Source organism: Uranotaenia lowii, chromosome 1 (assembly GCF_029784155.1).
Source record: "Uranotaenia lowii strain MFRU-FL chromosome 1, ASM2978415v1, whole genome shotgun sequence".
Taxonomy (NCBI): domain Eukaryota; kingdom Metazoa; phylum Arthropoda; class Insecta; order Diptera; family Culicidae; genus Uranotaenia; species Uranotaenia lowii.
Genome location: NC_073691.1, coordinates 97267858 through 97412036, shown reverse-complemented (window position 1 = coordinate 97412036; position 144179 = coordinate 97267858). Strand labels below are relative to the sequence as shown.

At 37.2% G+C, this 144179-nt stretch overlaps 1 protein-coding gene, 2 long non-coding RNA genes and 1 other non-coding gene across 6 annotated transcripts; all 4 read right to left on the bottom strand.

Annotated features, from left to right (window-relative positions):
- Nucleotides 1–10856: 10856 nt before the first annotated feature.
- Nucleotides 10857–10928, bottom strand: Trnam-cau (transfer RNA methionine (anticodon CAU)). The gene has a single exon. It is a non-coding gene; the product is annotated as a tRNA-Met (tRNA).
- Nucleotides 10929–79356: 68428 nt separating this feature from the next.
- On the bottom strand, nucleotides 79357–80227 carry LOC129739279 (uncharacterized). Its single transcript, XR_008735797.1, has 4 exons — nucleotides 80116–80227; nucleotides 79970–80038; nucleotides 79812–79883; nucleotides 79357–79707 (listed from the first exon to the last, which is right to left on the bottom strand). It is a non-coding gene; the product is annotated as an uncharacterized LOC129739279 (long non-coding RNA).
- A 3508-nt stretch (nucleotides 80228–83735) lies between these two features.
- Nucleotides 83736–84606, bottom strand: LOC129739411 (uncharacterized). Its single transcript, XR_008735853.1, has 4 exons — nucleotides 84495–84606; nucleotides 84349–84417; nucleotides 84191–84262; nucleotides 83736–84086 (listed from the first exon to the last, which is right to left on the bottom strand). It is a non-coding gene; the product is annotated as an uncharacterized LOC129739411 (long non-coding RNA).
- A 2723-nt stretch (nucleotides 84607–87329) lies between these two features.
- Nucleotides 87330–120652, bottom strand: LOC129751505 (phosphatidylinositide phosphatase SAC2). Of its 3 annotated transcripts, XM_055747045.1 has the most exons (10): nucleotides 120066–120652; nucleotides 117603–118541; nucleotides 117346–117538; nucleotides 116959–117286; nucleotides 116827–116897; nucleotides 114649–114876; nucleotides 114341–114580; nucleotides 93416–94489; nucleotides 93212–93353; nucleotides 87330–88880 (listed from the first exon to the last, which is right to left on the bottom strand). In XM_055747045.1, the coding sequence occupies exons 1-10, from the start codon at nucleotides 120160–120162 to the stop codon at nucleotides 88773–88775; spliced, it is 3420 nt and encodes a 1139-aa protein (XP_055603020.1). In that variant the 5' UTR covers nucleotides 120163–120652; the 3' UTR covers nucleotides 87330–88772. The 3 variants fall into 3 exon arrangements, with proteins under 3 accessions (XP_055603020.1, XP_055603029.1, XP_055603037.1); XM_055747054.1 differs by lacking the exon at nucleotides 114649–114876; XM_055747062.1 differs by lacking the exons at nucleotides 87330–88880; nucleotides 93212–93353; nucleotides 93416–94489 and adding an exon at nucleotides 113162–114259.
- Between the last annotated feature and the right edge of the window lie 23527 nt (nucleotides 120653–144179).

Here is a 144179-nt window from a genome sequence, read left to right as displayed (position 1 = left end):
AAACCTTCGAGCAGGCAGCAAGCGACGTGACACCTCGATAATTACTCACATCCTGTTTGTCACCTTTTTAAAGACAGAGCTCATGAATGATCTTTTCCAGATGTCAGGAAATTTTTGTTGATCAAAAGACTGATTGAATATGTGAGTTAGAGGCTTTACTAGTATGGCGCTACATCTTTTCAAAACGCACGAAGGTATTCCATCTTTTCCGGCTGAGGTAGAAAACTTCAAATTGTTGATAGCATCAAGAACCATTTCTCCAGTACTCGCGAAGATGTCGAGGTCTAACACATCTCTGGGTAACAGAGAGACGGCTGCATTGATTTGATCTGTACTTAACGAATGCATCGGAAAAACACTGGGAAAATGACTGGCAAAGAGGTTACATTTCTCAGCAGAAGATTTGGCAGGAAAAATTTAGAAACTCGTACCCTTTTACATTTTTCGACAGCGTGTGACTTAAGTTTCTATGCCCCAAAAATTAGAACGGTACTTGAATCCGTAGATCAACTAGAAACATTTTCGTGTTGTTTTGTTCCATTTGGCACATTTTATAGAACATTTGGTCTTTGTAAGACATTCCGGTTACGAGATATAGCTAAGGAATCAAGTATCCCCGCAGGTATCAAGTATCGTCATTCTCCCCTAATGTTCCAGATCGTCAACTGAAGGTACAGAAATCGTGTTTTTTAACAAATATTTTAAAATGAGAATAAGAATCATCAAAATTTTGATAGGATTACCTAGCACTGATATGAAGAAGCTTAGGAAAAAATAGAAAGTTTAAAAAAAAAATCTAAAAATTTTGTTCTATTCAACTACAAACGAATTATTTTCGTTTATAAAATAACAGGTATAAAGAGAGATTCTTAAATGGGACCATAAGTAATTTTTTTCAATTTCATGGTATGTAAAATACGAAAATAATCTTTTATCAACAATTACTCGCTTAAAAATTATTCATTCGCAGATTGAAGTTATATCAAAGATTATCGAAAAAAGTTTAAGAAAGAAATGGGTTTAAAAATTCTGAATTTCATCTCTTATTTTGAAATATTTCAAAAAACCTCAGATTTAGTTCAATGAGAACAAATTAGAGGAAAAGGGGAAGTATGCAGCATCCTTCCCCCCTGCATCACTCTTTCAGAATGAACTTTTATACACTAGATATTCAAGTTGCATTTATTGGTCGATTTTTGAAAATTTGTGAAATTTTGAAATCTTGAATCTTTGCGAAAACTTCAACGATCGTAAGAAGTAACGGCTTAGATGAGTTTTAACGGACTAAGGATTTATAGTGTTGAATTCAGGGTTAATGACCAGTAAAAAATGGAACGTTCATACAAATCGTCCACTATTTTTTGCAAAATTTTCGTGAAAAAATTAAACTTAATGAACTTATTATTGCCCCTTAATATTGAAAAATAGGAATTTGTTTCCTTGATTTCAGCCAGATTAGCTTATTGTTGTTTTTAAGACTTTCAATGAAAACGCTTCCAGACGAAGGAGGCCAAACAAGACGCAAAATCTAATAATAAGTCATTGACGAAATGATGTTTTCCACGAAAAAATCATAAATAAACAAGAACGGGCTCACCGAAGCATAATTAAACGAAAGTTTGATTATCAGTTGAAGATACCCAAGTAACCAAAAGTCGCATAGATACTTAATTTTGTGCATCAAAAGTTCACATTTGGCTGGATAAAAGGTACTCGAGAGAAATGAAAATAGGTGCTTGTTTTGGGATTCTGAACGAACAAAAAAAGTCTAAACAAGTAGCATAGAACATTTTTGTGCGTTTCAAATACCTTAAATAATCCAGGATCCGTTTTGGCTTATCGTGCTTCGTTACGAACTTTTAACGAATTTTTTGGTTCCATACAGAACTTCTTACGAACTTTTTGGTTCCTTGCAGAACTTGATACGAACTTTTTGGTTCCATGAGGAACTTCTATAGAATTTCATTGCAAACGTTAGCGTTAAGATTTTGCCCAAAAGTGAATAACAAAATATCAGAGCTACGAATATACGAACAACGAATTAATCTTTCAAATAAATCCACTGTTGTAATCAAAATGGATAGATGGCATAAATATAACATATATATTTCACTTTTATTTTGTTTTCACAATATTCTTATCTAACAAACTGAAAAAAACACATCTTCTTGTTTACAATCCGATTTCCTTTATTTATCCATTGCGAAGTTATTATTACAGCTGAAGCTGGAAAACCTCCAGCACCTAGAGCAAATTTATTACCGGCTAGTATCGACGGTAGCTTTTCGCAGCTGTTAGCAATATTCTTCAAAAGGATCAACTTGAATCTAACTTTCTCTATTCCTTTTCTATATTTGAAACAGTTCCGCAAATCTTGATTGTCATGATTGGGAAAAACCTTGATGAGCAATCACATGAAAGCCCTCTCCATTTTTAAACTAAAATTGGAAACAGATAGTTAGAAAATTAATCAAAAAAAACAAAAATAAAAAATTAATTACTCACGTTTAATTTCGATTCCTCCTAGTTTGTTTTGGAAAAAAATTATACATCCTTTGGTAAATAGATACGAATGTTTACATTTTTACAATATCGCCTGCTTTGAAAAAGCGATAATTCTAAGTTTCTTTTATATTGATGTTTAAAATAACAGCTATCTAAGTATTGGCCATGGTACAGAGGTAGCGTGTTCAGTTCTAACCTCGTTGGTTCAGGTTCAAATCTTCAAGCATGCAAGTTTTTCAAGTAAGTATAAAACTCATTCACAGTTAAAGCAACATTAAATTAGAATAAATAGGTATAACAATCCAAAGCAAGGAAAAGTATGATTCTTTTTTCATTAATTTTTATTTTTCGAGGTCTCGTGTGGAGGCTGAATAGCCTTCTACTCAGCTTCATCTATGGACTTTGAAAGTATCGATAAGAACTTAAATTTAAGGCTGAGTAGAATGCTATTCATTCGTTAAACAAAGCTGAGTAAGCTTCTAAGAGCCTGTTTTATGGAACTTTTGGTTACTTGGGTATGCATCACCTTTCTGGGAAACTTAAGACCCCTTCGGAGGGCTTGAATTTGAATCTCAGGGGTAAATTTCTTTTCGAGTGGCCAGATTCCAAAAGTGGTCGTCACTGCAGAAGCATCATTTCTCAAACACCAACCACCTACAAATTGTTCACTGACAGAAAATTAATCACATTCATAAATTGATGATTTGTCTCAAATATCAAAACTTCCTCTCAAAAAAGATAGAAAAACGACAAAATTATACTCAGAAAAAAACAAACGCGACCGCACTCGATCAAGGCCTAAGGCTATGATCATTTAGTATCCGGGCAGTTACAAACGATTGTATTTCAAAAACTGTTCATTTGCTAGCTTAGCTTAGCTTAGCTTGATTGACTACTCACATCCACCTTTAATTATTGAATCCGAAATGCTTCATCATTAGATTTGAAAAGTTTTTCAATCCTGGCTCTGTAAATTGTGCTGACTTTTTAAATTAAATGTATTTTACGAATATCTTATATCATTACTATTTATGCATTTCGAACACCATAATTCCAGGCGTGGCTCAGTAGAAATAATTCCACATCGCCAATGGTTGCTACTCCGTGATTGACCGAGGCCATCAGTTTTGTACAAAGGTCAAAAGAATGATACTTGGGATTAGTATTTCATTCTCATTGTACAAAACTGATGTTCTCTCTTTGAACATCAATAACGGCGCCGGCCACGTCCTAGTAGTCAATGGATAGTTGGAAAAAATTAAGAAAGGGATGAAAGATATAAATTTGCGCTTTAGGACCGAGGTTACCTCTGCATCCTAGCAAATAATTTTTTCTGTGATGGGGTGAAAGGGTATCATCAGGAGACACTTCTGACTAGTGTAAAGATCTGAATAAACTGTAATTTTTTATCTTAAACTTATGTTGGTTTCTGGAGAAATGTTAAAGATTAATAATGAAAATGTATTGTGTTTTCAACGAACAACTAAAAAATTGTACTCAACTTGACTTCCTGCTTGAAATTCTTTATTTATTATAATTATAATTCAACCAATGCTTTCTTTTTTTTTGCATTTTTGCACGATTTTTTTATAGTTTTAATAACACTAGTTTACAGCATTTTTGAACTCAGTAAACTGAAGGTCATTTCCAATGTGAAATCGGGCGCTGAATCCGAAAATGAAATTCAAAAAAATCCCAGTAGAACCGTTTCCGAGTTATGCTCCAAATATGAAATTTAAAAAAAATTAAAAAAGTTCTTGTACCCAGATTAAAATATCTCGGACGGCATAACAGTAATTTGAAATCTCTCTTTTGCATATTGAAGGTGAATAAGTTTTCTATCGATCATTGTATTTCAAAAACTGTTCATTTGATCGAAAAACTTTCTATGAAGGAAATGAAGGTGTTAATATGACATTTAATATAAAAATATAAAAAAAAATTATTTATCAATGATTTCAAGAAATAATCTAACTTTTTCATAAAATCTCTTTTTTATCTTTGCACACTTGCGTCAGTCATGTATTGATCTATTATTTTTACCACAGAAGAAAAACCTTTGCAAAATCATGATATTTTACACAAACTCACCTGGAAAAAACAATTGGAATCTGGTTGGAACCTTTTCATGAGTAGACATCTCGAAAAATTTGATCTCTTAAATCCGGTTTTAACATAAATTTCTTCGCCCATCTGGACACATCTGTCACATTGCGTAAAAACCGGTTGCGCATATTTCAATCTAAGAACTGTTCACTTATTTACTTGGTGTCTACTAGTCAGACAACACTTTTTGACTGACGGAAATGGATTAATTGCATTATTTAAGGGGTCTGCATTCAATTATTCCCAATAACCATAGAATTTTTACCATATTTGAGATCAAGGGTTCCATTCCGATGCTTGATTTGAACTTCGTGTGGATTCTAGAGTGGTTCCTTATACTTCTAAACCATTTGGTTCAAAAAAGAATCAGAAAAAAAAAATCAACAGTTTATGAGTTTTCAAGTCGACAATGAAGAAATTTCGAGGCGCAAAAAGCGCAAACGGCGCAACTTTGTAAAACCCTATGCTTTTCAAGAAAATAGATTGTAATGTAATAGATTGTGCCAGTTAAAAACTGGCTTCATTCCACCGTGTGAATTTAGGTTTGAAATTAATTGATGGTTCCTTGTTTATTTTATCCATACAACTGCAATGGTACCAAAGTTAACATTTATAACGCCTTCATATTTCATCTGAATATATTTGCTGAGTTTTCATTTCAAACCGGAGGACAAATTGTCGGAATTCGACCAGACCGAACTAAAAAACCTCATCAGCATTTTTCGAGAAACTTCAGTTGAATGTACAAAGCATTCATAGAAAGAATAAATGTTATGAATTGTAAGAAACAGAATCAGTAGTTTATAATCCAACAAAATAATTGTTGTCAATCACATTCGCTTTTTTGGTTTTGTAAATGAGATTCCAATTCTGTTGTTACTAAACACAGAGCGATGGCGCTCAGCTCAGCCTGGTCAAAACCAAATCCAATATTCGCTTAAAAAAATCAAAATGTTAAATTCTAGCATAAATTAGAAAATAAGCCCCAAAACTCCTAACTATGTAACATATTAATTGTAAGTTTCAATATTTAAAGGTTCGTCGATTCTAAAAATCTCTCTAAGGTACAACACGAATCTATGATTTCACTTCATATGCTGATTTCGACCCGTAATCGGAGATCCAATTTTAATTACATAAATATGTGTAATTTGTAATTTCAATTATGTGCTAATTAGTTGATGTTCAGAATTTTAGCTAAGACATTCCGTTACTCAAACAAAAAAGAAGATGAAATTTAAATAGGAGTTGATAGGGAAGAATGGCAGTTGAACTCCCTTGAAAAAAAATTAATAAATAAAAATAAAAAAAAACGGGAGTTCAAATATTGAAGACTGCAAAGAAATACACAGAAAAGTCACATGATTCTACACGCTAGTTATCGGTAACACCTGGACTTAAGCCTGAAGATTGAAGTTTTGGAGTTGGTGTAAATTTCAAGTTGAATTTTTAAAACAAGCTTTGGGTGTAAATTTGACAAATTTTCAGTTGTTTTGGAGCATTAAATGCACTGAAATATATCCACTGAACAAAAACTCCCGATTTCTTGGAGGAATTTTCGACTTTTTCCCGAATGAGTGGCCACCCTGAAACTCATAACTACACATATTTGGTACCCTTTTGCGTAACGGACTAATTTTGGACCAGATATATATTTTGGATCACTTCAACTATTTTTGTCCAAATTTTTCTTATTTATTCAACTTCTGAGAAAAATACTGAAAAAGAGTTGTAAGGTGGTCCAAAATAAGTCCAATGCCCAATTGCTACCTACTGTAACTTTATTTTTGACGTTTCTATGGTATCATTTTTTGTCAATGCTGTTGACATTTTTTTATGTGGGTTTTATTTTTAGTCCCTAACGATGTAATCCAAATGCTTTCTTCCGAAAAAAAAATCAGAACCAATGCATAAGCATTTACAAGTAGATATGGAAAATCTGTTCCAAGAAACATCAAAGGGTTGAATCGTTAATGAACCGTAGTGAAAAACGATTCAGCTAACCTGTTAATAAACTTGGACCAATTGCTACAAAACATGCCCTTTGATGCGTTGCAAACGACCAAACCAGACTCGAAAACCCTTTTGGCCAAGCGAGACATCTGAATCGCGAGAACGAGTCGTCGTCAGTCGGGTTGTTCCTATAATTTAACGCACCATGACTTGGTGAATGGTGGGTTAAGAAGAATGTACGCCCAATTGATACTAGTATGCGATTTCCCCCCAGCGTTCAATTTCCCATTCTTCGGTTTAGTTTTACTGCGGAGCGTTTTCCACCACAAAAAGGGGGAAGGCACAGGATGGGTTGGCGCGTGCGGCTAACAACGTGTAAAACCGGCGTCGTCGGCGGAATTCTTTTGTGGTTTTTGGCTGTGGTTTTTTGTGTCCGTGAAGGGGAAACTGTCTAAGTAGAAACCATCGCTGCCAACCAGATGTGGATAATTAGCTCATTAGTTATTGAAGCAAATGTATCTGAAATTTTCAAACAAACAAAATTAGGAATTTTAAAGGTTCATCTCAAACTTTATTTTTCTTATTAATATCGATTGTATATAATACCTACCTAGAGTTAATCACTGTTTATTTTAGATGTTTTATTATTGTATTTAAGTTAAAAATAGTTATGTGCACAACAAGTTGCAAGAAGAAGATTTTTTCAGCACGAGCCGTACATTTGTCCAACGAGTCTCACAGAGTTGTTGATGGTTTTGGATGGAACGCAAGGCAAACGATTAGCCCAGCCAAACATAACCAAATACCCATTATTGCAGCTTTTTTAATTTTCATAGATTAATCCAAAACGCAAATTCATACGCAACCCAACGTGATGAGCTCAAAACACCAATTACTAGAACAAAATATGTAGGGGAGAGTGGGGTATCGTGGGCCATGGGGAAACGTGAGCCACTTTTAATATCTCAGATGTGTGTAAAGAAAAAAATCTCAAACCAACTGTCATCGTCGTCGCTTTGCGTGAGCATATATTTCTATATGTTGTTGACTCAAATACGCATCATATGCTTCTTTTATTTATCAAGCTAAAAAAAGTTAGAAAAATTTATTTACATAATTAAAAAAACACCCACTAATTTCTTTGATGGGGAACCTAAAGTGCATAACTTAAATATGCTCATACGCTTATGATCTTAGTTTCGTCATGATCTTTCACGTGGAAAAGGAATTTTTGATGAAACATCAATAAGTCACACAAACGCAACCAATTTGCAAATCATAGCTTGTGGGGAATCGTGGGCCACACATCTTGAACCACCTATATTTTTATGTTTTTATACACATTCAGAACTTAGAATATGTTTTTCCTATCTGTAAAGTTTTTTTATGCCAAATGAAGAGTTATGAAAAATATTTTGTCCATCCTATATAAGAAATTTTGCCAAAACGTTCGCGAGCCAAGTTTTGGAACCTATGCGATCATACACAGCTCTCATTTTTATTTCATCATCTGAAATTGCTTTTAAATAACGCAATGAATTAGGAAATCACAGTTTTGGGTCAACTCATTAACTTTGCATGTTATTTGGTCAATTTGGATTTGGTGGCCCACGATTCCCCACCATTTTTCATAATCCAAAAAATATTGCTTTTTTTCAAACAGTCAGAATTTGGGGAAAATAACTTATTAAAAATTTTGAAAAATTACCTTATGATACCTTGAAAATGTAGAAAACAATACCATTTTTTATTTTCATTTTATCTTTTATAATAAAGAAGTTATGGAATAACGAAAAAAAGTGGCCCATGATTCCCCACTCTCCCATACCTTTTTTTCTGTCTACAACTTATGCTGCTACCGATAAACTTTTTTAATAATTTTGACATCACTTCAGTTTAAATTGCCCTATAAACTTCTCAACGTTTAGAGCAAGTTCACTGGTGTTGGGAAAAAGTGGTAGGAATTTTGTCACTTTTTGCACATTTTGAAAATTTTGCCATGCAAAACCATTTTAAAGATCTGTCGCCTTCAAGTGTTTTTACAACACGTGTTGTATTTTCGCATGCTGTGATGCAAAAATAGCAATATTTCTATCACATACGGCTGAAATAGGAACAGTGCTGTAAAAAATACAACGCCCAAAGCTCTTGAAAACATTTTTGCATGGTAAAATTTCCAAAATGTCAAAATTTCTACCACTTTTTCCCAAAACCAGTGAACTTGCTGGAAAAAATGCAAATCATAGCCTGCTTAGTTTTCCACTATGGTTTTCTTTAACCTTCAACGGGGCAAAATTTCACAGTTTGTTTGATTGATTGCACTTCACCGGGAAGAACAAGAAAAAGGTTCATTCTCAAAGTGAACGGGTACTAGTTACAAACGAAGACAGATCCTGAACTGAGCACCGTTTTCTTTCCCCTGACAGGGTAATTAAACGAAAACAGATCGAACAGAATGGAGCAGCTTAGCGCACTTCGCTAAGAAGTGATGACTGAATTATGAGTTCGAAATTAAAATGTCACATTAGCTTATGACACTTGGCTTTAATTAACGCCGAACCTTTTTGCTTAGAATGTAGACTGCGCTGGCAAGACTATGGATTCTGAACAAATGAACGAACGAATGCGCTAAAAATGCTCATAATTGAAAGTAAATACTGGGGACTGAAATGCAGCTACCAAAAATGAATTATTCTCCATATCGGGAAAGTATATGCCGATCCTGCATTTCCATACATATCTTCCAATTAATCATGAATAAACACTGCCGCCTGGGAGAGATGGATGCGAAATTCCGCGCATTAAATTTCCGTACATCAACAACAAAATCGTCATTTTTCAATCGCGCTCTTTATACGATATGATAGATCGAATAAAATTGATAATATGATGCTGGGAAACATTGGCTCCAAAAAATATCCCAAGGAAAAAGTTATTTAGTTAGCCATCTGCAGGAGAACTACGGTTGGATTGGGATGCGCGTAATCTCCCATCCATCATTGGGAACCGGCTCTTCCTTTGATTTTCCGTGACATTTAACGGTTCACGCTACCATGAGTTTCAATTTCTGTCGCATGTCATTAAAAATTAATTTGAACCGCCCTGAATTTAAAAAGTAACTCGAAAAGAAAAAAAACCGCAGCAACCCTACATGGCAGAAAGTATACGTAGGTACACGGTTACCATGGGAAACCGCCTTCTTTTCACCCGTACGCAATGCTTCATACGAAAACGATCAGACTACGCATATAGGCATCTCCGTAAGGATCGCGGGTTACTATGTTATGTTTGCACCGCTAACGATGTTTGATGATGTAATTAGCTTGAATGCGATGACGGGTTTTTTCTCTTGTTTGTTTCTAACTCGGCGGCGAGCGTTTTGAAATTCGATACCAAGCACCAGGCGGAGAGAAAAATGAAGGTTTCCTGCGGCTGCCGAAATTATGAGGCGTGTGATATTTGGTAGTCCGTACGCCTTATTAGATGGCCGGAGCCACAGGAAGGTTTTTTTTTTCTAATTTATCACAGCGCAGCATTTTACTTCTTTGGAACGCCGGGAACTAATCAACAAAAACAATCTTTCAGGATCACAATACAACACCTTGCTAGATATGATCTTAAAATTTTTAAATCAGAAGTTCATGCGGTTTTAAAAGAGGTTTACGGTAAATTTGTGTTGGATATGAACGTTGCTTGAACTTGAGAACTTTGGTTTTGGAAACATACTATAAAAAATTCCCATAACATTATCATCGCACCCTTTGAGTTATTTTTAGACAGGTTTACAGTTTCTCCGTTTCTCGAAATATGTGTGACAATATAATCAAAAACCAATTTGTATTATTGTTAACCCATGAAGAGTTTGTCACGGTAGGCCGTGCAGGCCGAATGCCGCAACACGTGACTTGAAATTTACCATGGCATACTATGCTGACTTTAGCAATGTTTCGTATGCAATCGTTGTTGGTGGAAAATAAAATCCATTTCTTTCCATTCCCTCCTTTAAACAGCTCATCTGGAAATTGAGCCACGTGTCAACGGGTATTGTTTGCAGCGCAGTTTTCTCAATTTTATACCCATTTACACACGGTAATCAATTGTGGCACACCGCTGATGGCACCCCTCTATATTCCGGATGCCCAAAAGCGACTTACGGATAACTTTGGCTACAATGTGTTACTGGAAAATGAAGATGTTTACACAACAACGAGTGGGTTTAATAAAAGCCACGTGCAGCAAAGATTTATCGGAACACTGCTTCAAATTTACTCTCACTGAGCAAAAAATCACGTTAGCAGAGCGTAGTTTCGATCTACGGACCTCTGGGTTATGGGCCCAGCACGCTTCCACTGCGCCACTCTGCTTGGTTGTGTTCGAGCTCTTCCTTTTCGATTCAGGTAATAAAAGTCTGTCCACACTGACGAACCCTTGTCAGACATTCGTTTTCTACCGACATCGCCGACCTACCGCTCCAGGCAGAAGAAAATCAACCAAAGAGAAGCTGAAACCTCCTCTAACATGTTAATTAGTGAAGCGTGAAAATGGAATGAGAAAGACAGACATTTCCAAGAGGAAATCCGTATGAGGAAAGGTTCCAACAGGAACGAGAACAATTCATGCTTGTTAACCGATTTGTCACTTAATCTGGAGGAGCTCGTATCGTCTCGGAAGTGAATAAACTTTTATGATCTTGGACAAGTTTCGTTTCGGTTTTACTACGTTCAGGTTTTCTGACGACTCAATTTCTTTATAATTAATAGTGAAGAAAGTTATGGTTATTTCTGTCTGGCGCCTAGCTGGTACGGTGAAAGTGATAAGCATGTTAAATTTGTTAAATATGCTTAACACATGTGAAGTTTTTATCTTCCTCAAGAAAGTTTGTGAAACTATTATTCGTGCTGGTGAAGAAATAAAACACTGTTGATCATGATTGTCATTATTTCATTCTTATTTGTTTGACATAGCGTTTTTTGATATTTTTTGACTATCTTTAAAATTTGACTGATTATGATGTTCTTCAATTTTTTTAGGTAGCAGCGTAAGGTTTTGTTTGAAATGCTCAAGGTTTTTTTTAATTTGTCAAACTTTGGATTTGTCATTGCTTGCTTTCTAAAAATGTCTTGTATTTCTGGCATGTTTTGCTCTTTGACATTTCTTGCAGTTTTATTTTTTTTAAATAAATTTTCTAGATTTTCTTTTATTCCACCTATGGCAAGAATTTCATTTGAGTATACATTGTATCTTTAAAATGTCTACTCTTTTGAAATTTCTTCGGCACATTTCAGTTTTTTTTAACCTAGCAGTGTAAGGTTGAATATCATTTGATCATTTGCGGGTTGTCTTCTGTTCGAGTCTAATTTTGGTAATTCTTGCGCTTCGGACACATCATACAGTTTTGTCGTATTCAGTGGTTTTGACATACCTAACATAATTTCCTTTTTTTTTTGTATTTAAATGATTTCAGAAATAGCACTTTCGAAATGCCTTGCCATTTCGAAATACATCGAATTATAAAATTTCTTCTATTTTGGATGTCTTTCATACTTTAGACATTTCATGAATATTTTAAATATCTTTTATTTCTTGCTTTTTGGCTTTCTACTTTATTTAACAAATTCTAGCATTTATGGCATATCCATATGGCATATTTTTTCGAATTCGTACCATTTCTTGATCCAAGATGAATGCAAACATGGCATGATGGGCAGTTTTGAACTGTTTTTATATGATTTTGAAAATGATTCTTCGCATTATTTCGTCTTGGCACATTTCAATTTTTGGCATTTTTTTTGCGTTTATGTAAGGTTGCCAGATGGCCTGGTTTTATCCGGGTTTGCCTGGATATTTAGTAGGGGAGAGTGGGGTATCGTGGGTAATGGGGAAACGTGAGTCACTTTTAATATCTCAGATGTGTGTTGAGATAAAAATCTCAAACCAACTGTCATCGTCGTCGCTTTACGTGAGCATATATTTCTATATGTTGTTGACTCAAATACGCATCATATGCTTCTTTAATTTATCAAGCTAAAAAAGTTAGAAAAATTTACTTACATAATTAAAAAACACCCGCTAATTTCATCGATGGGGAGCCTAAAGTGCATAACAAAAATATTCTCATACGCTTATGATCTTAGTTTTTTCATGATCTTTCATGTGGAAAAGGAATTTTTGATGAAACATCAATAAGTCACACAAACGCAACCAATTTGCAAATCATAGCTTGTGGGGAATCGTAGGCCACACATCTTGAACCACCTATATTTTTATGTTTTTATACACATTCAGAACTTAAAATACGTTTTTCCTATCTGTAAAGTTATCTTATGACAAATGAAGAGTTATGAAAAATATTTTGTCCATCCTGTATAAGGAATTTGACCAAAACGTTCGCGAGCCAGGTTTTGGAATCTATTCGATCATACACAGCTCTCTTTTTTATTTCATCATCTGAAAATGCTTTAAAATAACGAAATGAATTAGGGAATCACACTTTTGTCATTGATAGCAGAATATTCAAACGACATATTAGTGGCTGTAAGAAATGTTTGTTACAAAACCAGATTTCATGTTTCGGAGTAACTTTGATCACTATGGTTATTACGTATCTCAACATCTTTCAATTTATTGTTTTCATATCAATTAGCACAGAAGGCTTAAAACATCAATAACAGTATTTTTTTGTTTGGACTCAATTGAATTTTTCAACGTTTTCTTTCAAAAACATAAGATGGGCAATGTTGCTGCATACATTTAGGGGCAAAAATTATAAACTCAATATTTTTTTGGCCTCAAAAACAAATGAAATTTTATCTTCATGCAATTCCCTAGGTCCACCCACTGTTCCCATTTTAATTTTTTCTCCAATTTTAACCATCTGATAGGATCTTTATCCATTTTTTTCTGTACAGACTTTCTCAGAGAATATGTCCGTTTTTTTAAATATCGAAAAATTATCACAGAATGACCTTAAAAATAACACTAATACTATACCTATATAAAGGGAAAAGTTAAACTTCACATAAAACAATCCGTTTGCTTCTAACTGCTATCATTTTATCAGGAAAGGTGTTTGTTTGGGAGTCCTCGAAAAAAAAACAGATATTTAAAACTTCAAAATTACATTTTAAGTAATATAAAAAATTTCCAAATACAAACCAAACTAAGCCTATTTGAAACTCAATTTATAGGCTTTCAAACGTAGAAAACAGTTTTCAGATATTTTAACTTCAGACTTAGTTAATGATGATTATCTGAAAAAAATTCATGTTGATCAACGGTACCCCGAAGATCTAAGTTCCCCCAGTTTACGGTACTTACTGTGTTTAAAAAAAATGCCCGGATATTGCCTGTATGTTTGGTCGATAATGTTTAATCAAATGCCCGGATTTTCCCAGCTTTTTTTATAAAATAGCACGGATTTTTCCGTATACGTGTGACTTTGTCAAACCGTGTTAAAGTTGTTAATAAGTAAGAGTCATTTTAGTCATTTTGTTTTATTTTTTACCACAGTTTTGACCCAGTTAGCACTTTTTTCGTTACGTTTATAATGTTTGATATTTTTGTCATTTTCAAGTTTTGTTTTTTCAGTTTTAGTCCTTTGTTTGTATTTGTGTTTTTTTTATTTGTTATGTTGTTGTAACATTGCAAGGTCGCAAAAACATGTTTATCTGTATTGGACTTGTAAAATCGGAAAATTTTAGTTTATTTTTTCTCATGAAACGGCTCATACATTTTAGTTTATGAAAATATTTTATAGGCCTTATTGGTAAAATGTTATATTCTTAGAGAAAGAATATTTAAGAATTGAAAGATCATAGACGGATAAAAAATTAGACTAAGGTAATAGAAGTTGAACATCTGTGGAAGGATAATTTTAATTTGAAAAACTTTTCATCACATTTCGGCTCTTTGTTTCTCACGGGCCTACTACTTTGCAGTGGTACCTAGATATAGATTGAATTGAAGCTACCAGTACACAATAGTAGGCCACGCGTGGTTCGCTCTACAAGCGGAAACTTGTAGTGCGATCGCACAGCGTTAACGTTATTGTAAATCGAAGAATTTTTTTTGAGAAAACATGCTCATAAATCAGTTATGAGATGCTCGTAAAAAATTAATGTTGCATTTATGGAAATTTTTTTTTAAGACCAAAACATCTGGTGTCTTATTTTAATTTTTGGCATTTCGGCGAGTTGTGAAAATTCAAGGTAGAATATTTAGAAAGAACATGAAAGTATTATAGGTGGAAAGATCAAAGCTAGAGCGCTTTGGGTAGAAGAAATTGAATAGTTGGTGAAAATGTGAGCAGGGCTTTTGTTTTGTGAACAGCTTTTGAACTACTTGCGTGATTCTTTGCCGTGCGCCGTTTCAATGTTGATAGGAAGCGATGAAGAAACCCATCGCATTCCTACCCACATTGAAACACGGACGGGTCGAACACATGAGATTGTGTCCGACCGGGCAAAAAATCACCCAAGCAGCGCTCACATGTGCTGTTCTATTGCTAAGCCAATTCTATCGATGCGTGCTACTTTTTTAGGTACATGGGATTTGGACTCCTTTGCAAATAATTTCCACGCAGAAATATTTTCGCACTGACGCACACATAGACAACCCGTGTCAGTTTTTCAAATCAGCCGTGCTCGCTTCTGATTTTCGAATCACATTTCCAAACGGCATAATTGTTATTGTTTTGGCGAAAATTATTATGAAATGCAAACCAAGGAGTTTAATAACGAAAATTGACCGATCAACAAATGAAAAGAAACGAACAGAAAACAGAATGCATTCTGTACATTCGGGTACAAGAATGTAAGTGGAACAAATAAATAGCATTATTCGGGCGTTTTTCGAATTACTGAAAAATTAGCCAAAAAATTATGGATTCACTGACAATTTTTACTGACACACCAGTCGCAATTGTTTTTAATTCAATTTTATCCAAAGATGTAAAAAATATCGATATGTGTCATTGTCTGTGTATAGGTCTGTGAGCAGATTTTACTGCGTGCAAATTATTTGCCCGGGGGTCTAAATAGGTGCAATCTGCGCAGTTTGTTAAGGACGGCAACGGTGCGTATGAAAGTTGATTTTTTGGTAGAAATAATTTGAAGTACCTGAACTCTGATGTTGGTCCTTTTTTCATATAGTCTCTTTTCAACTTTTAGCACATGATAGTTTATATAAAGAATATGATGGTGTTAGTGATCGCGGAATTGTTACCTGTCAAATCAGATTCTCTCAATAGTCTAAAAATTCATGCAATTGACAATATCCATCCGATGCCTTTCTTTTTTGCCAAATGCATCGTGGTGAATTGTGTTGTAATTTTTGTTATCCAATTTCCCCCCTTCTTTAGCCAAGTGATTCTGTTATCTTATTTTAATCGCCGCCAGGATATATTCTTATTTTAATTTTTGGCATTTCGCGCGGCAAAGAATCACGCAAGTAGTTCAAAAGCTGTTCACAAAACAAAAGCCCTGCTCACATTTTCACCAACTATTCAATTTCTTCTACCCAAAGCGCTCTAGCTTTGATCTTTCCACCTATAATACTTTCATGTTCTTTCTAAATATTCTACCTTGAATTTTCACAACTCGCCGAAATGCCAAAAATTAAAATAAGAATATATCCCGGCGGCGATTAAAATAAGATAACAAAAAGTGGTGTAAAAACCGTACTTTTTATTCAATCAACCGCCAAAAGCTGTTCCAGTCACAGTAGAAAAAATTTTAACAAATGAAATGGAAAGTAGACGTAATTTGTCACATTTTGGCATCGTCTGATTTATACAATACGAAACACATAATTTTTACGACTATTCAAATGTAGTTTTTTTTCGTAATTTTTATCAATCTGAATTTTCTGAGACTATTTTAACACTTAAATTCGGCTTTTATGAAAACGCAAGATTTAGCAATAAATAAAAAAAAATCCAAATTTTTAGGAGCAAAAATAAAAAAAAATCAAAAAACTGTCCGAAAATGTCAATAACAAATAAATTGAAATAATAATGAATAGCAAATATTTAAAACAAAAATCAGGTGGTTCGATGAATTTTGGAAGAAGCAAGTGAAAGGATGACAGATGAAACCAGGCAAGAAAATTAGATTTTTTTAATTTTCAGTATTTTTAACACCTTTATAATGTGTCTGAAGAGCACTGAATATTCAAACGTTAGAATCATTGCACACGAAAAAATCAATGAAAAACAGTTATTTTGATGATTAAACTTATTTTAGTCCTAGCACGATTTTCGGTTTATACTGGAAACTTTTGAAATAATTTAAGATATAGTCAAAACATGTTATGAGTACTGTGGTGCTATAAAATAAACTTGTTGCTTGAGCCATCTAATTTTTTCTGCACAACAAATGGAATTTTCTTACCCCTCTGAGTTCGAAGCCTACTTGTTGTGATGACGCTGACTAGACGACCGGCTACCGTACTTCGAGCCATTTTCAAATTTTCTGTGTCAATATTTGACCACTCAACGTTTGCTGCGATAAGACACAACAACAACAATCCAAAACGTGTGCTCAAAAGATCCCAAATATCGCAAACAATTTCTGAATGGGGTAGCCAACCAGCCTCTGTTCAATGCTAGAAGAACATAAGTAATTAAATCACAATTTGGTAAGATAACAAATACAAAAAGTTGACTTTGAGGGTTTGTTTCCGCCGATGGATCAACCCTCGATTTCGTATACCTTAGTTATATGCCAAATGTTGATAGGACTGATGATTTCTACAGCATCCCTTCGCTAGAGAAATGTCTGATGTTAGGGTTCATTCCTCCCTTCCACGATGCTCTTCTGGACAAGCGGCGGTTAAATTATGCTGAGTGTTTGTATATTTATATCATATTCATCAAATTACGATCAAGTTTAATGGAGAAAGAAAAAAATGTTCCATTGTTTATTCTGGATGCTACCAGCTTTTGTAAACAGAAACGATAAATTTTCGGAAACTTCTAAAAGCATTCTTGAATGGGTTATTTGCTGATTATTCCGAAATAAAATCCAATCATACATTCAGTAGATAAAAATTTTAAAACTTATATTGATTTCTTAAGGATCCAAATCATAAATAACAAAAAAACACGAAATCTGCATACTTGCTATAACATCCAAACGTAATCCACCTGAGCCAACTACCAATTCAAAGCCTTAAAATATCCGAACAAGCATTTTGCACTCTTAAAAAAATTACAAAATGACAAGAATTTAAAAAAATGCATACAAATAGAATGTTACCGTAAACTGGGGCAACATGCAACAATTTTCAACTTCAATGGCTTCTAAAATCCTAATGCTTACAGACAATTATACCTCTTGTACATCAAAAGTTTTGAGGTTGATGGGACACCAAATTGACGTAGTCAGAAAAATGATTGGTTTAACCATTTATTTTTAAATTGACAAAAACATGCGATTTTCACCTACTAAGAAAAAGGGGTAAGTTGCAACAAACTCTGTAATTAATGAAAAATCAAATGAAAACGTTTCAAAATTTAAAGTTTTTGATACATTTGTGATGTCATGACGCATAAAGCAGAAATTGCAGTAATTTTTGGTTTTATTCGAATTCAATTTTACAGTTTTTCTGTCAAAAATGTTTTTAAGATAAGAGTGTTAATCTGCTGCATACATTTAGGAGTAAAAAATACTACAAAATATTCTATAACATCATGTAAATAAATCTTAGGATGGATGAAATTTTAATGTTAACAAACGTAAAATGCAAAACAATCATATCCCAGCATATGGAAACGCGATTTATAAGATTTAGTTCTGATTTGCATTTCGTTGCATTTTTCCCCAGAAGGCTAACTGAATTATAAAAATATTTATTTAAGAAGGCTAAGACGGTGTAAGTCTTTTAAACAATAAAAAAAAAGTTTGTAGGTGATATCATTAAGCCAATCCGTCATACTAGGTAAAGTTTTTTACGGAATCGTAAAATGTAAAAATTTGAACATGTATTGCATGATTTTTTAAATTTTTATGAGAATCAAAAACTTTAGAAAACTCTTTCACGATGTTAAAAACTATGTCATCATCAATTTGTTATCATTCAATGATAACTTTATTATAGTATATTGAAATAAAAATTGAATAAGTGTGGTGGTATACAAATGTTGCATCTAACCCTGCTTTTGCAGTGATTTCACAAGAATGACAATGTCGCTATTGACAAACATGAAAAAACTACAAAAAAATTGATTGATTGATTATTTGAGTCACTCTAGACTTTAAACATAAAAGTTCATTCATCTCTGAAACAAAATTTATAAAGAATGACAAACATGACATGATCGACGAGATAAAAATGACATAAATGGAAAAAAAAATAACAAAAATGGCAAAGGTGACAGAAATAACTGCTTTATGTCAAACATATTTAGAATGCATCTATTAGATTCAACGGTTTCTTGTTGAATGAGAATAAAACAACGGAAAAGCTCAGAATCTCCAAGATACAAGATGCAGCAGGAGTAATTTGTCATCTAATTATTTGTCATGACACGTACACCTGAATTTGCTTCATCATTCTGCGGGAATCCAAACCAACGAAAAAAAAGAAAAGTGTATTGAGAGCTCAATACAGAAATAACCTCATCCATTCATGTCATTGCGAATTCTAAAAAAAAAGTACGTCAGCTTATGTATGCTTATCTAGTTAACGATTTTCAATTTCGCGCCAAATGAAACAACTATGCAAACGACGACACCATTCTGATTTAACTGCATAATTGATGAACCATTTTACGCCCACTCCAGTATCTCCCGAGATCGAGAAAGAGAAACCCATTACTTCTCTTCACTATAGGTCGGTAGGTATTCGGCAAGGCATGCGAACCAAATGCTTGTGTTCTTTCAGTCAGGGAAGCAATTCGTTCGTGTATCGTGCCGACTAAAGAAGGGTAGCGAAAGACGATTACGACGAAATCGGCTAGGAAAACTTCCCCCGGCCGACCGACCGACCGATCCGGGACCATGCATCAACCACCTCTTACCTAGTCTAGAAACCAAATCTTGGCAGGGATTGCAATATTGTAGGTACCGTAAAATGGGATGAATCGGGACAATTCTTGGACTATTTCCGTAATATTTCGATCAAATGCTGCTCTTTTAGCACCCGATTGGTTTGAGATGGTGCATTCTGTAGACCTGAAAAAACTAACTCAAAAGAAAGGCAGAAAGGGTTGATCTTCACCAGGAAAGTTCGGCTATTACGGGTGATTCCGGCTTAGATTTATATTGAAAGCAAAAACTGTATTTGACAAAAAAAAATTATGCCGCAAGGACGCAAATTGCCTTTGAAAATGTATTAAAAGGAAAACTCCTTGTTTTTTTCACGCCGCTATCATTTCTATGTTAATTCGCTTTCATCGATATTCTTCTCAAAACCGTGCATCTTCAGCAGAAACCGAGTTATGAGACCCCATTAAACACCAAGGAGACTAATTGGAACTCAAGTATGTACTTAGTTCGAAATTTTACTACTTATAGATAGTGAATCTCTTATGCATAGAAGAGAAATAAAATATCCGGCCACATCGTTTAGAGCTTGGACAAAAAATCCTCAGCTTTTTTTTTGGCTCAATGTTCAAGCTCTTAAGTGAACGCTCAGTAAATCCAAAAAACAACATTGAATTTGATGCCCGGTGCTTTCCGCACTTAACCTGAGCATGTTTATCCTAAAGGGTGATACGGTCAAAATTTGGTCAATATCAACTTGACGTTTTTCTTTCAATTTTGCGTTTAAAAAATCTGAACACCCTTCATTTTGAAGGTGTGTGTGTGTGGGTGTGTGAAGAATGTTGATCCTATTTTGATTTTGGAATTCTATCTTCAGTTGTCAAAATGCCGTCCAAAGAAAAAGAGCAGCGTATCAAAATTTTGCTCGCGCATCGCGAAAATCCGAGCTAAAGTCTGCTTCATTTAATATTGGAACAAATTCTTTTGCTCATTGTGGCGCTCCTAGTGGACGGATTTGGAAACTTTTTTCACCCACGTGTCGGGAAATTCATTACCTTTCACCATGTATTTATGTCATAACACCAAACGATAGCATTTTGTAGACAACCGCCATGGAAACCGAACGGAGAGATCAAATTGTGCACAGTTTTCTTACGAGTACGAGTACGAGAATTTCTTCGAAACAGCAATGAATAATTTTTTTAATTTTTTTTTATGAAAGAGTAAAGAAAATGCTACATTTGTGTGAAAAACAAATTATGAATTCGTTAATAAATGACTGAACTACACGCAATTGTTTGTGTTCCAATATTAAATGAAACAGACTTTACATCCGTCGAACTTGGTCAGCACTTGGTCGTACAGCTTTCGTCGCACCGTACTGTGAGCGGCCTGGAACTTATTGGCCAAATCGCGGTCTGAAAGATTGGGATTCCTCTTGACGGCCTTGATGACTTTCCCACGCAGTTTCCGGTCGACAGTTCCACTCCGACGCTTCGAATGCGGCTTCCGAGCCGTCGTCAATGTTTCCTTGTACTGCTTGATAACACGCCATACGGTATTTCTGGGCATTTTAAGCTGTTTAGCTAGCTTCGATGCCGACAACAATGGATTTTCAAGAAAACTGTGCACAATTTGATCTCTCCGTTCGGCTTCCATGGCGGTTGTTTACAAAATGCTATCGTTTGGTGTTATGACATAAATACATGGTGAAAGGTAATGAATTTCCCGACACGTGGGTGAAAAAAGTTTTCAAATCCGTCCACTAGGAGCGCCACAATGAGCAAAAGAATTTGTTCCAATATTAAATGAAGCAGACTTTACTCGCACGCAAAGCTGGCAAAATCGCTAAAAGTTGCCAAATCAACCGTTACAAATGTAATTAAAGTGTTTGGGGAACGTTTGTCGACAGCCAGGAAGTGTGGATCGGGGGGAAATCGAAAACCGGAAGCCGCTGAGACGACAAAGAGTGTTGCCGGTAGTTTCAAGCGAAACCTTAACCTCTCTCTCCGAGATGTCGCAAATAAGCTGGGTGTATCGTCTACAACCGTGCATCGAACCAAAAAACGAGCCGGTGCGTTTAGTAAGGACAATTGAGAGAGAATTCCCAACTCGAAACGGCCTATCGGCTGAGAGAGAATCGCGCTCGTATTAATAGGCTACACATCTCCCCTTCACACCATGAAAAGTGAAAACAGAAGCAAACTATTCATAAACTTTGGTTTATTTTCAAGCTTCCTCAAAAAATCGAAACCGATAAAAAAAATCAACACCAATCAAGTCTTTCTCTTTAAAACACCATTAACAACCATGCCAATCGAATTATTTCAACTCATCAGCTAACCTGCCGGTAATTCTTTGAATTTAAGAGGAAATTCGATTTGGATGCTAGCATTCGTTTCATTTGCTGGCATCCTTCCAAACATACAATAGTGTTATCTAAAGAATAAAAATATGTTGTAAAGCGCTGTTAACTCCATGTGGTTTATCTATAGGTGGGGACAACCAAAAACTTTAGTGTTAGTAAGTTGTATCCATACAGTTGTTTATGAACGATTGTGACGTAACACGACGCCGTCGCGGTGGCGAACGTTCAACGCACCAATGAAACCGTAGCAACGTCCCAGAATGTTTGTTATTGACGTTACTATGAAAGCTTGTTACTGAGTTTTCAAGATGCCGTCGTGTTGTGGAATGCGTAATGATTCTCGGTGCGTTTAAAATTTTAGTTTTCAATTTCATTTTTCGGGATTTCAAAGTAGTTTGACGGATTCCACTGCAGAAGGATTCGTTTGCTCCCAAATTTTTTTTCCGGCAAAAACTTCTATGAAATTGGAACCAGCAGCAACGGCCGCATTTTGGTGCGGCAAAAGTTCCTAGAAGAAGCTGGCAGAGCAGAATATGTTGGGGCACTTGAGGGGAATCTACAAATAAAAATTATTTTATCATTTTCATAAACAGCTTCTGTTTCAAAATTCCGAAAATGTCTGTTCTGTCGCCAAAATTTCTCGGTAGCCGGCAGGACCTGATAGAATGCAAAATCACCTTTTAAATAAAGTTTAGTGCCAGTTTGTCGAATTTGTAACAAAAATGTCATGATTGAACTATTCAAAATGGACAAATGGCACAAGCTGTGTTAGTATTTGGAATCATTAGGAAATTATTTAATCGCTTTTGCAAGGAAGGATAATAAGATTCAATTTTGAACATAAGTACTTTGATTATGATGACTTCCACTGGATACCCAAGCTCGATGGTATTATGTACGTATGAAAACTGTCGTCTCAAGGCGACTCCAACGTCGAGACGCCCTTGAACGTTTGTGACGTAGCAATCAAAACATTGAAAAAACTGATTCTCACACTCGTGCAAGGGTAGTCTTGTCCCCACCTCTACATAAACCACATGGCTGTTAACTCACATTAACTATGAGGTCAAACTTTTGTTTCGCCACTCATTTATAGCGCTTTCGTTACTTATAGATAGAAAACTTAGTACCAGACTATCAACCGTAGCGAGAATTGGTTCACCACGACTAGCCCGCATGTAACCGTCCCAAGAAAAGTTTCTATAGATCGAACCGTCCTCGACGAATTCGATGCCTGAGTCGCAACATTAGATAATAGGATTAGATAATTTACTAGGACATCTCACCGTCTCTCATTTACTCGTCCATCTCACCTTTTTCTGTTGGACCTCCAGCTCCAACGATCATTCAGATGCAGGGCTTCCGTCTCACCTTTTTCTGTTGGACCTCCCGTTCCAACGATCATTCAGATGTAGATCTTCCGTCTCACATTTTTTGTTGGACCTCCAGATCCAACGATCGTTGTATCCAGACAGTTGTTTATGAACGATTGTGACGTAACGCGACGCCATCATGGAGTCAAGTAAAAGGCGTCCAAATGTAGCCATAGAAACTTATAAGGAGGAATGTTTGAGACGCAAATAAAGTTGTTTATTATTTAAAACTCATAGCGTCGCCGTACTGAGCGTCAGGAAAAAAAGCGTAAATAAAAGGGTGCTTTGATTGTGATTTTTTAAATAACATGAAACGTTGCATGTCGTCGATGAATGGCGACTTCAACGTCGAGCGAGACGCTCATGAACGATTGTGACGTAGAAATCAAAACATTGAAAAACCTGGTTCTAACACTCGTGCATAGGTACACCCAAAATAATTTTCACTTAAAAAATAAGTGACATCTGTAGTAAATTCTCGCCATACGTAATTTCATTTGAATTTTAAGTGATGGGTCAAGTGAATGCACTTAAGTGACCGGTCAAGTGAATAACACTATGACGTTCGAGTGAAATTTATCTGAATTTCTAAGTAAGTTTCTAGTTAATTATCTCTCGCGTTTTTAAATAAAATAACATTTATAGAACAGCACTTCGATTTCAAATACTTACATTACGCTTTCGCCATAAATTTATTGGTTGGAAAATTCCATCGTAATCCCAAGGCAGATCGGTTACTGCGGATAGTGCGACTTCTAAATCTTCCCTGCTGCAAACCAGAAAATCTGTCTAGTTCAACCCACAAGCTGAAACATGATAACACCTTTAAATAAATTTTTCTTAGATCACGTTTATCACAAACTACCGCCAAAATCGTCTAGTAAAGAATTGGGAAAATCCAAATCCAGCATATGCTTTAAACGCTGCTTTTAGAATTTGCCATTTTGAACTCTGAAAATAAACACTATTACAACCCGACAATCACTTGAAATTCAAGTGATGGGGAATTGAATATTTTTTCTCACTTCAAATTCAAGTGATGACTGAAGTGAATGTGGATGGATTCAAGGATGGTCTAAATCCACTCGTTCACTCAATCGCGATGTACTCTTCAACGATTCACTCAAGCGCTCTTTCGGATCTCGCGAATCTTTGTCTGAACCGAGCGCTGGGGGAAAAAGAATAACGTTGATCGAATCTGATTGTGAGTGCTGCTGGTTTTGAACGTTGGGTGCTTGCATACGGGCAGGTTTGAATCATGCAATGATGCAATCATCGACTTTCCTGGCTCCAGATATTCGTTCGCTGATCCGATTGAACTGGTTCAACTGAAAGAAGGAATCGAATCGGCAAATGATTGGCCCGCCGTTCGTTCAGATATCTTTCAATTGCCGCACATTATTTAACAACAAAAAATCATTGCGGCCAAACGGTACACGGTAGACATTTGAATTTTTCGCAACATGTTCATATTTTTTTATGATTTTACTTATTTTCAAAGAAAAAAACTGATTTTATTGCTAAGGGATATCAAAAATAAGTAAAAATTTTGATGTACCGTAAACTGGGGGAACTTTGATCAGCGGGGTAACTTTGATTAACATGAAATTTTTGCAGATAATCATCATTAACTTAGTAAAAAGATAAAATATCTGCAAACTGTTTACTACGTTTGAAAGCCTATGAATTGAGCTACAAATAAGCTGAATTTGGTTTTTATTAGAAGATTTTTTATATTACTTAAACTATAATTTCAAAATATCAAAATATCTCGTTTTTTGAAGGCTCACAAACAAACATCTCTTCTGATCAAATTTAAGCATTTAGGAGCAGATGGGTTGGTTAATGCAAAAGTTCAACTTTTTTCTTTTTGTAAGTTTAGTATAAGTGTTATTTTTATGGTTATTTGATGATAGTTTTTGAATATTAAAAAAAATCGGTCATTTTCCATGAAAAGGCCCGAGAAGAAAAAATGGCTAAAATCCTATCAAATGGTAAAGTTTGAAGAAAAAAATGAACATGGGAACAGAGCGAGGATTTAAGGAATTGCATGAAGATAAAATTTCGTTTGTTTTTAAGGTAAAAAAAATATTGAGAATTGTTTATATTTTTGCCCCTAAATGTATGCAGCAACATTGTCCATCTTTTGAGCATATTTGTTTGGAGATAAAATTTGAAAGCATGTAAAAATACATTAATCAAATTTGGGAACTTTTGTGGTAGTAATAGAGAACACTATCAAATTTTTTTTTTAAATAAAGGTTTTAAGTCAATTATCAACTTTCCCAAAGACCGCTAGAAATTTTGACTTTTGAGAGAAAAGTTATTGAAGTTTTCTTTTTGAAAATGTTTTTCAAATTTGCAAAAACGGGTATTGAAAGTTGTTGAATGAGCTCAAATATTCATCGTCAAATATTTAATGACTTCCTTGAGTGATGTGAGGAATAGTTGTAATCAAATCTTTTGGGTCTTTTGCATAGTTCAATTTTTATTTTAAGTGTTGTATCTCTGAAACAAGAACATTCAATGAGATATAATTAATTGATTCAAAAAAATCTTTCCATTTGTTTCCATGTACGCTTGTTTGTTTATCAGTTATCAAAAATCAATTTTACCCAAAACTGACCAATTTTAAAATTTACACACGCCATTTTACCAAAACCAGAGGTAAGAGACTAAATTTGACAAATGTTTTGAATTTTAAGACGCAAAATTTTTCCAAAATCCGTTTTTGAAACAAAGGTACCAAAAACGCTGTTTCCCTGTGTCATTTATTAATATAAAAATGAAGATTAGTTTGGATTAAAATTTATTCAAATTTGAAACTAATCATGAGTTTTTTTTTCATCACAAAAGGCTAAATTTTGATGACAAAATAACAACACTATGAAAAAAAAATGGCAAATGAGGTAAATATATGAATAATAAATGTATGATGAAAACATTATAAACTTATGATTAAACCATCGCAAAGTTTAGACAAAAAATTTACAAAAAAAAACAAAAATATTGAAAATTCTATTAAAACTGCGCCACAGAAAACCATCACAGAAGTTTTGGTTCAAATCACAGAATTCGAGAATTTTTTTTATCAAAAACAAAGTTATTTTTTTGGAAACCTTGGGCTTGAATAATCAATTGTTTCTTGTCTTAAATCATTCTAGATGGAGCTTTGAATTTGCTTAAAGAATTGAAACATTTTTTTATAATTTTTCATGGATTTTTCAATACATGTTAACAAAAACAGTCGAAAAACGGAAGAATACACAAAAAAGTTATGAAGTATTTAAAATTAATAATTGGAGATATTATTTTAATAATAAGATGAACAAGTTTTATAATCTCTTTTCACCGATAATGAAAATGGATACATTTCTTTTTTTCATTACATTTATACCCATCATCTCTTAAGCTGATGTAAACACATTTCTTAAAATCGAAAATGGGTAATATTTTGCTTTAAAAACGGTTTTTGATAAACTACTTCTGAATTATCAATTTCATAATTCAAACAACAAATCAAATGTATTAATGATACTACTCATCATAAAAAAGGATCCACCTAATGCTGACGCTCGAGCTACTTTCAGAAGCGCCCGAACGCAGGCAACCAAACTGTAGCAAAACCAAATGCGGTCGATAGAATTGCAATCATCAATCGCTCGCTGATGATGTTCGTCTGCGATTCTTCTGTGCAGAATCATCTACCAAAGCAATCGCTTGATGATTGGATCATAGCATCGCAGACAGGCAACCCAATCGCCTCCTGAATGAACTAAAGAGGTTGGCCGGAAAGTCCGATTGGTTCGCTCACTGAGTGCCATCGTGTGTAATTTTTTCGAATGCGTTCGGGGAATGGGTTACCTCAAAGAGTGAGAGAATCATTTTATGTTCGTCGATTTATTCGCCAATCCCCATCCTTGGATGAATTCACTTGCACTTTAAGTGACTGCCAAGTGAAATGTATATGTCGCACTTGAATGGAAGAAAATCACTGGATCCTTGTTTTTAAGTGAAAAATCATGTGTATTTTAAGAGTGAATTTGGGTTCAGTGTAGTCTTGTCCGTTACCACTGGCTTAGGATAGGTTTGACTCATCTTACTCCCTTCCAACTGTTCGAAATAAATAAAGAATCCTGAAAAGGTACCTAAGTAACCTATTCATGATTCCAAAATTGCCGAGATACTCCGGCTGGCTTGAACCTACAATCCATTGTATATCAGTTTTCCGATCGTTTGATGCCCTGTCCTATCCCCCCTTTAATCTCCAATCATAGAGTTAAGCTATTTTGAATTTAGGATCGATGAAAAAGATCGATAATATATACAAGAAGAGAAAAAAGTATGGGACAAACTCACCAATTTGTAGATATTTAGCTGAATTCTCGATCTATTTATTTTTCAAACTTCTCCAGCAATTAAATAATTATGAAAAAACCAAAAAACAACGCTAGCAGTATGATGGCAGAAAAAGCGCGTTCACACTAATCACTAATCACTAATCACTAATCGTACTTCCACAGCCAGAACTTATGTCTGAGTCCCAAAGAATAATAAGAGTACGTTATTATTCTTCTTGTCTTTGTTTATGCTTTTCATCATTTTAACATAAAAACATTAAAATGAGCAAAAACATAAAATGGTTGGGCCTACCATGGAGCAGAGAACGCAGAGACATCTGGAACACAGGAACAGAAGAAACGTGGACCACCAGTACCATACGTTTCAAATGGGCAGTATCGTTGGAAGCATGCTAAGAAAAATGCTCCTTGATGAAATATCCATGCGTAATGTGAAGCAATTTCACCAATAACTAGGACTTTTCTCCTGCGGCTGGAAATGATTTATTTTGTACACAGAAATCACAAAACTTACAAATAAATTCAATTTGAAAGATATTAAGATTTCAATGAATGGATTTTGTAGTTCTAAGAATTATTTTTCTTGGTTTAGGATTTCAGTGTACAATCATTTCTGGTCATCGACCAAGGATAAAGCGCCTTTACTCGCTCTTGAAAATAAAAAGAGAAACGGAAAACATTAATCGAACATAAAACCTTTCGAGGTTGGTTAACAGCTCGAAAGGTTTTTTTTCAAATATTTAATCCTTATAAAAGAGATGTATCCATTATATTACCTTAAAAGCGCACCATTAATCGTCTGCTTTCAATTTTTAAAGTAAATTTCTTACTTAAGATATAATTAATAACAATTGAATGTGCAAGAAAATTTTATTCTAAATCTGAATTTCGACTGTTTTTAAAAGATAAAACAAACTCTTTATTAAAAATACCCTATTGCATGAGTTAAGAATAATTATCATTGTGCAGCCAGTCTCCTTTAGCCGTAGGGAATCGAGAAATCCGGAAGTGCTTTTAAATTTTTGAAAATTTGAAAATTTTGCAATGGCATAGCCAATCATTCCTAGAGCTCTATCAGGAAATGGCTAAAGAAAATAGTCATAGTAAGATAGAAACAGGCAACGTTTATGATCGAAAAAACAAGCGTAGGGAAATCACAACAGAACCAATTTTTTTTGGTGGATCGTTTGCAGTTTACGTTTAAGCATGTTAATAATAATTGCTCAATTTGCTACTTATTTTGTGTCAAAGGTTTCAATTTCCGAGAATTATTTTAAGCACAAAAAATGCGTGAGCTCTAAATGGTCACGCCTTGTATAAAATCCACTGATAAAAGCATTAATCTGCATTTGCCCTGTTATCGAAAAGTTACATCCAATCACAGCACTCCGAATAGTTTCAAACTCACGCGCACACAAAAGCACAATTTGAAAAAAAAACTTACCAGCAACTAGAAATTAAAATATAGATCTATAAAACGATTGAATGTCAAACATATTGTTACTTATGTAATGATTTTTAACAACCTAAAAATGAATGGACCACGTTTCGGGAAAAATAGCTGAAACGTGCAATCATTTTTCCGTTATCGACTCTCGTGAATGTATCTATTAAAACCGGAAGATTTCCATGAGAAATCTTCCACAAATAATTCCTTTTACGTAAAATAAGTATCATGGAACGGACTCACCAAATAGTTTTTGGACATGGTAGTTGGTGAACCTGTTTCCCGTCAGCTCTTGGCCGGTTTCCGCTCGGTGCAGCACATAGAAGAAACGTTGTCCAAACTGTTTATGTCGCTGGAGGGGGGCGCAACTCTCAATATTTAACACTCGATCACACTTAACGAATGAAGGCACTCCCGAATATTCGATATTTCAAAAGTTACCACATTTCAATTCGATTTTACCACTTGAATCTGATGGCAGAAAAAGCGCGTTCACACCCGAACAAAGCCTACTCAGAACCTAGGGTTAGTGATTCTAATTTCTGAACATTAAATTTTTATCAAAATTTTCAGCCAACTAAACGAACTATTCTAAACTCCAACGATTGCAATCCCTACAGGGAAAAATTCATCACAGCCGTGCAATCAAAAAACATTAAAAGAGGGAAAGGGATTCACGATCCCAAAACGGCACAGCAACAAAAAAAAATGAAAACTGTTACAGCAGCATCCGCACTAATGTTTTAATGTATGTTTATTCGGTTTCCTTTTAAAAACATATGATATTGTTCCCATGCATTACTTACTTATGTATGATATTTTTTGTCTCAGATTTAAATACTGAACATTTGCAAAAGTTGTTAGCCATGGTAGAGTGAGTGGTGGAGAAAAAAAAGAACAGTATCTCGATCTGTATCTAGCATTTTGAACGAAGTGAAAAAGCAAACGGACAATCGGGAATAGCTGTGAGTGAGAGTTATAGGTGGTAAGAAAGTTTTTCCGTCTGTCCGTCTCGAATTCGTACGCAAATTAAAAACTCCTTTAGGGTCAATCACCATTAGGTGATGGTGTGACAAAAAAAAATTAGACGAAGTGTTTTCCCATTCCCAATTTTCAGTATGGGATAACCGCTTCAATTCGGCCGTCTCGGCTGCTTTTATCTTGCTTATTGGCGTTGAACCCTTAAACAAAAAAAAGCTTTATGGGAAATTGAAGAAGACCCTTCTTGAAAAGCAGCAGATCAGTCTGACTTTCTCGCTAGCGAAACATTCCATAGGGTTACGGGTGAACTGTTAAATATTTATACTCGAATCTTCAGCATTGGGATTTGATCGAATAAGGGACACCAGACAATGCAATAATAAACAACACTGCTAATTTAGGTTGGTAACCCTGCACGAGAAAAGCGGAAACCAGATGATGATCATAGTCGTCATAATCATTTCGTTTGGATGGTGACACTGATTCAGGCCACGTGACTTTTTGACACTTGGCGTATAGGACCAACGTTCGTCTTCGGTCAGTGATGCGAATAATTCGTCTCTTTATACCACCGGAAGCCAGAAACGTTTCAAGGCGTAAAGAATTAGTTAGGCAGTCCCCAGCTAATGCCATTATGCTCTGGACGAGTCCCGAATAAATTCCCAACGTTATGCTTTATGCCAATTATTCACACCATCAGTCGACGACAATGGTAATCCAATTACGGATTTTGAGGGTTGGAAAATGCAGACCGGAGGGTGTAGCTTCGTTGAAACATTGGAACTCTTCTGTCAATTTCCGACTGTGTTTGGGATATGATAAAGTTTGTTAAGCTAGAGATAAACCAAAATATGTACAGCTATTCAAATCGAAGAAGAATGCTGAAAAGAAACTTGAAATTTTAAAATGTTTCAAAATTTTACTTCTTCGGTTTTTTTAAATGTTTTTCTTTCTCGTCACTGCCTGCCAACTCAATGTCACCGTTTAAGTCAATAAAACCGGATTCACTCGCATTGTATTTAATACTTCTTATCGCGATGGAAAGCTGCTTTCCTGCTCTCCCCTAGATTGCTTAATTTATTTTCCTTCGTCAAGCTTCATTGATTAGGTAATCGAATCTCGTCATTGTGATTTTCTGCCATCTACCCGATGAACCAATTTATTCGGAAGCCGTTTACCAGCTGAAGTAGGACGGGTTTATACAATTTCTTTCTTGTAGAGATAATTTTCATTCTGAAAGCAAACAAAAATATTGAAACATAGAAATTTTTACAACCGTTAAGTTTACAAATTTCTAGAAGAAGGATTAAAAACCAGCGTGAGTCCTCTGATATTTTTAATAACACCGACACGTCCTAGGAAAAGTGAGATACAGTTAGATAGAGGAAAAAAATCTGCCCAAAACTTCGGGTGTGAAGGGAACAAACGCTTCAAGATGTGAGTCAAGGCCTCGGGTACAATAGGATCCAATTTCAAGGGCTTTTAATTTTCATTTTAACATTTATTCCTCATTCTGATGTCGGATCCCGGATCTTTGGGCCAAAAATTCTTCTTATCTATTCGGCGTTTGGGATCAAGCGATGGATTATGGTGCCAGAAAATAAATAAAATCGAACTAACAAATTGGAATGCTTTTAACACGTACAATGTCAACGACCTGTCGATGAGAGACACACACCGGTTTTGCCTAAAACAAGTGCCATGAGGGTAAATAAAAAAGAAAATCTTTTTAAAAAAAACAAGGGAAAATAGTTTTAGAGTTGTTTTTTACATTTCTCACGCACATTAACTGGCGTCCTCAAAAAATTTTAGTGCATAAATCGGGGAACCGGGCGAAGAACACGGTCGTTTTTGAGGCTAAAAGTAAAAAGTAAAAGTAAAAAAGTGTAGCGGCCCACCACACTCCCCCACACCAAAAGGCTCAATTGAGCCCCCTGGTAATGGACGCTACTGTTCTCAGCATGTCTGGCAGCAAAATGATAATAAGAGTAAACGCGAGCAAATTTTAATCATGCTGAGAACACAAATATTTATAATGTCGTGCGAGGAAATGTATTATTTAACTAAATTGACTACAATATGAAATCTCAATGGAAAATAATTTCCTTTGAAGAGATTCATTATTCGATATTTACTAATATACTATTTATTTATTGCTAATTTTATTATGTTATGTTCAATAATTTTATAAGATAAAATACAAACTACAAGATTTTTAAGAAAAATAATATTAGATATTAACGCTACAAAAGTACAAAAGGTAAACAAAACAAAGACTGGTTGATGATCGACTGTTTTAATGGTTCAATTTTTCTTTCAAAAGCTGTATCACTTTGGTTTTGAACATGGAACGATTGGTTATGTTTTTAATATCCGTTGGTAAGGTGTTGTATTTAGTAGGTCCAATAAATGAAATTCTTTTTTGCCCTAATGATGTTGTGGATCGGCTTCGTTGCAAGAAATCTGACTGGCGAGTGTTATGAGTTCGCAACCCCGTAGTAAAATGGAGGTTTTGAATATTTTCAATTGAGTGTAGATTATCATAGACATATACAACAGTTTGCAAATCACAGAGTTCAGATATTGGAAGAACGTTATGCGTTCTTAAAGAGTAAAGCTGAAGGGTAGGGAATAACAAAGGGAGCTTTAAGATGTTTTTCAAGCATCTATTCTGGAGCGTTTGAAGTTTCTGTAAGTGGGACAAGGAGGCTCTTCCCCATATCATAATAAGGTAGTTCAATTGAGAGTGGATAAACGCAAAATAAAATTTAAAGAGAACATGTTGTGGAACAAAATTTCTCAGTTTCCAAAGAACACCGCAAAGAGGAGTAATTTTTTTTTCCAAGTGTTCAATGTGACGATTCCATGAGAGAGTTTCATCTAAGTAAATTCCCAAGTATTTAAAATAACTAACTCTCTCAATAGTATTTCCATTCATAGCTGGGTCATTAGTACGAAGTAGCTTTTTATGCGAAGAACGAAACAACATGTATTTTGTTTTAGTATAATTTAGTGAAAGTAGGTTTGAATTGAAATATTTTGAAAGCAGTTTTAGGTCGTCTTCAATGTGCTGAATTATAATATCAGGTGAAGTTTCAGAATAAAAAATTGCTGTATCATCGGCAAATAAACGTGCTGTGCCTTTAAGTTGAAGGTTACATAAATCATTGACATATAAAAGGAAAAGTAATGGCCCGATATTACTCCCTTGTGGTACACCGATATCAATATTTCTTAATTCGCTTCTTGTGTTTTCAATAGCCACAAACTGCTTGCGACCTTCTAAGTAGCTACGAAGGATATTATTTGCTGTTCCTCTTATCCCGTATTTATACAGTTTGGACAATAATATGTCATGATTTAGAGTATCGAAGGCTTTTTTGAGATCCAAAAATAGTGCCCCAACAATATTTTTTGACTCTATTTTACATATGATGGAGTCAACTAATTCTGAGATGGCAATTTGAGTGCTCGAACCTGATCTAAATCCATATTGCAGTTTATAAAGTATATTGTTCTGATTTAGAAAGTCTACAATTCTATTAACAAGAAGCTTCTCGAACACTTTACTAAAAACGCTTAAAGTCGAGATAGGGCGATAGTTATTGACGTCAAGCAAATCGCCAGCCTTAAAAACAGGGATGACTTTCGCAATTTTTAGACAGTTCGGGAAAACTCCTGACTCCAAAATTTTATTAAAGTATTGTGTAAGTATGTGCGAGAATGTTTCGTGGTTATTTTTCAAGACATTAACAGGGAAACCATCTGGTCCATGACCCTTTTTATTTTTAAGTGAAAAAATTACAAGTCGAACCTCGTTTACACTAGCGGGCCGTAAGAATATTGTATTTTCTACCTGTTCGATTTGAGTCAAATGATCATTTTCAGTATTTACTGGAATCTTTTCAGCCAGGTTCTTTCCAATTGTGGAAAAGTGTTTGTTAAATTTCTCACAAATCTGTGTACTATTGGTTATAACACCTCTTTCATCTGAAAGGTTAATTGAGGAAGTCGTTTTAGATTTACCTAAGAGCGTATTAATGTTTCTCCAGAGCTTTGAATGTGGTGAATTATTTAATAAGCGCTCGTAATAGAGCCTTTTACATTCTTGTTTTTTTGAACTCAATTTTTTATTTATGTGAATTAGCATCTCTTTTAAATTGATATCATTTGGATGCTTTTTCGATCGTTTTAAATAATTCTCTTTTATTTTGATGAGTGTCCAGAGGTCAAATGTCATCCACGGACAGCAATTTCCTTTAAGTTTTACCCTTTTATTAAGTGTTCGAGAAGAAATTTTCACAAAGCGATTGTAAGTTGATGTGATTTCTTGTAGGCCTTCATCAACATTTTCTGGTAGTTGAATACTGTTTAAATAATTCACAAATAAGCTGTTTAGTTTAGCGTTATCAACTATCTCTTTCCTAAGAATTGTTACATTTTTATCACATAATAAATTGAATGATGTGAGTATTTGTAAATGGTCACTAACATCAGAAAAGATTGTATCATTTTTCAATCGATCTAAGTCAATTTGCTTCGATATAACGTGATCTAGAATATTCTGAGTTGTTGGCCTAGTAGGAAAGGTGTTTGTACAAGCGTATCCAAAAGATTCTAAGATAGATCTATATTTTGCTACGGTATTCAGGTTAATCAAATTCACAGGAACGTTTAGGTCACCGACAATGAAGCAGGAGTGATTATCAGCAACAGACGTTAGAAGAGATTCAATTTGATCACAAAACATGTTAAACGGGAATGAAGGGGGTCTATATACGCCATGAACACAAATTACTTGACCACTTGTACAAATTTCGACACTAATTCGGTGAAAGCCATCAAAAGTTATATTTTCAGTAGTTTTAAATTTCAAATTTGTCTTTATATACATAGCTAGGCCTCCATATGGTTGGTCGCGGCAAGAGAAAATCGATGTATATCCCGGAATGTTGTAAATACAACAGTTATCTTTACCAAGCCAGGTTTCACAAACAACAATAACATCGATACAAACATTAAAATGATCAATGGTCTGTAATATGCAATCAAATTTATCTAAATTATTCATACTACGTACGTTCCATTGCAAAATTCTAAAGGATCTTGAATCATTATTAAAAGTACTTAAATTAAAATCTTCTACATTTTCATGGTATCTATTCATTAAACTATCCATTGAATAAAATATATTTCAGTTTTAAACATTTGTAGATCTAAGATCTTATTTTGATCGTGGATCAGCATTGTTCCTTTTTCGTTTGGGTGAAGGACTTTCATTTGGAATCGTGGATGTGTTATTTCTTTGCTGAGTGACATGCATGCTCATGAAGCGATTCATTTCAAATTTAGTTTTGATTATATCAGGTTTTGAATTATCTGTTTGTTTGACCAAAATGGCACCATTTCTTCCGGGCCAAATGTATTTGGCTCCAATTAAGTCTTGATATTCGCGCAATTCAGTTAAAATTTCCATGGATAAGGGCGTCAATTCATCCCTTATTGTGACGTTTAGTGGTTTACCATCAACTACTAATGAAGGATCTATTGAAGAAGAGGCAAGTTTCCCAAAAATTCTTTTTTTACTGAAAATTTCTTCTTTTATTACTGTATCTTTTAATAGAACTTTAATTGGTGGAGACTTTTCATTGGGTTTATTGGATGATATTAATCTAACAGCGTTTAAAATGGATTCAGTTTTAAGGTCGTAGCCAAAAGTGCCACATGTTTTGCGTACAAGTTCTTGTGTATTTTCTCTATTATTGTATGGCAATCCGAAGATCAAGAGGTTTTTTGAAACAGCCTCCCGGTTAAATCGGTCGAGGTTTATTTCCAATTTATGGACCTGATTGGTAAGATTTGAATGCTTAGATTTGAGATCAGTTACTTCTTTTTCAAGAGCATCGTTTCGGAATTTTATGTCTTTGAAATCAGTCTGAATTTCATCGAATTTCGTGGACAAAAATTCCTGCGAAGCCTCTATCGCAGTAGTAACTGATCTCATATCCGTTTTGATTGAGGTCAATTCATGTGAAACCACATTATGTACGGTCGTTTCAATTTTAGTATGGATATTTTCGATAATTGTTTCATGATCTTTCCGTAAACTTATTATTTTGGCGTAAATACATGCACAGTTGGCATCGCAAAAGTATTGCTGCGCTTTCATTTTGCGAGCTGCACTTCCAATCAGATTTTTGCAGCGAAGATGAACGCTCTTGAAACAATATGCACAAGTAAGTATTTTATCAAGATTATTTTCAACATTATTACATTCAATACAAATAACTTCATCATCACATTCCATGTTCGCCATCGCCATAATACAACAATTAAAAGCTAAAAAGGAACTAACTCTTTTGATGAAACGCACAACTAAAGCTAGAAATTATTAAAGTTAAGAAATAAAAGACTTATAAGTTTATTTTAACAAACGCACAAACTAAGATTATTTAAGAAAACAATACAAATAAATATTTCAAAGAAAAAGTGTTATGAAAAGAGGAAAAAAAAATTAAATTAAAAAAAAAATCATAAGCTATCTTAAATTATTTGTATGTACGGAGATGAGAAATATTTAATTAAAAAGCGTTTTTCAAAAGGATTCAATGTCAAAATCGCAAAACAAATAAAATTTTAAGGACAAAGACAAACCTAAATTATGTGTGTGTACGGAGATGAAGATAATTCAATTTAAAAGCGTTGAAATAAAAGAAAATTGATTACATATTAAACGCACAATAAAAAAAAATCTAATAAAATCGAAAGTTAAAATCATTGCTTTCCAAAAAGAACAATTTTCAAGTTTATGTTGCACTGTGTACGACTATCAAGAATACAAGTGACGAGTCACCATGAAAACCAGCAAACGCTAGTTCCAACAATGTGTGCTACTAACGGAAGCAACAATACTTTCGTACCTACTCATGTGCGCTGGCTGCGTTTGCCTAATCTTCACCGCTAGCGATCGAGATTCACTAACAAGCTAGCAAGTGCAAGAAACACAACCCTTTGAAGTGCGCTAATAACAGAGACACACACTTTCGCACTACTTGCAAGTGCCCCGAGGTTGGCCAAATACTACACCGCTCAGCGACGAGATTTACTAACAGCTGAGCAAATGATAGAACCACAAGAAGTTGAACAGCGGCAGTTTTTTTTCACTCAGATAGACCGACAAACGGTGGACGCATGCAGATATGGTTGAGATATATGCTTGGTCAACGATTTGCTGCTGTGCAATATACTCTTGAGAATGTTAGTTGTGAAAAGTAATAAGAAAGAAAAGTTCACTTTACTCACCAACCTAGAGAAGTGACTTTCAATACACAGCTCACCACACGAACGCTTGGGGTATGTTTTTTTTTATGTATTTTAGCACAGAGGAAAATTCAATTTTAATACATTTAGGACAATCCAAAGTAGAAAATCATAGTACGGTTTTGCACACTGAACACTAAATAACGCCACTTAAACTCATCACGGATTAAAAAATACGTATTACTACTATAAATTTCAATAAAACTGCGGGACAATAAAACGTTCCAAAAATTTAAAAGGAGGATCTAAGTAAGCATCGTTTGCTTGAAGATGTGTTTGACAGCCGCTCCCGAAAATTTTCAACATCTTAATGAAATTAAGGTGGAAAAAATCAAAATCACAGTTAATTAAAAATTGAGAAAACCCAGAAGGTTTATCAGTCATATCGATTGTGATAAACAAAATTTCTGAAAGAAGAAACATACAAATCAGGATGGCTCTTGAAAGTTTTGGTTACTTGTGGTATTAACGTCAACCTCTGGAGGTTTCGGGTGAGATCAATCCATTTTTTTTGTTCTTCATTATGATTCAACATTACAAACTGAACATTATCAAATCCAACATAACCATATGAATCGTTTGGCAGGGAACTCCACGCTTTATTCCTCCCTTGTTCCTGCATCTCTTGCGTTTTACATCTCATAGTTGGCCTGGCCGTAATAGCATCTGCAGTGCATGTTCTATGTAAAGAAAAATGAGGAACGCAAGTTTTTCATTTTCCAGGATGTATACAAGTATTGGCCATGTTAGTGTAAAAAGGACAAGAAGTAGAAGAAGAAGGTTTCCAAAATTAAAATGTGTTAGTGAAATGCCCAAAATTATGACACGAATACTACTAGCGACAAATATGACTGTATCTACAGGCCCCATTTGTTTTTGGCAACATGCTCGAAAACTTTTTGTTGCCAAAATCGAAAGTTTTTTTTCATCAATTTTTTTCTTATTTATCAATAAAAATTAACAATTGTTATTATGCATTACGCCTTTTTCATCATTTTTTGAAAAAATATTGTTATCCTTTATCATGTTTTAGACACATATAGAGCTGTTTTTATTATGTATAGAATATTTGTTAATTTCATCATATTTGTTACTTTGTTTTTCGCACGACCCCCGACCAGAAAAAATATTAAAAAATGATTTTTTCCCGAAAAATTTTCAAGTTGAAAATTTTGCGTGATTCAAAAAATTCAAGGTTTTTCGCACGACCCCCGACCAGAAAAAATCGGAAAAAATGATTTTTTCCCGAAAAATTTTCAAGTTGAAAATTTTGCGTGATTCAAAAAATTCAAGGTTTTTCGCACGACCCCCGACCAGAAAAAATCGAAAAAAATGATTTTTTCCCGAAAAATTTTCAAGTTGAAAATCGCTTTCGTTGCGTACAGTTCGGTTTTCTGTTGCTGTTGCGTGCGTCGGATTGTCCACACTGTTTGATGTTCGGTCTGTCTCAAGTATACGAAAGAGAATTTTCATTTAGGAAGAAAATGCTATTTGAACGAAAGTAAATATGGTCTTTCAAACAAAATTAAAAAATGTTTGAAATTGCTTGAAAAATACTTTTTGAGATTTCAGTAAAAAAAGAATTCGAACGCGTTTGATGTGAGGAAAGGTGTTTGAAGAAAGTTATGGCTGTCGGAAGGCCTTTCGATTTGGGGTGGAGATTCAAATTGGTGCTATCTCTGCAGCTTTATGTTTCGCGAGTGTTGATGAGATGAACATGCATAATATGTATTCTAGCATATCTGATATCAGTGATTAAAATGAATAAATTCAATACGCCACAGTGTTGGGGGGAAGTCGTGTCTGGCTGGAAAAAAATGCGCAAGTTGCATCCGAAGATTGGTTTTTGTAATGAAAGAAGTATAGATTAGACGAAAAATATTGGTTATGCACAGAGTGAATTAAAACAGATACCATGTTAATAATTGAGTGATGCCGAAATTCAAGGCGTTTAAACATGAGCCAACATGTTTCGCGGAGACTCGCGGCTTGGCAATGAGTGTGGTTGTATTTGTATTGGCAGAGAGAGGTGCGACGCGTGCACAAATTGGTTGCCTTGGTAACACACGGTGGGGAAGAGGGGGCATAATGCCCACGTTAAGAAAAAAGCCTTGTTTCAGAGTACATTTGAAAAGATTAACTTTACTTTTCGATTGTGTTTGGAAGTTTGGAATGTTTTTTGTCGAAATCTGATAGTTAGAATAATTGGAAGGTCAAAAAAGGCCACAAATTTAATGTAGTTTGAAGAGTAGGTTGAAAATTGGATTTCAATTTCAATAGGGGCATAATGCGCATATGTGTGTACCCAATTGCGCCGTTTAACGTTTAATAAGTGTTATTGATTCAAGTGCTTCCGAAAGTGTTTGCCAGGTAAAAACACTTCTATTCTACTTCACAGATGGAAAAATATATTTCTACGCGCAGTGCTGCCATATATACTTAAATTCTTGTGAATAGTTAATTAAATCTATATTAAAATTAGGAATTTTAAATATATTCGTTTATATTCAAGTTATGTTTTCCAATACAACATGGAAATATCTTTAAAATAGTTGTGATGAAACTGCATATAAATTTATACAAATATGAAACATGCTTAAAGATAAACGGACATGGCGCGTTTTGCCCCTCTCAGACATGTTTGTTAAAAAACGTTCAAAACAATAGGAAAAATAATTGAATAAGGAAATTTTTCGTTTTGTGATGATTTTAAAGATCAATGTTCATAATTGTAACACATGTCAGATAATTTTTTTGGCCGATAGATGCCGTAATTCCTTACGAAAGTCAAGGCACAAATTGCAAGGAATATGGCTTGAAAAATATTTTTGGATTTTTGCAGAAATTTATCGCATATTTGATGCTAATTTTTTGTACAAAAGGTTTCTACTGTTAATTAGAAGGGAATAACGTAAAGAAATTTTAAAATAAGTGTATAACTAGCTAGATATCGCAGTGGAGCGTTTTGCCCACAATGGGCATTATACCCCCAGTTCCCCTATATGTATGATACGGCCACGAAGTAGTTTCGAAAATATCAGCGCATGCTAAGATGGCTTTGTGTTATATGATGATATGAAGTTCATCAGAGCTAGTAGGACGGTTGGCCAAATATGAAGAAAAAAGAAGAAGTAAAAGCAGGCTGACGCTGAAAGAGGGCTTCTGTCTGGGCCAAAAAATAGTATTATTACACACGGAGTGCAGAATTAAGAATTGGAAACGAGCCTTAATTTGAAGAAATGTAGGGCGTATGGTTCTTGAAAGTGTTTCAGTTCTATGAAGAAAATTGGAATGGATGGGAAAAGCAAGAATAAAGTTGAGATTTTTTAAATTTCTGGGTGGAGCTGAACCCACATCTGAGGGAGGGGAGATGTTCTTCGTTGTGATTTTCTGTGCTGGTAAGGAAAGTGAAGGAAATGGGGAAAACAGGACAGATGGTGTTTAGTGATAGAATGGATTGGAAAGAGTATGCAAAATCTTCAACTGGGAGGAGGGCCTAGTGAAATAAAAGAACTAAGGTCAAAGTTAGCCAATTTTTCATAAAACTCCAAGGGTAAGATTATTAAATAAAATCATATTTGAATAATCAATCAACTGCAAACTGGCCAGGTATATACACGGATGCCGGAATACCTTGATATATTCTTCCAGAATTAAAACATACAGTAACACGACAAACACACATTTCATAACAGCTCATACGAAGCCATGGTATCGGGTTTGTTTCACCCTTCATTTGATATTTGCTGAACCATTAATTTAAGAATGCAGGAAGGAACATACTTTGATAAAACTGCGGTGAATCCGTGCACCCATGGTGGATTACCAACAAACAAACAAACAAACAAATTTCATCATATTTGTTACTTTTGTAATTTAACATTTTTTTTAGATATTTTTTGTCATTTCATTTTTTGTTCGTATTTATTTCGAGAGTTATGAATTTTTTATGCTTTTCGTCACTTCTGAGGACATTATATACATTTTTTTGTTATTGTTGTTGTATTTTATCAACATTCAAGAACGTTAAACTTTGGAGTTATCCAATTTGAGTGAAATTTTGTACAGTTAGTTATTTGGATTAATGGATCAATTTAATAGGTGCAAAATTTTGGCTTTTGAAAAGGTCACCCTTATTATTGAGTTTAAAACTGTCGGCTAGCTCAGCCGGACTTATTTCCTCAGGGTTGGCTCTTGCTTGTGTGGAATACTCACCAATACACTACGCAGTGGAGGAGGACTAGCAAACCAAAGGGAATTTAATCAGGTTAAACCCTACCCAAAATATATCGGCTCTTAATTTCAAGAATTATTGAAAAGGTGGAAAAATAAATTTTGGCGTTTTTATTTTTTTTAAGTCAGACAAACATTTAACAGAGGGAAGAGAATTTGTAGCGGCCGATCTGCTACCTGGATATCTTAGACACGTGCTTGAGGCTTACCTCCGGAGTTGGGCTTGATGATCAGCTTCAGGATCGGGCTTAAGACACGTGTTTGAGGTTCAGCTTCGGACCTGGGCTTGAGATTCGGCTTACGAATTGGTCTTGAAGTTCAGCTCCGAGGTTGGGCTTGAGATTTGGACTTCTGACCTTTGCTTGGAGCTCGAGCTTGAGACTTGGGCTTGTTACCTTGGTTTTTCCGGTTCGGTATCCGGTTTTCGGTTGCTCCAGAGCCTAGCACCACGTGGCCGAAGTCTGATCCCGCTGGTTATTCGCAAAACACGTTATTGTCGGACCTGCGATCGCGCCGTATAATGACAACACTACGCTCGCGTTGTGAACGACAGCCGATGCTGGATCTGGTCCCCGGCTTTTGGCGTGTATGGCAGTTGCCCTCGTGGGTCAGAGGCACCACCGACCGGTCGAAATGCTTCCCTCCGAAAATGTCGTCCTTGGACGACCGTTGTCGCGACCGGTGTGGATTTTCAGACCAGGAACCGGAGGAATGTTGATTCCCCAGCAGTGGTCCTCAAGGAGTGGAGGAAACCCCGCCGATTTGGTGTACTGTGTGTTGTGACCTTGAATCACACCGATGAATCCGTTTTCCCACAGTGCAAATTTGGGAAGCGGATACCCAATGATACGTACTTTTTTAAGAGTACATGCACTCTTTTTCGATCGAAAAATGTCTTTTTGTTAAAAAATTAAATTTTCTCATATAAATTAAATTATTTCTTCCGATACATGAAGATTGTTTTCTTATAAATCCAAAAAATCCAACTTTTCATGCTTTCGTTGCACAACACTTCAGTTTTGCTTCTTTTGTTAAATGATTCAAAGGATGGATTCCTATGGAAGGAATAACGTGTACCTACATTCACGATTTCAATCTGTATTTTTCTTACAAAATAAGCGCCTTTAAGTATGCAATGAACTCCTGAACAGTGGGTAATATGCATAACAACAACTTGCTGAAAAGCATTGAGCACAAATCAAAAGCGAACGAATCAGCAATAATGGTTTTGAAGGGTGAAAAACTACGCCGCTAACAAAACTTTTTAAAAATTCAGTTATTTTATCAACTTCCTTGTGCTTTCTCAGTAAAAAAATGAAACTTTTAATAATCCAACTTAAAATACCGAGCATTTGTCAATAAAGTCACATATCTTGCAACAAATTGGCGCTTATTGAATGACCTAATACATCATGACTTTGAATCAAGGTTGCCGAAATCACAGAAAAATCTGTAATTTCACAGAATTTTGAGCAAATTTCCATCACAGAATCTGTGTCACAGAACACAGAATTTTTAATTATTCACAGATTTCACAGAATTTTTGAATTTTGAATCCATTTCCGAAATTATAATTTTTTTGGCCATTATAAAATTTAGATTTTTTACCTTGAATTAGAAATGTATGATAACAAAGGTAATGTTAATTAATGTTTCCCAACTTATATGTTAAAAAGACTCAATTTATCATGAAGTTTCAATGAAATTAAAAGAAATGGCGTCACAGAAAACCATCACAGAATTTTTGGGTAAAATCACAGAAAGTCAGAATTTTTTTTCTTAAAAACACAGATTTTTTTTTCGGCAACCTTGCTTTGAATAAATGGCGTTTGTTTTAACAATTTTGAAAATATTTCTCAATGCACTCTTTGTAGCGGTCGCACCACTTAAAAATTTAAATTTGTCAAAACCGAAAGACTAGCTTTCGGTTTCGCCTTTCGGTATGCAATACAGCATTGATCGGTTCTGTGTCTTCATCGATTTCGATCGAAGGAGGAAAGTCTGGCTTTTCACTTGAAGGAAATTGCATAAAGCTTCTTGAAAGGGTTTGGAAAGTTGCAGTAAGACCCGAATTACGGGCGACAAAACGAGCGGCGATCGTAAATCGCCATAATCCCGAAGACATTGAATAGATTTTCGGGATTAACGTATATCCGCCCGCGGGTCAACGCCCGAGGTCATCTTCCCTGATCTGAGGCTGCACGCTGCAAGATCATTTAGATCTGGATTGCAAACGTGAGTGGAAGTGCGCTTCTGTACCGCGATTCGTTTGATCACCTTTCTTTTGAAGGTATGAAATGTGATGTGGTCCTGAAATATGAAGTGCTAAATTTCTTTTATTTTCTAATGTAGCCCCGCTTTTAGGCTACACGGTGCTAGTTAGGGTAGAAAGTGCGTGCTCATAAAGGTTTAGCAAGGTAAAGTCGTGCTTATACCGCAGTGCCCGTGCATGTGCTAATGCTGTTGCCGTAAAGGCAACCTTTAGTTTCACCCTACAGCCGCTTCCCGTCACGTTGGGCGAGCCCATCGGCCCAGACGTCCAGATTTCCGGGCCACCACATCCTTTTGGGTCCGGAAAGAACCCTGCTTCAGCCGATTTCGGAAACCCCCACGTGTTCCGCCAAAACTGAACCGAATTGGCATCCCCCGCTCAGGTTAAACCACGACATCGTGTGCTTCAAGGCAGGAAGGTCCATCCCCTATAGAAGGACCCCCCATATCGCACCGTTTCGACACCGCGCCAACCAGGAGCGCATGATCGGTCAGAAGGAGATTCGTTCAACACCAAATCGATCAGCAACCATCTCAACGTCATCACCGCCAGCGACGCCATCACGCTCCCTAAGAGAGGTCGAGCAGAGCAGCACCAGCGTCGCACACAGGTTTGCTAACGCATACATTCGGTGAGTCAACAGAATATATTACTATATTTCTCTTCGATTTCTCACACAGAGCGCCGTTCACGGCTGCCGTTACTGTTTGTTCGGAAAATTGAAACAGATCCGAACTATTTTATAAAACCCTGGAAATCAAAATCATCCGAAATTGAATGATTTCTTGAATTGAATGATTTCATAAATTGAATTCTTAAAAATGCATTTTCAACTATGATTCGAATCGTTAAACAAATGCTGTAAGAGAATATTACAGCGCCCAATTATGTACATAATTTGAACTCTATATTTATCGGTGCTGTAGCCAACCACACAGCCACACAATATGTTGCAACATAAAAATTGATTCATAACCCATCAAAAAATCGTAAGCTTACGTCACGCGATGCGTGGACGGACATTGTTACCATCGGAGTTGAACCATCCAGCGAACGTCGTTCTCAGCACCCATACAACGAAACTTAGCACTGCACGGTATTCAATTGGAATATAGATAGGTAGAAAACGCACGCACTGAATGAACAGCTAGAGAGAGTAGGAAGGAATAATGTATTGGTACAAGTAAAACAAGAATGAACTATCAAATACACTTTGAAATGAACCGAGTTTTCCTACATGAACACCTTTGTACAAATTAATTGAAATACAAATCTAGTTAGCATGAATACATTACAATTTTGAATTCTACCCCAAAAGATTTTAGTTTCTTTCTATTTTGGAATCCCATCGCAACGCGTTCCGAATTAAAGTTCCCGATGTCTAAAGCATCTTTAGCCAGTTCCACAATCGTTTGCCTTTTGGGGATAAATGAAATTGTAGTCCTATGATGATAAATTCAGGTATGGGTGATCTCGTACTGAGAATTTTATTGAATGTCTTCTAGGTTTTGGTAATTTTCGGGAGTGCGTCCGAGAATTTTCTCGAGTTTTTCGGTTTCGCGAATTCGCAAGTCGAACTGTATCGATCCTCTATCCTTCGGGAAGACTTTATGGACTCGCCTTGAAGTGAGTCTCAGCCGGGCATTTTCACCTTGGTGTGCTGTCCCTCTTCGAGGGTGGCGCATAAGCAGCACGCTTGCACCGGATCGATCAGTGCTGGCTACAAATTGGCGCCCAACGAAAAGGTTCTATTTGGAGAACACGCGATTATTATGCCTCAAAGCAGATGATAAAACTGCTCGTTTTTAGGATTTTTATGGAGAATTAATAAGTTGTAATATTTTTTGGACTTGTTTGAGAAAAACGTTTTGGAGTAAATTAATATAAAAAAAAACACTATGTACATTTAGGGTTTAGCTTTATTCATGATTTATTTGGAAAATATTAAGGTACATTATCATTGCGTATAGAAAATACTATACTGTTCTGCGTGTGCAATTGCGCACTGTTTCAAAGATCGCTTTTGAAATTTCGGAGTGGAAAGAGGAGAAATTTTTGTCTGAGGAAGTTGTGTTTCAATTTTTTCCATTATTTTTTATTGTTACATTTTCTTACTTTATTTCATTTGTTCAATATTTTTTTTTTTTTTTTACTTTATTTCAATCAAATTTATTATTTTATATTTTTTATTATTTTTTTTATTATTTTAAGTATTCTTTTAGTTAATACTTACCTGAATTCAATTTTTTTTTCTCATTCACACTTTTTGGTATTTTAAAATTTATTCATATTTTAAAAATGGCAAGTTTTCCGCGGGTCGATCACCTCACGAACGACGAAGTGAAATATGAATTGCTAATTCGAGGTGAGGTGAAGGCTCTAGAAGGCGATCGAGATGAGCAATGTAGGCTGTTGAGGAGGCTTTTCCAGGAAGACGCGAAGGAGAACCGAGAACACGTGTCACCCTACACCATCGAGCAAGAGTTTGATCGAATAGCAGGCATCGTGAACGATTTACGTCAGAAGCTGGAGGACAAGCCTGACGAGGTCAGCTTTTCTCGATTAAAACACTATTTACAGCGTACGTTGAGAAGCCGAGCACCCGACCAGGCTTCTAAGGATATGGTCAGAGAGTTGGCGAATGACATCAGGTCTGTGTTGAATAAATTCCGACAAACTAGGCCAGCGAGAAAGTTAACCTCGGAGAACGAGTCGGATTTGGAGCACCACAAAACTACTCGTGTTGTGAAGGACAACCCCACAAGCGTTACAAGTCACAAAGGTGCACCGGAAATGCACCAACATATTTCACCAGTGACTACAACTCAAATTGTAGTCCCGCCTGGAACAACTTCCCCTTTCCAACCACGAACGACGGCTCTTGGGATGACTGCAGGGATGAGTACGCAACACTCACTTGGGAGTGCATCGCTACCTCAGACCTTCAGTTCACCTCCAATGGTCCCGTTTCCTGGAACCGTTCCGAACTACTACACCGCTCCTTCGATTTGGCCTGTGGGTCAATTTCAAGCGCCGCCGGCAGTCAACACAGTTTGGTCACAAACACCAGCACCTTACACGGGAGCAGTTCCGAAACAATTGCGTCAGGACCACAGGACTACTACGAGCGACCACGAGACGGCAGGATTGAAGAGACGAATTGCTGAACTAGAGGCACAACTAGCAGGGATGTGTCAGAAAACGCCTAATCCAAGAACGGTTGAGGGTATTTTTGAACCACGTGGCATGGAGAATCTATCCAAGCAGCGACCAGTAATCAATCATGACCGGAAATGGAAGTCAGAGGAGGACTATGGCGACAACCGGCGACAGTCAATAGGTTTCGTTGGAAAACCACAACGCCAACGCAGTTCTATGGCAGTACGAGATAGGACGAGTGACGACAGCGAAGAGGACCGTGACCCACGTGACCGGTTTCGAGGTAGAACGACGAATAGACAATATGTCAGGCAGAACTACAGTTCATCGGAGGACGAAGAACCCGAGTCTTACCCGTGTAGGCAACTGCAACGACTCATCTCTGATGCCGAAATCCAGAACGCGGACAGGCGGATGGAGAAATGGCATCTGACCTTCGATGGGGATCCACGACACCGTTCGCTTGAAGACTTCCTCCACAAGGTACAACGTCTAGCGAGAATGGATAGGATTGCAGACGACGTTTTGCTGCAACGGATCCACACCGTTCTTAGAAAGGAGTCGTACGACTGGTATCTTTGTTACGCGGATGAATTTTCAACTTGGAAAGAATTTGAGGAACGAATTCGGTATATGTACGGGAATCCGAGTCAGGGCCAGGGTACGCGACTGAAAATTGAAGGTCGAAAACAGCAGAGGAACGAGACTTTTCTTTCTTTCAAGATGGACATTGAAAGGATGAATAAAACGTTACCGAAACCTTTAAGTCAGCGTAGGTTATTCCAAATAATATTCGAAAATATGCGTCCCCATTACAGGTCTAGGCTATCGTTGAAAACGGTGGAAAATCTTGGTCGTTTAGAGTTTTACGCGCATCGGATCGACGCAAACGATCCAGCCTTTCAAGGTTACAGGGAAGGAGCAGGGAGAACTTCAAACCTGCACCACATTGAAGCGGAAGAAGAGTCACACCCGTCGTACTCAGAGTACTCGGAGACCGAGGAGGTCAACGCGATTGCTGGCAGACTTCAAGATAGACCGCGAGGAGCAAACGATTACACCAGGAGACCGAAGCACAACGAGAGCGTCCAGAAACCGACAACGACGAGCGACCGACCGACCATGTTTTGCTGGAATTGCAGGAAACCTGGCCACCTTTGGAGACAGTGCAAGGAGGAGAAGAAGATTTTCTGCTATATCTGCGGCAACCCTGGAAAGACTTCGACGTTTTGCGACAGCCACCCACGCAACGCACACGTGGGAAACTGAAGATGGAATGCACAAAAGGGAGCGACAGCATTCCATCAGAAGATCCAGCTCCCGACGACGAAGACTTCAAGGATCCGTTCTCACAGGTGTGCGAAGTGAGAGTACAGACGGAAACATGCCCGCATGTGACCGTCAGGATTTTTGAAAATGATTATGACGCCCTCTTAGATTCTGGCGCTAGCATAAGTGTGACTAGCATCGTGGATATCGCACAGAAAAACGGCCTCAAACTGCACCCGAGTCCACTTAAAATCGTAACGGCTGATAAAACGACACATGAGTGCTTGGGGTTTGTCCAACTCCCAATAGAGTTTCGAGGAACGACACGAGTGATCCCAACTCTTGTAGTCCCTCAGGTCTGCCAGAAACTGATATTGGGATATAATTTTTGGAAGTCATTTAGAATCCAACCGATGATTGAGGGCAAACATGGCTACGAACGTGTGACGATGGAGAAGAGAAACGATTCGAATGCAGGAGTAGCAGCGATCGAGTTAACATTGTGTCCGATCGAGACATTACCGGTGCTTAAGCAAGCAGAGCCAGATGAGACGTTGGATATCCCCGCTTTGGAACTTCCAGAACCATCATCAGTGACACCGGAAACCATCGAGACGGAGCATGAGTTGACCGCGAGAGAAAGGGAGGCTTTGGTGGAATCCATTCGTCAATTCCCGGTGACTACCGAGAATCGTCTAGGGAGAACAACTATGCTGCAACACGAGATCGTTCTTAAGGAGGAGGCTAAACCTATTCGACAACCCCTTTACAGATGCTCACCGGCAATTCAGGCAGAGATGGAAGCGGAATTGGAGCGGTACAAGAAGATGGATGCCATAGAGGAGTGTACGAGCGAATAGGCGACCTCTCTAGTACCTGTGAGGAAGGCAAATGGAAAGTTGAGGATATGCCTAGACTCCAGAAAAATCAACGCTCTGACCAAAAAGGATTCCTATCCAATGCGGTCTATGAGTGAGATTTTTCACAAACTCGGGAAAGCGAAATTCTTCTCAGTGGTTGATTTGAAAGACGCTTATTTCCAAATCCCACTAAAGGAAGAATCAAGGGATTACACAGCGTTTCGTACGAGTCAGGGTCTTTGGCGTTTCAAGGTGTGCCCGTTTGGCCTTACCAACGCACCTTTTTCAATGTGCCGGCTAATGGCACGCGTGATTGGTTTTGACCTCGAACCTCACGTGTTCGTCTATCTTGACGACATCGTCATAGCGACGAATACCTTTGCCGAACATGTGAAGTTGCTGAAGATTGTAGCAGGAAGGTTATCAGGGGCAAACCTAACCATCTCTTTAGACAAAAGTCGCTTTTGCCGAAAGCAGGTAACTTATTTAGGGTATCTGCTCACCGAGGAGGGAATTTCCATTGACAATTCTCGAATAGCCCCAATTTTGGATTACGCACGGCCGAAATGTATCAAGGACATTCGACGATTACTTGGACTAGCTGGATTCTACCAGAGATTTATCGGAAATTACAGCAGGATAGTCTCACCTATCTCTGATTTGTTGAAGAAGACGAAAACGAAATTTGTGTGGACGGAAGCGGCGGAACAGGCCTTCACAGAGTTGAAAGGAGCCCTTGTTTCGGCGCCGATTCTCGGAAACCCAAATTTTGCTTTTCCTTTCACAATAGAATCGGACGCCTCAGATAACGCGGTGGGAGCAGCATTGGTCCAGACGATCGAAGGAGAGACCAAGGTTATTGCTTACTTTAGTAAGAAACTCAGCAGCACACAGCGAAGGTACGCAGCCGTCGAAAAGGAGTGCCTAGGAGTCTTGCTGGCCATAGAAAATTTCCGGCACTACGTCGAGGGAACCCGCTTTAAGGTCATTACTGACGCTAAGAGTCTGTTGTGGCTTTTTACTATGGGCGTAGAAACCGGAAATGCGAAACTTCTCAGGTGGGCATTGAAAATTCAATCCTACGACATCGAGTTGGAGTACCGGAAGGGGAGAAGCAACGTGTTAGCAGATTGCCTATCAGGGTCTATAGATGCCATTTCTGCCATCCCTGTGGACGATGAACACCAGAAACTAGCCGACAGTATCTGTAAGGAGCCGAACAACTACCCGGACTTTCGTGTGATCGATGGAGAAGTCATGAAGTACGTCAAAATCGATGGTAAGCTGGAAGACGCACGATTTCATTGGAAGAAGTATCCACCGGAGTCACATAGGAAGGAAATTGTCAGGGAAATTCATGGACAAGCACATCTTGGAGCAGAGAAAACACTGGCAGCCGTCAGGGAGAGATACTTCTGGCCGAGAATGAGTTCGGACATTAAGGCGTTTTGTAGAACTTGCCTTCAATGTCAAACCAGTAAGGCTACGAACAAAAATACAACTCCTCCGATGTCATCCCAAAAGAAAGTCGCTGAGTACCCGTGGCAGTTCCTCACGATGGACTACGTTGGTCCTCTACCTGCTTCCGGAAAGAATCGGAATACCTGCTTGTTGGTTGTGACAGACCTGTTCAGCAAGTTCGTGCTGGCTCAACCCTTCCGTCAGGCAACTGCAGAGTCGCTGGTTCAGTTCGTTGAAAACAACCTGTTCCTCCTATTTGGTGTTCCAGAAGTAGTCCTGTCCGATAACGGATCCCAATTCGTCTCTCACCAATTTCAAAGTCTTCTACAAAAGTACCACGTGACACACTGGCGAACCCCTAACTATCATCCACAGGTCAACGACTCGGAACGAGTGAACCGGGTTATCACGACGGCGATCCGCGCTTCAATAAAGAAGGACCATACCGAGTGGGCGAACAATGTACAGACAATTGTCAACGCAGTTAGGAATTCCGTTCATGAAGCGTCAAGATATTCCCCTTACTTTATCATGTTCGGGCGGAATCGAGTAGCTGATGGACGGGAGTATCGAGCCCTGAGAGATACAGGTGCAGACTACGCAGGATTAAATTCGGATGAAAGGGAGAAGTTGTTCAAGGACGTGAGGGAGAATCTCAAACGAGCATACGAAAAGCACGCGGCACACTACAACCTACGCTCTAACGCAAATTGCCAAACGTACGCTGTAGGGGAGAAGGTGTTAAAAAAGAACACGGAACAGTCGGATAAAGGAAGAGCCTTTTGTGGGAAGTTGGCTCCGAAATATATACCGGCCATTGTAAAACGAATAGTGGGAAGTCATTGCTATGACATTGAAACGCTCGAAGGGAAAAGATTAGGAATCTTCCACTGTAAATTCCTCAAAAAGTTCACGGGGGTTCCCTAAGCAACCAAAAATTCTAGCTATGTAAATTTTCTGAGGGGAAATGGGACTATGAACCATGATGCCCTAGCTCTGGTTACGAAAACATCTATCCATCCTTACAAGATCAAAAATCCTACCACAAAACCTTTTCTTTACTGGGGGAGATCTTGTAAGCGCTCTGGAGAACGATTTTTAAAGTTTTCATAAAATTTCAAGACACCTAAACCTACTTTGAGATCCGTCGTAGCACGTATAGCGTTCCCCTCGACCCGAAGATAAGAGCGAGTTCTGCGGTTTAACCGTACGAACGATGACCTACCAATCCGGAAAACTCAGAGTCGAAAGACGTTGACGAGGAGTACGTGAATCGGAAACATAGCGTGAGACCGGCAGTGGGGAAACCCGGACGTTGATCGCGAATAGACTCAGAAGTCGAATAATCAAAAGACAATGTTGAGCAACCCAAGTTAATCGAGCTGGCTACAACGGATTGTCTCTGTAACGTTCACGTGTTCTTGAAATACGCGGTCTTTCTATAAGCGTTCCGCCAAAATCTATCGCGCCCGAAACTGGCCGATTAGGAGAATTAATTTGCGCCCTAGACTGGCCGAAAACCTACAACAACTCGCGCCCTAAACTGGTCGAACACCTACAATCGCGAAAAAAAAAGGGAAATGAGAAGAGGGAAGCAAATCTTGCATACGCTAATGTTCCCTAACCGTAACCTACTTTTATCAACCTCTTCTCATTGTTCTTTGTAAGTTCTATTTTGTAAATAATGTTAGTTGGTAGTGAACATACTTAACCTAATGTTAGTTCTTACCTAAAGTGGTTTTTCTTTATCCACTTACATATTTTTTTTCTTCCCTTAATTTTAGATTTTACAATAGGTCCTTAAAAACTAACATGAGTGCCTTAGATTCTAGGTGGTAGATTTAAGTATGTATAAAGTTATTTGTTTTTGTTTAAGATTTGTATTATTATTTAAATTCAATTTTGTTTAAAATTTTTTGATATTATTTGGTTCAGTTTAGAGAAATGAATTTAATTGTGGGGGCAGTGAAAACTAGCCTCCCACGCAGAGCTGCTTTAGTGGCCAAAGTTGAATTGGCATTAATGTCCTATGACAGCAGCTAGGCTGATACTTCGTCGTGGGTTGGTTTCGTCTAGAAGGGGTAACGCCTTTCCGGAGAAATCAGCGCATGGAGGTGGAGGCTTAGCTGTTCATCACTGGGTGTTTTTGGCATGCGTAAAAGTGGGACGGGTCTACCACAAAGAGGATGTAAATAGACCAGTAAAAACAAAAATGGCCAAAATCCGCAAACACCAAATCCGACCGGAAACAGTTCCTGAAACGCAGCTCTCGGAGGAATTTTAAATTTTGTCAGCAGCTACCATCGAAAAAGTAAACAACGTTCGGAAATAGCACCTGTTCCGCTGACTACTTGGGAAAATTTCTGCATTCGCATGCGTGGCATAATTTATGGAAGCCCCTGGCTCCTACACTCCGGAAGATGGTTCACCTGATGTACGTACCTAAAAAGCAAAAAGAAGGAATTAGTAAAGGTTCAAATGACTTACCTGTGGACCGATAGCTGTTTCCTTTGATGCACCAGAGCCGGATGTTCTTCAAAACGGGTGATTTTAAACGCGAACGTCGACACTTCGGTTGCTCAGCGGTCCCATCATCGTCGCCTCTAGCCTGCTGATTTTTCCAGTTGTTGATTGCTGAAAAGAAAGAAAATAACGGGATTACTTGCCAATATTTGTTGATGAATGATGAATTGAGGGCTGCTGTGTTGTTTTAAGTTCGTTTTATACGAAATGGCAGCGACATTTACCGTGTTTTTTGATGAAAATATGTTGGGACGTAGAACACAATTTCACTCGCGACAAACTTTGTTTACGTTTGAATTTTGATGTCTCTCGCTTGCTGGGATGAATTATTGGTTTCGTTGTGTTAGTGAAATGAACTCTTAGGGATTAGGGTGGTACGATATGCCGAAATAATTGATTTTTTCGAAAGTTTCGAAATATTAAATATCAATTGGCATTTGAGTGTTATGGGAAAATAAAAAGCGGAAATGTGTCTTGGCTGCCCAAAAGCAAGTTTGGGGTGTAGAACATGGAAGCAGTGGAGTATGTTTGGAGTTATATGGAGTATATGTGCTTGGAAAAAAGGCAAGCATAATGAGATGTCAGTGGATTTCGGCACGAATTATGTTTCAAACTTTCGTTTGGAGTTTCGTGTGCGGAGTTCACTTGTTGATTATTGGGGCTTGAAGCGGAAGGAGTTTTGGGGAAATAGACTCAACATTTTTTCAAATATAGATTTGAAGTTGGTTGTAGTCTATGGACCTGGTTATTCAGGGGGATTCTTCAGTTGTTGAAGACAATTTTGTGATTGATACTTGAATGTTGAAACCAGATTCTGAACGCAAGAGGGAGATTTCAAAATTCGGATGCTCTTTTCTAGTAATGCGAATATATGAGTTAATGTACATTTTGTAAATAGTAGCTTTAGTTAGGTTTAGATTTATTTTTATATTTTTGTACATAGTTTTGAATTCTACAAATGAATTAAATTTTTAATTGAATTCCCTTACGAAAATTTGGTTTTACTCCGAAAACCAAATTTTCGTAAAACAAGTCCGGTGTTATGTAGCGGTCGCACCACTTAAAAATTTAAATTTGTCAAAACCGAAAGACTAGCTTTCGGTTTCGCCTTTCGGTATGCAATACAGCATTGATCGGTTCTGTGTCTTCATCGATTTCGATCGAAGGAGGAAAGTCTGGCTTTTCACTTGAAGGAAATTGCATAAAGCTTCTTGAAAGGGTTTGGAAAGTTGCAGTAAGACCCGAATTACGGGCGACAAAACGAGCGGCGATCGTAAATCGCCATAATCCCGAAGACATTGAATAGATTTTCGGGATTAACGTATATCCGCCCGCGGGTCAACGCCCGAGGTCATCTTCCCTGATCTGAGGCTGCACGCTGCAAGATCATTTAGATCTGGATTGCAAACGTGAGTGGAAGTGCGCTTCTGTACCGCGATTCGTTTGATCACCTTTCTTTTGAAGGTATGAAATGTGATGTGGTCCTGAAATATGAAGTGCTAAATTTCTTTTATTTTCTAATGTAGCCCCGCTTTTAGGCTACACGGTGCTAGTTAGGGTAGAAAGTGCGTGCTCATAAAGGTTTAGCAAGGTAAAGTCGTGCTTATACCGCAGTGCCCGTGCATGTGCTAATGCTGTTGCCGTAAAGGCAACCTTTAGTTTCACCCTACAGCCGCTTCCCGTCACGTTGGGCGAGCCCATCGGCCCAGACGTCCAGATTTCCGGGCCACCACATCCTTTTGGGTCCGGAAAGAACCCTGCTTCAGCCGATTTCGGAAACCCCCACGTGTTCCGCCAAAACTGAACCGAATTGGCATCCCCCGCTCAGGTTAAACCACGACATCGTGTGCTTCAAGGCAGGAAGGTCCATCCCCTATAGAAGGACCCCCCATATCGCACCGTTTCGACACCGCGCCAACCAGGAGCGCATGATCGGTCAGAAGGAGATTCGTTCAACACCAAATCGATCAGCAACCATCTCAACGTCATCACCGCCAGCGACGCCATCACGCTCCCTAAGAGAGGTCGAGCAGAGCAGCACCAGCGTCGCACACAGGTTTGCTAACGCATACATTCGGTGAGTCAACAGAATATATTACTATATTTCTCTTCGATTTCTCACACAGAGCGCCGTTCACGGCTGCCGTTACTGTTTGTTCGGAAAATTGAAACAGATCCGAACTATTTTATAAAACCCTGGAAATCAAAATCATCCGAAATTGAATGATTTCTTGAATTGAATGATTTCATAAATTGAATTCTTAAAAATGCATTTTCAACTATGATTCGAATCGTTAAACAAATGCTGTAAGAGAATATTACAGCGCCCAATTATGTACATAATTTGAACTCTATATTTATCGGTGCTGTAGCCAACCACACAGCCACACAATATGTTGCAACATAAAAATTGATTCATAACCCATCAAAAAATCGTAAGCTTACGTCACGCGATGCGTGGACGGACATTATTACCATCGGAGTTGAACCATCCAGCGAACGTCGTTCTCAGCACCCATACAACGAAACTTAGCACTGCACGGTATTCAATTGGAATATAGATAGGTAGAAAACGCACGCACTGAATGAACAGCTAGAGAGAGTAGGAAGGAATAATGTATTGGTACAAGTAAAACAAGAATGAACTATCAAATACACTTTGAAATGAACCGAGTTTTCCTACATGAACACCTTTGTACAAATTAATTGAAATACAAATCTAGTTAGCATGAATACATTACAATTTTGAATTCTACCCCAAAAGATTTTAGTTTCTTTCTATTTTGGAATCCCATCGCAACGCGTTCCGAATTAAAGTTCCCGATGTCTAAAGCATCTTTAGCCAGTTCCACAATCGTTTGCCTTTTGGGGATAAATGAAATTGTAGTCCTATGATGATAAATTCAGGTATGGGTGATCTCGTACTGAGAATTTTATTGAATGTCTTCTAGGTTTTGGTAATTTTCGGGAGTGCGTCCGAGAATTTTCTCGAGTTTTTCGGTTTCGCGAATTCGCAAGTCGAACTGTATCGATCCTCTATCCTTCGGGAAGACTTTATGGACTCGCCTTGAAGTGAGTCTCAGCCGGGCATTTTCACCTTGGTGTGCTGTCCCTCTTCGAGGGTGGCGCATAAGCAGCACGCTTGCACCGGATCGATCAGTGCTGGCTACATCTTTTTGGCGTAGCAGGATATGGTAACCCTATCCCAAGGTTCTTCAGAAAACAGTTTTTTCGTTATATTTTTTAAGGGTGATATTTTATCAAAAATATTTGTTCGGCAAGATTTCAAATAACCATCATAGGCATCTTTTCAGGAAAACGGATTCCCAGAATTTGCTTTTGTTTTAAAGGTATTAGGCAATTTATGTTGAAAAATGACTCTTTATGAGCTACGATAAGTCCAAATGGGATAAATCGAAATTTATAACGTTGATTGCATTTAAAAGTTTATCTTTACAATATCAAAAAAACAGAGGAATACTTTTTGATTGAAGTGTTTAAGCATTGTTTGAAGTTTACTAAAAACAGCTAAAATCTCCAGAAAAAAGACAGAATTTGTAACTGTTTTCTTCAAGAACTCAGAAACTACTAGATCAATTGATGTGAAATTTATTTGGCTAGAAGTAGTTTTTCGAGTTAACAATTGTTCTAGAGAATTTTTGAGTCCCTCCCATAGATAATTGTTGAAAAATACGATGCTGTCTTCAGTATTTGTTAAAGTTTGTCTAAGTTATCAATTATTTATTTATTTACATAGTATTCCGTCTCACGACATAACTTGACGAACATAATTCCTAAAATTCACTCGGTTCATAGCAACCGTTCTCCAATTTCTCGGGCACCCCACGTTCGCCAGATCACGCACCACTTGGTCTAACCACATCGCTCGTTGCGCCCCCGCTCGTCTTGTTCCTACCGGATTCGTAGCGAACACCTGTTTTGCAGGACAGTCGTCCGGCATTCTCGCAACATGTCCAGCCCAGCGTATCCGGCCAGCTTTCACCACCTAAGTTATCAAACACATCAAAATGAAGGGAAAGACGGAAATAATTGTTACCCGCAAAATTTCATTTCTGGATCACTGTGTAATATTTTGGATTTATTTATTTATTCTGTTTCATGTTCAAAGTCGAGTTCGTTTTGAATCAATATTGACTTGAAAAACATGATTCACCTTAATAATTTTGATTCAGAATGAAGAATTTCATTAATCATTTTCTCATTTTTGTCATATTTATTCATTTTTGTCATTTTAATTATCTTTGCCAGTTTTGTCATTTTTGTTATGTTTGTCATTTTTGTCATATTTGTCATTTTTTCATTTTTGTCATTTTTGTCATTTTCGTCTTTTTTGTCAGTTTGGTCATTTTTGTCATTTTATCATTTTATCATACGTGCTAGGTACCTCCAATTGAAATCCAAAACATTTAAAAACCCGTTGATCCCTGCCTTTGCAAGCAAACAAATGCAGGGCGATTATCGTAAACACTAAATCAATTAAATGGTGCATCAGGGAGTCAAAAGGTACCGCTCAAGATGGGCAAAACAAAGCACCAGGGATGCTGCGTTCTGCTGACATTACCACCACTAAACACGACAGCGTGTATTATTAGACTCGAGCTAACCCAGCAAGTCAACAATTATAAAACGATCGTCGCATAATCGACAAAACACACCCTAATTCCTACTGTTCATCGTCGCATCTCGGCATCGTCGCATCTCCCAGAGGGAACAACGAGTGAATGACATCGGGAGAAAAATTCTAAATCGAAAGTAGCAGGCAACTAGCAGAAATTGTCATTGCGTTTGGAACCCTCCGCGCCGTTTGATCCCTCACGCACCCTCCGATTTTCCTGTTTGGAACCGCGCCAATTATAACATGTGTTTGAATGCTCTCAAATCTGAATAAAAGATGGTAAATTGCATATCTAAACGACGAACGCTACCCGAACTGACCGGGAAATCTCTGGAGCTTTCGAATGATTTATGGTCCAAAGTTTTGAGCACAAAAAGGTTGGTAATTGTTGTTGTTTGAGTGCACATTTATAATTGTTCATACAGGTTTAAAACTTATTTACGTTAAGGCAATGTATTCGAACTATTTGTACACCGAATCTTTGATGGCCATTTCAAAAAGCTATTGACAACTACGAGGACAAAAAAAAAATACAACGCATAAACAACCCTCATGTTTGTACGGTTTTGACAATAACGTTAAAGAGCTTTTAACCGTGAACGGGAGAAAAAAATGGCTATAGCTCTCGCTCGTTTACAAAAATTAGATTTTAATAATTAACTATCTTTCTGGGAAATGACGTTAAGGTTGTTGTTCTTCCTTCAGATTGTTTGGCAGAATGCATGCATATTACAGAAGCAGCCACATGTGCAGATGATAAGTGCCATAAAATGTCGAAAGGGAGAAATGCGAATTGGTGCGGCGGCGCTGGCGGTCGTAAACAGATCATAATTTCTCACCATCCTGATGCCACAAAAGAAGTGCTACTGTTGGGAAAAGCTTTGATTCCCCCGGTGGAGTTCCGGAGTCGATACTACCTCCATATGTATTTGTTTAATTTAACAGGTTATTTGGTTCGCAAAATACCCTCTGCGAAGTTTTGATAAATTATTAATCAACAAAATACTGAACTGACTTTTACCGTTGAGTGCGTTTTACGACTCCACGATGATTTGTATCTTAATTGCTTCGGGAAGTTATAGATGACTCTCTCTAAGTGTGAATTCTTGATCCGAATACTGAAACTGAAACCAAAACAACGCTGATTTATTAAGGTTGAATAAATTTATTGACGAAATAAATCATCATTTCGTCATCATTCTCATAAAAGTGTAAAAAAGTGTAAAATCTGAATTCTGAATCCGATTTCTGAATCTGAATTCTGAATCTGAATTCTGAATCTGAATTCTGAATCTGAATTCTGAATCTGAATTCTGAATCTGAATTCTGAATCTGAATTCTGAATCTGAATTCTGAATCTGAATTCTGAATCTGAATTCTGAATCTGAATTCTGAATCTGAATTCTGAATCTGAATTCTGAATCTGAATTCTGAATCTGAATTCTGAATCTGAATTCTGAATCTGAATTCTGAATCTGAATTCTGAATCTGAATTCTGAATCTGAATTCTGAATCTGAATTCTGAATCTGAATTCTGAATCTGAATTCTAAGATAAGTTAACCACCGTTAATTAATTTTGTAAATTTATTTTTCGGCATATCGGTGAAAAGTAGTTATGAAATTGATAAAGATGGATAGAGAAGTGAGAAGAAAATTTACAGATGTTGAAAAGAGCGAAAGAGCATTTTTGCGAGGAAACTTATTAACGTACACCATACTTTACCCTGCAACATTTCATTATTTAGGAGAAGTAGTACCGGAATAGAGGTGGCACTACCTTAACCTATACAATGAAATCTGGTTGGTCCGAAGTCTACATGTGGTGAACACGTATAGCCCGTCCGGAGTATACGTGTTCACCACATGTAGACTTCGGACCAACCAGATTTCATTGTATAGGTTAAGGTAGTGCCACCTCTATCCCGGTACTACTTCTCCTAAATAATGAAATGTTGCAGGGTAAAGTATGGTGTACGTTAATAAGTTTCCTCGCAAAAATGCTCTTTCGCTCTTTTCAACATCTGTAAATTTTCTTCTCACTTCTCTATCCATCTTTATCAATTTCATAACTACTTTTCACCGATATGCCGAAAAATAAATTTACAGAATCTGAATTCTGAATCTGAATTCTGAATCTGAATTCTGAATCTGAATTCTGAATCTGAATTCTGAATCTGAATTCTGAATCTGAATTCTGAATCTGAATTCTGAATCTGAATTCTGAATCTGAATTCTGAATCTGAATTCTGAATCTGAATTCTGAATCTGAATTCTGAATCTGAATTCTGAATCTGAATTCTGAATTCTGAATCTGAATTCTGAATCTGAATTCTGAATCTGAATTCTGAATCTGAATTCTGAATCTGAATTCTGAATCTGAATTCTGAATCTGAATTCTGAATCTGAATTCTGAATCTGAATTCTGAATCTGAATTCTGAATCTGAATTCTGAATCTGAATTCTGAATCTGAATTCTGAATCTGAATTCTGAATCTGAATTCTGAATCTGAATGCTGAATCTGAATTCTGATCCGAATTCTGAATCTGAATTCTGAATCTGAATTCTGAATCTGAATTCTGAATCTGAATTCTGAATCTGAATTCTGAATCTGAATTCTGAATCTGAATTCTGAATCTGAATTCTGAATCTGAATTCTGAATCTGAATTCTGAATCTGAATTCTGAATCTGAATTCTGAATCTGAATGCTGAATCTGAATTCTGATCCGAATTCTGAATCTGAATTCTGAATCTGAATTCTGAATCTGAATTCTGAATCTGAATTCTGAATCTGAATTCTGAATCTGAATTCTGAATCTGAATTCTGAATCTGAATTCTGAATCTGAATTCTTAATCTGAATTCTGAATCTGAATCCTGTTTCTGAATTCTGAATCTGAATTCTGAATCTGAATTCTGAATCTGAATTCTGAATCTGAATTCTGAATCTGAATTCTGAATCTGAATTCTGAATCTGAATTCTGAATCTGAATTCTGAATCTGAATTCTGAATCTGAATTCTGAATCTGAATTCTGAATTCTGAATCTGAATTCTGAATCTGAATTCTGAATCTGAATTCTGAATCTGAATTCTGAATCTGAATTCTGAATCTGAATTCTGAATCTGAATTCTGAATCTGAATCCTGTTTCTGAATTCTGAATCTGAATTCTTAATCTGAATTCTGAATCTGAATTCTGAATCTGAATTCTGAATCTGAATTCTGAATCTGAATTCTGAATCTGAATTTTGAATCTGAATTCTGAATCTGAATTCTGAATCTGAATTCTGAATCTGAATTCTGAATCTGAATTCTGAATCTGAATTCTGAATCTGAATTCTGAGTCTGAATTCTGAATCTGAATTCTGAATCTGAATTCTGAATCTGAATTCTGAATCTGATTTCTGAATCTGAATTCTGAATCTGAATTCTTAATCTGAATTTTGAATCTGAATTCTGAATCTGAATTCTGTTTCTGAATTTCGAATCTGAATTCTGTACCTGAACTCTGAATGAGATTTCTGGATTCTGGATCTAAATCGTGAATAAGAATTCTTTAGAATCTGAATTTAGAGCTCTGCGTTCTGAGTTCTGAATCAACATTCGGAATGTGAATTTAAATTTGGACAATGAGAGATTTAAACGATTTGTATGTTTGTGAATCGAACTGTTTGAAAATACTGATTAATCAAGCCATAGGTTCTTGTTAGACTACACAACAACAACACATGAACGATTTGAAGTCCAAAAATGGTTATGCCTAAACTGATTGCGGGATGACCAAATAAAATGCTTAAATCTATTTGCAATCAATCTGGAAAAGAAGATTGATTCGTTTGGCAATTGGTTCTATGTATCACGGCAAAAAAAAACTTATTCGTCCGCTCGGATAGCTTGGCTTAACCGTTCTGCCGCAACAATGTTTGTTTTGGATCGGGATTTCTACAGAGGCAAACACTCTCAATATCATCATTTTCCCATTTACGGTCCACCACATGTGTGCGCTACCTATAGTGAGTGATTCGCCCATATCGTCGTCACATTTGATCCTGGCACCGGAAACGAGAATGTGTTAACATCGCCATTCAAAAGCAACGCTATGTGGCTTTAATTTTATTGAGATTTGCACAAGGAAGTGGAAAGGATGAGTGAGAGTTGTAGAGAGGAAAATAGAGTCGGTTGTCAATTTTGCAACCCAGAAAGGAATTGTTGATTTATTTATTCATTTAGAGAGCTTCTTAGCCACCACTCTACAGAACAGCGCACAGTGGCATGCCTGTTGACTTAGTAGTACAAAAATTAAAATTTATAAACTTGGCCAGAAATTTTGTTAGACGTGTGTCACTTGCTTTTTATCAAATTAAACGAACAAAGCATCTTTGCATTGCTATTAACAATTACATCAAACTTTACGCCTAAATGTAGTTCATTCGGGGTGACTATTTCTCACTCTATTCGTGTACTAATAGACTAACTTGAACAAAGTCTGAAAACTTCGCACACAAACGCCTCTGCCGTTTCAGTCGCAGAAAATCTTCTTTTAGATGATAACCACCCAAGCGCCCACTTTTCCGTTTCCCATTTTGAAAGGGAACGTCCAAAAAACTCAACAGATTATGTCATCGCGCATAAATTGAGTGTAACATGCTATTTTCCTTCCCATGGATCACCACTTTTCCAGATGGTTCCCAGTCCTAGAACCATACATAGGAAAATAGCTAGGGACACCGAAACTTGTTTCGGTAATGCTTATTCAACCACACCGAGAGCGCCGGGCTGTTTTATACCTCCTAACATGTGGACGGACATAGCTCTCTAGAACTACTAACCCAGCATCAAACGAAAAAAATACTCCTTACAATTTGTGTGCAAAGTGATCCCTGTGTGGTATTTGGATGTTGAAAGAAAACCAGAAAACTTTTAGCTCTCGCTCACTCTGGGGACAGTTTTGCTTACAATTTGAAGAAGTTGAAAGTTTTTATCAGCCGTGTGGTTTGGTCATTTTGATTCAGTTTTTTTTTGTCTTCATGTCTTCCTTACACTTTCTTGGAAACAAAAGTTGCCGCTCGCGCTGTTGATAATAACTCCTGGAAACGTAAGTTTATTGGTAAAATGATTTGCATTTCAGTGGAAAGGAACGGAAAGGTATAATCAGAATGAATAATGTAAATCTCCTGTATTTTTGAAATATTTTTTTTATCTTACCACAGAGAACAGAAGTACGAGCTAGCCCACGAAACTTGTGTTAACATTCCAACGACTTTTTTGAGCCAATTCTTGTTTTTGGCTGGGCCACCAGATGTCTCCAAACACATTAAAGAGAACTGTCAAAACAAAAGTGAGAAAAAATAACAAAATTTTAGTCAGTTTTGAACCGGTCGTATAAGCTACTTGGCATGTTTCAAGAAAATCGCCGTTGAAGTTTCGTAGCACATTTGCCAGATATAAATGATATAAATATATATAAATGATATGCAAAAGTGATTCGTGGAAGTAACTAGCTGCCTAGAGTCAATTCTGCGGGAGACTGATCGTTAAAAATATTTCTATTCAACAGGACATAAGCAATAATTCATCAGACTTTGAGAATCGTTCAAGAAGTGTGTGGGTTCAGTTCAAAGTTGTCAGTTAATTTGACAGCAGTGCAAAAATAAAGTCAATTTTCGCCAAGTCAAAATTATCTCTTATTACATTTATCTAGCAACGATGCATCGGTTTAGTTATTTATGATTCCATATAGGATTACGCCGTTTTCGAAAACTGAGCGCTTTAAAAGATGACTTGTAACTTTTGAACGGCGCAACAGATGGCACTTTTTCAAGTCAATTTTTAATGTATTTCATTAATGAGAGCATTTTAAATTGTACACACTTTTCTGACGATTTTTTTTTGTTCGTCTGTTCTCTGTGATTATACAATGCAACACTAAAATTGGAAACAACTTCTCTTTTCGCTTGTTTTGCAGAACATATGAAGACTAAAGCTATGATCATTTAGTATCCGGGCACTTTATTTCGGTGTCTATGGTCTATGGTTATTGAGAATAACTAAAAGTAGACCGCTTAACTTAGCAGTAAATCCATTTCCGGCTGGCAAAAAGTGTTGCCTGACTAGTAGACACCGAGTAAATAACTAATAATGAGCTGTTGTATCCCCGGAGACAAGGTGATATTTGCAGTAAAATACCCATCCAACTGTCAGCTGGATGAGCCCAGTGCTAAACTACCATTAGGGTGACGAGTGTTCCCAACATGAGCAGTTCCATGGATCGCAATCTGTGCAACCGATTTTTACGCAATGTGACAGATGTTTTCTGATGGACAAAGAAATTTATGATATAACCGAATTCAAGAGGTCAAATTCTTCGAGATGCCTACTCATGAAAAGGTTCGAACCAGATTCCAATTTGCATTTCCAGGTGAATTTGTGAAAAATATCATGATTTTGCAAAGGTTTTGCTTCTGTGGTAAAAATAATAGATCAATACATGGCTTAAAAAGTGTGCAAAGATAAAAAAAGAGATTTTATGAAAAAGTTAAAGTATTTCTTGAAATCATCGATAAACATTTTTTTTATGTTTTTACATTAAATTTCATATTAACAACATCATTTTCTCCATAGAAAGTTTTTCGATCAAATGAATAGTTTTTAAAATAGACACGTTTTTAACTGCACGGATACTAAATGATCATAGCCTAGGCTTGCCAGATACTTTCAGAAAAAAGCGGGACATTTCACGATAAAAAAGCGGGACACAGCCGAAAAAAGCGGGACATTTAAAAAACTCTTTTAAACATCGTATTTTTTCCTTGAAAAAAATTGTATAACCAAATATCATGCAAAGTTGTTCATTGTACACTAAGGTTTTTTCACGCGGATTGATTTTGTTCAGTTTTTTCTTACATGACTTATATTTTTCCTAGTTTTTGTCATAAATACTTTTAATTTTCACGTTCCTGTATTCTATTCATTCTTTTCGTTATTTAAGAGAAAATATATATAAAATATAAGCCCTACAAGTCAACGGCGTTTTTGATACCGGGTATAAAACCATTGTGTAGTATCAAAAATATTTCAAATTTGTTTTAAACATTTGAGAACTCAAGAACACTTCCATCATTGTATACTAATTAAGATTCCGGCAAAAAATTAAGATCTTCAATCATTTGAAAGCAACATACACAATTTTCATACTGAATCATACAGAATTTCTGTAATGCTAAGAACATTATAATGTAATGTACGTCTCGGTGGTCGAGTGGTTAGCGTGGTAAGACGGTAATCGCTGGTCCACTGATGGCATGGGTTCGATTCCCATCTCGGTACTGGGTATTTAATGTTAATCTTAAGTTGTCCATGTCATTTATTCAGTCTGTAAGCCTTAAATCGGCTAAGACGGTGTGTGTCTTTTTTTAAAAAAAAAACATTAGATTTATTCAGTAATGCCTTATATGAAATATAAAAAATGCTGCCTATTTTCAGAAAAAAAGAGTTTATAGAATCTTTTCTGGTTTGAACCCATGAATTCAAATTGAGGCAACATTTTGATTTTTTCAAGTGTAAGTGTAAGTGAACTTTGTAAAAGTTTTCCAAGAAAAAAAAGCGGGACATTTTGAGGAAAAAACGGGACAGCGGGACATTCAACAAAAAAGCGGGACATGTCCCGCTTTTGCGGGACGGATGGCAACCCTATCATAGCCTTAATAAACCCTCCGAAGAATTTTCTTTTTGATTCGTGAGAAATTTTTTATACTGAATTTAATATTTTCAGATGTCCCAAAAACAGAATATTTTTTTCATGGCTCATATCCGTTCATAAATCGTAAATCCTATGGAATTTGAAATTTCTCGGAAATTTTGTGTGTTCATCTTTTTTGAAGAAAACAAGACTAAATGACGTCAATTGTGGTAAACGCAATACAGTAGTTTTTCGATTTTATCACGGTCAAAAAAAATTTCACCGTGAATATAGCGAAACCGTGAATTTGGCGAAACTAAAAATTTAAGTAGAAAAAAGTATTTTTACTGTCTATAATCAATAATTTATAATTTTTTCAGTAGTGAAAACGTTTTGTATCAATAAATTTTGATCATAGGGCGTAATTATCAAAGATTACTAAACAAAAAGGATCGTTTTCAGTTGAAATTATTCTTCTCTAAAGCAAATTTTTCGGTTTTTTCTTGAAATAAAACCATGTTGTATATCCATTTGATAGTCTACATCTAATTAAAGTGAATTATTTTGTTTTGATGGAAATTTAACAGTCGTTAGCATCAAATATTTTTTTCTGCTGATTTCAAATTTCAATATTTTAATCTTAACACCTTTGATGAACTAAAAAGTATATTTATTCGGAAAATATTTTAAAGTTTGCTCAACTTAAACTTTAACAGTGTGTTTCTCGAAATTTGTTTTATGGCCAGATAATCTTTTGTCTTTATATGTAGAAAAACAGAAATCTTAGTCATATTATCAGACAAAGCTAGCAGAATTTCATTTTGGTCTTCCAAAATTATCCTTTCAGACAATACTAAAGGATTACGCACGCCACCCTTTAAAATAAACAAGTTCAACAAAGAAATCAGAGACACTTATCTCTTTTCAAAAACGCTTAAATTCACCCACATTTTTAAATGATTCGCATAACCAAAAAAGTTAAATTTTTTAAAGCGACTAACCAACCCAAGTAACAACACTAGCATCAGCGTGACGTTAAAATACTTGTGTCGATTATTACAAGCGTTTTTTAAATCCAAATGACGATTTTAAACACTATACAGATAAAATTAGCAGTATGTCCACAGATTATCATAAATCTTTTGCACTAAAAGTTTTAAAGTTGATGGGACATCACATCGACGTACACACTAAGATTACAAATTTCTCCCTCGGGATAATGACTATCTGAATCACAGGGAAATGGCTTGATTTAAACGAAGTTCGAACGAAACCCCTCTCGAATTTCGGGGCGCTTCATTTCTTCTGAAATTCGCGATGAAATTCCTACGAACGCACAGGTGATCGAACAAACGCCCTGTATTACGGGATAACTTCAGCTGTCAACCGTTTTTTGTCTCGCTTTTTATAAATGGTTTTTCTTTTTCACCTTTGGCGGAAAGTTACGTAAAGTTTCCGTTTGTGACGAAAAAGGCCGAAGGAATCTGCAAGGAAACCACTGCGAAATGTTGCTCTTACGGCCATTTGGGACACTTCCTCCAGACGAGCCATCCATCAGCCAAGCAAAAACAGTGAAAAAAGTGAGCCGTAAATTGTGTTGTGTTTAAAAAAAGAAGTGATTAACTTGATACCACTATCGAACATTCTTATTTGTTCTGTTTCATAGATGCGGCCAGGATTCAGCTGAAACATCGGTGATGCTGGTAGCCAGGCGGGAGGGATTTACCGGCGGAGCTTGAAATCCAACTGGTCGAGAAATTGGCTGTCGCAACATACTTTGTTCCATACCAAGTTTCAGGTATTTTTTTGTCAAAATGAATAGTTACTTAAAGAATAACATTTCATTGTTTTTTTTTCAGGCAAAGTACCGGAAGAATACAAACGGAATACAGCAGCGATGTGATAATATAAAAATCATAAATAAAAGTGCTTCTAATTTTAAATTGGTATTATGTGCGAAATATATCCCTATAAATATATCTCTATACATTTAAATTTCGAAAGGAAACAGTCCCGAGGCTACAGGATTATTTCGAAACATTCCTGCAAACCACAGGAGAACATCGTTTCGACCCTACAGGTGATTTTGACAGTTGTTTTCCTGTAGTGGTTTTCTGTCCTGAGGTCGTCCTGTAATTTCAGCTGTTGAAAATACAGGACGAAGTTGTCCCGATCACAGGAGAAAAGATTAAGTGTGTATGTTGCCAGAGAAAATTATTAATTTCACTAGGGGAGATAAGAGCATAATGGCCGCCTTAAGAAGGACGCTAAATTAACCATAGAAAACAGTAAATATGTGAGTTACTTCAATGCATCGTGTTCAAAAACTAAAAAAAGCCTATTTCCTAACGAGCTAAAACTTGAAAAAGTAGATAAAAACTTTTAACAATGTATTTGAAAATTTTATGCCAAAAGCTAAAAATCAGACACTGGAGGGACATAATGAGAACCCCCACTGGGGCTGTATAAGCACCCTTAATCGGAGCACGATGTGCATTTTCTGCCGTAAAATCTAACAGCGGATTCGACGATGTCAACTGAATTATAGAGCTACTGCTTGGTTGTTTTGGCCTATTGGTAAGGTGTCAGAGATGTAATCAAAAGAGTCGAATTCGATTCCTGGTCGAGGTGATTTTTTTCTTCATTTACCATTCATGCATTTGGAACTAAACGGTGAGTCGTAGATCCGTCACACAGAGCAATAACCAAATAATGTATGTCTGTTTGTAGAATACAAACAATTCACGTACACTCATTTTTTTTGTTTTTTTAATGCAACAATCAAAATAATCGACCATGAATGGTAATTGAAAAATTATTTATTATCTCTTTCATAGAAAATTGGATTTCGTGCAATGTTTTGCAGTCGCAGTAATCCGTACAAAGGTTGACTGAAAAGAGGTTAGCGTGTAGAACTCCGACAGATTTTACACTGATTTGACAGGTCGCACGAATGTGCAAGTTCGCACAAATGTTGCAGTCATGAGTTCACAGTCCAATTTAGTGCGCTGCGATTAATATTAGTTTATATACACACTTAATCTTTTCTCCTGTGGTCGGAACGATTTCGTCCTGTATTTTCAACAGCTGAAATTACAGGACGATTTCAGGACAGCAAAATAGCTCAGGAAAACACCTGTCAAAATGTCCTGTAGGCTCAGGACTGTTTTCTTTCGATGTTTACATTGAAATTGGAATGGAATAATGTAGAAAATTAAAAATTTAATGTTTTTCAAATCAATAAACTTTTATTGTTCTTAATGAGAAACATATTATTAGTAAAAATTTTGTTAATAAAATAACGACGTCGCTGCTGGTCGCCTGAAAACAAAGAATGGAAAAATGTTAATTCTCAGTCATTTAAGGTTCATTTTTAAAAACTTACCAGCTCTACCACATGTTTGACGGTGGAATCATGCCACGAACTGGGCTGCGAGTTGAACGACGGAGAACCATTCGGCGGCAGTTGATTTTTTTGGCATATAACCACTGACCACACTGACTTGACACTTAGAACAAAAATTCATCCATTTTCTGTCTAATTTTTTGTTGTCAGATTTTGCAGGTTCGCAATACCGACGGCAGGTGGCGAACCTGAAAAATTTGACAAAAAATGCCCTATAAGAAAAGTGGTCCTGTTTAGCCCGATTTTATCGTAGAAATTGCGTGTTTATTTTTTAAAGTTGGGTGGCATTTCCTAACTGGGATAGCATTTCTTCAAATCGATCGATGCGCACTCTGGAATCGACATTGCGTACTGTTGGAAAAATTACTTTTTTTTTGTTTTGTTTCTGGAAAAATTATCCAGAAAACGAAATCGAGTGTCCAGTCAGTATGGTCAGTGATATAACTGCGCTGGAGGATCTTTCGGGGAGAACTGTTCCTCCAGCCCGGACTTCAGCAACTAACCTTTTTCGGGAAGACGGCTATAAATACATGCCGTACTTTGTTTATAGAAGAAAGGAGACAAAATGGAATCATTATTGTTAGATTAAACAGTTTAAAACAAAAGCCACATACTTTCACTTTCACGATGAAACCAACAGCGAGCAAATAAAGTCTGAAAAAAAAACACATTTCGAAACCACCACAACTGTCATTTATCAACGTCGCGAGATACAGGAGACTTCTATCCTGAATTTGTTCGTTTTCCTGAACACTCGAAAGGAAATTCCCTTTGAATTTCAGGATCAAGGGTTTGTCACGTGATTCGGTTAGCTATCTACCCGTGGCCCAGGAAAACACTTGTTTTTGGCAGTTCCAAGTGTCATTTTGAGCTGTTTTCCTGTAATTCAGAGGATCATGGTCCCGAGCGGAATAATTGCAATCTTAGTGTGTATGATTGCGCCTTTTCGAAAAAATACTTTTCATAGAGCTGCCTTGAAAAAGTGCCATTTATTACGCACACTTGCTGAACATGTACAAATGAGACGGGACAATTAACCTCAAAAACTCTCGGTACAAAAAACGGGCACCCTGGTTGTTTTTTAGGTTGATTGTCCCAAAACTGATAAGTGTTGGTGAAACAACCAACATAATATCACGAACACTACCAGCGGCAAATAGGACTATTCAGCCGTTAAAAATAAGCCCAAGTAACCCCAATTGTTTTATAAGACTCCCCAAGCCTCTTATGATACCAAAACTTGGTCTAGTAGCCTGCTATAAAACTTTGTTTGTTACTTGGGAAGCAATATATGGCACAGTTTTTCGTCCATTTTTAACGACTAAAGAGAGCATTTGAAATGTTACACAAGTTTATTGTTCGAGCTTCTACATCTGTTCGTCTGTGCTAGAAGCTATAAAATTTTGTTTCTTGAGAAGTCATCGGCAATCTGCATTTAAAAAATTTCTGGCATTATATTTGTATGTTTTCAATTTAAAGTAAATGAGAGCAATTATGACGCATGAAACAAATTTAAATTCTCAAGTTACTTTCAAAAACATATAAAAACAAAACATTTAAAAGCAAATGACTTTGTTTAAAAAAAAGGGGTAGAAACATTATTTAACCGTTACATTTGTACTCTCAGCTACAACTTAAAAGAACAATACTATCGTTGTAAATAAAGTATTATGAGCCCATTACTTCGCGTCCACCACAGGCAATTTCACGAAGAATGTCTCCTGTTCAGGCACATAATAATGCATTTGTTCCGATATCGCTGTTTTATGCACAAAAGCTTTCCAGCATCAATGATAGGCATGCAAAGACACACAAAAAAAAATTCGAGCGAACCGAATTGCACCGGATGCGCACATTATTAACCTCTGATCAAATATTTTCACGGGGCATCAGAATAATGCTGTGCTGATACGGTATTGTCGAAGCCGTTTTGGTCACCGGATTGTTGGCCATTCGACCGGAGAACGGCCGGAGTTCCGCGGGGTTGACATCTCCATTATTATCAACTAGTTAGTTATTATAATTTTCACGCCAACCGGTGAAAGAATTGGCCGTTTTCCCGGTTGCCTTTTTTCTCCGATAATGATGCACGCAGATATGCGGGAATTTATAACGCAATTAAAGCGGTAAATAGCTGTTAAATTGATAGGAATCGGGTGCAGATGTGTCCCCACTGAGCAGACAATATTACACTGCAGTGACTCGCACTTTTTCGATCAGAGGGTTTCACGCAATCCCTGACGAAGCGTTCTGGAAGCCTGCTCGTATTGCAACGTGCCGAATTTATATGACAAATAGAGGGAGCAATCCTAAATGAGGCATACACTAGTGAGCCTAATTTAATTACGGTCATAACGTATCGACATTTTCAGGCTTAGGTTTAATTGTATGTTGTTCCGAACAAAAATACCTAGTTGAGAACCCGTTTTAATTGCAGTTTTTTTTCATTAAGTATTATCGATCTATGTAACGTAACATTATTGTTAAAGATAGCGAATCAAATGTTAGATATTTTTTTCATTAATTTGATTATTATTATCATGGAATATGCTTGGTATCTCAAAAGTCTCAGTTCTTCAGTATATTGTAGTGAAACTTACAATTTTTTTTGTCATTTTCTAACTCCCTCTCGTGTGAGTTTACGTGATTTTGTCATCGCAATTTCTATAAAATTTTAACTAAAATTGGGCCCCATTTTTACATCTAGAAATTCATTAGAATCTGCTCTTTCGATTTATATACTTTTTATGTAGTTACTGAAAGCTGCAGATATCCATTTTTTCATAAAAGAATCTTTGCTTTTTACCAATGATTTTTTTAATTTTTCACTTTCAATGGGAATTGGTTAAGAACTACATTAGAGCAAGTTCACTGGTGTTGGAAAAAAGTGGTAGAAATTTGGTCACGTTTTGTACATTTTGAAAATTTTGCCATGCAAAAACATTTTTAAGATCAAGTTTTTTTTAACAACACGTGTTGTAGTTTCGCATGCTGTGATGCAAAAAAAGCAATATTTCTATCACATACGGCTGAAATAGAAACAGTGCTGTAAAAAATACAACGCCCAAAGATCTTGAAAACATTTTTGCATGGTAACATAACATAACTTCTTGGGTGAACCAATGGAGTCAGTTTGCCAAAAAAAAAACGACCCGGAAATATTTAAGGTGGTATCCAATCGAAAAAAAAACATTTATTACACAGCTTTGAAATGAAGAGTTAATCACCGTTTAGTTGTTTTCTGAAATTATTTTATCGGCTTTATCGGTGAAATTGTATATTCTTTAAGAAAGAATATTAAAAATTGAAAGATTATAGAGGGATAGAAGATTAGAATAAGATGAATAATGTTGAAAATGAGCGGAAGGGTAATTTTAATTTGAACAACTTTTCATCACATTTCATCTCTTTGTTTAGCACTGGCCTACTACCTTGCAGTGGTGGATGGATACAGATAGAGTTGTAGCTACCACCACACAAAAGTAGGCCGAGCGTGATTCGCCCCACAAGAGGAAGACTTGCAGTGCTAACGAACAAAAAAGATTAACATATGATCGCTCAGAAAAGCTTAAATTTTATAATTTATAGACAATAAATTAGCAAAATCAAAAAAATAATAATTCAATTCGAAAGAAAATATCCCTGCCTATAAATTTCTAATTTAAATTCAGAATTTTCCTTATTTATGTGATTTTATTTTTACTTTTCAGTTCACAGAGCCCTACTTTTTTGCGTACTTTTTACATACTGGTACGTATAGCCTTTGCTACATATTTCTTGTGCCACTTTGAGACTCTGTGGAAGATCCAGAATAACCGTAGCTAGCGTTTTACTCACTTGTTTTGAACTTTTTTAAACGATTTCTTTTTTTGTTTTTCCTCTATAGACTCACTCAGCCGTCTTGAGAGCTAGAGGTCTGAAATTTGGCATGGATGCTCATTAGGACCAGGAAAGATGAAAAATGTTTTCAGATTTTTGGATGACCCCTTCTGAAGGGGGTCGTCCATACAAGACAAATATTGTTTTCACGATATTGACGTTACTTTTCGTCGAATTGTTTTGAAAATTTGCACATGAATGTTTTGAAAGACGAGCAATTGATTTTAGGTGTCGAATTTTGTGTAAGGGGTCAGCCAAAGTTATCGTCCATATTAACTGTTCGCTTTTTTGGAATATTGCCGTTATTATACATCATATTCAGATGAAAATTGGTACACGATACTTTTGAATGACGTGCAATCGATTTGAGGTATCAAATTCAGTATAAGGGCCGGCAAAAGGGGTCATGATATTGCCGTTTTTATACATCGGATTTTGATGAAAATTTGCACCCCCGAAGATTGAAGTTTTGCCCGTACGTGACCACAAAACCACAAAAAACTGTATTTCGGTGGTCTCTTGGTGCTGTTTGTTATTGTCTGCTGGAACGATCCCTTCAGAAACGACTTTGGTTTAGCTACAAACATCTGGATAACAACATGTCGAAGTCAACACGTTCAACAACACCGTCATCATTACATGTTGATTCCGAATCACAGGCTAAAGAACGTTCTAGAGAAGACATAAATCTGGCTGGAACCGAGACAATCAACAGTTTCGATGAATTGTGGAAAAGAATTGAGGCTAAAATAAATGATTCCCATTCCCGACTAGAAGAAAAGATGGAAAACACCCGTTCCGAACTCGTGAAAAGGATCGACATAATCGAAAAAGAAGTTTCCAGCTTCCAAAGTGAGTGTTTCGCTCAAATAACCTCACTTACTGTCGAAGTGAACAAAATTCGTGATGAAGCTTTTTCGTCAGCCGAAGCGTTAGAGCGATTATCTAATAGTCGCGAAATCATCATCTCAGGAATCCCCTATGAAGCCAAAGAAAATTTAATTGACATCTTTCAGAAGTTCACTAAGCATCTGAACTTTAGTATTTGCCCATTAGTAGAGCTCAAGCGTCTAGCCAAGGCTCCAATCGCTCCCGGAACTGCACCACCTATACTGTGCGAATTCGCCATGAAAAATTCAATGCTCGAGTTCTATAGACGATATATCACACAACGCAATCTCTCTCTGCGACATGTGGGCTTCGATTCTAATAACCGCATTTACGTTAATGAGCATCTAACTCCACACGCTAGGGGAATTCGAACGGAGGCTATAAAACTGAAAAAACTTGGCCTCATCGAGAAGCTGAACACCAGAGAAGGAATCGTCCGTGTGAAGGTTAGCCATCAAGCTGAAATGATATCCATCAAAAACAAGGATCAACTTTCTTCAGTTTGCAAAAAATCCCTATCCAATGAGCTATTCTCTTCCTTCCCGTTATCCTTTGACTCCTATCCTTACAATCCTTTGAATCCACACCGCTCCTGAAAGTTTAAAAAAAAACACCTTTCATTGTTTTCTCATTTTTTCCTCCCTTCGATCCTCTGACTCCGATCCCTCGCTATCCCTTGACTCCTAGTCCGTCCTGAAAGTTATATCTCATCGTCGCCGATCATCATCTACGGTCATCGTTTGTCATCATGAGCCGAATCCCGTCGCCCTGAGCCGTCGCCGATCTTCATCTACGGTCATCATCATGCGCTGAATCCCGTCGTCCTGAGCTAGCTACTAGAGGTACCCGCATCGCATTCGAAAGGAAGTTCCTGTAAAAACAAAACGCATCGCACTTGCAACATCTTATCTCATCGTCACCGATCATCATCTACGATCATCGTTCAACATCATGCGCCCAAAAACCGTCGTTCTGAGCAAAGCTAAGAGAAGTGCCTACATCGCTAGCCGCTACGAGTATTCGAGAAACAACTCCAGAAAAAAACGCATCGCATTTGATTCATCGAGATCCAAGACCCTAGTCCCGCCGTCTATTGCTGATCTTAAGAGATACCCGCTCGAAAGTTGTTGCATCGCAGAACTCTACCGTTGGAAAAAAAAACTGAGCTCCGTTAAGATACATCGTTCTTGGAAGACCTTTCACTCGAATCAAATCATCATCATTAAAAAACCGAACTTGAGAGGTACCCTCACTGATACGCAACTCCAGAAGAAAAAAACAAATTGCATCGCACTTGCTACATCGTTTTTTGCCGACGTATTTACCTCTTTGCGTGCTGCTGCTGCCGAGATAGAGAAGGAGATCCAAATACATTTGTTTTTCTTGTGAGGTCCCTATGCGTTTCGCACTGTTCCAGAGAGACATCTCCAAATAGTTGTTGCATCGCCGAACTCTACCTCTAAAAAAAGTGAGTACTGAGTACCTCTTGAATCGATTCGCCGTCGCACTCGCCGCTTGTTTTCATCGTACAACAGCAAACATCCGAAGACAACCCAATAGGTGAACAACACAACCCATCGCTGTCGAAAAATTCCACCCTCGTTGGAGCTGGACTAGAGAGCCGCTGCGTATCGAGATGCTAAGAGATAATGTTATTTCCTGAAAGTTTGGTCTTTTGTCATCGCTCCTGGGAGAAGTCTATCTGAGAGTCCTACGACAACTTCTCGGCTCCTACAGTAATGCTGAGATTTATCACCGCTCTCCGCACCTCTGCTAGCTATTTATGCTGACAACAACTTATTCACGACTAAGCACTGAAGCCCGTAGGTGACGATACTCGGATGGATGCCTGCACGCTGCTGTTGTTGCTGTTTTCGGAGTTGGATGCCAAAACTTGGATGGATGAAAGAATGCTGTTGGTGTGCTATGGTTAAACGAGATAGTCCGTCACCTAAGAACCGCCCACAGGAAGGAAATGCTGAGCTGCACACATCGTCGCTGGAAGATGCCTCTAAAAAGTGCTAAGGTACTTTATACTTTTTTTTTTCTCCTAAAGATTCCGACATTTGGTCTAATAGATGACATGTACATCTATGTATACTCATTCTTACACATTCGTTCCGTAACTCAATTAACTGGAAAATCTAGAAGTCTTTTGAAATGATTAGTTTAAATCGTATTAAGTTGATTGTCGTTCCAAAAATGTTTGATTCTAGTAACTTCTTATTAAGCTTTGATTTCTTAGCTTTGCTTCTGCCCAATGGATAATTTTTCTCATCATAATGCCTCGACGGAAATTGCTAATGCTGTGATTAACAGTGTTTTATGCGACGAAATGCTTAATATCTGCCACATAAACGTTCAAAGTCTTTGCGCTCGTCAATTCACTAAATTTATCGAACTCAAAAATGTATTCATCAAAAGCAAATTAGACATAATTTTTATGACTGAGACGTGGCTTAGTGAAATAGTGAGTGATGCAGTTATTACAATCGAAGGCTACAATTTAATTAGAAATGATCGCAACAGGCATGGTGGTGGTGTTTGCATTTACATAAAAAACAACATCAAATGTAGAATTCTAGTGAAATCAGACAACAGCGAAAATCACTGTACTGAGTTTATCCTTACAGAACTACTTATGAATGGAAACAAACTCTTATTCGGACTTTATTACAACCCTCCTGAAAACGATTGCTCTGAATTACTTTTAAATCATGCTCAACAATTTGCTTTGAATTGTAACAATTCTTTTTTTATCGGTGATTTTAAAAGTTTAAGGATTTTTTGAGCAGCTCTAATTTTAGCTGTTTTAATAACGAACCAACGTTTTTCCACAACACCGGAAGTTCGTTACTGGATCTGTTATTATCTGATTCAGTTGTTGTTATCCACCGATTTAGTCAAATATCTCTACCAGGAATATCTCATCATGATTTGATTTTTTCATCACTGAATTTCGTCAAAGTTGTTCAACCGGAAGGCTTTTGGTTTCGTGACTACAAGAACTTTGACACAAATGCACTTTTAGTTTTTCTCACTGAAGTAGATTGGACCCGTTTTCAAAGTATTGAAGAATCTGATATCCTTGTTGGTATTTTCAATTCATTACTGTTAGAAATTCACGAGACCTTTTTCCCCCTAAAATATAGAAGCTATCGCAAGAATGAATGGTTTAACCATGAAATAAATCATGCAATAATCAACAGGAACTTGGCCTACAATTCATGGAAGCGTTCGAAATCTGTCGTAGATAAAAATCATTATAAAACCCTGAGAAATAAAGTTAATTCGTTGATCGCTAAAGCAAAAACTGAGCGTGACAAAAAACGTATCAATCTTGATTTACCTGCTAAATTATTTTGGAATAATTTGAAAAAGTTCGGGCTGAGCAAATCAGAAGGTAATTTGGCTGTTTCTAATTTTTCTGCTGAAGAAATAAATAATTATTTTACTTCGAACTTTACTAGTTGCTCAGTTGAACAGCTTCATTGTCCTCATAGATTGCATGGATTTAATTTTAAATATTTTGAAGAATATGAAATTATTAATGCTCTCAGTTCGATAAAATCTAATGCTGTGGGAGTTGATGAAGTTCCAATTAAATTACTAAAAATTATTCTACCATACATTTTACCCACACTCAGACATATTTTCAACACTATAATCAAAACATCAAAATATCCTTATCAATGGAAGAAAACCAAAGTTATTCCAATCCCAAAAAAAAAACAAAATCTCTTGAATTGTCAAACTTGAGACCTATTAGTATACTGAGTGCAACTTCAAAAGTATTTGAAAAGTTACTTAAGAACCAAATTACAGAATATTTAAACCAAAACAATATATTACACGAATTCCAATCTGGTTTTCGTTCTTCACATAGCACTGAAACTGCTCTTATGAAGGTGCATAACGATATTGCATATACGTTGGATAAAAAGGGAATCGTAATACTTTTAATGATTGATTTTGCAAAAGCTTTTGATCGCGTTTCCCATTCTAAACTTATTAATAAGCTGATTTCTAAATATAACTTTTCTAGATCAGCTGTTGAAATGGTACAGTCTTATATGCAAGGTCGGTCACAATCGGTTTTTTTCAATGGATGCTTTTCTAATTTCGCTTCCATTGAATCAGGGGTTCCTCAAGGATCAATTTTAGGACCTTTATTTTTCTCGCTTTTTATTAACGATTTACCTTCTGTTTTGGAACACTGCTCTGTTCATCTTTTCGCAGATGATGTCCAAATATATCATTGTGCAAAAAGAACTTCTGATTTAAATGTTTTTTATGCTCAAATTAATCAAGATCTAGCTAAACTGATTGAATGGTCCAATGAAAACCTCTTACCAATCAATCCTGCAAAAACTAAAGCCTTATATTTCGGAAGACCTCTTTGGTTTACCCTCCACTTATACTAAATGATTCTAGTGTTCAGTTTGTTGATTACGCTGAAAACCTTGGTGTTATTTTTGACAAAGATCTTTCCTGGAACAGACATGTTAACGCTCAATGCTGTAAAATTTATGGTGCGATGAAAAGATTAAACCTAACAACAAGTCATTTAGATGTAGCCACAAAACTGAAACTTTTCAAGACCTATGTCTATCCCCTGTTTATCTACAATGATTTTATTTATTCTAATGCTCTAGAAAGATCTGTAAATAGATTGCGCATAGCCCTTAACTCCTGCGTACGCTATGTCTTCAACTTATCACGTTTCTCTCGAGTTTCTCACCTTCAAGAGCTGCTCATTGGCTGTTCATTCGATAACTTTTACAAGTATAGATCCTGCATGATAATGCACCGAATTATCAACTCTGGAAAGCCACAGTATTTGAAAAGTTTGTTCGTACCTCTTCGAAATTCGCGCACTGGAAATATTATAATCCCGCCACATAGTTCTTCCTATTACAGTAGATCTTTTTTCGTCCGAGGTATTGTGAATTGGAATAATCTTCCCACCTCTTTAAAACTAATTCAAAAGAAATCAGAGTTTAAAAGGAGTTTGCTAGAAAATAATATTGAGTAAGAACGACATCAATTAAGTTAAGAATTTGGAAAATGGAACGAATAGTCATTAAGTTAATAAATAGAAACAACACACATCCACCATATTGTAACAACTTATAAGGTTTAAATCTTACGTTACATGAATAAAGAATGAAATAATAATAATAATAATTGATTTCACTTATGCAAACTAATATCAGGGGTCGGCCAAAAGGGTCGTCCGTACTAACTATTCACTGTTGATGCGATACTGTTGTTATTTTACATAGGGTTCAGATGAAAAATGGTACACGAGAGTTTTCAAAGACAAGCAATGGATTTTGTAACTCGCGGTTGCTCAGCGGGTGGGTGGTTTGTTTTTATTTTGGATTAGTGGGTGGGGTGGATAGAACTCAGGGTCGTTATAGGATTTTTCAACACGGGCTATTCCCTCTTGAGTCGAACTCAAACAGTGATGTCCAAATGGGGGAATCGAGCTAAATGTTAAGGCACGGGTGGTACCTCGCATGCTACCAACCGTTGTCAGATGTATGTTTACTAATTTAATTGAAGACCAAAATGCGAGAACTCTTCAGAGGGTTGTTTTTAGAGAACTACGGAATACGGTAGAAAGATCGAAATATGGGTGTAAATCATTCTTTGTAAAAAACTAATACAGGGGGGCTTGGTTTTACAAACTTTTAGTGGTACATTTATTGGCTGCACAGAGCCTAAACTTGACGTCACAATTCGGTCCATACTTGCGGTTTTATGGTTAGGTTTGAGTTGTAAACATTCTGGTTCGGGAAACTGGATCCTCCGACTGGCAGCTACACCAGAAGATTCACACCCAATTCGGCGTCCCGAATGGTGCTAGAATCAACTCGATGGTGATGATGTGAGATGGCGGACCTTTTAGGGGTTATGTCCACCAGCGGCATTCAGTTTTCTGTCCTCGGAAAGCGGATTCGGTTTCGTCTTAAACCGCGACCCGTCGAGGATGCTCCTGAGATTGAGGTTATAAACGAAAAGAAAAAGGTCCTCTGGACCTGACCAGATACATTAGTCGACATGTTACGTCACATCTTGCACCGCATGGTTTTTACAATGTTTCACGATAGTACAACAATAATACATGTTTACATAATTTTACCTTTTTCTTCAGGATATAATGTTAACTTGTTTGTTTTTCCTCGTTGTACTGTTTAACGTGTTTTGAATCTGTCTAGCATAGAAACAACTGTTTTAATACTTTTTGACACCTCGTGTCACCGAACTAACACTTGATTTTATACATTACACAAATGTTACCTTTTACTGTATATTCGGTTTTAATTTGTTTCTCGTTTTGTGATTGTAATCTTTGAGTCGAGTTTTTAGCTGTTTAATATAAAAATATAACATATTTTAACTTTGTTTTTAACTGACCGCATGTTGTGTTTAGCTTGTTAACTAACCGTACTTTTCCTTAGTAACTTTCACACGTACTAACGACTTTCAGCTTGTGATCGTTTTATAAAAGTTTTAATGTATTTGCCCGTTTTTAATTAGCCTGTAATTTAGTTAAAAACTTTAGAAATTTTTACACCTATAAACCGTCACTAAAAATAACCTTTACGTTAACGTACAACACGGCGCGCACAACTTTACTCTGAGGAGCTCGAGGACAGAAAGACCTTGCATTCCGTTGGTCGATTTTGCGCAAGCTATGAAAATCCGACCGACACACAAAAATTTACAACTACATAGATTCAAGCTTAGATACGCGTGTGTCGTTGTTTGGGTGATAGCACTTCCCCGTGTTAACAGTAGAGTTTCCTCCGCCCATGGAAATTCTCTTGTGAGAGAGGTGGCTGCGTGCTGTTGTAGGGAAAGCGGTAAAATGGGAGGAATCCCTGAGAGCCCTTGAGTGTCGATTGCTTTGACGTTTCGTGGTCAGGGTTGAAGTCGAAATTGGTTGATGTGTCGAGGACACATTTTTGGGGTGTAACGAACGGTTACATTACCCCATCGTCCCTTCTGAAAATGAATGGACTTCATTCATTTTTCAATCAGAGAGATGAATGTAACACGATTCTCTGATTAATTTTTTATTTTGAACTATCAAAATTAAAATTAGACTTTTGGGTCTATGATTTACACGAACTGCCTATTTCGCAATCATCTGGTGATCGGAACAGCATCGTGTCACTCAGTGTAACTCACTGCAGTATTTTATGTTGATGGTCACTCACTTTGAGATGACAACATCGAAATGTAAACAAAGTTTATAGATAAATCGGATCCATTTAAATTTTTCATTCTTCATAATCACCGGTGCTTCAAGTTGGTGTATTTTCAGGGTAAGTTTTCAACCTATTTCTCACAAAATTAATCCTCTAGAGCTCAGTTTGCAGATTCTAGTAGCCCTTTAATGTTTTCATAACTTTTGTCTGTTTCAGCTAGAACTGCGGTGAGGAAGAATTCGGAAGGTTAAAACCGATTCCCCAGGAAATCACCAGGTAAGTTTTATGATTGTGCTAGCAACTGCTACAACACATCCGAAAGATCGGATTATAAGAAGGTAATCTCGACTGTATTTCTTTCCAGTCTTCACACCTCATAGACCCTCGGTCGAGATGGAAGGGAATCAACAGTGAATTAAGGGTAAGTTTTATGTATCGTCCAATCTTCTGGACAGATACTAATCAAGGTTTTGTGTTTGTTTTCTTTTTCTCTCTTTTCAGGTTTCGAGTCAGCCCCGGAACGGACACGATGATACACATCAGCGAAGTTAGACTGGTTCAATCTCGTAAACCTATGAAAAATATTTGACAAAATTGGTGGTTTTCGTTTGCTCCTAATTGTTTTCGTTTTTTCTTTTTAGATGCTGCTAATAAACAGAAAAAAAATATGTGATTTTGTTTTTCAAACATACTCCGAAAATCCTACTACACTTACGGTAGCTCTCAACAGTTCTAGTTTTGGTTTTTCCAATTAGAAGGTTGCTATAGGCGTGACAGCTTTGAATCGCGATAGGAAAAGTGAAGAATATGAATTATTTCAACACTTGATACTAAGTCGAACACAGTGGGAAAATTGTCCACTATTGTGTTACAAAAGTTCGCATTGAATTTTGAACTTACGCGGATGGATGATTAGCTTTCATCTAAACAAGATAATTTAATTAATGATTGTTTTCCAAATGGTGTTCTATTTGGTACCGTTAAATGGATCAATCAAACTGGAAGCTATGGGCAGACGTATTCAGGGATTATTGCTTTTCCAAGCAGAGTTAGGCGAATTATATTCGTGGCACATGGCCAGATTTGTCGGAATCTATGTAGAGCTGACCCTGAAGCGTACAGTCGTACAAGGTACCTTCAGACCAGGGTAAAAAGTCAAAATGTGGGTTTCTCTAAGCAATCGATTCTGTTCTACTCTGTACGGTGCGCTACTCTTGGGCTTTCTGACCACATTTCCGATTTCAGGGTTTAATTTTTTCTTAGCGTCTCGCGATTTTTGACGGAGCTGGTCGGTGAAGTTTCTAATTTTCAGATACGATACTGAACGAATTTCGTGAACGCGGAATGTCGTTAGCTGATTCAAACCGTTGCCTAAAAATAAAACATAATTGTTGATAGGCACTTTCAACTTTGGAACGGTTCTTGCTATTGGAGAAAATCGCGTATTTCCGGTATCCATATAAAAGAAGCGTTGTGAAATCGATGAAAATATGCAAAGAATTAAAAAAATTCCGTATTTATCCTCGGAGCAATGACTTCTAGTAAGCGCGCGCGTTTTACTTGTTGTTGGTTGAAAGACGGATGTATTTTTAAATTCGCGGGACAGCCGTAGCCAGGAAAAGCGTTCATCATTCTCGGAACCGAATTTCAACAAAGCGTTAGCGTAGCTACGGATTAGGTTAGATAACCAGCCAGATTGTTCCCGATTTGTTGTCTTTTCGGAATTCACGATGCATATTCTTTCACGGTCGAAACGTTTCGAAATTCTATCGAAACTAATTTTGTTCGGATGATAGCAATAGGAAACAATTCTTTCACGCGAATGCTGGTATCGATCAATTCTGTTTTCACAACGTTGCAATTGAGATGAACTAGTATTAGAATCCGGTTCTGAAACGAAATATACCGAATAACCGTTTTTTGTTACCCGACGGAACTGCTCCTGATCTTCCGAAACCGACGTGAGTTTTCGCGATGAATTTTGGATCGATTTCGAAAAGATTTTGCTAAAACGCGACGAGATTTTTGAGCTGCCGTTTTCGAGATAAAGCGTATCATGATGGGGATTCAATTTTTGAATCTGAAGTAACTTCCATAATCGGGGAAAGAAAGCGGACTGCAATCTGCGTACGTCACACAAATGTTCCCCTTGCTCAGCTATTTTCAGAGCTCTCGAGCATCTGCCTAAATAGTGAGCCAAACTCGCTGGAGTTTTCATTTTTCTTTGGTTGATCTAAAATCTTCGGGCTATGAATCTGACTTTTTTTTGTGAGAGCTTCGGGAACAGAATCATAAACAATTTCAAATGATTTCTGTCTTGAACTTCCAGGATCTTCAGTTCTAAAATGAAAAAAATGATGATTATTAATCAGTTAAAGTAAATCGTTTGGAGAACGATATAGTTTTCAAACAGATACTGTTTTTGCCCCTCCTCGGAGAGGAAAATTTCGAGGAAACGTAACCGTGGTGAAGTTTTATTTTTATGCGGGCGCCAATTGTAACTCGCGGTTGCTCAGCGGGTGGGTGGTTTGTTTTTATTTTGGATTAGTGGGTGGGGTGGATAGAACTCAGGGTCGTTATAGGATTTTTCAACACGGGCTATTCCCTCTTGAGTCGAACTCAAACAGTGATGTCCAAATGGGGGAATCGAGCTAAATGTTAAGGCACGGGTGGTACCTCGCATGCTACCAACCGTTGTCAGATGTATGTTTACTAATTTAATTGAAGACCAAAATGCGAGAACTCTTCAGAGGGTTGTTTTTAGAGAACTACGGAATACGGTAGAAAGATCGAAATATGGGTGTAAATCATTCTTTGTAAAAAACTAATACAGGGGGGCTTGGTTTTACAAACTTTTAGTGGTACATTTATTGGCTGCACAGAGCCTAAACTTGACGTCACAATTCGGTCCATACTTGCGGTTTTATGGTTAGGTTTGAGTTGTAAACATTCTGGTTCGGGAAACTGGATCCTCCGACTGGCAGCTACACCAGAAGATTCACACCCAATTCGGCGTCCCGAATGGTGCTAGAATCAACTCGATGGTGATGATGTGAGATGGCGGACCTTTTAGGGGTTATGTCCACCAGCGGCATTCAGTTTTCTGTCCTCGGAAAGCGGATTCGGTTTCGTCTTAAACCGCGACCCGTCGAGGATGCTCCTGAGATTGAGGTTATAAACGAAAAGAAAAAGGTCCTCTGGACCTGACCAGATACATTAGTCGACATGTTACGTCACATCTTGCACCGCATGGTTTTTACAATGTTTCACGATAGTACAACAATAATACATGTTTACATAATTTTACCTTTTTCTTCAGGATATAATGTTAACTTGTTTGTTTTTCCTCGTTGTACTGTTTAACGTGTTTTGAATCTGTCTAGCATAGAAACAACTGTTTTAATACTTTTTGACACCTCGTGTCACCGAACTAACACTTGATTTTATACATTACACAAATGTTACCTTTTACTGTATATTCGGTTTTAATTTGTTTCTCGTTTTGTGATTGTAATCTTTGAGTCGAGTTTTTAGCTGTTTAATATAAAAATATAACATATTTTAACTTTGTTTTTAACTGACCGCATGTTGTGTTTAGCTTGTTAACTAACCGTACTTTTCCTTAGTAACTTTCACACGTACTAACGACTTTCAGCTTGTGATCGTTTTATAAAAGTTTTAATGTATTTGCCCGTTTTTAATTAGCCTGTAATTTAGTTAAAAACTTTAGAAATTTTTACACCTATAAACCGTCACTAAAAATAACCTTTACGTTAACGTACAACACGGCGCGCACAACTTTACTCTGAGGAGCTCGAGGACAGAAAGACCTTGCATTCCGTTGGTCGATTTTGCGCAAGCTATGAAAATCCGACCGACACACAAAAATTTACAACTACATAGATTCAAGCTTAGATACGCGTGTGTCGTTGTTTGGGTGATAGCACTTCCCCGTGTTAACAGTAGAGTTTCCTCCGCCCATGGAAATTCTCTTGTGAGAGAGGTGGCTGCGTGCTGTTGTAGGGAAAGCGGTAAAATGGGAGGAATCCCTGAGAGCCCTTGAGTGTCGATTGCTTTGACGTTTCGTGGTCAGGGTTGAAGTCGAAATTGGTTGATGTGTCGAGGACACATTTTTGGGGTGTAACGAACGGTTACAATTTTAGCTATTGAATTCAGTGTAAGGGGCCGGCAAAGGGGGTCGTCCATATTATCTTTTCAATATTTTTGCAATATCGTCGTTATTATACATCGGATTGGGATGAAAATTTCATGCCATGACATGACATGACATTTCATGACATATTCCAAGTTGAAAGCGAAACGGAGTTCGTATGGGATCAGCTAGTAGAGGATAAAATTAAAGATTCGACCAAGCAACATATTTCGTCATTCCTATTGAAAAATATTCTTTTAGTTGATTTCAAAGTAGTCGATGATTCCTTTGAATTCAGCCACAGTATTTGAAAGACCCAAATACTAGTTTTTTAACTAGTTACTGAAGGCGGCCAGATTGAAAGACAATGTTCCAGTTGCAACCGATATATTTGACGTCTTATAAAGTTCTGATCTATAATGAATAGTGTTAAACCGTAGCCTCCTTATTTGTTCTTTAATCTCTAACATGCTCACAAGATTCCTACATTACTTGCTAGCATCCTCTGTGGGTTATCGACTGAAGAAAGTGTATCATTTCCCTCCCTTAGATTATTATTGTTGTTTTGGGCGTTGTCAGGTAAATTCTATTTTTCCTTGCCTAAGAGCTTGAACAGCCAACTATGACCTGGTCCGTTGTCTCCGTTCAACAGATTAGCTGAATTTTGATTGAAAATTTCAATACTTTCCGCTACATCTAACTTCAGTGAATTACTGATCAAAGATAGAAGTAAAGAAACATTTTCTTGATCGATCATATGACCTGTTTCACAGGTGTGCAATGCTACTGAAGATCTAGGATTCTGTGAGGGAAGAACTTTTTTCTTCGAATCTGATTTGGCAGTTGCCAACCATTCGAAGTATCTTTTTACCTACAAATAATTCAGAGCTGTACCTAGCTTGGACAATTTAAGACCAAGTTCACTGGTGTAGGGAAAAAGTGGTAGAAATTTTGACATTTTGAAAATTTTACCATGAACAAATGTTTTCAAGATCTTTGAGCGTTGTATTTTTTTTACCACTGTTTCTATTTCAGCCATATGTGATACAAATATTGCTATTTTTGCATCACAGCATGCGAAAATACAACGCGTGTTGTAGAAAAACTTGAAGGCCACAGATCTTGAAAATGTTTTTGCATGGCAAAATTTTCAAAATGTGCAAAAAGTGACAAAATTTCTACCACTTTTTCCCAACACCAGTGAACTTGCTCTAAGGGAGGGAAATGATAGACTTTCAGTCGATAACCCACTGAGGATGCTAGCTAGTGAAATACTAGTATTTGGGTCTTTCAAATATTGTGGCTGAATTCAAAGGAATCATCGACTACTTTGAAATCATATATAGTTTCATTCAGCTAAGAGGTTCTTCAAACCCTTGAATATAAGTCTTTCAGTTGAGTTTTGCATTGAGATGGCAGATTTCGAATAAAATATTTTCAAATTTATACTGCCGTTCCAAGCAAAACTGTCCCATGTGACTCTTTAGTCATTTTCACTTTTTAGCTGTAAATAGTCTTTTTAAGTGTTAACTTTCGAATGTAAACACAAACAAGCAATGTCAAACTAGAGAAAATTCTATGAAAAATGAAAACCTAATCGAAAAATTCGCTTAAGATGAGTTTAAACTGTTGAATATAATGTTATTTACCGAAAAGAATACTCAAATGGGATGTGGAGGAGGAGCGAGGAGCCTTGAGTGAGTTACTTAGAGAAATTTTCACCAACACTTTTCGGTAGGCTCTTCTTACAAGATTGATACTTCACTATACACATTATTATAAACAAAGAGGAACGTATTTCTCGAATGACGATTCAACTTGATTTTGGGTAAAATAGAAACTTACGAGCTTTTTAAAAACTAGACTAGCATCGGTAAGCGTTCTGATTCATCGCAAAAGTGTCACACGAAGCATTTTTGGTTCTTATTTTCCGTTTGTTGTAGGAAATGTTTTTTTTTTTTTTTTTTGAAGAAAACATTTCAAACATACTAATTTAAACTGTTCACTACGAAAAAAACTGTAGGTGAATTTTTAGTTTGAGAGAAAAACAGGAGATATAGCTGCGTTTCAATCGCGTTTTTCTCGTTTGCACGATTTTTCACATGGGACAATTTTGTTTGGAACGGCAGTATAAATCCCCAAAAATTTATCCACATTCTGATACTGACTGTGGAACGCTTTCCAAGGAGCTTTTTGTATAACTACCATTGAACGTTTTTAAAGTAACAGGAATGGAAAATCCAAGGATTTCGGTATGTTTCGATATTGAAAGAAGACGATTTACTATACCAACTTTATAATGCTTTTAAGATATACGATAAATCAGGGAATATTTTGAAATTACTACTTTTGAAAGTCAAAAACTTAAAGTTATCTTTAATACAATTGGAGGCCGTTTTTTTTATTTACTATCTTTATGTAAAACAAAAGTAAACAGAAGAGTATTCATTGAACGATGAAGCAACACATCTGCGCGAACTACGCTAATGAGTTCCGTACTAATTTTTGGCGCAAAAGCACAGGAATGATTAATTGTTCGTTAATAATTCAATCATCGATACATATTGCTACTTTGTGCTGTTTAGCGACGCATTTCGAGACTTGCTCTCTATTGAAGCATTCAAAAACCACCCAAAGATGGAATGGACAAGGGACGTACGCCTAGGTTTGTAACATTTTGCTTGGCCTATTTATAATTACTGTTACTGTTATTTTTTTGTATAATATAATGCGATAATTTAATTGACTTTGAGTGACAATTTCATCCATTGCAAAGTCAATATGCCAAGCCACTGATGAATTAATTTGTTAAATTTAATGAAGCCTACTAAATCTTTTTTTTAGGACAAAGGCATCGACTTGCTTTGGATAGATTATGTCCGATGATGTTGCAATATTCCTATTTCTGAATTCTCTATAAAGCTTGACGATCTAATATTTGAATTACATTACCTCAACCAATTACCTATGTTGAGAAGCAGAAAATTTGATTTTTTTATAACATTTAAAAATAAGCACGAGAATGTTTTCTCAACGCAAACCGGAAGAAAACTAAATCTCAATTGTTTGTTGTCGTTAAACCTTAGACTTAGTCCGAGGAAAACCAAAAATTTTGAAAGATGTGTTATCTGTAATAGAATTTAACTACGTGTTGGAAATCGATCTTTTCCTCAGAGCTACTCTGTAATTATTTTCATTTTAATATTTCCCTTTATTTGTTTTTCATTTAAAGTAATTATAAGTATGTAATATGTAAGTGTTTTCGGAGAAAATATAAAGAATGTTTGTTTAAGTTTGAGCTTAATGGAACGTTCGCATTTCTATCAGATGACAAAAAACTTAGAAATAAAATTAAGCAAATAAAAAAAGAAATATTCATGTTTATACTTGACGAATCACTAGTACAAAAAAATAAGACTTTGTCAAATAATATGCAGAGGGACGAATGACATGTATGTACGTCGGGATTTTCATCCCTTAGGATGATTCATCCCTTATATACAGTCGGGATCTAGAAATCTATTTGCAAAATAGTCAAATTTACAATCAAGAGAAATCATAGCATATCATTTAGTTTACCCATTAAAATTATCGATAGTATCACAATGAAAGCTCAACAAGTGTATATGTAATTTAACGCAATCGAAGTTTGTGCAATCCGCAGGGTGCGCTTTGGCGATCTTTTTTTATTAGGTGCCACAAACAGCTTAGGATCTTGCATAATTTTCGGCAAAGCTTACAGCGCAATTAACTTACTGCGGCACTTGGACTTATCCCACTTCTCTTCAAGCCGCCGAATCTCTGCCGTTGGGGTTTCTGAGCTACGAGCCTGCAGCACCGGAGTCTGGGAGAGAGAAAAAAACATTTTTAAAAATGATTTAATTTTGAAAGCGCGGTGAATTTTGATGAGCACTTGTTTGTTAATCAATTTCAATGTTGTCAATCATCATCGCTCTCATTTTTCTTTAAAAGCTTACTGAGCTGGTTCGAAAAGGAATATAGAGTTTAAACATCTTTTCGTAGTATTGAGGTCACAAAAGTTAAAAAAAAAACTATGGCACAATGGCCATGGCATATCCTGGAGCTCGAGAAACCTTTAATTTTCTTTTCTCTCAGTTTCAATCCTATCAGGCTCGAACGATTTGTAAAACTTAGTTCATTTAGAAATGGGTCACTTTCTTCTGCTCATAGCTAATTTCCTAGTTATCGGATAAACAAAATTTTGACACATGAAATTGTATAAAATAAAAAAAAAGCAAATATTAGAACGGTTTACTTATAAGGCTATTAGGTAACTCTCATAAAGAAGGGGGGGGGGGTTGTATTACCGAGAGTTCGTTATTTATTTTACCTAAATTTTGTAAAATTTTACAGAACACTTGGTATTTTTTTAATAACCGCCATCCATAGCTTTTTAACGACCATTCGGAAATTTATAACAAACAATCGATTGCTTTTACCGAATAAACTGATAAAGTTCTGAAATCGAAGCAATCAAGATTACAAACAACCGCTAGTTGTTAGTGAAAACTTTTCACCTTAGTTCAGTAATAAACCACACTTTTTAGAATAAATACCTTTCTTCAAACCATTCTGAGTCCTTCATTATTCAAGAGACTCCCCTGCTAATACTGTTTGCAGAATCCCGCAGTTCCAAGGTGGACTGGACTTTCAACACCGGAGTTTCCGGGTTAAAATGTACCTTGATTCAGTCGGCGCCCAAGGAAACCTGACTGAGAATGCACCTGCTATGGCTATTGAGAAGACCAAGTTTGAAGAGGCGGACCACAAAACAAAGGCGTTAATTGTCGTTTTCCTGGCCAATGAATTCCTGGAAGTGATCCGGGAGTAATCTACGACAAAGGAGATGTGGTCGGCACTGGAGGCGTTCGCGCCTGGAGTTTGAGACAGCCGGCACCAGAGTCGAAGAAGCTGATCAAGTCATTTTGTTGTTCCAAACGTTGCCAGATTCATTTGATCCCCTGGTAACGGCGCTGGAAAACATTCCGGAAAAGCAACGCCTACTGGCCTTTCATTGTCAAGCAACGTCTACTGGCCGAAGATATGAAGCGGATGGAACGAAGCTAATGTTACGGGAACTGGAACTAGCTCCTTTTTTGAGTGAGAAGACCAGAAATCCTTTCAAGTTCCAGATCAAGTGCGGAAAGCGAGGTCACCTCAAAAAGGATTGCCGTCAGAAGTTTGCAGGGAAAGCTATTTCAGCCCGCCAGAAAAATGCAGTGAGTTTTGTGGCCAATCGAGGAGGTTTCAAGCGAGATGGTGGCAAGTTAATCTTCAAACTCGATTCGGGTTCAAGCGAGCATTTAGTAAACACGAAGAATGCTTTCTCGAAGATCCGAAACTTGATTCAACCAATCATTAATATGAAGGAGGTCCTCTACGTTCCAGAACTACGCGACAACTTAATATCGGTGAAGAGCGGCAGGCATTGGAGTCATTTTTTCCGGAAAGGTGGCCTATCTCAAGAAGAGGGACATATCATCAGCACGGCTTATCTCAAAGGCGGTCTATATGAATTAGAAATCAGAGTCGGAGTAAGAACTGCAAAGCTGAAGCTGATCTATTGTGGCATCAACGTTTCGGCCACTTGGGTCAACAAGGAATTCAGGTAATGATGAAGAATGACCTCGTTACTGGTGCTGGGTGCAAGGCCATTGCGTGGGTCCAGAGTCAGCAGCTAGACGCCAGAAGCCGCGAAGACGTCATGGTTGGTTACGCGTCGAATGGTTTCCGGTTGTGGGACCGAAGTTCAAGAAAATCGTAATTTCTCATGACGTGAAGTTCGACGAAAACAACTTTTCGTTTGTGAAGTCTCCCGAAGGTGAGAAAGTCAAGCTGCTGATAGTGATATTTCTTCAAGATCAGGAGGGGGAAGTTGAAAATCCCGGTCCCTGATGAAGAGGAAGAGTCAGATGAACCTGATTTCCTCGAGCTGACCGACGAAAATGGATTGCCCGACTGAATTGGCGATACCGGAGCGCTCTTTTTGCAATTAGATCAGCTCGAAGCCTTAGGCCAACCGTTGCTGAGGTGCAGCGAAAGGGAGCGCAAGCTCCCCGGTAACTTTTTTGACTTCTTTACTGGGCTTTGCGCAAATTCTGTCCGCTCGCACTTTACAGACGTTCCGGAAACCTACTCCGGAAAGACTACGTGCTGTGGAAGAAGAACTACTACTTGAGTCAGTTCAGAGGCGGTTCCTGCATACACGCTTCCCAATTTACCATGGAATTAACCTCAGCGACTTCGCTCCTACCATGACCGATGTGGAATCTTGAATATCGAACCAATCGGCTCACGTGCTGCTTTGTCGTTTGTTTATATTCGACGTCATATCTGGGAATATAGAACGTGCCAGTCTCATCGAAATGATACCATATCATGTCCCATCTCGTTCCCTAAGAAATTTCGAGCCACTAAGATTAAACAATTATGGAAGGAATGAATTTTATAACCCATTTGACATCTCTTGTAGATTGTTCAACCAAGTGTATGTGTATTTTGATTTTAATATAAGTAAGGATAGTTTTAAGCGTAGTTTAAGTAACCAGTCTGTATGATGTTGAGTTATCGAAGACCGTGAACAACAACCCAGCAAACATTTTTGTAGGTATATTTCTCAACAAACTTTGCTATACGTTTCATATACATTATAAAATCATCTTATATAACTCGAAAAAACAGCATTTACGTACTAAAGTGGAGGCAATATACATACATATTTTTAACTTCTGGCTTAAGCGATAAGAGTTGTAAAAATTGGACGATATACAACACCTTTTACCGTACATCCTGACAGTATGCGAGAGAGCGCAAGTTTTGCTCTCAATGCATGCAAACCGTTGCCAGCGACAATATTTGCTGCTTCTCTCATTGGCCAGTTCATCCATATGGACCCTCTGATTTTAAGAAATCTGGTTGCACTGCTTATCGCAAAGAGAACAACAAAGTCATTTTCTCATTTGAACCCGCACGCGGGAGACAAATTTGCAAACATGGCGGACTTTTGTCATATACGAGTCGGTAGACTTCAACTAACCATTTTTACGATCATTTACTTGGTTTGGTAGGAATTACGATTCGCATTAACATTGTTAACGAGTTGAGCTGACATTTCTAATGCGATGTTATGTTTGCTGGGAAATAAATAAGAACAGAAATTCTTAGAAGCCAACCGTGTGTGAAGGTTCGAAGCTTGTCCGCCGAATATCGGTTATGAAACCACTGAGGACAAAGTGGGTCTTCCGAATGGAAAAGAACGATAACGGCCAAGCAGTACGATACAAGGCACATCTCGTGATCAATCTCACGACGATTCGAACGGTCTTTGCGGTTGGAGTACGCTACAGGCTCGTATTACACCAAAGGGACATCAAAATCCCCATGAAAAAAACATTCCAACTGAGCCGTAAAGTTTCGTCAACAAAGGAATCGTATCGAGAGCTGTTCGGCAGCATTACATATGTATATCATGCTGTGTGTGCGACCGGACATCTGCTTTCCGGTGAGATACATGGGACGGATCCAGCCGAATCCCGGCCATTGGTAGGCCCAATTAGCCAATTAGTTGGTTTGTTCATCAAAGCTTTGAAATCAACCCGTTTTCAAGAACTGGACTAACGTATTGAGAGGGGGTGAAATGGAAGTAATAAAGATTATAAACAACCGTTAGTTGTTAGTGAAAATTTTTCACTTTAATTCAGTAATAAACCACATTTTTTTAGAATAAAGACCCTTCTTCAAAACATTCTGAGTTCCTAATTATTCAAGAAGATCGTCATATTTTACCGAATAATTAGATGTCAACCTAAATAAACGTGATTTAATTTTTCAGGGATTTCCATCCATATTACAAAACAGCTAAGCACAAAAATGGCGGCCAGCTACTACAAAAATATTTTTCTAGTGTTAATATCAAAACATACAAATTAAATGACTTACAAAAAATTAAAACTAAATGCTTTTTGATTGATTAACCTACCAATTCCCGAAAGACGAAGTTCGATCTAAAAATCAACCGAAATACTAAGAATGTTCGAAACATAATCAAACAGAAGCTGCATGTTAAAATTACCCGTTGGTCTGTGTAAGTATTCTTTGACTTTCAAAGTCAAAGTGACAAAATGTCATTCAAACTTCAAAAACTAAAATACTCACCTTAACAGATATCTTCCTTGGATCTAGGTTAGCGCTCAGAGATTGAAGTCCTTTCCCAATGTTGGACAGGGGACTTGTCAATTTTTTCAATTGCTTCAACGCATTGTCACTTTGATTACCTGAAAGGTTGAGCGATAAATCCCTGAAAAATATTCGTATAATTAATGAAACTTGATCAAGTCAATGGAATGTCGAATAACGCACTTGACAGAACGGCCCTCAGAGGCTAGATATTTCCCGGCGTCCGCACTTGTACTTCCTACATCAACGCGAATTTCCGGCGTGGGGCTGCGCCCCCTGATCGGCGATGCACATTCCAACATCCCGGCCGGCATGTTTATGTGATCGGTAACAGATGAAATCGACATCGTTGAAACATCGGAAGACATCTTGGGAATGCTGTCTTTATCCTCTAGCATTCCAGCAGCATGTTCATCATCTACGCCTGCACCTCCGGACCCACCCATTACAATGCCCACGGAAGGTAGGAACACATTTTCGTTGTAAAGTGGGTTCTCCTGAACGAGTTCACCCTCATCCGGTTCGTAAATACTGGTATCTGCTTCCTCTTCCGAACTTGATCCGTCTGATTTCTTTTGACTTGAGCTTCTGGAACCGACGGTAAATTTCCCTCGTTCAGCTTCGTCCACAATCTGACCGGTATGAACATACGGCATAGGAACTGCTGCCTTAGCTTTCTTGCCCGAAGACGCTCTACCAATTTTGACCGGATTCAGCGTTTGACCGATCTTGGAAAACTGACCAGCGACATTACTCAAGGCCTTGGAGCCCATCTGAACCAGTTGTGACTCCGAAAGGTTCCTCGGAATACCTTGCGGAACATTGAGGAGCGTGCGACTTTTCCGTCGCTGCAAGCTTCCTCCACAATGAAATGGTACATCAAGGCGTCCACGATTTTCCAAAGCAATTCTAAATAAATCGACAATAGCCGTCAGTGATTCTGTTATTTCCTCCGTTTTCCGTATCACGACAGCTACGTTGTTGAAGAATCTTATGTTAGGTGATCGGAACATGTGGAAGTAGCCATCGATACCGTCAACGGAATAGTTCAACCGGATGCAGAGATGAGCGGGTGCCGGCCCTTGAAACATTTTGCTATGCTGGAATAATCCTAGCTCAATCAATGCTATATTGTCCAACGAAACGTTCTCGAACCGAACGATCTTATCCAGGTGTGAATCATACTCCGCCACGATGTATGAATCATTCGTCAAGATCAATATAGTATCAACTTCTGTTTCATTTAAATCGCCGGTGCTGCAGTGTGGATAGAGCAAAAAAAATCTTATCATTTTTTTTAACCACTTTATATTTTTTCCTTTACTTTTTATTGGCTTCACCAAAATTTATGTCATGCAGGATTATGAATACATACACAGTCCCAACCCAACCTAACGTTTTAACCCGCCACACAACCTGTTGGACAGGAGGGTTGAGGTTCATGATAAGACTCCAAAATCACAACCGTCGGCGTTATTCCCTAAATTCTCAGCAAAGAAAGTTATGCTTTTAACAATTCCATAACTTTAAAAATTCACACATTGATAAACATGAACACATACAGCTTGTGAAAACGGTCGTTTTTCTGACTTGTGACCTAAAATTCGATACAAAGAGTTGTTTGACACTACATAACCTGTTTCGCAAATTTTGTTTTTTTTTTACCTGGAATAATCTGACATAGATATTTTAGTGATTGTATCTTACTAAAGGCTTGTATTTTAAAAACAATTCGTTTGATTGAAATACTTTTTAGGAGAGAAATAACGAGGATCTAATAATTCTTAAAGAATTTGTTTTTTTTTTGGCTTTATTACACGGATAAAGAACTCTACATGTGGTTATCAAAATTCATATGGTTGGCTCTTCCATATAATAAATATTTGGTTGAACCAGTTGTTTTGCTTGACCAACATCGAAAACTACGTACAAACTAGAGTTTATGTGAAGTTGATTTGGCTGTAGAGAATTTCTCAACTGCTTATCGCTAAATTCATTCCACAGCTGGTTTTGGTTTTTTTCTCTAGTGTAGGGTAAATGATCTTGAGCGGAACCAATTGGCTCAATTCGACGCAACTCGGAACAGTTGATCAAGCGGTATGGCTTTGCGTTATATCCCAACAAATATTTTTTCAGTTCAGCGAATAGATCTTGGTTTCTGCTTTCTAATGATGATTTTGAGAATATTTTAGAGTGAATCCTTATAACTCTAGAGCTGTTTTACTGAAGTAAGAATTCTGATCTTGAGCGGAACCACGCTGATCTTGAGCGGAACCAAAATATGATCTTGAGCGGAACCATTTTCTTCTGTCAACATCTTTAATAGCTCTTATTCCTAATACTTGTGTAACTGTGAAAACTTCAATTAAATTTCATCTTTGAAGATTTTAAAGTTAAAAAATTAATCTTTTTACGTGAAAAAAAGAAACTTAGCGTTCCAAAGGTGTTCTCAAAATATCCGTTCAAATTTATTTCTTGCTTAAAAAAAGTCCGATTTTCCCTTTGATGCACTGTATCCTATTGAGAAAGAATCGTTTCTCTAAACTCAAATTTTAGTTTTTTTAATCACAAAAATTCAGGGATTGAAATGCTCATGCTCAAGCGGCTGAGCATCAAAGCTCTTGAAGCTCGAGAGCGAAGAAAGCTGGAGCCAATTCTAGCAAACCAATAAATGCTCAAATTAAGCTCATACCTCCTCTGGCTCTAGGAGACAAGGTTTTGGATTTTGCTTTGAGTTTGTTAGCTCAAGGAGCCGAAATTTCTTGAGCTTGCTGGCTCAGCAAAATTGTAACACTTGAGCCAAATGATGTGTATTGACTTTGCTATTGTGGTGCTGTATGAGCCAACGGCTTTTTTATGCACCAGGAACTGTGAAAGGGCTTGTTGGGATTATTAAAATAAATGTTAGAGAGTTCTAGTAACTAGTAAAAGTTACCAGCACTAGTAACTATGAAATAGTAAAAATTACAATTTTTCGGGAAAAACGCCAATTGAAAGGGCTTTTTGCGAGGATTATTAAAATCAATGTTAGAGAGTTCTAGTAACTAGTAAAAGTTACCAGCACTAGTAACTATGAAATAGTAAAATTTACAATTTTCCAGGAGAAACGCCAAATGAAAGGGCTTTTGGCGAGGATTATTAAAATTAATGTTAGAGAGTTCTAGTAACTAGTAAAAGTTACCAGCACTAGTAACTATGAAATAGTAAAATTTACAATTTTTCGGGAAAAACGCCAATTGAAAGGGCTTTTTGCGAGGATTATTAAAATCAATGTTAGAGAGTTCTAGTAACTAGTAAAAGTTACCAGCACTAGTAACTATGAAATAGTAAAATTTACAATTTTTCGGGAAAAACGCCAATTGAAAGGGCATTTTGCGAGGATTATTAAAATCAATGTTAGAGAGTTCTAGTAACTAGTAAAAGTTACCAGCACTAGTAACTATAAAATAGTAAAATTTACAATTTATCAGGAAAGACGCAAATTGAAAGGGCTTTTTGCGAGGATTATTAAAATCAATGTTAGAGAGTTCTTGTTACTAGTTAAAGTTACCAGCACTAGTAACTATGAAATAGTAAAATTTACAATTTTCCAGGAAAAACGCCAAATGAAAGGGCTTTTGGCGAGGATTATTAAAATCAATGTTAGAGAGTTCTAGTAACTAGTAAAAGTTACCAGCACTAGTAACTATAAAATAGTAAAATTTACAATTTATCAGGAAAAACGCCATATGAAAGGGCTTTTTGCGAGGATTATTAAAATCAATGTTAGAGAGTTCTAGTAACTAGTAAAAGTTACCAGCACTAGTAACTATGAAATAGTAAAATTTACAATTTTTCGGGAAAAACACCAAATGAAAGGGCTTTTTGCGAGGATTATTAAAATCAATGTTAGAGAGCTTTAGTAATTTGTTAACGTTACCAGCACTAGTAACTATAAAATAGTAAAATTTACAATTTTTCGGGAAAACGCCAAATGAAAGTGCATTTTGCGAGGATTATTAAAATCAATGTTAGAGAGTTCTAGTAACTAGTAAAAGTTACCAGAACTAGTAACTATGAAATAGTAAAATTTACAATTTTTCAGGAAAAACGCCAATTGAAAGGGCTTTTTGCGAGGATTATTAAAATCAATGTTAGAGAGTTCTTGTTACTAGTTAAAGTTACCAGCACTAGTAACTATGAAATAGTAAAATTTACAATTTTTCAGGAAAAACGCCAAATGAAAGGGCTTTTGGCGAGAATTATTAAAATCAATGTTAGAGAGTTCTAGTAACTAGTAAAAGTTACCAGCACTAGTAACTATGAAATAGTAAAATTTACAATTTTTCGGGAAAAACACCAAATGAAAGGGCTTTTTGCGAGGATTATTAAAATCAATGTTAGAGAGCTTTAGTAATTTGTTAACGTTACCAGCACTAGTAACTATAAAATAGTAAAATTTACAATTTTTCGGGAAAAACGTCAAATGAAAGTGCATTTTGCGAGGATTATTAAAATCAATGTTAGAGAGTTCTAGTAACTAGTAAAAGTTACCAGCACTAGTAACTATGAAATAGTAAAATTTACAATTGATCAGGAAAAACGCCCAATGAAAGGGCTTGTTGCGAGGATTATTAAAATCAATGTTAGAGAGTTCTAGTAACTAGTAAAAGTTACCAGCACTAGTAACTATGAAATAGTAAAATTTACAAGTTTTCGGGAAAAACGCCAATTGAAAGGGCATTTTGCGAGGATTATTAAAATCAATGTTAGAAAGTTCTAGTTACTAGTTAAAGTAACCAGCACTAGTAACTATGAAATAGTAAAATTTACAATTTATCGGGAAAAACGAAAAATGAAAGGGCTTTTTGCGAAGATTATTGAAATCAATGTTAGAGAGTTTTAGTTACTAGTGAAAGTTACCAGCACTAGTAACTATGAAATAGTAAAATTTACAAATTTTCGGGAAAAACGCCATATCAAAGGGCTTTTTGCGAGGATTATTAAAATCAATGTTAGAGAGTTCTAGTTACTAGTAAAAGTTACCAGCACTAGTAACTATGAAATAGAAATATTCACTATTTTTCGGGAAAAACGCCAAAAGAAAGGGCTTTTTGTAAGTATTATTAAAATCAAAGTTAGAGAGTTTTAGTAACTATTGAAGTTACCAGCACTAGTAACTATGAAATAGTAAAACTTACAAATTATTGAAACATAAACATTGATTTTAATAATCCTCACAAAAAGCCCTTTCATTTGGCGTTTTTCCCGAAAAATTGTAAATTTTACTATTTCATAGTTACTAGTGCTGGTAACTTTAACTAGTAACAAGAACTCTCTAACATTGATTTTAATAATCCTCGCAAAAAGCCCTTTCAATTGACGTTTTTTCTGAAAGTTTGTGTAAATTTTACTATTTCATTGTTACTAGTGCTGGTAACTTTAACTAGTAACTAGAACTCTCAAACATTGATTTTAATAATCCTCGCAAAAAGCCCTTTGATTTGGCGTTTTTCCCGAAAATTTGTAAATTTTACTATTTCATAGTTACTAGTGCTGGTAACTTTCACTAGTAACTAAAACTCTCTTACATTGATTTCAATAATCTTCGCAAAAAGCCCTTTCATTTTTCGTTTTTCCCGATAAATTGTAAATTTTACTATTTCATAGTTACTAGTGCTGGTAACTTTAACTAGTTACTAGAACTCTCTAACATTGATTTTAATAATCCTCGCAACAAGCCCTTTCATTGGGCGTTTTTCCTGATAAATTGTAAATTTTACTATTTCATAGTTACTAGTGCTGGTAACTTTTACTAGTTACTAGAACTCTCTAACATTGATTTTAATAATCCTCGCAAAATGCACTTTCATTTGGCGTTTTTCCCGATAAATTGTAAATTTTACTATTTTATAGTTACTAGTGCTGGTAACGTTAACTAATTACTAAAGCTCTCTAACATTGATTTTAATAATCCTCGCAACAAGCCCTTTCATTTGGTCTTTTTCCCGAAAAATTGTAAATTTTACTATTTCATAGTTACTAGTGCTGGTAACTTTAACTAGTAACAAGAACTTTCTTACATTGATTTTAATAATCCTCGAAAAAAGCCCTTTCAATTGGCGTTTTTCCCGAAAAATTGTAAATTTTACTATTTCATAGTTACTAGTGCTGGTAACTTTTACTAGTTACTAGAACTCTCTAACATTGATTTTAATAATCCTCGCCAAAAGCCCTTTCATTTGGCGTTTTTCCCGAAAAATTGTAAATTTTACTATTTCATAGTTACTAGTGCTGGTAACTTTGACTAGTAACAAGAACTTTCTAACATTGATTTTAATAATCCTCGAAAAAAGCCCTTTCAATTGGCGTTTTTCCCGAAAAATTGTAAATTTTACTATTTCATAGTTACTAGTGCTGGTAACTTTTACTAGTTACTAGAACTCTCTAACATTAATTTTAATAATCCTCGCAAAAAGCCCTTTCATTTGGCGTTTTCCCGAAAAATTGTAAATTTTACTATTTCATAGTTACTAGTGCTGGTAACTTTAACTAGTTACTAGAACTCTCTAACATTGATTTTAATAATCCTCGAAAAAAGCCCTTTCAATTGGCGTTTTTCCCGAAAAATTGTAAATTTTACTATTTCATAGTTACTAGTGCTGGTAACTTTTACTAGTTACTAGAACTCTCTAACATTGATTTTAATAATCCTCGCCAAAAGCCCTTTCATTTGGCGTTTTTCCCGAAAAATTGTAAATTTTACTATTTCATAGTTACTAGTGCTGGTAACTTTTACTAGTTACTAGAACTCTCTAACATTGATTTTAATAATCCTCGCAAAAAGCCCTTTCATTTGGCGTTTTTCCCGATAAATTGTAAATTTTACTATTTCATAGTTACTAGTGCTGGTAACTTTTACTAGTTACTAGAACTCTCTAACATTGATTTTAATAATCCTCGAAAAAAGCCCTTTCAATTGGCGTTTTTCCCGAAAAATTGTAAATTTTACTATTTCATAGTTACTAGTGCTGGTAACTTTTACTAGTAACTAGAACTCTCTAACATTAATTTTAATAATCCTCGCCAAAAGCCCTTTCATATGGCGTTTTTCCTGAAAAATTGTAAATTTTACTATTTCATAGTTACTAGTTCTGGTAACTTTAACTAGTAACTAGAACTCTCTTACATTGATTTTTATATTCCTCACAAAAAGCTCTTTCATTTGGCGTTTTTCCCGAAAATTTGTAAATTTTACTTTTTAATAGTTACTAGTGCTGGTAACTTTCACTAGTTATTAAAACCGTCCAACATTTATTTTAAAAATCCATGCGACAAGCCCTTTTTTTAGTTACTTCACTTGTGCAGAAAAAAGCAGGCGTTGGCTCGAACAGCAGCAGTGAAAACAAGCTCAACGAATTTGAATCGGTTGAGCCAACAAGCTCAAGCTCCTCTGGAGGCATGAGGTAACGGGCTCACGAGGCAAAAAAAGAGCTAAGGTTTCTTCCAAATAAGAGCTTAGCAATGCGAAGCTCCGGAGACAAAAACGATAGGAGCTTCGTCGATTGCTTTGTAAGCGGAGCTATGGAAATAAAGAGCTATGAAGCTCGCTCAAATGAGCTTAATTTTCAATCCCTGCAAAAATTAAATTCGTTAGTATATTTCATTGATTTTTTGAATGTGCGTGTTTAGGATCATATTGCCCCGAACAACTTTTGAAGGTAACGACAAAATTAGTAATAAAAAAGAAGATACTTTAAATTACAGATTTGGCAAAAAAAAACGGTACATTGCTCAAAATCAATGTTTTTGAGGAAAACTCTTATTTTTTTTAATCCTCATTCCCTTATTTCCTTTAACTTTATTGGAAATTCATGATAATTTGTGTCATTTTTATATTTTAGTTTCGAAAAATCAGTTTACGTTGAAAATCTTTTCATACTGTTTTAATTCAAAGTAAGAAACCTTAATTTTATATTGACCAAAACAAAATTATAGTTATGGAAATCCATTCGCAATTAAAAAATTCTGTGAAATCTGTAAATATTTCAAAATGTCGTGTTCTGTGACACAGATTCTGTGATAAAAATTTACTCAAAATTTTGTGAAATAACAGATTTCACTGTTATTTCGGCAACATTGCTGTAAGCAACTTATTCATAGAATAAAGTTAAAAATAAATTCCAGTTTCTCATGAATCACGTTGACATTTATTTATATTAAAAATTTATTGAAACATTAATTATTTATCTCAATTTATAAAACAATTATTTCTCAAACCAATTTCCAGTTCGAGCTCAAGTGTAAAGTCAAACACAAGGAAATCGGATAGGTTTTCAATACCAGGCCACCGATTGAATCGTGAAGTATTATAAAATAGCTAACCCGGTGTGCTTTGCTACACTTTGTAAAACTAAAATGATGTGTGTAAAAAAACAATTTGAATTTTTGTTTATTAGATAGTATATCGTTTTCAATTGGAATGTGAACATCTGAAACAATCTCTTTAAAAGAAAGCTACTTCATAAAGTACGAATAAGAATGCTTCATGAATGATTCTTATTCTGAAATAATGATTTAACTTTATTGGCTTCATTAGTTCTCGAATTATGCCAAAAATTATGTATGAAAGCCTTTCTCCTCCTTCTCGTCGTCCCTCTGAAAGAAAGATTCAAAAACACATTTCTTGAACCCCAAAAAATTAAACTTTTTGTGTGCCTAGTTTGGTACGCTGTGTGCGCTAATTAATTAGTTTTTGTTCTATTCGAACTTAATTTTACATTTTGATACAATAAGAAATATACAAATGTGCTGCATACATTCAGGGGTATAAACTGCGTGTGAGACATTAGGCATAAGGCAGCGCACCTAGCGGTTTATTTCGGAAGCTAGTAGTTCCGCTCAAGATCGAAGATGGTTCCACTCAAGATCATATTTTACTTTTAAAAACTACGCTATTAATTGATATTCTGATGAAAAACTTTCTACAAAAACCCGAATAATGCTTTTTTATGAGTTTTTCTACCATTTTAATCATTGAGAATTAGTTTACAACGGTCAAGGGTGACATAAATTGACGCTCAAAGTCAGCGTAGATTGATGAAAATTGCAGCAGAAATGCGTATGTTTTTAAATCTTCTAATAAAATTATTTGAGTTAATAAATTTTAGCAAAAATGTCCATGCTTGTATGGAAAGATCTTGAAAAAGTGTTTTTTCAACAGTTTGGTAAGATTCATAAACAATCATTGCCTAGAACATAGAAAAAGTAAATGGTTCCGCTCAAGATCAGATTTTGACTAGTTCCGCTCAAGATCATTTACCCCATTATACATACATACAATCTGATACATTCTCAAATATCACTGAGGCTTGACGAGACCTCGAGTTTTGTTCTGCCAACGTTTATTTCTAAGTTGAACAAGTAAGATGTTAAAGCATGGATCATCCAAAATCTGGACGCACTGTTTATTATACCATAGCGCTCCTAGTTGTCGGATCTGGAATGTTTTGACAGTATTGTCAATGAAGTTGAAATCCAAAGTTTTCGCGCTGGTGATTGGCAACCTTGCCAAACAGCGACGATGAACAATTCTTCAAACACCTCGGCGATTGGCAACCCGTTCTTTTGTTTGGTTCCGACACTCGGAAGATGTTTGACAGATGTCTGGTCAACATGGAATGTCGTCAGTGATGTCGCCGTCGTTGATGTTGACGAAAACTCCAGTTTGGAGATTCAGCGACAATACTTTGTTCGGAAATGTTTCCTCTACCAGTGCTGAAAATTTCATAACGATTCGTTTTGATTCAATAAAGTAAATTTGGACAGCCACGTCAAAAACCCGACGTGGTCTGGTTCGAAAACTGTGAAATCTGATTTTGGGCGGCTTCCTGGCCAAAAATTTTACATAGCCACTGGTCGAGGTGATGTCCCCGCCAAGTTCAAATTCGTTTTTGCCGATTAGTTGGCAAGAAAGTGTTCGATCTGGCAAGGTATTTGCACCTGCGGACGAAAAACCCCGGTTCCGGTTTTTGTGAAAAACAAGACCATGGACTCCGAAATGTACAAGGAGGAGTGCCTTAAAAAAGGTTTTTTTTTCGAACATTACATCTCACAAAGGACCAGTAAAGTTTTCGCCATATTTGGCAAGCTGCCACTACAGCTAAGAGGTATGTACAGTAGACTGAGTCGATTTGGGGTCATTTTTGAATTTCTCAAACCCTGGGGTCTTAAAAGCTTCGTTTTGGTCCAAAACTCATTCATGATTTTTTGCAGAATTTTTAAGTAACGTTTACATGAGTAAATTTGAACTTTTAGGTTTGTATGGGAAAATTGAATATTTTGTACTGAAAAATCAACATAATTTTTGTTTCTTCTGTGGAACCGAGCCTGCTAATGGTTTTTGTGCCAATTTATAAATTTCTCACAGGAAATTGTCCAATGAACAACTTTGTCGAATATCATAACTTCGTATCTTTTTAGACAAAAAAGTTATAAGCTCCTTAACAAGTGTATGTCTTTTGGCATTGATGAACAAGAAATTCAATTGACAATAGAAGAAGTTGTTTGTTGTGCTTTTGCGGAAATTGTTGACCAACAGGAAAGGTAAATTGATTTGTTTTTATTTTTTTTCTTTTCTTTAACAGTTCAAATGGTTTTCAAATGTGTACATTCCTGGGGGACCAATCCGGAAGATGCAGAGAAAAACAATGAAAAGAAACCTCAATTTTATCAACGTAAGTTTGAATTACTTTTGAATATTGACATCATTGTCCTGATTCTAACGAATATTTTTATTTTGTTTTTCAAGTCCATTACCAACTTGCCCAAGTAAGCCTCAAATTTGTTTTCCGACCACGAAATCAGCAGCAGTAATCAGAAATGGGCTATGGGCGCGTTCGCAGTCCCGGTATACGATTTCTCGTGTGTTAAACAGAGAGATAGAAATAGCCTTCACTCCAATTTCACTCCGATTAGCTGTCATTCTTATGGAAATCTGTGTAGGGGAGATGAGGGCATAACGAGCACCCGAGGCATAATGAGAAGTCCATTTTTCTACATAAGTACGTATTTTCTTAAACAAATTTTCATGAGGACTTGTTTCGTACTACCTATAGTATTAATTTTTCACCAAAAAAGAAATATCCTTTTCATATTTACAGAAATATTAAATAATAACCAGCAAGGTTCTCAAGTGACGAAAATATTATAATTTTTGAGCACCACCAAATAAGCTTTTATGACCTTTAAACCATCTTGATCTGAAATGTACGCACTGCAACATGATCTACACATTGATTTTCAATTTTCAGCATCATAAAATTTTTGATTTTTCACTTTAATCAATTGTAAAACGCGTTTTTACTTTAATTTGTTCACTAGAGGCGAACAGAGCACTTTCAATGAAGGCATATTGAGCATTTTCTGCCGGGGAATCTAGCAGCGAATTCGACTCGATGAAGTCAATTGAGTAATAGAGCTACAGCTTGGCTTGATTCGTCTGTCGATTTGGCCTAATGGTAAGGTGTCGGAGAGGTAATCAGTAGACTCGAGTTCGATTCCTGTTCGAGAGGATTTTTTTTTGCACATACCATTCATGATTGATTTTTTTTATTGTTACATTATACGGCTAATAGCATCAAAGTATCATCCGTCAAACAAAACACCAGAAACATAAGGTATGAGCATGTGTTCATTCTTTGAATTCTACAAACAGACCTAGATTATTTTGTTATTGGTTTGTTTGATGAATCTACGCCTCACCGTTTAGTGCAATCATGATCATGAATGATAAATGAAAAAAAAAATCACCTCGACCGGGAATCGAACTCGAGCCTACTGATTACCTCTCCGACATCTAACCAATAGGCCAAATCGTCAGACGGTACAAGTTAAGCTGTAGCTCTATTACTCAGTTGACTTCATCGAGTCGAATTTGCTGCTAGAATTTTCGGCAGAAAACGCTCATTATGCCTTCATTCATGGTGCTCATACTGCCTCGGGGGGTTTCTCATTATGCCTCTACAGTGACTGGTTTTCAGCTTTCGGCAAAAATTTTTAAAATGCATTTTTAAATGTTTTAATCTACTTTTTCAAGTTTCATCCAATTAGGCAATAGACTATTTGAGTGTCTGAACACGAAACAATTATGTAATTCACATATTACAGCTGTTCTCTATGGTTAAATAAGCGTTTTCCTTAAGGTGGCCATTATGCCCCCATCTCCCCTAATAGTAAAGAGCAGGCTTTATTATTTTTTTTAGCAGGCCCAATCCCAATAGTCAGAAATGAAAATGTTTTCTGCACGCAAAAAAATATAGAAATTAAATCTACGGTAAAATTCACGTAGGCAAAACTTTTATTGCATCCCGTCAATTCTACGTGTGTACATAAAAAAACGTAAAATCTAAGTTGATAACTAACCTTCCTTGTTTTTGAATATTTTATCACGAGTGTTCCGCTAAGTGAAGTGATTTTAATAAGAAATAAGGCTATGATCATTTAGAATCCGGACAGTTACAAACGTGTGTATTTTGAATTTTTTTCATTTTATCGAAAAACTTTCTATGAAGTAAATGAAGGGTTTAATATGATATTTAATGAAAAATATTTGAAAAATAATTTTCCGTTCGTTACAAGAAATATTCTCACTTAACCATAAAATCTCTTAGCACACTTTTTTTTAGTAATGTATTGGTCTATTATTTTTACCACAGAAGCAAAACCTCTGAAAATTCATGATATTTTACACAAATTTACATCATAAACCCAATTGGTATCTGGTTTGAAACATTTCATGAGTGGGCATTTCGAAAAATTTAACCTCTTAAATTCGGTTTTAGCATAAATTTCTTTGCCCATTAGAACACATCTTTCACATTCCGGTTGCACAAATTGCGATATATGAAACTGCTCATTATTAGTTATTTACTTGGTGTCTACTATTCAGGCAACACTTTCTGCCTGCTGGAAACGGATTTACTGCATAGTTTAGGGGTCTGAATTCATTTATTCGCAATAACCATAGTTTTTTTTACCCATATTTGAGATCAAGGGTTTCACTCCGGTGATTGGTTTGAACTTCATGAGCATCCTGTGGTGGCTCCTCATACTTCTTAACCATTTGGGCCAAAAACAATTCAGAAAAAACAACAGTTCATGAGTTTTTAAGACAACAATGAATAACTTCTGAGGGGATTGTGCAGAATTATTTTTACCATGTCTTTTTGCATCGTAAATTTCTCAAACACACGTTACCTAAAAAATCTGAAAAAATAGGCAAGATAGTCCTTTTTATAACCAACACAACGCTGCTTAAGTTTTGTATATCCAAGCTCTTGTAACAGAGCCATCACCGAAATGAAGTGTCCGGATACTAAATGATCATAGCTTTAATAAAAAACGGTCATTCATAAATCTATGTGATTTGATGTGATAGTATACGCAAATTGGTTTTATCTGGTTCCGCTCGAACCAAGGTTTCACCGATTAAACTGTGATCTCCTTCAGTAGGGGAGATAAGGGCATAATGGCCACCTTAAGAAAGACGCTTATCTAACCATAGAAAACAGCTATAATATGTGACTTAAATCATTGTTTCGTGTTCAGACACTAAAAAAGTCTTTTTCCTAACTTTTCTTTATTTAAAACTGGCTGATACTTGAAAAAGTAAATGATATTTTTTGCCGAAAGCTGAAAATCAGTCAATGTAGGGGCATAATAAGAGACCCCCCCGGGGCAGTATAAGCAACATTAAACGGGGTACGATGAGCGTTTTCTGCCGTGGAATCTAGCAGCGAATTTCACTCAATGAAGTCAACTGAAGAGCTACAGCTTGATTTGTTTCGTCTAACTGTTTGGCCTATTGGTTAGATGTCGGAGGGTAATCAGTGTACATCACGACTTCATAGAGGCCCTTGATAAACGAGAATAACGCGCCAATCATTTCGCCGCTTTTCAACTTGGCAAACAAAAATGTATAAAAAACCAACCCCTCTTCGACAAATACTGCGTGACAGTATGATGCTGTGTTAGTGTTTTTCTTCTACGTAATCAGTCGGACATCGTCCTGTAGATGGGCTACATTAACACTATAATTTCATATAGTCTGGCAAAGAGAATGACGGGAGCCAATCGAACTGTCATTGGCGGGAGCCAATCGAGCAAACTTTCTAAATATTGGAAAATCATGGTTGAAGTATTGTGAATCACAAAGCTTTTCTGGCATTTTGTTAACATAAACTAAAGTTATTTAGCATAATTTTCACTATTTTTTCACGTATAAAGCATAATATATTTTTCAAAAGCAATTTCTAGTTGAATTGATAAAAATTGCATGTTATTAAAACGAATTTGAGATTTTTTTTTTATTTTGCAACTGGAGAGAGTTATGAAGAGCTTGAACATTATCGTTGAATGCTCGATTGGCTCCGCGCGAATGACAGTTCGATTGGCTCCCGTCATCCTCTTTGCCAGACTATATGAAATTATATTATGTGTATAGCACCAAACCGAATAGCGACAGTAGGACTAGCGACGCTTTTTTACTAGCGGGATTCCTGCCATTTGCAGGTTTGTTTATCTTTTTTCAGTCCAGTAGGCGATTTCGACGTAGTAATCGAACATTGTTTATGTTATTTACTGTACATTTTTCTTAGGCCATCAATCGCATGCTTCAAGTCTCCTAGGAAACTCGCGCTGCGTCGTTAATATTTTCAACGTCGCGACGTATACGTTGTGTCGCTAGTAGGCAAAGCTGCTATGATTATTAGCGATCATATTTTGGATTTTTTCTGTATGCATAATAGTGTCTATAGGCTACATCGAGCCCGAAACCGGTCGACAAAAAGGTAATTTAAGTTCCTTTTTCCGTTAGTAAGAACGTAAGTGTCGTGTCCTGTAATACGTCGTGTGTTATTTGTGTAGTTAAAAGTTCTTACGTTAGCACCACACACTAAAATGAATAATCAGTAGGCTTTTGTTCGATTTCTGTTCGCGGTGATTTTTTTTTTCATTTACCATTCATGATCGATCCTCGTAAAGGTCCCGAAGAAAGGAAACCTGACTGAGTGCGGTAACTGGCGAGGCATAACGTTGATCTGTACAACTCTCAAAGTACTCTGCAAAGTGATTCTGAACAGGATCCAGGAGAAAATAGACGCTACACTCCGACGGCAACAAGCTGGATTCCGATCTCGACGATCATGTGTGGACCACATCACAACCCTACGAATCATACTGGAACAAATCAACGAATTCCAGGACTCTCTTCTGCTGGTGTTCGTTGATTTCGAAAAAGCATTCGACCGACTTAACCATGAAAGCATCTGGGCGGCTCTAAGGCGACGAGGGGTCCCAGAGAAACTAGTCCATCTCATCGAAGCCCAATATGAGGCATTTTCGTGCAAGGTCTTGCACGATGGTGTCGTGTCCGAACCAATCCCGGTAACTGCTGGAGTGAGACAGGGATGTATCTTATCACCGCTACTTTTTCTCATCGTAATGGATGAGATTCTGACTGGATCGATCGACTGTGCACCGTTGCCGTGGAATCCTTCAACAATGGAGCAACTGAATGACCTTTACCTGGCTGACGATATTGTTTTGCTCGCCCAAACACAACCGTATATGCAGAGCAAACTTGACGACCTCACCGAAAGTTCCAAGGCAGCAGGTCTCAAAGTCAATGCCGGAAAGACCAAGTCGATGAAGATCAACACAGGAAATCCCTTCAGTTTCATGGTAGCTGGGCAACAAGTTGAGCAAGTGGAGTGCTTCCAGTATCTTGGTAGCCAGATAACGCCTGATGGTGGTACCAGGAAAGACATCGAAATCCGGATCAGAAAGGCACGATTTGCGTTTGCGAGTCTCCGAAACATCTCTCTACGAACAAAAATCCGAATCTTCAACTCAAACGTCAAATCCGTATTACTGTACGGGTGTGAAACTTGGTGCACATATGCGGTGACGACGAGAAAACTGCAAGTATTTGTAAACCGCTGCCTGCGGAATATCATACGCGCTTGGCCTGGCCAACTTGGCCTGGCAACTGGATCTCGAATGATGAACTACATCGCCGGTGTCATCAAAGGGCGCTAGAAATCGAGATTAAGGAACGCAAGTGGAGATGGATTGGGCACACGCTGCGAAAAGATGAAAACGAGATTTGCAGAGAGGCGCTTAAATGAAATCCAGAAGGTCATCGAAGAAGAGGCAGACCCAGAAACTCGTGGCGGCGAAGCCTAGCCGCTTAAATCGAGAATCTTGACTGGGACCAGGTGAAGACGCTGGCTCCGGATCGTCAACAGTGGAGGTCTTTTACCACGGCCCTATGCACCGGAGGATCGGCGCGGGATCATTAAGTAAGTAAGTAAAAAAAAATCGGTTATTATTTGTGGCCAACAAACTGCAGGTCGAAAAAAATTTAACAGATACCTATTTTGTGAACAGCATGGGAAGGTTAATCCTCTTGAGTCTTGAGTCATTGTTCAGGTGCATCCCAATAACACAATTTCTTCTGGGACCCTCAATGAATTCATGAAATCTGTAATTTTGCATCATTACTTTTTATGGACGCTCCTCACATAAAATCGCTAAATCTTGTTTCTCAACCGATTGGTACAAGATTTATAGTTTTAGAAACCGTGTAATGGAAATCAAATGCTTTATTTTCAATTTGATATAAAATAACTTAACACCTTAAGGACCACAAAGAAATTTAAACCCAAAAGCACCAAAATTTGGCATTCTCTTTCTCAGAAATCACTGAAACGAGATATCTCGTAGTAAGTTCGCAATGTGTTAAGTAATTCAGTTGAAGCCCTTAGGATTAGAGAAATGTATGTGAGTGCCGAAATGATAGTTTCAAGAAGACGTACTTCAAAGTTGTAAAGGTGCTCGTTGTTTCATGTTTTTCGAATTCAAGCAGTTTTTGTTCAATCGATAAAGTGTTCAAAAAATGATAATAATCTGAGTTTTGCACCAGAATGTAGATTTTTTGTTTTGTCACTTACATCCATCTGATGCTGAGGGCCTCAATTTATATTCGAACAAACAGCACAATAAAACGAAACTTTTAATTCACCTCATTATTTTTCTGAATAAAATAAAATTACAGCTTTGAAACAAAATTAAAAATGTGTCCAAAACGAACCAATTTTAGTTGAAATAAGTTATGTCACAGGTTATGTGTCAGACTGCTGATGAGTCATCAGTGATGACCCAAAATGGATTTTGAAAATTGGTTCATTTGATTGAGGAATAAATTTCAACATTTTAAGTCACAGCTTTTGATAGCTTTTGATTTTGACAGTGGAAAATGTTTGTATGTAACCAATAGTGATCAATTTGACGGTCTGGCGAATGTGGGATTCCCGAGAAATTGGAGAACGGTTGCCATGGACAGAGTGAATTTCCGGAATTATGTTCACCAAGTTGTGCCGTGAAACGCAATACTATGAAAAAAAATTGACGAATAGAAAGTACAAATCAAAAGCTTTTTTAAGAGTACCTAGCTTGAAATGTACACGTTTATTTCTCATACATTGCGTGTTTAACGCCTGAATGTATGCAGCTAATAATAAATGTGTAATGCTTTTGCATGGATGAATTTATTCAAAAGCGCTACTCAGTAGAGCAGAAGATGTTATCTTTCAAATATTCGGCCCGCAAATTCCACCCCATAATGACAAAATGAAAGCAAAATTTGCTATCACACCTTAGGAGTCAAATTCGCTTTCATTTTGCTTGACATAAGCTGGTACACAGCAAAAATGAAATCAAAATTATCGTACTTGGTAAAGTGATGCCAAATTCTGCTAAAACTGAGACCATATCCACACAGATTGATGTCAAATTTCAGTATTAATGGGAAATATGTGATACCTTATATTGGCATCATTGAGCTATCCAAGTTCTCGAAAAACAAGTTGTAGTTAGGGTCTTAGTTTTGACAAAATTTGGTATCACTTTGTTAACTTAGTGTGACAATTTGTGCTCTCATTTTTGCTGTGTTCCAAGCAAAGTATGACCAAGTATTCAAGCAAAATGAAAGCACATTTGGCTCTCAGGACGTGACTTTAATTTTTCCATAAAAGTCTGTTCGGAAAGTGTTGTAGCTGAGAAACATATTTCAGTTACATTAAAAAGTTTCTAAAACTATAGATAAATCTTGTATAAATTGGTTGAGAAACGAGAGAGAGAGATATACAGATATTTTAGCACCATTAAACAACGTAAAACATACTGATGGTGTTTGTCTAAATTATATTGGCCCTGTTGTATGTATGTATGTATGTATGTATGTATGGTTCTCCCATCGGTAGCAAGGTCCAGCCTATGTCTGTGTGACTTGACCTTCGAATTGCTTCTCAGACTTTCACGGCCGATGGTTCGTCGAGAGAAGGTATCCAACCTTCAGAGACCTACAATTACAATGGTTGGCAATTAGACTGCCTCAAATTTGTATGGGAAATTTAAAACCTATAAAATGTTATACGCTGCAGGCTAAAATTGATCCTGGGCCTAGTACAAGATCTCATGCCAAATTTGGGCCAGATCGGACCACGGGAAGGGGTCGCTCAACGAGCCTTAAGTTTGTATGGGATTTTGAGACATTTTGTTCGGGAGGAACATGAAAAACCAGTTTTTCGTCAATAACTTTTGTCTCCTTCGACCGATTTCTTTCAAAAACGGGTTTTCTCAAAGCCTAAATTATGACAAATATTTCATCCGAAAGTTGCATTTCAATTAAATTTAAGATAAAAAAGTTATTAAGCTTCAAAAATTGGTTAACTTTTTTATGGGTGATATTCATCACTGTTTCAATATGACCGATTTTAACCATTGTTGTTGTGCTCGATTGTAATTTTTAATGTTTTTATAATATTTGAGTTTGGATGATATTCACTTGATAGTTCGGAAAGAAGTAAGGGCGGAAAAATGCTTGACAATTAAAAAATATATTGCATAACCACAGGGGCTTAGGGACATGACTGGACGATTTGTGATTCCAAAAAAAACAGTTTTTCATCAATAACTTTGGTAGCCGTCGGCCAATTTCTTTCAATTTGAAAGTTTCAAACGGTTTTTCTTAAAGTCTAAATTATGACAAATGACGAAGACTGCAGTTTGATAAGAGTTAAGATAAAAAAAGTTATGAGGCTTTAAAAATGGGCAAACATTTTTACGATGGTATTCATTACTGTTAATGAGGTGTCAATATGTTCGACCGCCCGACTCATTAACAGTGATAAACACCATCCTTTAAGAAAAACTGTTTTGAAAGAAATTGGACAACGGGAACCAAAGTTATTGATGAAATACAGGTTTTTTTTTTGGCATCACAAATCTTCCAGTCATGTTCCTAAGCCCCTGTGGTTATGCAATATATTTATTAATTGTCAAGCATTTTTCCGCCCTTACTTCTTTCCGAACTATCAAGTGAATATCATCCAAACTCAAATATTATAAAAACATTAAAAATTGCAATCGAGCGCAACAACAATGGTTAAAGTCGGTCATTATTTGACGAAGCGGCAGGCATTTCACATTGAATGTTCTGGTCGGACATTTAGTCGCCTCAAGAAAACAGTGATGAATGTCACCCTTTAAAAAGGTAACCAATTTTTGAAGCTTAATAACTTTTTTATTTTAGGTTTAATTGAAATGCAACTTTCGGATGAAATATTTGTCACAATTTAGGCTTTGAGAAAACCCGTTTTTGAAAGAAATCGGTCGAAGGAGACAAAAGTTATTGACGAAAAACTGGTTTTTCATGTTCCTCTCGAACAAAATGTCTCAAAATCCCATACAAACTTCAGGCTCGTTGAGCGACCCCTTCCCGTGGTCCGATCTGGCCCAAATTTGGCATGAGATCTTGTACTAGACCCAGGATCAATTTTAGCCTGCAGCGTATAACTTTTTCAAAAGTCGGGTCATTTGGGGCAGTCTATTGGCAATCCACTCCGCTTGCAATAGTCTCCCAGATGCATTCCCTCTGAAATATGTAATTATTTATAACAGTGAAACACATCTTAACTGTCGGCAACTTATGGGATTCGAACCCAAAAGTTTTTCATGCCGATACCGGGAATCGAACCCAGTACGCCTGGATTACCAGACTCGCGCCAGCCTATCAACTAGACCACATCAGCGCTCTCTAAATTATATTGGCCCTGTTATAGAGAAAACTATAAGGTAAGTAGTTTCTAGAATCCGATTTTGAAACATGTTCCGAAATCGGATGTTGCCAAAATCGAACGGTGGTTGCGAAAATCGAATGTTGCCAAGAACGGGGTATGTAGCGGTTTTAGTCAGAAGGAGTATCAAATTGACACTCCAGGAAATGTGTTTTGACAAGCAGAAATTACATTGTTGAAAAAATAATTAAAATATTTTTGTCCGCTAGGTTGTAAAAAATCTTCCATAGTGCAAAACCTACAGAAATAATGAAAGCTTCTTGATACCTTGTTTAGCTATCGGAGGAATCTCTAGAGCAAATTGTTGAGACCAAAATGATATCCAATTTTGCTAGGTATTGTAAAATAGTCGAGGTTACCGCTTCGACTTTATTCAAATATGAATTTACAACTTAAAAGAAAATTTAAAATATTATTTGACAAACAACAACTTCAACCAAAAGTAATATTGACTTCAAAACCAAAACGATTCATAAGCCTATCTACCTTTGAACTACAACTAAATATTCCACACCCTATTTGTAACAAGCTAGTATATTGAAGGAATCAACCAGAGTGGGTAAAAAAAAATTACCTTAAAATATGTGATAAAATACAAAAAATACAATTCACAAACATATTTCTTTTATTTAAAATATTTCTACACAATGATTTTCAAAACGTAACCGAAAAAAAAAAATGCAATACAATATTAACTACATAATTGTAAAAGCTTGCTGGAATGCGTTACAAGTTCAACACATGAAGACTCGAAGGAACAGGTAAAAACTAAGGTGTAATTTTGACGTAGGAATTTGAGATAAGTTGCTTGAATGTAAATTATTTTTCTTCTACACTACGGGAACAGGAACTATGATAAAGTTAAAGGAAATGAAAGAAAACATTTAGATAAACATTGAAACATTGAGGTCCTAATGGAAACGGCACTCACCTTGGATCGGCATCTATCAATCCCCATGCACCGAGAGGATGTTGCGTAGTTCCTAGTAATTGCCGACGACAATCCTCGACCAATAATCGAGCGTGTTCGGCACCTTCCAAAGCATCCGTCTCATCAACAACTCCCGACTGGCCTCCCAATGCATTTACTGATTCCGCTGAAATCTGATTACCTAGCATCATATCAATGGTCGCCTGCCGGTAGGTGTCCTTGAACCTGGCCAGGTAATAACTGCAAAACGATAAAATTAAAATTTCAGTTAAAAGTTTCCATAACTATTTTATAAAAAGAGGAATAACCTTGTGCTATAGATCAGCTCTTCTACGAGAATGTGCTCTGCGCTCATCAAACCGTAGTTATAATATTCCAAAGAGGGACCACGAGCAGGTATTAAGGCATCAGAGGCCACTTTGAATAACACTTCGTACGGATCGTCTTCGGTCAGTGGTTCGTACACAGGCAAATTACCCAGCATCAAATCTATGCAACTTTGCCGAAAGGAATCAGCAAAATGTTGTATTAGATAACTGCAGATCCACGTGCAGATGACACGAACGTTGTTTTAACGATTATTCATAGAAACGAACAACGAGAAAAACAAGGAAACGGTAAAAATTCAATACTTGTACAATTAAGTTTAAATTTTAGAAAGTGAAACACAATTTATATTTAGGTACATATGAGGTCCGGTGTACCTGCAAGTGCTAACGTTCAACTTTTCTCTTAAAGGTGCATTTACAGTTCTTTCGAATATGAAAATGAAAATACTTCTATTCTTCAAAAACTGGACTATGCTGCATTTCATGGCTGCGAAACTAGGTGGAATAGATGCGGAATGGTTGAAAGATTATTTTTGAACTGATTATCTTGTTCAGAACCCTTTAACATTGGTTTTATTTCAATTCCCCCGATTTTCACTGCGGAATATTTTTTCCGCGTTCACTGACATTCCGCTCGAAGTGTAAACGCACTGAGCGAACGTGAAAACGGAAAACAAACAAGAGTGGTGTGGTGAATATAAATTCCGCGTTCATTTTCACGTCCGAATGGCAATGTGCATTCTGAAAAAAATTTCACCGATGACGGAAAAATTTTTTGCTCCATAAAAATTAGTTTTTAAATTGCAGGCACATTAGAAGGCCAGGAATGGCTTAAAAATACTACGAGTTTGAAATGAGTCGCATTAGATTTTTTTTTTATGTTAAAAAACTCGCTTGGGCACCATTTAATTGTACCTGTTGGAAGAGTTGCTCAACAAATAAATGTAAACAAGAATCAGGCGAATGGCCAGAGTCCATTGAAATAAAAAAAAAGTAGAATCAGCTCTATCCAAATGTGTGCTTCAGAAAAGGTATGGAAATAACTGGAAAACTCTTGAAATTTTTCAAAAATCATGAGCAAAAGTAAACCGATGCATTTGAGTTTCATAAAATCTTTTCGATTGTTTTATTTTATTAAAAAGTAATTTTGATAACCTTTTTTAAGCAAATTTTTAATCAAGAACAAAAAAAAATTGCCTATGTTGCATAAGTTATTCATAACATTTTTTCAATAAGTTTTTCAAAAAAAAAAAAATCGCTTAAGCTAGTTACTCTTTGATCGATAAATACTTTTTGAGGGTACTCAAAATTCATAATTCAAATTTAAATTCATTGTATTCACGGATAAAGACTTTTGGATTATTTTTTTTAAATCAATCGTTTTCAAAGATGAATATGGCTTGAAGAAGAATAGGTTTTATTTTTGGTTCTTTATATATTTCTTAAGAAATTTGAATTTAAATTTGAACACCGGTTCGACTAGTATCGATCAAAACATTGGTTGAATGATCATTTACCGATCGAAACCAATTTCGGTCTGTCAAAATTCTGTAATGCCTTAGTAAATGAAGGTCTTTTGCTTAAAACAACAGTCAGCAAAAATGGAGTCCCAAAAAGTCATTAATACTGCAAGAAAACAGCAAATTTATTAATAAAAGTTGATAAAACGCACCTGAACATGTATTGAATTCATTTTAGGACCGATACACTGGACTCATCTGTGAATTAGTTTGGAAAAAGTATTGCGTTTGCACTTGCCCCCATAAACGGGGCAAGTGCACTCAGAATTTTTTTCACGAAAGTACCGTTACTTTTTACCATTTTTTTTTTTAATTTTTCACTTTCAACGGGAATTTGTTGAGAACTATTTTAGTGACGCAACGAACAATAATTAATAATTTTTGAACATATACATATTTTTCTAGGACATGTGAAAGTTGAACTGTGGTGAAAACCGTTTGCACTTGCCCCGGTGTACCTTACATCTCTTTCGACACAAATTATTCACTTTGACATGAAAATAATATCAAAAGACAAATATTAGAACAATCTGCAGAATAAGCAATTAGGTACTGGAGATTCGTGTGAAGTTTTTTTTCTCTCTGTAAATTAGCACTTTATTCCTCTTTTCTTTTTTGCTAAAATTAAAACACTTACCGATTTGCTGAATTCATTCCATCCTTGACGAGACCAGTTAGCTTTCGTTCTCCTGTTCTTGTGTAATCACCCTGAATAAAACAAAGATTGAATCACTTACTACTTACATAGCTGATCGACTTGCATTCGTACCTTTAGAGCATTTGTTCCCGCATATTGGCGACTAATGACATCCCCGTTGTTGGCCCAAAGCACCATAAAAGGAATTTTCAGCTGATCCGGCAGCTGAGAATATGGTGGTGCAAGGCCCAGTTTAACAAGTTGAGATTCGAGCACCGCTTTTCCGAGGGCCGTCTGCACGACATTAGTGCGGTCCAGACAGTCCATACAATTCACTCGGAACACACTCTTTTGATTGCAAATGGCTCCGTTAGTGTCTCGCCAGTGGAAGCCCATGGAACCGGCCTCAGGAGCCAATGCTTCGATCAATGAAGAAACATTTTCGAAACGCATTCCACGACTGAAACATTATTACTTACTGATTACAATGCTAGCGTAAAAATTTAATGATGAACTTACCAATATTCATGAAAATCAAATGTTACATAAATAAGCTTCTCTGAATTGTAGCGCAAAACGTGACTAGCATATGCATCACCGATAATTTTTTCTTTGCCACTTTGTTCGACGAGATTAATAATGGCTACCGATTGGTATATTGAAAGTTCTTCGTTAAAATGTTTTTTGAATGCGTTGTGCGTTTCTTCATCATCTGAAAGAAAAATGTGCTGGTTAAAACTGTTTATTTTTTCTGTTCTATCCGTATAAGTCTGTACCTCGGTCGAGCCTTGGAGGTGGGCGATATTTGTATCCAGGTTGACTCCAGTAAACCGGAACCGAACCTCGAACCTGTGTAAATGAAATCTGATGTTGGCGCAGCGAAAGTACCTGTTCTGTTTCTACGTAATTCGCGCAATGGCCATTTTCATCAATACCGCGACGTTTATATCGAGTACCTGCCCGATAACGAGATCGCCGGGACACTAAAGCCAGTGTAAAGCATTCATTGCCTATCACACATTGTTCGATTTGTACAAACCCTTGAACTATAGGAAGTACCCAAGTAGGATCACCTAGCTTGGCGATATCCTGAACCATAGTTCGGTTCCAATAAAACCGATCATCTGGAGATTCCTCACGTCGTTGCAAATTGTTGGTAATATCACAGTCCAGACTATAATAAAAACTATCACTATCGTCAAATATACGGTGTAACTCATCCATCACACGTTTTTCGATTCGTACTGGATCCTTCACTACCATTCCTACCATCGTCGATTTTACCTGATTGGAGGCAATGGCAGCGGCCTTTTCGGTCGTATTTTTTATAGTACTTCCAGCGCTTTTGACTGCACCCCATGTTTTGTTTACTAAGGCAGAGCTTTCGAACAACCGATTTCTTGGGGATGGCGATGCGTTCTGGCTTGAAGTACCACTCGATGATTGAGCTGATATAGTGCTGGGTACTGTTTTAATACTGGTCGATGAGTTATGCTTGAGACAAGGTAGCAGGAAAGAGTCAGGATCTTCAGCACCGAGTATACAAATACTTTTGATCTTATACACCAGATGCGGTGCATACAAAACGCCAACAGGGTTAGCCTCTTTGACTATGATCAGATGCGGTTCGAGCACTCCTTGTAAAGCTATAGTGCCAACAATCCCGTGAGTAAGACCAATGCACTCAATATCATCAACCGAAGACAAATCCCAACCTGAAAAGAACGTTTAAATCGAATTAGGTATCACTATAATATTTCGCGTGCGATTTCATCACGTCCAATTGAAATAAAATTAAAAAAATTGTTATTGTAATTGTAATTGTGATGTTAATTTACGAGAACCTTCAAGTTACAAAAGAACTTAGTGACTAGATCAAGGAAGATACTTTAACGAATACATGTGAAAAGTAAAGATAAAAATAACCAACTCCTGTCCAGTGCCCTCCTAAATGAGGCCATGGTGGTTGTCGCCTTAGTCGAAAGTGGAATGTGGTTCCAATAAGATGCTCCACAAATTAGTGTACTTTCTTCATAGTTGTACCATTGATCACAGTTGTACTGTGACGAGGGATTATGAAACACTTTTATTAAACTTATTATAAAGAGAACGAAACTCTGCGATGGAAGACTGCATCGATTTGCCTCTGAAGTTAGAGATGATTTTGTTGGCCATCTCTTCGGTCGATCTTCGGTGCTGTGCCAAGGTGAAAACCGCAAGCCGCAAAAATCGGAAATGCATACTCGATCGCTGGTCGGAACACCTGTTAGTAGATGAGCATCTTATTTCTCAGATACAATCTGGACTTTCTGTTGATGATAGTGTTAGGGCAGTGGTATTTAAAGTGGTCCCTACCGTCCCCTTGGGGGCGTTGAGAGCTTTTAGGGGGGCGGTGAGCTCAACTTTGAAATTTGGGGGGCGTTGAAAGGGCTCGAGGGGGCTATACGGGGTCATTTTAAGATTTACATTTTCACAAATTACGAGTCAACTTTAAATTTAAATGACAACGAGTACGTCCAATAGCCAACAATCAAACAACTTCGAAGAACTTTGAAAACCAAATTGTAGACAGGTTAAAGATAAATATCTGTAAACTCAAAGAGTTGCCAAGCAAGTTTTCGTCTCTGTAAGTCAAAATCATAGACAGATATTTTTTTGAATTGTGACAGATGTTGTATTGTAAGTTTATTTTTTATTGTATAAAAAAGCCAAAATTTTGGATGGCAATGCCTGAAAAACCTTGAAAATGTGTTGTCCTAAAAAATGAAAAAAAATCTTTCGATTGAATCTTTGTTTGAAGGCGTCACAGATTTGGTTATTGATTTTTGGAATGAAAAAGAAGAATTCTAACAAACTAATGGAAATTTTTTTTGAATCGATATAAAAATGAAATTCGGCAATTTTGCATGATAAGACATTAAAAGTTGTTCGATTTTCACTAAATTGTCGGAATTAAGTTGGTAGTAATGATAAATGGGTTTTGTTTGCTTTGTCTTTTATACTCTTTTCGGATGTCGGTGCTGATATAATAAAGTTTTCCAGTTGTTACGCTTCAAGACCATTGATTTTGTTTAATTTCAAATGTATGTTTACTATAGTATCCCTTATCTTAATTAAGCTGTTCATAATATGTATGTAGTTATGAAAAAGTATTAAACTATAGAACCATTAAAAGTAAGTAACAATAAAATTTAAGAAATTATACCGAAACAAGAATCGATATTCCACAAGGTACTCACCACATTTTATCTGGAATTCCGATGTCGATCGATTCCACCAAAGGCTCTTTTCTTTCCTCACGAAAATATAGTAATTTTCGGTTTGGAAAACTTCCATCGCGATTTGTATGAAATTTCCAAACAACCGTTTTCCGCTCCAATAACCTTCTTATATTAAACTAAAATCACACCTTACTACGAACAATTTTCGCAATCGAATCGATAAGTGTTTTTGTTTTGCTGTTTTTTTTTCGATCCCCTCCCTTTTTATCACTGATCATAAAACTGAAGATTACGTGCTCCTTTCACATTTATTTTTACTAAACATAACGATTTGTGGTAATTAATTAAACACTTATTACAAAACCTCCAAATAATCTACTATAACTAAGTATTTTAGAGATTTTTCAGCATAATGTTCGAGTATTTTATGTACGATTCGCAGAAAAACAATGAAGCCCTTGCTTTGAATGGAAAATGAGTAATCTCACTTGCACGGTGAAAGAGTTCAACTCAAAAGGAAACCTCAAGGGCTCTCAATACAGGTTTAATTTGCATCTACTGAAAAATAAGGAAGCCTAACTCATTTTTTATGATGAGAGAGATAAAAGCACAACCAACGTAGGAGACTTTGCATTACCCGGGGGCTCTCAGACCACAACCGAGTATCGCACTGTCAATTCACCGTGCAGGACGATCCTAAGGCTGATGTCATGCTGAAGCAACTAGCAACGCGACCTACAACGCAACGTTCACACGACTAACCAGCTCTCATTTGATCTCCATGGAAATCGCGCAGACCTGTCATACTGGTCGCTTTGTATAGCGCGACCAATCTGATGCCAATGTGTTTTGTAGCGCGACTAGTAGGAAATCCAATAGGAATATTGTTTTTTCTCGATTTGAAGCAGTGATTCCGGGTTTTAAGCACAATAGTACGAAGATCTGTCCGAACTTGTGATAATAAACTAAAAAATATCTTAATCGGCGAGAAAATTTTCATGAATTCTTAGTTCCGGCAAAAAAACAAGGAATTTTGTCTGTTCAAATTTCGGCATTCTTGCAATCCGGGTCGTGATTTGATGAGTTTTTGATGGCTCCCGAAAGAAAGGAGACGATTCAAAGCATTATCAGATGTAGAGAAGTGATGATTTGTAGGGAATCTCAAATGGTGTATTTTTTTTTTGATTCCGGATTTGGCTCTGGAACCGTCAGAATAAAAAAGCAAGTTTCGGGTTTCGAGTTATTCCATACGTAGGTGTGCGTGAGAACGAGCGCAATGTTTACATGCAGCTGTCATTTTGTTCTCCCTTCTGGATTCCTTCATTCGGTTCTTCACATCCGGATTGCCGTTTTTCGTGTCCGGATTGCCGTTTTTCGTGTCCGGATTGCACTGGACTGCAGATAGTACGATTTTGCTTGGCTGAGAGGTTCAAAATCGCGGCAATAATCATTTGCCCGTTCATTATTTCAACTGTTTTGTTTTCAGCCAAAAACAGCTGTTTAATGTTTTGACAACAACGTTGAGAGTATTGGTGAACTTCTCGCAAAACTGACTTTTTTCTCAGGGCGACTCCGTCCCTTTTTCGGGCGAACCTAGGTTGCCTCTCGAGCAATAAATGAGCACGATGACAGCAGTTAGAGCGAACCTAGGTTGCCTCTAGTTTGCCTCCAGGTGAAAAAAAATACGGTAAAAGTGACAGGTCGCGCCAGCATGACATACCAATGCGTTGCAACGCAATCTTATTGGAACGTTGCGTTGCGTTGCGTTGCTAGTTGTTTCAGCATGACATCAGCCTAAGGCTGCTAGACGTGTCGGTAGCCCACACTTACACCCACGTTGACACGGGCTACCTGTCAATGGTGCACATTTGTAATCATTATGTGGTCCAACAGTTTCGTATAATTTCTTCTACACTCAGAAAAATACTATTATGTATGCCATAAGATTCTCTTATGAAGTGGCGCCATAAGAAAAATTAATGAAATTCATAAGATTGTCTTATGACGCGAATGAATTCTGAAGATGAACGCCTACTTCAATGAAAGGTTGTTGCTTTTCATAAGAGATTCTTATGGAAATAGTAAATCACTTTCTAATAAGAAAAATTCTAGATATTTCATGCTAAAACAATCACTTTATTGTTTGCCAAATTTGTTTAAAATTAAATCCTTAATGGTCACCATCAGCAGCGCATCAAGAGACGGCTCCATCAAAGTTTTTTTTTGCCGCATCTAAATCTTTGACCTTTCGTTTTTTGCCGATCAGCTTGCTGAAAAGTAAACAAATAATGTATTTTAGTTTACTAATATATTAGACATTTACACAAAAAACATCAAATCGAACTTACCATTTGTTACCGTTGGTAACAATCCTTTGATTAGAATTTGTGTACCCTTCCCGAGTATATTCATATAGTTAGATTAGGAACAATAAAATTAAAATGATATAAAGTTAGATAATAGTTTAGATGTATATTTGTAAAAGGCTCAGTAAATATAGTAGGGACAAAATTGTGAAAAAAGTTGTGTTGTCTGTTAGATCAGAAAAAAGTAGGGTGGTTTCACGTTCTTCTGTCACACACGGATGGTAACCTGGCCGGTGTGCTCGAGGGCGCGATGCCCGAAAGCACGTCCAACCGGTCCGGCGATTTGATGCGGGCGTCTTCCGTGGCCCGAGAGTGACAATCGAACGTGCCACTATGTCCATGGTCACCCTATCATCCCATCCTTACCCAACTTTTGATAGTGGCCCAACGATAAGTTGACACGTCATTGTTGGGCCATTATCGAATTGTCATCGAAGTTTCCGGAAACAGCGAGAGAGGATAGGAATGATTTGTGCGAAGAGAGGAAAAAGCAAGAGAGTGAAGAAAGAGCGGATCGCGAAAAAAAAAGAGGCAAAAAGATTCGAGACTGCGAGCGAGAGATTCGGTGTAGGGACACGGACAAGTGCGGTGCGTCTTTTCGATTCCTCAAAACGAGGCGAACCAATAAGTGAGGACCGCGTGTGAAAGTGGCGAGGCTGGGCAACCTGGTTAAGCCCGATAAATTGAAAAACCCAAGGATCCGGGGGCTAGGTTGGTTTTCCAAACCATCCGACCGAGTCGCCGATCCAGCCATCCGGCTAACCGGGTTAGCAGACTAGACCGCTCAACCTAAACGCCGAATTAACATCCATCTATTCCGCTGCGAAAGTCGGCCACGTGTCCGGGAGGAATATTCAGCTTAAGTGGTAAAGGCGTACGGGTCGGTTGACAAAATAATCCGGCTCCCGTCAAAAACCTACAACTCGTCCGAATTTGTCCGGCCAAGCAACCACCAGGAAACCTCGTGGGTCCGAAAGAGCCATCCAAACTCATCCGTATCTGTCCCTTCCCAGACTAGATTCGTTGGGCCGAGCATCCGATCGGCCAGGGAAGCCTGCCAACCAAGTAACCCAGCGAAGCCGTCAATCAAATCCGCTGGGTCGTACTGATTATCCGGTAAAGCCACTAAAGTCGCCGATTCCTGCCATTCCTCCGAATTGGGCGACGCAGTACTTGGCTTAATCCGTTCTCCAGGCCGTCGAACCGGACCAAACGTCCAGCGTAGCGGGTCACCGGGTCTATCGGAGTATCGGGTCTTCTACAACCGACAAGCCGAACCAACAAACCATCTTGGCCACCCGTCCCACCAAGCCACCTGGGACCGGAGGTCGAATGCGGTCGTTTTGGCCCGGGGAAACAAACAAGGTCCAAACATCCGTTGCCGATAAAAAAAAAAAAGGACTAAGGTAACCAATGCTCCCTTCAACCAACTTTCTTCAACCAACCATCCTCGACCTACTCTCTACTACCAACCATCTTCAATCAACCATCTTCAATCAACCATCTTCAACCAACCATCTACCACCAACCACACTCGATCCATCTTCTACAACCATCTTCAATCAACCCCGAAGCTCTACCATCCCGTAACATGCAGCACGGCCGCACCGGTTCCCTTCCCACTATATGTTTATGTGTCTAAAAATAATGTAAAATAAAATCAAAAATAACAAAATTTTCACATCTTTTCCCTTTTGAGCCGATATACCTCGGAAGGGTGCTCTTCCACTTATATTAATTTCTTCTTCCTCTCAATGGCTATGGGTGAGTCATGCCTAAGCTAGCCGACTCTGGGATTACGCAACGTCTGGGCTAGCCGTACGTAATAACTGGCGATCCGCGAAAAAAATACTTAAAAAAATATTCAATTTTTTCAAATTGATTATTTTTTTCTATCTTGCTTAGGGTGATTCACAAATACGTATGTCTTCGTGATTGAATTGTCATTTCCTCCTTGTAAATCGAATGATATGTCGTCCAGTCAACGTCTAATTGATCCAGTAGAGTAAAATCAAATAATAGAGAAATATTTCCAGCGTAAGTATTCTATATAAACCAAACTGCTTGATTTACGTGAAGTTATTTGAAAAGCGAAACTTATATGTATTTATTACTCAGTAGTGCACTGGCCCAGGATTAAAAAAAAAAATTCAATTGAAAAAATATATATATATTTATATGTATTCGGACAGGAACTAGAGGAGTAGTAAAACCGATAAGGATATCCGTTATTATAATGGAACCAATTACAGAAAACGAGCTAGAACGTTTATTTTTGGAGGCCCGAATCGAAAACCTTGATGGAGATGACTTAGATTTTGAGCTGGAAATCAGAAGATTTCCGTTTTCGAGGGATGAACACATCTCTCGAAAAAGAAAAGCTTTGAAGGAATTGTTAAAGAATGAGAAAGAAGAACCAGAAGTTCATAGTAAAATTTTAACCCGCGATCCTCTTACAGAAATAGAGTTGTGTGAAAAGAAACTAACAGAAATCGATGAAATCTATAGCATTACAGGGAGTAAACAGCTTCCAAAAAAATATTTGACTGTTTTGCTTCATGTAGGATGTAGGGCAAAACTAGTCAGGGATAATCTGCCTCGAGACAAAAGAGCCATCATGGACGAACAATTACAGCGGATAATATTCTTATTGAACAAATATTTTATAAATAGCAATCAAGATGAAAATCTGTTACAATTACAAGAAGAAGATAATTTAGGAAATCTATTCGAAGATAACCAGCCTAGTATCGCTATTGATAATTCTTTGCCGACACAAAATACACCGCTTGAAGACAATCTTTCAGTAGCCCATATGGAAACAGATCTGATAAATTCGCTTTCACGTTTAGGACTGATTAAAAACGAGTCTTGCGATAAACAACAGTTTATTCAAGGTTTGCTGACTTTGGAGAATGAACTTTACCAATTAAGGCAATTCAAAGCAAATAATTCAGTTAACAATGAAATGATCTCGAACCCAAAGTATACAGGAACAAATCCAAAATCATCTATAAGCACTATGACCCCAATTCGCAACGCCGCGCAAACAACGGAAAATGAATTAATTGAAAAAACTGTCCGAAGTACAGGCATTAATACGATTTTACCGACAACAAATTCGTATTTGAGCAAATCGATACTACAAAATGTATCAACGCGATTCGTAACTCCCATTTTGAACCCACCGATATTTACAACAGGCACGCGACCTAGTACTTCGATATCTTACGCACAAAAATTGCCTTTTCTAAATAATGATCAATCCTATATTTCACCGCCTTACCAGAACCCGCCCCCAATATCTCCATGGCTGACTCCCTGTCCGATATCCTTACCGATATCACAGCACAACTACCAAGCGATAGGAGTAAAGGTTTCGGACAGCGATGGAAAAGGCGTCTTGTCTGGTGTAGAGCGGAAATCCAAAGAGACCGATTTTTATTTTTATTTTTCGTACGTCAATTTCATTTGACGTTTTGGTTGACGTTAATCGAGATGGATTCTCCAATGTTTATTACACGCTGATTTTTTTAACTCAAATTCGAGGTGGATTCTACAGTTCTTCCTCCTTTAGAACGTTTATAATATAAATGTTAAATTACAAATTACGAACAGATTATTTTATATCTGATTAGAATCCATTAAATTTAGAACTTCAATTATATGTATCGATTTTAACTAATAATAAAGATATTGATTTGATTTCTTTTCTCGTTTACATCTTTTTGATCTTCTTAAACCACTAGTAACATTTTCTGCAACCATCTTCTTCTGGGATGATGAAATAGAAATTCCCTCGACTGTTTCCTCGGACTCAGCGTTGTTATCTGGCCTACTTCGACAGCCAAATATGAAAGAATCCGCGGGGAATCCAGAAAAGTCACCAGATGAATCGAGAACATCCTGATTTTCGAAAGTCTCTTGCGAGACAAAAACACTTTCGCTGCTTTGCTCTGGTAAACTATCGTCTCGTTCCAAAGAATCATCCTCACGCCTGCGCTTGGAAGACCGAACTTCTGGGCAAAGATCAGAGACGATTACCGCCCTTGTTCGCCTTCGATCCTTTTCTGCGATACGAAGTTGTTGCCTGTGTGCCAGGACCAATCTGCCGTTCAGAGAAACCTGGAAAACGTTGGATGAAACTTTTTTAATAAATTTTGCCATTATCCAACGTTTTATGTCAGTGGTTTTAGGGTTTTTATAATAAACAGGATCCCCAGCCTTAACGTTAATAAATGGGTCATTTAATAATGAATTAGTACGTATGTTATGGTCTTCACCTTTTAGTGGTTGCGTCAAAAGAGTTTTAGAATCGTTTTTAGGATTCAATAAGTCAATTAGTGTTTTTGGTTTATAGTTAAGAATGTTTTCTGAAGGAAAGTGACCTGATTTGAGACAAGTGTTTCTATAATTGAAGAGAAAATACTGAACTTTCTCTTCAATGTCCAATTTTTGAATATTTTGGTCCAGCATAAACTTTTTGAAAACCTCTTTCACTAAACGAACCAATCTTTCCGCCTGACCGTTACTTTGTGGATTATAAGCGGACTTTTAAGGACTTGTATGCCCTGTTTTTCCAGAAATTCTACAAAATACTGTGAATTAAACGGTGGACCTCCATCCGTGACAACTACATCAGGTAACCCAAACCTGGCAAAAACTGCCATAAATTTGTGTAAAACTTTTTTACAATCTGTTCCAAAACGCATGTATTCTAGCTCTAGCCATTTCGAATAACTGTCTATAATTACAAGGAACACTTTCTGCTGAAAATGGAAAAAATCCACATGAATTCTACTAAATGGACGATTAACCGGAATCCAACTGTTGCTTGTTTTTGGGCGATGGACAATAACCATTTGATTGCAAATTAGACATGATTTCACAAAATTTTCAATATCCTGATTCAATCCAAACCAATAAACACTCCGGCGGGCTAGTTGTTTAATTTTGACAATTCCAATATGATTTTGATGTAATATTTCCAAAACTTTTCTTTGTAATGACGAAGGAATGATAACTCTTTCTTGAAACAAAATACAACCGTTGACCTCTTCTAAATCCTGGTAATGAGCATAAATATCTCTAAAGTCTCGCTCTATTTTTGTGGGCCATCCATTTGATATGTAACGTTTCAATTTCTGTAGAAAGGTATCATTTTCTGTTTCTTTGGAAATAATTTTATAATTTATAGGAAAACTGGACGAAAAATTCAGGCTTTTTATAAATTCACGTTGTAGTGATTTAGGAACTTCTTGTTGGAGTGGAAAACGAGAACAAAAATCGGCGTTCCCTATCTGGTTGACGGCCTGTAAACAATGTCAAAATCGTAAATGCTCAATTCCATAACATAACGCTGTAGTCTAGTTACGAACATTGCGTTTTTACCTTCTCGTCCAAAAATTCCAATTAGGGGTTTATGATCAGTGTAAACTGTAAATTTTTTTCCATAAAGAAACTTATGAAATTTTTTTATTGTCGTAACAACAGCCAAAGCCTCTAAGTGCAATATGGGATATGATTGCTGTGCTTTATTTAATGTAAATGAAGTGAATGCAATAGGTTTTTCAACACCGTTTATTGCATGTGCAATCACTCCACCAATACCATAATTGCATGCGTCCGAAACTACAACAATTGGTTTGTCTGGATCGAAAAATTCTAAAAGATTTGAGTTTAATAGATAGTTTTTGCTGTTAACAAAAGCTCTTTCACAATCATCATTCCATTGAAAGTGGACATTTTTCTTTAATAAATTATACAAACAACTCAATTTAGTGGACAAATGTGGAATAAATTTACCATAGAAATTCAGCAAACCCAAAAACGACTTCAGTTCCGTTATGTTTCTTGGAGACTTGGCTTCTCTTATAGTTTCAATTTTCTGAGGACACGGTTTTAGACCATCCTGAGTCAAAATATGACCAAGAAAAGGTAAAGACGAAACAAAAAACTTGCATTTTTTAAAGTTTACCTTAACATTTGCTTTAGTTAATCTCTCTAAAACAATATAAAGCTTCTTTTTACAGTCTTCAAAATCTACTCCTGCTATTAAAACGTCATCCAAATAGCAAAATACCATCGATAAATTTTTCAAAATTTGGTCCATTATTTTCTGGAAAATAGAGGCAGAAGATGAAGCCCCCTGAGGCAAACGATTGTAACAAAAAAGTCCTTTAATTGTATTAATTGTCATGAATTTCCTAGATTTCTTTGTCAGTAAAAGTTGCGTATATGCTCCTGCAAGATCCAACGAGCAAAACACCTTAGCTCCAGCCAAAGAAGCGAACAAATCTTGCGCTACTGGGAGTGGGTATGTATTAGGTATAATTAATTTATTAATAGATACTTTACAATCAATGACCAAACGGATGTCATTATCTTTTTTCATCACCGCAATAACAGGAGAAGCCCACTCACTGACTTCAACTGGTGTGATAACTCCCTCTTTTTCAAGAAAATCCAGGTGATCAATTACCTTTTGTCTCAAACGCAACGGAACCCCATATGCTTTTTTGAATATTGGTCTATCTTCCTTCAGAAACAACTCTGCTTTGTAACCAACTATAGGATCAGAAAAGGTTTTGTTAAATATATGTTGAAACTTACCCAAGTAACAATTTAAGTTTTTTAAGAATCTAGAAGGGCACTTTCAAACTTTGTTATAAAACAACGTTACGCTTTATAAGCTCCATTAAAACATCTATAAAACAACTATAAGTGTAAAAAGGCCCACCTACAGGAGGTTCTGAAGTTCCCATTCAAAGTACCTTATACTGCCATATGGACTTATAAGGGTTTTGCTCAAGGCTTGTTCTAGATAGTCAGTTCTTTTTGCACTGAACAAAAAACTCGTGAATTTTTTTTTTGCCGAAATAGGTTTTGAAATGGCATAGAGTAAAATAAAATAATCTGACTCAGCACCTAGCAATAAAATTCTATGTTTTTATCCAGCCAAACATTTAGGTAATACTTTAATTATTATTCTATTAAATTTCGTAATCGATTTTTTCGCTTTTCCTCATGGTAAAAGTTGGTGTGCTCCTAGTTTTATCGATTAGTTTTTGAAAAAACTGCTAAATAAAACAGGCCCCCCTGTAATATTAGGAAATAGCATAGCTAAATAAACATAATTTAATCATTAAATAACTCCGATCAATTTCAATGTCCATTTTCTAGTCCCTGATTGATAATAATTGATACGAATAACATTATTTGTAACATTTTAAAGGACATATCGCTCTATAGTGTAATATTGAGTTGAAAAAATAACATTTGAAATTTCAATAATTTCATCAGAAAATGGCGATTTATCCGAAGATCTATTTCACTTAAACAAACCATTCATAAGATCAACTATTCTGGTTGAATGTCATTATACAACCAAGAAATCTTATCGCGAACCTATTTTAGTGTTTTTGTCTTTGTAAACAGCTGTCAAAAAAAAAAAAAACAAAACAATTCCTCCCCGAAATCCGAACATTCCGTCTCCGTGGAAGGCTCTCTGTAGTTCACGATCGTAGCCAGAAAGCTTGTAATTCTACGAAAATGTTCCGCACTTCGCACATCGCAAGCGCTTGGGAGGCTGTTGCCAGCTGGAACTACTGTCGCCCAAGAGTAAAACCTAGAGTTTCAACGTTTTTGATATCCCAGGTAAATATGTTTGAATGTTTTTCATATTCATCAAATTGAACTATCGTAATTTGTACAACTTGCAGGTTCACATTAAATATGATTCCAGAGTAACAATTGATAACCTTTTGCTAACAAAAACGACCAAACCAACCAGCTGGAGAATGCTGTGGGAAAATTATAAATACGACGGAAGCAGGTAGTATACGATTAAGGACAGCTGACATGGGACAACTGCTCATGAAGGTATTCAAACTTCGGAAGCTCGAAACGATCGCAAGAAGTCATTCAGCCAGCACTAAAGGGATTCGGAAGAAACACAGCAGGGAAAGAAAATTATAAAATGCATAGTGGGAAGTGATATAGTTATTTTTTGTGTAAGGTACCTAAAATAAATTACATCTTGATGATAGAAAACATTATTTTGAGCTTTGCTTGTTTTGTATTATGCATAATGCGTTAAACATAAAGTACTCAATTCAATTGACGCGATTCACGACCGATAAATTCTACTTTTGCGAATGCGATCGATCCGGTTTTCCGGTGGATCAATCAAGTTTTCTTGCAACAGTTATTGTACGGACGATTGCTGGAATGTTGCTAGAAGGAACCATTTTCCGGTACCGACGTATCATTCGGAAAATGGTGGTGGTGAACATTCGGACTGTGTGAACGGTAATGACGGACAGAACAGTCAAATTGCTTCCGGAGGATTTATATCACGGTTCGATGAACACCGTGTACACCGTAAAATTGTTGGCAGATTTCTTATCTTAATGTTTCTTCCCAATAAACTAAACGGCTTCCACAAGCTTTTAATCGAACTCCGTTCTGCTTCTGTCTCTGGCCCGTTTGTTGCTGCATGGTTTTCGATAAAACGGAGGATTTAATAGCCTCAATGAAAGCGAAACTAAGTGAATATTTTTGTACGTCGCCTCTATTGTAAACACAGCTTGTTTTGAATTTGATTGGATCTGACATTTCAGATGACATTCTTCGTAGGTTTTTTTCAGAGCCTCTTTGACTTGTTCGAGCAAATATGTTTTGTGGTTTTAATATTGCTTTGTAGCGACCTTCAAAACCGCTGTGGGGACAAGTGGAAAAATAATCTAGAACTTTGATTGAGGTTTTTTAAGGAGGTTTAATAATGGTTTTGTAGATATCCTGAGGATGGTTTATATAATGGTCTGCTGAAAGTATACTTCACAGCAATCTATGCCTACCCAAACCCTTTAAAAAACCTGCTTTATTTTTTATAAAACCTTGCAGTATTTAAAATGTTGCTTGGGTTACACTTGATATCTTCCACCACCTCATCAAGCCTATTGGTAGATATCTGGTTGACTGAAGACAAATTAAAAGTGGTTCTCCAACCTGAGAAGAAAGCATCCAGCCATTTGCGGCCAAAAAGAGGAGTAATTCTGCGTAAGTTTTGATTATTTCTCAACACCACCAGCTCTAAGTATTTTTTTCCAAGACCTTTCATGAAGACTTCCACCTTTACCATACCTAAAACTTCAAGTTTGGTACCATCAACAACGACTAGATGGTTTTTGTATGGCGAAAGGTACAAATGATTCAAATTACTCTTGAAATCGTTCTCATCCATTACCGACACAGCCGAACCGCTATCGATCTCCATGCGGAAAAAACGACCTTCAATCAGTACCTCCACCATGCAAGGTTTACTAATATGATTTATGGTAGAAATCTGCATACAGGTTTCCTCATCCGACTCCGATTCACTGGTTTTTACTTCCTCTCGTAGCTTTTTGAAATAATCCGTGCTGCTCGACGTTTGGGCAACTGGGCTCGATACAAAGTTGACGCGTAAATTTCTTTTTTTATTTCTTAATTCAAAACAATACTTTTTAGTATGTCCAGTTTTGTTGCAATAAGTACAATAAAACGACCGTCGACCACCGGAAACCGAACGACTTCTGCTTCGACTGTGACTGTTGCGGAAATTACGATATCTATTTTCAGGCATTCTAACATCGCGATTTCTCGATCGGTGCTCAGATTTAAAAACGTTTCTTTCTTTGGTATCGACGTTAGCTACAACTGTTAATCGCCGGTCATTTATCTCACGAGCTCTAATTCCTGCACTTTCAGTATTGACAATAATTTTTTCCACTCTCGCTAGAGTTAAATCTTCAAGTTCTAACAGTTTTTGTTGAACATCTTTGTCAAAAACTCCCATAACCAATTTATCCCGAATCGCGGTGTCTTTAAAATCCCCAAAAGCACAACTTTCCGCTTGCAGCTTCACATTCAGGATGAAATCCTCCGCCTTCTGACTTTCCTCTTGAGCCATATTGTAAAATTCCCGAATACGAAAATATTGTAACACAACCGTTCCTGTTGTAGTTATAAAACGATTAGAGACAGTGTAAAAAAACGTTTAGAAAATGATACCTGAAACCATAAGAAACATTGCACTTATCTTGAATTACAAAACGACGGTCTGTTGAATATGGCGTTAAGTTATGTTACTGTTTAAAACTATTAAAACTTGTATATGGAGACACTGTTCTAGGAACCGTTAGGGTATGGTTTATAAAACGCTTATGAATAACGTTTTCAGGGCATTGAACTGTTTCTAGAAAGAGCACGAAACATTTACAGTAATGGTTTTGTAACGATCCGACACAGTGTTGTTCCAACGTTATTCATACTTTTCTCTGAACCGTGCGCGAAAAAAGCACGCACACATGCTTAAATTTTTTGTTTACTTTCAGCTGAATGGAAACACAGAACTTAAGATTTCAAAAATAATACCTTTATTGATTTCTTTATTTTTACTCTATAACTCCTAATATCACACAATTATCACATTCACATCACACATCGTTTTACCAGTGGTTATACCCTCGTCCTGGAACGGCAATTGGCAGCGTATTATCGCTGACCGCTTCCGGCAGGAGAAATGAGTCCATCTAATTGCAAGGTTGGCAAGGGGCTTGAGGGTGTGTTCTGCACACGTTTTGGAACGCCGTAACAGGGACACCGCCAATGGAGCTTGTCGTATTTGATGACCGACAGTAGTGTATACTGAGATGCATTCGTTTTCCCCCAGCGGGGCCAAATCTTTTCAGCCATTTCTTCCCGTGAAGCGACAAATTATCTGGAAATCAAATACGGTGAAAAAATACGAAAAGTTATGAAAATTCATAAAAAACTTACGTGATGTTTATTGAAATTAATGTTTCGCTGTTTATTACTAAAAATGGGAATACTTTATCCCAGAAAATTATGAAAAACACGCAGTGTAAGATGGCTGATACAAATCTGGCGAAGCGAAATTTTCGACTCTGGGCAGTGGTGCCGAGCGTATCGATTTTCCTAAATCTTTGATGAACTTAGTAGACTTTTCCAAATATTTTCATACATTTAAAAAAAACTTGATCTATTCTTTTATGCAAAATCTTATCAAATGAGGAGTGGAAGCAAAAAAATTATCACTTATTGTCAAAAAGAGATACTGATAGGTAAGCCTAATGGTCATGTTTTTTTTTTATTTATAAATGGAGGTGTTTGAAAAACTATAGTTGGCATCGTGGTAATTTATTAACGAATGTGAATAAATTCAATGCGTTATTTGGTAGTTCTTGCAAACAACTTAAAAACAAGATGGCTGAGTAACACATTTATAAAAACAGCATCTTTGAGAGTCCGAGCTTAACACCTTTAGAATGCTTAGTACGCATTTTATTCATACAATAATGAATATGGTGTTGTGTAATTAAATCATCAACCTTTGTTCTATGTGATGTAATATGTAGCTTCCGAAATCAATTATTTTCGTTGAAACTTCTCTATACAGAGTCGTAGGAAAATTGAAAGATATTTTCATAAATGTGTACTGATTTCTAGCTAAACCATTTGGCATCTCTGGCCGGTGTTCTTTTCATTTTTGACGTGCGAATGACAGAAGAAAAGAACGGTAGAGGATAATGGTTGGCAATCATTTTAACGATTAAAGATAAATTGAAGGAAATCATCAATACCATTCTATCACCTTTTCTGATACCATCACTTTTCCACAGGAACGTTTATGTTTCGTTCTTTTCGATTTCGATGTATAGTTTAATAGAACAGCTGCGTTTACAGATACAGTCACTATTTCTGAAGCCGTAGATGTATCGTTAAGACTTTTTAAGCTATAGTTTTTTAGTATGCGGGTTTGTATCTTTGGAACATATCAGTTTCAACTTTATCGAAACGTCTTTTTAATGAGGTTATGATGTCTTCGTAAGTTTGATTTGATAAATCCTGACCTGGATGAAGCAATTTTAATTCGCTATAAGTTTCTTGCCCACACATTGCCAAAAAATAAGTTTTGCGATCAACTTCCGCAATTTTATTACAACGAAAAACCCATTCCATTTGTTCAACATATTGCGCGAACGAAATGGAATTGGGAATGAAAGGGTCAATGTTGCCGATGAGTGGCATTTTGGCAAAAAAAAAATCAATACAACAATGCAAAAGTACTTGAAAAACAATCCAATTGTTTTTACGCAAAATTTAATGGAATGCACTCTTCGAAACAAAAAAAAATTAAAAAACGTACCTTTGTTTGATGAAGCCCAGCCAAAATCCGACCGAGGCTAACCCAAGCAAACTTATCCGGCAAAAAAAACCAAGTCCAAAGGCACAACAGCAACCTCCACAGCACAGCAACAGCGGTAACCCGACGATGGTCCAACTCGCAGCAACAACAGCAACAATCTTGGTTCCAGCAGATGCCTTCTTTTTCGTTCCGCCCGGAAGAAAAAGGCACACAACGGTTATTATCTTTACCGGAAGCCACAAACAGACCGTGGCTCGGCTTTTTGTTTGTTCCTCCGTGAAAAAAAAACACGTGTTTCCAAAATGTCTTGCACGGGAAACAAAAACGGGAAAAATATAAGGCAAAACACACCACAGCAATATATTGCCGGCAGCGCCTTCAATTCCGCACTTAGAACAAAAGAAATCACTTTAAATTAAAAACTTAGAGGAATTTTCCTCGTCGCCACTAAAGGTTTCGGACAGCGATGGAAAAGGCGTCTTGTCTGGTGTAGAGCGGAAATCCAAAGAGACCGATTTTTATTTTTATTTTTCGTACGTCAATTTCATTTGACGTTTTGGTTGACGTTAATCGAGATGGATTCTCCAATGTTTATTACACGCTGATTTTTTTAACTCAAATTCGAGGTGGATTCTACAAGGAGAAGTCAGGTCCATGCAATGTTCTCCGCCGCAAATGCAATACGCACCTGTGAGCGCGAGACAACAACCGTTAATGCCAGCTATGAATGAACAAAATGAAGCTGGAAGAACTACGATGAATTATAACGCGTCGACCGCGATCAATCTGACATCCCACGCAAACGCGCAACCCACCGGTGATTGTCCCGCATCGAGGATTCCCATCAATGCTCGACCAATCAACCCGATTCCGACTCCTTTATCTCTCAATGTTCACCATAGTGAATTACGCGACCCTCATAGATACGAAATAGAAAATAATTACGCGCGAGTTCGATCATCCAGTCAGCTTCCGGTGTCGAAATGGCATCTGGATAAATATTCAGGGACCGATCAAGGTCTGAAATTAAATGAGTTTCTCATGTTGGTTACCCAATTAGCATTATCAGAGAGAATAAGAGAAGACGAGTTATTCGATTCCGCGTTTCATCTTTTCTCAGGTCCAGCCCTCAATTGGTATATGACCATGCGAGCGGCTGGGCGTTTATATAGCTGGTCACATCTTGTGGATGAGCTTAAAAGGGCCTTTGTACACCCGGAACTGGACTCGCTGGTTCGTACCAGGATTTATCAACGCCGGCAGCAGCGTAATGAGACATTCCAAGATTTTTATTATGACATGGAGGGAATGTTTCGGTCTATGAACAACCCTTTTTCGGACGCTGAAAAGCTGGACGTACTAAAACGTAATATGAGGGGTGATTACAAAAAGCAATTGTTATGGAAAACTACCGATAGTTTACTAGAACTTCTGGATGCGGGTCATAAAATCGATGCCTCTAACTTTTCTTTATATGCTAAAGTGTTCGGCAACGAAAAGTCGACAAATGTAGTAACAGAAAATAAAAATCAAAATTGGACTAATAGGAATCCGGCAAGCCGACAGATGAATAAGGGATCTGGCAAATGGCAGGATAAACCCAAGGAGGCAAAATATCAACCAAAAGCCGATCAGTATGTAAAGAATCGCAGGGAGGAAAAGAAAAAGGTACTAAATCCCGAAGATGACCCCCAGGAAGCAGGACCCTCGAACCCGCCACGCACTTTAGAATGGTTGATTGCATCGCATCAGCCTCCGAGCCAAAAAGAATGTTTAAATTGTAGGCAGACTAATCATTCGTTGGAACAATGTAAAAATTATAGAGGTTCCATATGTTTAATTTGTGGTTTTAAGGGGTTCGAAACTTATAATTGCCCATACTGTAGAAAAAACGGTCGGCAGGCAACCGAAAGTCGCCGGCTGCCGAACCAAGACGCGTAAACCCATTTCCCACAGATGCCACGCTTTCAGACTTTTGGGAAATCGTTCCCGAGTTGTTTTATGAACAACAAGTCTCTGAAACTTTACTCATCTCATTATCTAAATTCGACGACAATCGCCCATATGCGTCTGTCAAGATATACGGCTTTCCTATCCAAGGACTGCTGGACTCTGGAAGCCAACTAACTCTGATAAACAAGAGAATATATACCAAATTCTCGAATCATAGACTCCAACCTTTGACCAAGCCAATAATTGTTCGGTCAGCCAATGGAACCAATTTGACAGTTTTGGGGCAATTGGATATTCCATATAATTTTGCGGGTCAAGTTAGGATAGTTCAAACCCTGGTGATTAAGGATCTCTCTGTCCTCTGCATCCTCGGCATGGATTTTTGGGAAAAATTCAACATTTGGCCTAAAATTCAAGGATGCAATGTCATTCAAACATGCGCTGAACTCGTAAAACTACCGGAAGACACCGCATTGTCCCCAAGAACTGGAAAATATTAAGAACATGTTTAAGGTAGCTGACCCCGACAACCTCCCATACACAAATTTAGTCGAACATCAAATTGTAATTGCGGACGAATGGAGGGGAAAGCCCCCAGTCCGCCAATATCCGTATACGCTTTCTCCGAAGGTCCGAGAAAAAGTGGCAGCGGAGCTGAAACGCATGCTCAAAGCAGGGATTATAGAAAGGGCCAGTTCGGATTGGTGTTCAAATGTCGTCCCAGTGATAAAACCATCAGGAAAAATAAGACTTTGTTTGGACGCCCGAAAAATAAACGAACGAACCGTGCGTGATGCCTATCCGTTGCCACATCCGGGTCGCATTCTGGGTCAGCTACCCAGAGCCCGGTATCTGAGCACCATAGACTTGTCAGAGGCCTTTCTCCAAATTCCCTTGGAAAAGACCTCTCGACGATATACAGCCTTTAGTGTTCAGGGCCTCGGGATGTTCCAATTCCGTAGGCTTTGTTTCGGTCTGGTTAACAGTGCAGGGGAATTAGCTAGGTTGACGGATCGGATACTTGGTCATGGGGAATTGGAACCGAACGTCTTCGTATACATTGATGATATCATCATCGTATCGGAGACGTTTGAGGAGCACACACGGCTTCTTCGAGAATTAGCATCTAGATTGGTCAAGGCCAATTTGGCTATAAACCTTCAGAAATCGAAGTTTGGAGTTCCAGAGTTGTCATTCCTAGGGTATTTGCTGTCTACTAGCGGGCTTCGTGCGGATCCGGAGAAGATTCGAGCGATAATGGACTATGAACGACCAAATACTATTACGAAGCTTCGCCGATTCCTAGGAATGACGAATTACTATCGTCGTTTTATAGCCGACTTCAGTGGCGTCACAGCACCTCTGTCAGATTTGCTGAAAACCAAGTCGAAGATCCTGGGATGGACTGACGAAGCGGAAGTAGCCTTCAAAAGGATAAAAGAAAAGCTCATTTCGAGTCCAATCCTTACATGTCCAGACTTTGGCTTGGAATTTCAGATCCAAACAGATGCTAGCGACGTCGCCGTGGCAGGCATACTAACGCAGGTTCAAGAAGGATACGAGCGAGTTATCGCCTATTTCTCGCACAAGCTAACAACCGCCCAAAAAACTTATCACGCTTGTGAAAAGGAAGCGTTAGCGGCTTTGCTTTCCATTGAGGCATTTCGAGGGTATATCGAGGGGTCCCACTTTACTCTAATAACGGATTCCTCGGCCCTCACCCACTTGATGACGGCGAAATGGAAAACGGCTTCACGATGCAGCAGATGGTGCCTCCAGCTGCAACAACATAACATGACCATAATACATCGGAAAGGGAAGAACAACACGGTCCCCGACGCCCTATCACGCAGCGTATCGGCAATCGAGAAAGAGAAAGTTCAAGAATGGTACGACGAAATTCTTCGAAATGTCATCGACCACCCGGATGATCACGTAGATTATCGTTGTGAAGATGGTGCGCTTTTCAAATTTGTCGAAAGCAAGGAACCCCACGACACACGTTTCGACTGGAAAAGGGTACCTAGTCCGATGGAACGATTGCAAATCATCCAGGAGGGTCATGACAATTCAATGCATCTTGGCTTCGAAAAGACGTTATCTAGGATCCGTAAAAACTACTTTTGGCCACGCATGACGACTGAAATCAGAGAGTATGTTTTGAGATGTTCAACGTGTAAGGAATCCAAAGCGCCGAACACCGCCCTCGCGCCAGTGATGGGAGAGCGGAAATTGACCAAATACCCCTGGCAAATGATCGCTCTGGATTTTATAGGTCCCCTACCGCGTAGCAAGAAACAAAACCAGTACATAATGTCTGTCATCGATCTACACACCAAATGGATAATGTTATTTGCATTCCGGAAAATCGAGAGTTCGAAATTTTGCGACATATTGCGCGACCAATGGTTTTTCAGGAACTCGGTGCCGCAAGTACACAGCAAAAAATTTCTAAAAGTATACGGAATCTAAAATGAGAGGGATCTATTTTTTCCACAGTGTAATTGTGGAAAGATGTAATTTTACACCCTTTTTGATTTATATTTAATAGATTTTAATGAAAAAGTGTAAAATTGAGCTCTTTTGGTATAAATTTATACTCCCTGATCGAAAAATATTTTTTTTAATTTAAATTTACATCTCAAACAATGTAAAGTATGACAGATCAACTGTTTTTCTTTTTTTTTCGCAGACTAAGTTCAATCATTTTGAAACGCGATGGTATTTTATAGAACGAACAGCAAAGTTAGAAGCAGTTCGCGATGTTTAACGGATCAATGCAAGCCAGAGCAAATCGATGCCCAAGAAGGCAAACCACACAGGATCCCGATTAGGTAAATATATGAAGTGAAATTTCAAGCAATAAACGGGAGATATTGAAAATGAGTTTCTCTTCTTTCTTTGCAGTGACGAGGATCCGGAACCATGATTGTTCGGAACAAAATTTGATACTGGTGACGATGACTGTTAAAATATGATCAGGATTCATTATTGTCATCTTCGAGTTCAATAAAGTACCTGCCTGGCGCTGATCTTGGTGATGATTGTAGGTGAATTTTTAAAATTTACTTTTGTACTGTTAAGTTAAAATAAATTGTTCATAAAATTTATCACTGTTTTTAATAGCATATGAAACATCCAAAACCGGGATATTTAACGAAAATTGAAAACATCCAGAACAAAACTTCAAAAAATTTACATCGTTGTTTATTTTTACACGACAATAAGCCGATCCATTTTCGTGCAGTGTTTTCGATCTAAATTTACACGCCTCAATAGAATTTTAGATCAAAAACGATGTTCCGTTTTCGTGCATCGTTTTCGATCTAAAATTACACTAATTTTTCTTGCTGTGTAGTTATAACAGATAACGCGAGCTATTTCTTATCCCGAGAATTCCGAACACTTCTCAATAGGTTCGACATCCGGCATTGGCTTAACGCAAAATACCACTCACAGGCAAACCCTGTGGAGAGGGTGAACCGTACAGTAAATGCGGCGATACGAACATACGCCCGGCAAGATCAGAAGCTCTGGGACACTAGGCTATCGGAAATTGAGACGATAATTAACTCTACTCAGCACACATCCACCGAATTAACCCCATACTTCGCGACGCACGGATATGAAATGATCCTAAAGGGATCGGAGTATGAATTATCCGCAAATAGTGACCCTGAAATGAACAATAATCAAAGTGTACAGCAGGAAGAATTATTTGAAAAAATCAACCTATTGATTCGACGAAATCTTCAAAAAGCGCAGGAAGAAGGAAAGAAACGGTATGAGCTTCGACACAGGAAGTATGCGAAGCCCTTTGAAGTTGGAAACATGGTTTATAGGCGCAATATGAAGCCCTCAAACGCACTAGAGAATTACAACGCGAAATATGGTCCACAATATCTTCCAGCCGTAGTCACAAAAAGGAAAGGTGCATCTTCTTATCAATTATCGGATCTCGATGGAAAAGACCTCGGAATTTGGCCTGCAGATCTTCTCAAGTCTGCTTAGTCCTTTTCGTTAGGTTGGCAAATAATAGCACCGGCAGATCAGTCGAGTAGCACTTAATTCACATTGCATAACGATCAAATTGTCAGAAGTTAGGTAAGAATGCATATTCAATTAGGTTGGCGTTGATCTCGAAAGTCATTCTGTAGGTTGTTATGAGAAGATTAATAGCGAATCACAAAAAAAAATTAATAATAAGGAATACCATAGACTGCTCATTTCGAGGCCTAGGGAACTTCTGGTTCGTTCAACTTTCAAATTGTCATCAAGCAAATAAGACAAGAACAAAATGAGAAGAAAATTCGCGCAGTTTCGTGCTAGATTGCAGTACAACTGATTTTTTTTTGAAGAACCCCTGGTTTAGTTCGAAAACGATATATTTTGGAATTAAAATTCAAATCGAACGTTTTCTTTGAAGTTTCTTTTAAAACCTAAATAAGAGAATAGTTATGATACGCCAGATGGATGAGAATGAATAATAATTTCGTCGAGAAATTAATCTATAACATAGATCTCACCTATCGAATTAAGTCCGGCCAAATTATAAAGTGCACTTGGAAAAAAAAGGTAGTGAGTTGCCTAACCTTGAACTTGGTGAAGCGTATGGCTCCCAAATCGATTAGAAATTAGTTAAAATTAGGATAGTAAATAGCAACAGGGAATGAATGAGAATAGTATGACTGAGAATATGAACGAAATTGGGCCCAATAATTGAGAATTGAATGAATGAATTGCTTACTTACTTAACTGAATTAATTGAATTTAATAATATATCACTAGTTATTTTTTTAAACATAAGCCATTAAACATAAAAGTATTAAGCCGATAGTAATAGTAGAAAAACTTCATTTAGTCAAGCAGTTGAAAATGTATATAGAAATATTTAACAGTTTCCGTGAACAAAGGATCCGGACTGAGACCACGACATGGAATGAAAGTTTCAAAGAAGAAGGTCAACCAATTACGAGATAAAAAAATTACCTTGTAATTTTTTTTTCATAGGGAGGAGGATAATTGTTACCGTTGGTAACAATCCTTTGATTAGAATTTGTGTACCCTTCCCGAGTATATTCATATAGTTAGATTAGGAACAATAAAATTAAAATGATATAAAGTTAGATAATAGTTTAGATGTATATTTGTAAAAGGCTCAGTAAATATAGTAGGGACAAAATTGTGAAAAAAGTTGTGTTGTCTGTTAGATCAGAAAAAAGTAGGGTGGTTTCACGTTCTTCTGTCACACACGGATGGTAACCTGGCCGGTGTGCTCGAGGGCGCGATGCCCGAAAGCACGTCCAACCGGTCCGGCGATTTGATGCGGGCGTCTTCCGTGGCCCGAGAGTGACAATCGAACGTGCCACTATGTCCATGGTCACCCTATCATCCCATCCTTACCCAACTTTTGATAGTGGCCCAACGATAAGTTGACACGTCATTGTTGGGCCATTATCGAATTGTCATCGAAGTTTCCGGAAACAGCGAGAGAGGATAGGAATGATTTGTGCGAAGAGAGGAAAAAGCAAGAGAGTGAAGAAAGAGCGGATCGCGAAAAAAAAAAGAGGCAAAAAGATTCGAGACTGCGAGCGAGAGATTCGGTGTAGGGACACGGACAAGTGCGGTGCGTCTTTTCGATTCCTCAAAACGAGGCGAACCAATAAGTGAGGACCGCGTGTGAAAGTGGCGAGGCTGGGCAACCTGGTTAAGCCCGATAAATTGAAAAACCCAAGGATCCGGGGGCTAGGTTGGTTTTCCAAACCATCCGACCGAGTCGCCGATCCAGCCATCCGGCTAACCGGGTTAGCAGACTAGACCGCTCAACCTAAACGCCGAATTAACATCCATCTATTCCGCTGCGAAAGTCGGCCACGTGTCCGGGAGGAATATTCAGCTTAAGTGGTAAAGGCGTACGGGTCGGTTGACAAAATAATCCGGCTCCCGTCAAAAATCTACAACTCGTCCGAATTTGTCCGGCCAAGCAACCACCAGGAAACCACGTGGGTCCGAAAGAGCCATCCAAACTCATCCGTATCTGTCCCTACCCAGACTAGATTCGTTGGGCCGAGCATCCGATCGGCCAGGGAAGCCTGCCAACCAAGTAACCCAGCGAAGCCGTCAATCAAATCCGCTGGGTCGTACTGATTATCCGGTAAAGCCACTAAAGTCGCCGATTCCTGCCATTCCTCCGAATTGGGCGACGCAGTACTTGGCTTAATCCGTTCTCCAGGCCGTCGAACCGGACCAAACGTCCAGCGTAGCGGGTCACCGGGTCTATCGGAGTATCGGGTCTTCTACAACCGACAAGCCGAACCAACAAACCATCTTGGCCACCCGTCCCACCAAGCCACCTGGGACCGGAGGTCGAATGCGGTCGTTTTGGCCCGGGGAAACAAACAAGGTCCAAACATCCGTTGCCGATAAAAAAAAAAAGGACTAAGGTAACCAATGCTCCCTTCAACCAACTTTCTTCAACCAACCATCCTCGACCTACTCTCTACTACCAACCATCTTCAATCAACCATCTTCAATCAACCATCTTCAACCAACCATCTACCACCAACCACACTCGATCCATCTTCTACAACCATCTTCAATCAACCCCGAAGCTTTACCATCCCGTAACATGCAGCACGGCCGCACCGGTTCCCTTCCCACTATATGTTTATGTGTCTAAAAATAATGTAAAATAAAATCAAAAATAACAAAATTTTCACATCTTTTCCCTTTTGAGCCGATATACCTCGGAAGGGTGCTCTTCCACTTATATTAATTTCTTCTTCCTCTCAATGGCTATGGGTGAGTCATGCCTAAGCTAGCCGACTCTGGGATTACGCAACGTCTGGGCTAGCCGTACGTAATACATTCCGGAGATCAGTGTTCCGAATATAACTCAATTCTCATGAGAGACACTGAAGCGTTTTCAACAGCGAAAGCAAAACCTAAATTGTCGGTTGGTTTATCTCCCAGTGGGGCAAAGATTGTGTTCGACAGCGCTGCTCCGAGAATCAAAGAAATAAAATTTGAAAGAGAGACGTTTCTTCTCCAGTTGGAATTCTCAACTGAGTGAGGAGCTACCTGCTTTTCAGTTTCTTTTTTCAGTCAATAACTTTTCTTGCTCAATCACTCACTCACTCACTCGTTTACTGATCGATGATCGAATGCTGTCTGCCTGATACATCTTGCTTTGTTGTTGCTGTTGTTGGGGAGGATTAAAATAGTCATTCAAACACGCAGGCAGTACGTATGAACATATGTTTCTGCCGCTTTGCCAGAAAGTACGCAGGCAGTATGAACCGATGCAAGGCCGCATTGATTGAGTTTGAGTGAGTGAGTGAGTGGATTTTCGAATTGGATCTTGTATCAGTCAGTGTCTCAATCACTTCTGATACACCAGGTAGTGAGCTTGAGAGATCGACTTAGATGCGAGTCCGCTCTCGCTTTTGAATCTTGTTTACATTGACTTCGCATTGTCGCTCTGCCGATTCTCTAGGGAACAACAGGCAGCAGCAATCGGCTTTGAATGTTTCCAACTAGAAACCTATCATGAGCGTTTCTTCCGAGTGATTTTCGGAAGACTGCCGGAGATAGCAATAACAT

Excerpts from the sequence above, each read along its gene's own strand:
- LOC129751505 (XM_055747045.1), bottom strand. The coding sequence starts at position 120,162 with ATGGAAGTTTTCCAAACCGAAAATTACTATATTTTCGTGAGGAAAGAA. Across the intron at positions 116,898-116,958 it reads CGGGAACAAATGCTCTAAAG|GGTGATTACACAAGAACAGG; the intron begins GTACGAATGCAA and ends TGTTTTATTCAG. Across the intron at positions 114,877-116,826 it reads GGAATGAATTCAGCAAATCG|TTATCTAATACAACATTTTG; the intron begins GTAAGTGTTTTA and ends GTGGATCTGCAG.